This window comes from Saccopteryx bilineata, chromosome 9 (assembly GCF_036850765.1).
Source record: "Saccopteryx bilineata isolate mSacBil1 chromosome 9, mSacBil1_pri_phased_curated, whole genome shotgun sequence".
Classification (NCBI taxonomy): domain Eukaryota; kingdom Metazoa; phylum Chordata; class Mammalia; order Chiroptera; family Emballonuridae; genus Saccopteryx; species Saccopteryx bilineata.
Window position 1 is genome coordinate 71,529,146 of NC_089498.1, and position 140,945 is coordinate 71,670,090.

The following is a 140,945-nucleotide window of genomic DNA, read 5'->3' on the forward strand; positions in this document are numbered from 1 at the left end:
CCTGAGGCTGATGGTTGGACCAACTGAGCTATCCTCAGTGCCTGAGGTGGATGCTCAACCAGTCAAGCTACTGGCTGTGAGAGGAGAAGAGAGAGAGGGGGGAGAGGGAGGGAAAGAGAAGCAGATGGTCACTTCTGTATGCCTTGACTGGGAATCCAACCCAGGACATCCATACACCAGGCTGATGCTCTATCCACTGAGACAGCTGGCCAGGGCTAGGGTTTAGATTTCTTTTTTTCTTTTTTTTTGTATTTTTCTGAAGTTAGAAGTGGGGAGGCAGTCAGACAGACTCCTGCATATGCCTGAGAGGGATCCACCCCTTATGCCCATCTGAGGTGTTGCTCCATTGTGGCCAGAGCCATTCTAGCACCTGAGGCAGACGCCATGGAGCTGTCCTCAGTGCCTGGGCCAACTTTGCTCCATTGGAGCCTTGTCTGTGGGAGGGGAAAGGCAGAGAAGCAGATGGGCACTTCTTCTGTGTGCCCTGACCAGGAATAAAACCTGGGACTCCCGCATGCCAGGCCAACACTCTACCGCTGAGCCAACCAGCCAGGGCCGGGTTTAGATTTCTTAAGTCACTCCTTTACTCCATTTCCCTTTTGATATAGCTGTTATTCCTTTTTTGTTGTTGTTAAACCAGTATTTATTGTAGAAATATACTTGTGACTTTTATATTACTTCTAGGCAATTTCTCTAACTTTGTCTTCCAGCTTATTGAAATTTTTGTTTTCTTTATCATAATTTTAGTTTCTTAGACTTTATTATTATTTGATAGTTCTTTTTTTTTCATTTTGAAAATAAGAGGAATAACAGTAAACAATGTAATGTCCACATCAGGGGAGAGATTCAGAAACACATTTGTAAAGAAAGGGACACATAGAATTGAGGATAAAGGGGTTATGGCATTGGAGGAGAAAAAAAGTAAAGATTTTGGCCCTGGCCGGTTGGCTCAGGGGTAGAGCATCAGCCTGGCGTGTGGGGGACCCCGGTTCGATTCCTGGCCAGGGCACATAGGAGAAACGTCCATTTGCTTCTCCACCACCCCCTCCTTCCTCTCTGTCTCTCTCTTCCCCTCCCGCAGCCGAGGCTCCATTGGAGCAAAGATGGCCCGGACGCTGGGGATGGCTCCTTGGCCTCTGCCCCAGGCGCTGGAGTGGCTCTGGTCACAACAGAGCAACGCCCCGGAGGGGCAGAGCATCGCCCCCTGGTGGGCAGAGCTTCCGCCCCTGGTGGGCGTGCCGGGTGGATCCCGGTCAGGCGCATGCGGGAGTCTGTCTGACTGTCTCTCCCCGTTTCCAGCTTAAGAAAAATACAAAAAAAAAAAAAAGTAAAGATTTTGCTGCTGCTTGTAGGAATGTTGACATTCGAACAGCTGACAGGACAGTCCTCTTGAGTTCTAGGTAAAGTGGGTGCTCGCAGCCCTGGCTTTTCTCAGAGGCTTTCTGCCATTATGAGTCTGTACCTTGACGTGATGAAATAAAGCCTCCTAGAACTCAATCTCTGAAATTCTGCACAGGAATTTAATGTCATTACCACTTGGTTCATATACTATGAATTTTTTTCTTAGTTATAGTACAAATTCATATAAGTGATTTTGACCTGAATTATCAATTCTGCCTCCTGTTACTTAATTTTTAGTAATATACTGCTCACAAAAATTAGGGGATATTTTAAGTAGAATTAGAATTTGTATTTTCATGTATTCTTTTAACTCTAAATCTTGCTTTGATCTTTTTTTTTTAATAGGGACAGAGAGAGAGTCAGAGAGAGGGATAGATGGGGACAGACAGGAATGGAGAGTGATGAGAAGCATCAATCATCAGTTTTTTGTTTTGACACCTTAGTTGTTCATTGATTGCTTTCTCATATGTGCCTTGACCGTGGGGCTACAGCAGACTGAGTAACCCTTTGCTTGAGCCAGTGACCTTGGGTCCAAGTTGGTGAGCTTTTTGCTCAAGCCAGATGAGCTAGCTCTCAAGCTGGCGACCTTGGGGTCTCAAACCTGGGTCCCCGGCATCCCAGTCCAACACTCTATCCACTGCACCACCGCCTGATCAGGCTCTTGCTTTGATCTTAAAACTTCTTAGTTTATTTTGTTTATTTGCCTAGGCTAATACTCTTCTTTCCTTACCAACTTAATATATCTTATATTAATTTAGCAAATTTTATAATATATTTGTGTGTGTTTTGTCCTTATTTCAATTATAGATCACCCTAGAATAGTATTTCTAAGCAGCAGTTATCTTATTAGCTGAATTTATAATTCTATAAAACAGGGGTTTTTTTTGTTTTGTTTTAGCATTTTCTTACTTTCTGGCACTACAAATGCTTCAAGTTCATTTTGTATGTATACCCCGTCCCCCTGCTCTAGAATTGAGACAGGATAGTAAGAAGCTAGGGAAATTCCTTGGCAAGTGGAATAAGGAAACTGAGACAAAATTATGAAAGAAAGCCAAACAATTTGAATAATTTACAGCCAGTTAAAGAATGACAAGGTATAATCCTCCCTAAACAAGGACACTTAGGAGCAAATGGTTTACATATTACAGACTGTCCCGGAGCAGACCAGCCTTGGTCCTGATCCCTCTTCAGTGACATCCATAAAAATGAAACTAACCAGCCTGACCAGGCGGTGGCGCAGTGGATAGAGCATTGGACTGGGATGTGGAGGACCCAGGTTCAAGACCCCGAGGTCGCCAGCTTGAGCATGGGCTCATCTGGTTTGAGCAAAAATTCACCAGCTAGGACCCAAGGTCGCTGGCTCAAGCAAGGGGTTACTCTGTCTGCTGAAGGCCCACAGTCAAGGCACATATGAGAAAGCAACCAATGAACAACTAAGGTATCGCAATGTGCAACAAAAAACTAATGATTGATGCTTCTCATCTCTCCGTTCCTGTCTGTCTGTCCCTGTCTATCCCTTACTCTGACTCTCTGTCTCTGTAAAAAATAAAATTTAAATTAAAAAAAAAAGTTTTAATAAAAAAAAAATGAAACTAACCAGAAAATAACCTTGACCCTCTGTGCACATTTTGGTGAATCAACATATTGAATGATACACCTTTAAAGCTAATGAATATTCAGTTAAGACCCTCTCCTGAGCCCTCCCCTAGGATTCCACCAGCAAAAGATAAAAAGCCTCAAGACAAAGGACCCAGCTGTGCTCTCCAGAGCACAACCATGCCTTTCTCCCTTAGGCCTGTATCTCTGCTCTCTTTTCCTAAACTTTAAGGGTCCCTGAGAGACCTGCAACCAGGGAGCAATGGGCAGTGGCAGCCCACCACAGGCTAACCCCCTGAACCTGTCTCTGAGGACCGCTTTTTCTCTGACTTTTCAGTGAGCTGACAGCAGCGGCACCTTAGCTCATTTCTGCCATTGTGACTTTCACTTCTCAGGGAGTTCATGCAGTCCAGCATGGCCCACTTCTTATAATCTTTGTAGAGAGCCATCGCAGCCCCACCCAGCCCCTCCTGTTGATTCTTCGACCCTAAGCCCTTCCTTTGTCTCACCATCCCCAGCTGTAATAAACACTCTCAAAATCATCTGGGCTCATGTTGTGAAATCTTTCCTGCACGAAGTCAAGAACCCACGCACTACTGGCTGGCCCAGGGCAGACCTGCTCCAGGCCTGTCCCTCCAGTCCCCCATCCTGTCCCGTAAGAGACATAAGCCATTTTTCCAAGGGGCCCACTTGTTTGTTTTAAAGAATGATATTAGAAACCAAGTTTGGGGCACTAGATGTACTTATTGCTACTGGGTGTCATTGCCTCTAGTGTTTCTCAGCTGACAGTAAGGAAATACATGTGACTATATTAATCTGTACATATATACATCTCCACAAATACATGTATATATACACTCTATTAAGCTAAACACGAGTTTATAGTAATAGTCTCAACTCTAATCTAGTAATGTACCATATTTCTCCATGTATAAAATGCACCTTTTTTCGAAAAATTTAGAGTCTAAAAACAGTGGTTGTAGCCTGACCAGGCGGTGGCGCAGTAGATAGAGTGTCGGACTGGGATGCGGAAGGACCCAGGTTCGAGACCCCGAGGTCGCCAACTTGAGCACAGGTTCACCTGGTTTGAGCAAAAAGCTCACCAGTTTGGACCCAAGGTCACTGGTTACTAGGTCTGCTGAAGGCCCACGGTCAAGGCACATATGAGAAAGCAATCAATGAACAACTAAGGTGTCAAAACGAAAAACTGATGATTGATGCTTCTCATCTCTCTCTGTTCCTGTTCTCATCTCTGTCTGTCCCTATCTGTCCTTCTGACTCTCTCTGTCCCTGTAAAAAACAACAACAGTGGTTGTAGATTTTTTTTTACTTGCATTTCTTGCTTTTTCTCGCTTGTTTTTGCACTCATTGTTGAAGACCGATTTGTCATCAGACACAGATGAGGACAAGCTAATGGATGGGAGTTTTGACAGTGATGAGGAGTTGTATGAATTTTATGATGAATAAAACTTGAGTTTATGTAACTTTATGTAGTACTTTTTTTTTCAAATTTTGGGCCTCCAAATTAAGGCGCGTCTAATATATGTGAGCGTCTTAAACATGGGGAAATACGGTAGGTCGTTTTAGCCTTCACTCTTGCTTGTATATAACCTCCCAGTCCAATAGTGAGAAACCGACCTTCCATCATGCGCCCTTCACTTGCCTCGTTGTTCAGTAGACAGTACACATGTATAGTGGTTGCAGATTCCTAATGCCATCTCCTGGGGGAAATGGCTTTATCAACCGGGTGCAGCGCTACCTCTAGTTCCTTTTGCCTTTAGTCTTGCTGACTCCGCTCATTTCTGAGATTATTAGGTCAGCATCATCCCATCCTCTTCAATGAGGCTAGTTCATACATTTATAATACAGTCAGGCTCTTGTCAGTCTCTATGACATCCCTGATCTCCTAATTTATTTTTTTAAATACACATACATTAAAGTTCATTCTTTGTGTTGTGAAGTTCTGTGGGTTTTGACAAACATACTGTGTCATGCACTCACTGTTACAGCATCACGCAAAATAGCTTCACTGCCCTAAAACTCCCCTGTGCTTCAACCTTTCCCCCCTCCTCTCAAACCCCCAGGCCACCACTGATCTCTTTACCATCTTTTTAATTTTGCCTCTTCCATATTTGGTGTTTAAATTTTCCTCTGATGCTGTTTAGTTTTACCAGAGGAATAAATGGATCCCCTAACTCCTCCCAGTGAGCGAGGAGACAGATGCAGACAAATAGCTGTCTGCTGGTGGAAACCAGACGGAAAAAAAGTGGTTCGAGGTCTCCTTGGTCAGCTTGAAGCTTTCACTTTGTGGCCCTGTTTTCAGTCTTGTGCCTCACCCCACTTCTCATGGTGCCTAATGGCCCCAAGTCCAGAGGCTGTCGGTTCAATCTCTCCACAGAATAAACACACAGTCTCCTGCGGGGTGGGGGGTGGCCACTCATTGCTCTAGGTTGAGGGGCACACCTCAGGCCTAACTGCTTTTTTTTTATATATAAATTTTTTAAAAAATTTATTCATTTTAGAGAGGAGAGGGAGAGAGAGAGAGAGAGAAGAGAGACAGAGAGAAGGGGGGAGGAGCTGGAAGCATCAACTCCCATATGTGCCTTGACCAGGCAAGCCCAGGGTTTCAAACCGGCAACCTCAGCATTTCAGGTCGACGCTTTATCCACTGCGCCACCACAGGTCAGGCCCTAACTGCTTTTTTATATAGATATTTGGCCAATTCCTGTTTTGGTTCTATGTGTTGCCTCCCACTTTTCAGAGGTACCTGGGCTTCCAATTCCTGAGCCAAGTTACAAATATCATTGCTCATGCCTCAGCAGAATCATTCTACAGGCTCTTAGGTTTCAGTTTCTTCTGCTAAGCCATTACTTTTTTGTCTGCTTCTATCTTTCAAAATTATGTTAAGATCTCTTATCAATCTCTATGTCATTTCTCTTGTCTGTGTTAGTGGATTTATGCCATATTTAACCAGAAGATTCATTTGCTTTTAGAAGCTTTCTATTTTGTGCAATTGTAATTATAGTTACTGTGAAAAATGTTAAGAGCCACATTTCCTTGTATGACTTGGCTTTCCTTGATATGCATTTTGCCAAAACAGCTCTTAATATACAGTATAGCTGAGATTAAAAAAAATAATTATGTGCACCTGACCACCAGGTGGTGGTGCAGTGGATAGAGTGTTGACCTGATGCTGAGGACCCAGGTTCGAAACCCCAAGGTCACCGGCTTGAGTGCGGGCTCACCCAGCTTGAGCTCAGGGTCACTGGCTTGAGCATGGGATCACAGACATGACCCCATGGTTGCTGGCTTGAGCAAGGGGGGTCATTGGCTCGGCTGGAGCCTGCCAGTCAAGGCACATATGAGAAATCAATCAATGAATAACTAAAGTGCCACAACTATGAGTTGATGCTTCTCACCTTTCTCCCTTCCTGTCTCTCTCTAAATACTAAATTAAAAAAATAATAATTATGTGCAACTGATATCCTCATGAGTGTTCCCTGTCTTTTCTTGGGTCAGGAATAAACCTATAAGAAATTATCAATAAGCCCTGGCTGGGTAGCTCAGTTGGTTAGAGTGTCATCTTGAAATACCAACATTGTGGGTTCCATCTCGTCAGGGCACATATGGGAAGCAACTAATGAATGTGTAAATAAGTGGAACAATAAAAATCATGCTTTCCACTTTCCTCTCTCTAAAATCAATTAATGAATTTTTTTAAAATGACAAAAGATCAGTCGAGTTCTTTTGAAACTTGCTGTTAACATTTCTGCTTCATTTGTGGTTGCTGCCGTGGAGACACTGGAGTAACGGTCACTACTGGCAGGATTTGGAAGTTTCTACACTTACTTGCTTTCATGAAAGTTTGCTTTCTGACACTGTCTTTCTCATTCTTTTGCAGCAAATGGAATACCAGCAGGTCGGACTGATTTATATATATTATGGACGACTTAACTTAGGACTTACTGTGAAAAAGAATATGAGAGAGAATTCAGCTCTGTTTCCTTTAGTAACAGGAAAAGAATATTTATAAAATTTCCAACTGTTCCTATAATTTCAGTAAGTGGAACTGGTACCTTCTAATGGTTTATGGTTCTGTTTTACTGAATGCATTGAAAGGGCTGCATGCGTTTTCTCGTCCTAAGGGGCCAAATGGGATGAGATGAAATAGCAGTTTTAATCAGGGGTCCTCAGCTAGGTGAAGGCTTAGAGAGATGCTGTTAGCATGCATTGTGGACCACATGGCTGCCCTTACGTGAGCTCATTTACTTTCATTCTTATAGTGGCCACTGAGCTAGCTATGAACCCTTTACAGATATGAACTTAGAGCCCTCTTCTTTAGTGAGGGCAAGCCAAAGTGGGAACCCAGGGTCTGTGCTCTTGGCACTGTGCTGCCAGCTTTGGGCTGGGTGCCCCAGCTTAGGACCATGCTTCTCCTGTGCTTAGCTTCCAGGCTGTGAGAGCCAGTGTAGCCCAGGGATGGAGCCTGGGCTCCGAAGCTGCACTTCCCACGTTTAAATGCCTATTCCACCCTGTGCCAGTTGGCTTCTGCCTTAGTTTCTTTGTTTGTAAAATGGAGGGAGTGGTAGTGGCTGTGGCAGTTAATATTGTAAAATACCTAGTAAACACTATCCAGTGTTTATTAAATAAATGAGTAAATTCTGTCGGACATGTAGTCCCTTCACGTGCTCAGTACTTAAAGGAAAGCAAATACTTTCTTTAGGCCTTACCAAAGGGAGAACTTTGTGGACACGGCTGTGTATAGAGATGAGAGTGTTTCCCTTCCTGCATGGACGATTTGGGGCAGATGGCTAATACACTTGAGCTAAAATGTCACTTGGCAGTGCCAACCGTCCCCTAGGTCTTAAGCAAAATCCAAGACATGCTTACACCCAGATATCCTTCTGCAGCTACATGGAGCTTTAATAAGAGTGAAAAATTCCAATGGTCGGACAGAAATACTAAGACAAGAAATGGTAAAATAATTGAATTACTTTGTCATTATTCTATGAAGTGAGGCGGCTAAGCTAGTTGACTCCAAATGCATGTAGCCTTCATAATCATTAAGCTTCCCGATTTAGTAGGGTAACTCAGACCTTTGTCATGTAGATGCTGATCTGCTTAGACAAAAAGTGGAATGATATAACAAATAGAAATCCTCTGGTGTCGTTCGCCTCGTTAAAATTCCAAAGGCCGCCTATCTGGTGCCCACAGCAACCGTGAGATTGCAGAGGCCTCTGATTGTACTTGTTTCCTTCTGTCCACTGGCCTTTGTGACTTGTTAAGCCTGTGTTGAATAAATCGGTGAGTTGGTGCTATACTGTACCTCAGAAGTTACTCTTTAAATGGAGGATTTAAGACAAGTGCCATTATCATTTACGGGCAGGTGACCTGCCTTGGTATGTTTCTCGCAGCCTGTGGAGACTCAGGCACAGCACGCCTATTTCAGAATACAAATGATTCCACATATTTGGAGAACTGAATAGTTTCAACACTAAAGGTTAACTTTTGTTTGCTCTAATAATAGACAAAGTAATGGAGCTAAAAGAGGGTTCATGGTCTGAGGGGTAAACAGACTGAAAGGATTGTTTTTCTCAATCTGGGAGACCCTGTCTAACATTTATTTCTCAGATATCAATCTAGAAAAGTATCTGGAGTAACTTTAATCAAGTACTGCAGGCTTAAGTTAGGCTTCCGGCGGCTGATCCACACGACAGATGGCTAAAGACCACTGATGAGAGAATCAGTGGCTTCTGGAGAGACAGCTGTTGAAGGTGCTCTCACCAGGCCATTGCTTATAATCATTCTGATTAATGAGATTATGCAGTAGAAAAGCAAACAAAGTTGAGGTTGCTAAGCAGACCAAGAAAACATTTCCTTCCTTCCATTGAAGAGGAGGTGTAGTGTAGGAGGTGAAGGTGTCCAGCTGGTCTTATTACATCTGGTCAGCTGCTAATTTTAGGAAGCATTTCATTAGGATTTGGGAAGTGTGGTCATGAATTCCTTCATTTGCCTTTTTCCTCCATTGGGAAGACTCTGTTGAAGTGATAAATCTAAACTTAGTTTTCTGAGTAGTTGGAATTCTTTTTTTTTTTAATTTTTATTTTTTTATTTATTTTAGAGGAGACAGAGAGAGAGAGAGAGAGAGAGAGAAAGAGAGAGAGAGAGAGAAAGGGGGAGGACCAGGAAGCATCAACTCCCACATGTCCCCTGACTGGGTAAGCCCAGGGCTTCGAACCGGCGACCTTAGCGTTCCAGATCTATGCTTTATCCACTGCGCCACCACAGGTCAGGCCTGGAATTCTTGATAATAAGCCAGCAGAATGCTGCTGCTACTAATAGTTATTAATTGAGCATTTATCGCCAGGAGAAAGAATAGAGGCAATATTACAGAGTGATGGGATTCAGCCGATTCACACTTATTCAGCAGAACCAATTCCTAACTTTTTGTTGAGTTTGGTGAACTGGTTGTTAAAATGACTCTTGTAATCAGCATTCTCTCTAAGGTGGGTGCCTGGGCAGCTGCCCAATGTGGAAATCACAAATTTACATTCTTTACTCTTTTTTAACGTTCATCTGTGCAACAGCATATTTTCTTTCTTTCTTTCTTTCTTTCTTTCTTTCTTTCTTTCTTTCTTTCTTTCTTTCTTTCTTTCTTTCTTAGCAAGAGAGACAGAGGCAGAGAGAGGGACAGTCAGGAAGGGAGAGAGATAAGAAGCATCAATTCTTCGATGTGGCACCTTAGTTGTTCATTGATTGCTTTCTCATATGTACCTTGACCGAAGGGGGGGGGCTTCCAGCAGAGCGAGTGACCTCTTGCTCAAGTCAGTGACCTTGGGCTTCATGCCAGCAACTTTTGGGCTTTAAGCCAGCAACCATGGGGTCATGTCTATAATCCCACGCTCAAGCCAGCAACCTTGGGGTTTAGAACCTGGGTCCTCTGCTTCCCAGTTTGACTTTCTATCTTCTGCGCCACCACCTGGTCAGGTACAGAAGCATATTCTTAGCGCCCAACATAGTAATGCTCATTCCGTTAATAGGTGAAAAAAACTGTAAGTGAGGACCACAATCAAGAAGCAATATGGAGCCTGACTTCTTGTGGGCAGTGGATAAAGCATAGATCTGGAACACTGAGGTCACTGGTTTGAAACCCTGAGCTTCCCTGGTCAAGGCACATATGGGAGTTGATGCTTCCTGCTCCTCCCCCCTTCTCTCTCCTCTCTAAAATGAATAAAGTCTTAAGAAAAAAGAAGCAATATGGAAATACCTTAAATAACAGGTTTATTGTTTTTTGTCAGGTATTAATATTTTTTTAATATTTTAAAACTTTCTCTTTTTTTAACTTATTTTTATTAATTTTAATGCAGTGACATTGATAAATCAGGGTACATATGTTCCGAGAAAACATCTCCAGATTATTTTGACCTTTGATTATGCTGCATACCCCTCACCCAAAGTCAAATTGTCTTCTGTCACCTCTATCTGGTTTTCTTTGTGCCCCTACCCTCCCTTACCCCTCCCTCTCCTTCCTCGCCCCCTCCCCACCCCTCCACCCCATTCCCTGTTACCATCACATTCTTGTTCACATCTCTGAGTCTTATTTTTATGTCCCATCTATGCATGGGTTCATATATTTCTTAGTTTTTTCTGATTTACTTATTTCACTCCTTATAATGCTATCAAGGTTCATCCATGTTATTGTAAATGATCCGATGTCATCATTTCTTATGGTTGAGTAGTATTCCATAGTATATATGTACCAAAGCTTTTCTTTTTTTTGCATTTTTCCAAAGCTGGAAACAGGGAGGCAGACTCATGCATGCACCCGACTGGGATCCACCCAGCATGCCCACCAGGGGGTGATGCTCTGCCCCTCTGGGGTGTCGCTCTGCTGCAACCAGAGCCATCCTAGCGCCTGAGGCAGAGGCCACAGAGCCATCCTCAGCGCCCGGGCCATCTTTGCTCCAATGGAGCCTTGGCTGCAGGAGGGGAAGAGAGAGACAGAGAGGAAAGAGAGGGGGAGGGGTAGAGATGCAGATGGGCACTTCTCCTGTGTGCCCTGGCCGGGAATCGAACCCAGGACTCCTGCACACCAGGCCGATGCTCTACCACTGAGCCAACCAGCCAGGGCCTGTACCAAAGCTTCTTAATCCACTCGTCCTCTGACGGACCCTTGGGCTGTTTCCAGACCTTCGCTATTGTGAACAATGCTGCCAAAAACATGGGGGTGCATTTCTCCTTTTGGAGCCTTTCTATGGTGTTCTTGGGGTATATTCCTAAAAGTGGGATGGCTGGGTCAAAAGGCAGTTCAATTTTCAATTTTTTGAGGAATCTCCATATGTTTTCCACAGAGGCTGCACCAGTCTGCATTCCCACCAGCAGTGCAGGAGGGTTCCCTTTTCTCCACATCCTCACCAGCACTTATTCTGTGTTGTTTTGTTGATGAGCGCCATTCTGACCGGTGTGAGGTGATATCCCACTCTTTCTTATAACATAATCTAGTTTTGTGTACCTCTTTTATTATTCTTATTTAAGTATTAAATGCCTGAAATAATAAACTACCTTTCAGTATATAATTTTTTTATACTTAAAACGATCATTAGGGCAGAGAACCAGTTGTTAAATTATTTGTATCCCACCTCTGATATTATGTATTAGTTAAGAGCTGAGCCCAGGTATTGAACTCATGAGTTTGAATCCTCAGTGTATCATTCACAAGCTTTGCAATTTTGAGTAAGTCACTTAACCTTTCTGGGCCTCAGTTTTCTCCTCTAAAATATGCAGATAGTAAGTGCTCCATCCAGGTTAGCTGCCTGTTGCTAACACCATTGTTATTGTTATTGATTTCATTAGCTGACCAATGACTGGGAAGAGAGCAGGGTCTATCCCCACACACTGGTCCCTTTCTGGGTCTTTCTCTTATCAGGTGTGATGAGTGAGATAGCCAGGTGAGTGTAGCAGATAACTTAGTGGCATGAGACGTTTCCCATCTGTAACTTTATTTTATTTTTTTAAATTTTATTTATTCATTTTAGAAAGGAGAGAGAGAGAGAGAGAGAAGGGGGGAGGAGCAGGAAGCATCAACTCGCATATGTGCCTTGACCAGGCAAGCCCAGGGTTTCGAACCGGCGACCTCAGCATTTCCAGGTCGACACTTTATCCACTGCGCCACCACAGGTCAGGCCCATCTGTAACTTTAATTTTTCTCTCCAGCAGCAGCTTCCCAGTGAGTACTACTGGTGACTTCTGTTCATTCTTTCTCTTGCATATTTTTTTCTGGGTCACTACCTATGAAATCAAGGTTTTCCGGCTTAACATTGTGAATAGATAAACCTTAATCGATTCTTTTCCACTACCACGGACTATTAGCTAAGAGACCTGGTCTATCACAAATGGAGGAATGTGTTCCAACATTCTTAAAATCTCCCCACCAGGCAATGTTTGGTTTAATTAAGACAGCGCTGCAGAGGAGCAGGGGGTCATAGAGTTAGTTATACTGCAGGGCTGAGGAGACAAGAGCTGAAGAGAAAAGCCAGAAAGTGGACATTTGCAGAACACTCAGCTGGTTGAAAGTTGGTATTGTTTAACATCCAACTTCTCAGAAGATTTTCCTTGGCTGAGTGGGCTTGGTGGAGCGCTAGCTTGTGAGTGTTGCTTAGCAACGAGACTTTGTGTCACCAGTCTCAGTCCTGCTACCCATCCCCGGCCTTCCCTCCACCAGCCCTCAGCTGCCAACCGGAGCCTCCTATTAGACAATCAAGTGTGCTGGAGGGAGGGACCAGAGAGGGGTTGAAGTTTAATCATTGAACTAAGCAGCCTGGAAGTATTTAATCTGTAGCACCTAGTTCCCTGGAGGCCTCCGCTCCTGAGCTAGGGTGGGACTAGACACCGCACAGAAATCTCTGTCTCGGGAGAAACCAAACTTGGGGAAAATGTTCGCTGTACACTTGATGGCATTTTACTTCACCAAGCTGAAGGAGGATCAGATCAAGAAGGTAAGGACTCAGGAGGCTGAGATGTCTTCACTGACAAATCTGAGGCCCTGCCTACATTCACAAGGATTTAAGAGAGTTTATGAGAAAATGTAGCGAGCCCCGGCCAGATGGCTTAGCTGGTTAGACTGAGCTTTGCCCCGATATGCAAAGATTGTGGGTTTGATCCCCCGTCAGGGCACATAAAGAAATAGATGGTTTCTGTCTTTCTCTCAATAAATTTAAAAAAAAAAAAAACTTTTTTAAAGAAAAGAAAACATACAGGGAGCTCTGGATCAGTAAATACTCAAAGAAGGGAAGAGGAAGTAAGTCTCCCACAGGCTGGACATTGCATACTGTCCTGAGACCTTGAATTTCACTCAGAACTTCCTGGCAGATATCACATGGGAAGGGGATAAGGACAAAGTCTTTAGAAAGCGGTTCAATTGTTTGAGGTAAGGGATGTTTGGGGGGAAGGGTAAAAGGAGAGGCGAGTCATTTCAGAAGAAATGTTGAGAACTTACAAAGCAATTTGCATGATTTTTCATGTGCTTGGAAGAATGTGAATATGGCACCAAAGGGATGTGAGTCTTAATAATGTACAATAATCTAAGTTCTTATTATTTGCTTGTGCTGTTTGCCAGTGGTATTCTATTAATGGTGTGCATTATTTTGCCACTCTGTCCAAGAAACTTTCCTACAAAATTCATTCCGAAGTAGGGTGGTTAAAAGTTGCCAAGGCTCAGCCAGGAGCCATCAGCATTCTCCTAGCAGCCTGGAGTGAACCCAGCCTGCCACTGCAGCCCTTCTAGCCACACCACCTCCAGGAAGTCCTCCCAGCAGGTGGACTTATCCAAGGTCACCCAGGTACTTAAGGTGGTGCTGGTATGCTGAAGACCCCTACTCCTGCATTCTTTCCATTGTACCATGATGCCTCTGGGCTTCTCAAAATCAGAGTGTTGGGTCAGAGGGTTATAGAAAATCTGAAAATATAAATCCATCAGATCAAACCTGCCTTAATTTCCATTGGTTGGTTAGATTCAGAGCCCTTTACTGGCCTCTTAAGGAGGTGGGAAGGTGCAGTGCTTGCTTAGTGAAGATGAAACCTGCAGAGTCTCTCCAGCCCCCGGGGGGGGGAGTCCTTGGAACTGTGACACCTGTGGTTCTGCAGATTGGTTTCTGCTCCTGGGCCTCTTTCTGGTGTAACCTTTTGTTACCCCTAGAATCAGGCAGATAGATACCTTGGTTCTTTAGCGTCGGTACAGGATCAGGAGTCCCCTTTGACTGGAAATGCCGCCTCCCCTGACCTCTTCCAAGTTCTTCTGGCTGAAGGGTCAGCCTTTGCCCAGGCCTGAAGTGGCCCGTTCCTCTCCCTGTGGGAGGCACAGAAGCTTGTCAGTGAGCTGAGAAGGGATAGCCAGGAGCACCTTGTAGCCACCTTAAACAAGTAACCCAACAAGTACCTGGAGTGGTAAGGGAGGCTGCTTTATGGGTTGCTGGGATGAGTCACAGGTTCCGGGAACACTGGCTTCTTCACTCCTCCAGGTGGTGAAACACTCCTGGCCCAGAGGCACAGGCCCCTTCTCCCTCCTCAGAGCCCGTGCTTGCCGTCTCCAGGCTACCAGGATCCTGAGCCACCATTGCCTGCTAAGGGTGCTATGCAAACCCTAGAATGATTTTTAAAAAACTCCCTATGCCAACATTAAAACAAAAACAAAATAAAACTTGAAGGAAAGAAAGATGAAAGGAAGGAAGAGAGGGAGAGAAGAAACTACTCTGACGGCTTCAATATATTGACATTATTTGACCTATTGATAACATTGGGCTGGGCCTGGTCACTGACCTGTAGAATGTTCCCTCATAAGGGAAGGACTGGCTAGGCTTTCAAAGTGTCCTTTTTACAGTTTAGAAAGTTAACGTTAGGAAAAGTGGCAATGCTGTCTTTAATCCCACCCTCACCGTCCTATCTGCGGCGTGCAAGGCCTCATGGACCTTTCACAGTGTGTGTTTCTGCAGTGACGTTGCACACACGGTGCTGAACTTTGGTCTGTGCCTGTGGTTATGTTATAGCCACTTGTGAACATTTCTTTACCTCTTTATAATTATTTTGATACTTTCCTAATAGTCAATCAAATTGGATATGCCATAACTTCACTTTTTCCTTTTGTTGGACAGGCTACTTTCAAGACCATTGTTTTAACAGTTAAAAATTGCCATAATAAACTTGGTACGTAGTTAATGTTCTCCACCTCTGGGATAATTTCCTCAGGATGGAGTCCCAGAAGTGATATCACTGGGTCAAAGGGTTGAACCTTTTTATGACCCTTCATTCATAATACAGGACCTTTGATCTACGTGATCACTAAAGTCCCTTGCAGCTCCCACAGCTGTAATTCTGGAAGTGCTGAGTGTACGTTTTAAAATTTGCTCTTCACATGTTAAACATGCAGCTTGCTGGCTCTTTTGTTTAGAAGAAGACATGCGTACGATTTGTGAGTCGCTCCAAAAGGAGGCTTGTTATCTGCAACTGAAGTGCCCTCCTTAGTACCTGCAACACGTGTGCCTGGTTACACTGGCCCAGAATCACCTTTCTGAGTCTAAAATATATGGATTTCCCCCCATTCTATGTTTCATTCTTCCCTTCTAGCTACTGTACCGGCTGCTGTGGAAGAGACAGAGAATAAATAAGAAACTGTTCCTAAGTTGACATTCTTTTTGTCCTGACTTTAACTTATTGGAACAGCAGGAGTAACCCAAAGTCCTGAATGACTGTTAAACTGCCACCCGCAAATGACCCTAACAGGCCCTGAAAACCATGACTTACCCAGAAGGGAGCCCAGAGAGGTTCTCTGGGGCCAGGTGGAAGGCCCTCTGGGAGGGACTTGGGGGATAAAGGGACAAGCTTAGTTTCCATGCAGCACGTCTCACCCTTCCCGAGCCCCAGTTACTTGGGTCACGTCCCTTGCGTTGGTTTTCTCTGTGTGCGTGGCACTGCCAACCAATTAGGCATAAACAGACTCAGGGTGAATGGAAGTGCTTAATGAAGCATGCACTGGTTCCGTCCTACCATCTTCTCAAACATGCTGAAAGCCCAATTGTCCTGTTTTGTTAATGGCTCTTTGATGGTTTTCTGGCCTCTCTTTGGCCCTAAGTCCCTGGAGCTATTTCACTGGTTTGGGTCTCTGTATTGGCCCCAACTGAGCTGGAATGCCTGCCCTCTGGGGTTGGCTGATGGTGGGGCATCTATCCTATGATGAAGGTCACATGAGCCCTGCATTGTGATATAATTTGTAGACTGCAGTGCGTGTTCTCAGCTTTGGATAAAAGCGTGGGACAGCAATTCCTCCAGGAACGTGCTGGGGTCCAGTCTTGTGATGTGGAGGGACAGAGAGGCCACTCAGTATACAGAGTAAGGGTGGCAAATACAAAGTGCTTATGACACTGTCCCTCTTCCTGCCCCGCTCAATAAGCCATCCCAGTGAACCCTGGGAATCCAGGCTGCCTCCACCAAATGATTAGCATGAGGGGGAGGGTGCTGCTCTGCCATCTTTTTTTTTTTTTTTTTCAGAGACAGAGAGAGGGATAGATAGGGACAGACAGACAGGAACGGAGAGAGATGAGAAGCATCAATCAACAGTTTTTTGTTGTGACACCTTAGTTGTTCATTGATTGCTTTCTCATATATGCCTTGACCATGGGCCTTCAGCAGACCGAGTAACCCCTTGCTCAAGCCAGCGACCTTGGGTTCAAGCTGATGAGCTTTGCTCAAACCAGATGAGCCTGCGCTCAAGCTGGCGACCTCAGGGTCTCGAACCTGGGTCCTTTGTGGGACCCTGAGCTTCATTGTGGGAGTGGGAATTTTCAGCTTGACTGGAGGGCAAGTGTCCCCAGCAACTAAAGCTGGTCACCCGGTGTCTTTGCAGGTGGACAGGTTCCTGTATCACATGCGGCTCTCCGATGAGACCCTTGTGGAGATCATGACGCGGTTTCAGGCGGAAATGCAGAGGGGCCTGGGGAAGGACACCAACCCCACAGCCTCAGTGAAGATGCTGCCCACCTTCGTCAGGGCCATTCCAGATGGCTCCGGTGAGTGGGGCTGGGCTCTTCCAGAGACTCTACCCCCCGGCTCCTCCTTGGCTGAGGGGTACCTGAAGTTTGCTCCTGTACATTGGCTGACCTCTCCAACCCTCTCTTTGCATCACCCACCTCTGACTCTCTAAACTTTAGTCATACTCAATACCAAAAGTTTTGAACCAAAATTCCAATGCACCTTGCTTTTTCTCTGCCCACCTTGGCCCCATACATTCTGTTCCCTCTCCTGCTGTAACATCTCAACACTCTTGCCCTAGTCAGGCCCAAGTTATCTTTTTTCTTTTTCTTTTTTTTAAAGAGACAGAGAGAGAGTCAAAGAGAGGGATAGATAGGGACAGACAGACAGGAACGAAGAGAGATGAGAAGCATCAATCATCAGTTTTTTGTTGTGACACCTTAGTTGTTCATTGATTGCTTTCTCATATGTGCCTTGACCACGGGCCTTCAGCAGACCGAGGAACCCCTTGTCGAGCCAGCGACCTTGGGCTCAAGCTGGTGAGCTTTGCTCAAACCAGATAAGCCTGTGCTCAAGCTGGCGACCTCGTGGTCTCGAACCTGGATCCTCCACATCCCAGTCTGATGCTCTATCCACTGTGCCACCGCCTGGTCAGGCCCAAATTACCTTTTGCTCTCAGTGTAGAGATCACTGCCTCCATCTGGGAAGCATCCCCATGCTGGGTTAGATGCTTGTCAGAGCACTTGCCACCCGCTGTGTGTGAGTCTCCCCGCATTCTGAGTGCCCAGCATAGCGCCTGATGTATACTAGGCCCTGAAATATTTGTTGAATGCATAATACATGGCATTTCATGCCTAGGTATCTAGAGTCTAGGCTAGTAGTAAATAGCAGAAGGTAGCATGATATAGTAGAAAGAATATTAAATGATAATATTTAAGAAACCTGGGTTCTAGGCACAATTCTGTCACTTCTCAGTGGCAAAATATATAGTTTTAGTTTCTCTATCTGTAAAATGGGAGAGTTGGCCTGTGTTATTACTTTTCTAAGTCCACTGTGATAAATCACTTCATACGTAGCAGCTGGAACCAACACAAATGTATTCTTTTACAGCTGTGGAGTCAGAGGGTGAGTGGGTCTCACTGGGCCATAGTGAAGGTGTGGGCGGGGCTGCCCCTCCTCCTGTGGGGAGGAGCCTGGCTCCTTGCCTTCTACAGCTTCTAGAGGCTGTTTGTATTCCTTGGCTCAAGCCTCTTTCCATCTCCAAGTCAGCAGTGAAGCATCTTCAAATATCTCTCTGTTGTCATAAATGTCACTATGTCATCATTTCTTATGGCTGAGTAGTATTTCTTTGTGTATATGTACCACATCTTCTTTATCCAGTCATCTATTGAAGGACACCTTGGTTGTTTCCATGTCTAGGCCACCGTGAATAATGCTGTGACGAATATGGGGGTACATTGTCTTTGTGTACCAATGTTTATGAGTTTTGGGGGTAGATATCACCCTATTAAATTTAATTTCTAAAATATATATATCTGACTCTCACCTTTCTGCCTCTTCCACATTTAACGAAACTGATTTACCTTATGCCTGTTCAGATAATCCACAGTAATCTTCCAACCTCGAGTTCAACCAATGAGCAAGTTTGATTCCATCTGCAACCTTAATTCTCTCTTACCATGCTAACATATTCACAGGATCTGGGGATTAGGATGTGGGCATCTCTAGGGGACCATTATTTTGCTTACCACAATTGAGTCTCTAGAAGGAATCTTTTTTTTTTTTTTTTTTTTTTTTTTATTTTTCTGAAGCTGGAAATGGGGAGAGACAGTCAGACAGACTCCCGCATGCGCCCGACCGGGATCCACCCGACACGCCCACCAGGGGCGACGCTCTGCCCACCAGGGGGCGATGCTCTGCCCCTCCGGGGCGTCGCTCTGCTGCGACCAGAGCCACTCTAGCGCCTGGGGCAGAGGCCAAGGAGCCATCCCCAGCGCCCGGGCCATCTTTGCTCCAATGGAGCCTCTGCTGCAGGAGGGGAAGAGAGAGATACAGAGAGGAAGGAGAGGGGTGGGGTGGAGAAGCAAATGGGCGCTTCTCCTATGTGCCCTGGCCGGGAATCGAACCCGGATCCCCCGCACGCCAGGCTGATGCTGTACCGCTGAGCCAACCGGCCAGGGCTCTAGAAGGAATCTTTAAGGTTCCATTCTACCTCTCCATTCTCAGCCTCTGGAAAAGGCTGTGGGAGGGAAAGAAGCTGATGTCTCTCAGGCACCGCCTGTGGTCACGAGGTGCCAGGGACTCACTGTCCCACACATCCCCATGAGAATCCCATGGTGTTATCCACAGGTCAGATGAGAGTACCAAGACCAAGAGGTTTCTCCAATGTCAGGGGCCCAGTGCTTCCACCAAGCTCCAGCATGGGTTTGGGGGCTCTTAGAGGAGCGGGGATTAAAGTTAGGGAAGCTTTCAGGGGTCTTTGATTGGATTAGTCTAGGCTGGGCCCCTTTGAGACAATATGTGGGTCAAAGCAGTTCAGCTTTGCCTGGTAGTTTGAGAGGCCCCTGGACCTATGATGAGCCCCGTGTCCTTGCTGGTTGGGGGAGGTGGTGCACAGGCTGTGGCAGTGTACTGCCCTGCAGGCACGTGAGCTCTGGAGAGAGGCAGTCCTTTGGAACTTTACCTGGCTCCTGATACTGCTCTGAGAGTGCTGAGGGGACTGTGGCCACCCGGCCTTTCGGAGGAAGCACCTGAATCATGGGGTGCATGCGTAGGGAGGCGCCCGGGGCAAAGTCCTCCCGGCTTCCTGTGCGGTGGCTCCTCCTGCAGAGGGGTGTCCCCACAAGCATCAGAAAGTGGCCTTGGATGATCTGGAGGCTGCTGGGCTGGATGTGTGCCCTCCTGGCCCTGGCTGCTTCTGGAAGGTTTGACCAAGGTTTAGAAACTCACTTCTCAGGCGGGGAGACACTCCCTGCTTTCTCCACTGTCTCCTCAGCCTCTCACCACACAATGAATCTTACCAGTGGTCCTGTTGCAAGGCGCAGAGGCCTTGGTAAGTCCCAGGACCACTGTGGTCCTGACATCATCAGTAAAACGGCTATGGACAGTTTGTCCTACCAATTCCAGGGTTATTAGAATCAGATGAGGTTATGTGACAGGAGTATTTAAAATCTCCAAAATGTTGTCCCAGGTCCGCAGTGGCTCTTGTGAGCTGGTGGTGTAATTTCATGAATATTAGCCAACAACTAGAACTGCTAATCCCTTGGGGCCTCCAGTTCAGCAATGTGTACAGTTTCCAGAGAAATCCTCCTGAGTCCGCCCACTCTGTAGTTCCGGCTCCTTTCATCCAAACCTGCCTGAGAGGAGGTGGCCTGTCTGAGCCTTCGCTACCTCTGTGTTTCAGTCAGTGTGCTGTGACGAACTGTTCTTACAGTGTGCCTTAAGAGTGATGTGATCAGTTGTGCCTTCTCCTTTACCAGTCATGAGGGAAGTGCCCATCTCTGAGTGTGAGGGTGACTGCCATTCTGCAGGCCTGAGCCCAGCTGCCTCTCTTCTTGGTCTCTTCCTCCAGGCAGACCCCTAGGCCTCCTGGAGGGTGAGCCTTGAGTGGTGAGTCCAGGGAGTCCCGAGGTATTTGGCTGATGGGCCCAGGGGTCTGCACTAGCACAGGGGTCCCTTACGTGTCTGAGCATAAGACTCACCTGGGGGGGATTCCTAAACATGCTTTCCTAGACTTGTGCCCCTGGGATCTGAATCTGCAGGCATCTACACATTCAGTCCGAGTGCGCCTTTGGGAGAAGCTGCACGGGGTGGGGAAGGAGCAGGGCCACAAGCCTTGACAGTGGCTTAGCGGGAGTGAACCCCGGTGTGCACTGTACCCTGAAAGGTCACAGGAGCTCATCCAGAGCAGGTGGGTTGTCAAGGAAATCTCACTCCCTTGGGAAGTCATTTTAAAAAATATTATTAATTTATTTTTAAATTGAGATATTATTGAATATAACATGTTTGTTTCAGGTATACAATATAATTACTCGATGTTTGTATAAATTGCAAATAATCACCACAGTAAGTCGGGTTTATATCCATCACCACACATAGTTGCAAAATCTTTTTTCTTGTGATGAGAACTTTTAAGATCTACTCTCTTAGCAATTTTTAAGTATGCAATATAGTATCATTAGCTATAGTCACCATGCTGTGTATTACATCCTAATTATGGGAGGTCAGAATAATCTGAATAATGACTGTAAAGACCCTGGGAGGTCAGAATAATCTGAATAATGACTGTAAAGACCCTGGGAGGTCAGAATAATCTGAATAATGACTGTAAAGACCCTGACGGCCCCCCTTCTGGGCAGGTCCTCCCTCCCTCGGGGTCTAATCGGTCTGTTCTCCGGGTTCAGAGTCACAGAAGGACCGCACCACGTGGTTTCCAGGCAATAGTGGACAAGGTGATTGCATAGTGATGATGCTGACCAGGGAATGAATGAGTCCATGCCAGCCCTGTTCCAGGCCTCACGTGATCATTTCTAATCTGGATTGCTGCGCAAAAACCTCTTTTATTTGAAATCCTTCAGTCTATCCTGGTTGGTGCCAGAGGCGTTTTCCCAAAATCTCAGTCTTGGCACTCCCTTGCTTAAAATCTTTCTGTGGCTCACCCTCACCTTCTGGATAAAGCCCAGGTTCCTTGGGAGTAGGGTGGCTTTTCTAAATCCTGCCAGCCTTATTTCTGTCGCGCCTCCCTCCTTCCTTAAAAGCACAGTCCTGCCCCCCTCCCCAGTGTGAGCTCATTTCTTCACTCAGTTTCCGCTCCCTGGGACCGTGGCCGTCCCATCTGGCTGCCCTCTCATCCTTCAGCGCTCAGCTCTGAATTGCCTTCCCTGGACTGTTGCCTTCTGCTCTGATGTAGACGCCTCTTTCTGTGCTTCCCGTGATCAGAGCATGGGCCCTACTACATGGAAATGCCTTGTCTGCACTTCTGACGATGGAGCCCACAGTCTTTTGTCTTTGCATCCCTAGTACCTGGCATGTAACTTGGCATAGAATCGTGCTCAGTAAATTTGTACATGGATGTGTGATCTATGCAACAAAATAACATCGGTGGAAGTATCTCTTATTTGGTACATGATGAATGCGAATGAAATTTGCTCAGGACTAGGTTCCTGGATTTCCTCCTTGATTAATAAATGGCTCCTTTTGGGGTTGATCTGGGGAGATAAGAATCTTGTTTTCCAGATGTCTCCACAAGAACAAAAGATCCAGCTGGCTGGGTCTATAAGTGAGGACTCTAAACCTTTGCTACTCTAACTGTGGTCACTGACCAGCAGGAGGGGCACCCAGGAGCTTGTTTAGAAATGCAAAATATCTGCCCTGGCCTGTTAGTGGATAGAGAACTGGCCCAGCATATGGATGTCCCAGGTTCAGTCCTCGGTCAGGGCACACATGAAAAGCAACCAGAGGCGGATTTAACGGCAGGCGCATGCCCTGGGCCCGACTTCTAAAGGGCCCCGCAAAACCCCAACTTTTCACTTTTTTCTAATGTAAGGGGCTCAATATTTTCTTCTGCGTCTGGGGCCTCAACCGACCTTAATTCGCCTCTGGAAATGACCATCTGCTTCTCTCCGCCTTTCTCTCCCTCTTCTCTCTCTCTTTCCCTCTTGCAGCCAGTGGCTCGCTTGGTTTGAATGTTGGCCTCAGGTGCTGAGGATAGCTCCATTGATTTGAGCATTGGCGCCAGATGGGAGTTCTCTGGGTGGATCCCGTCAGGGCGCATGCGGGAGTCTGTCTCACTATCTCTCCTCCCATCATTTAAAAAAGAAAGAAAGAAAGAAGATGGTGTTACATCTTCTCATTTTGAAGTGATCCTAGTCCAAAATACTGAGCATCCTTGGAGCCTTAAGGACCATCATCTGGTCCTTATCCCCCTTTCCTCCTGGGCGCTATCCCTCTGCCGGTGAGACAGAGACTCATCCGGGGCTAGTATGTCATCCCCCTGTTCCCCGCCTTTTCCTCTGTGCGTGCCTGGAGTGCCGGCTCCCTTCCCAGCTGGGCACGCCACAGCAGGCCCCACCCGCAAGGCCCATCTGTAATGCCACCTGCCAGAGGTTCGCATCTGCCTTCTACAAAGGAACACACTTATCCCTACAGTGTGGCTCAGCGGGCGGGGCCAGTGGAAGACTCGAGTTACTCCCCAGTTCTGTCCCTCACAGGGAAGGCACAGGTCAATGGCTGCAGCAGGTGTTCATAATGGTATTTACCTCTGTGGGTTGGATCCACAATAAATGATAACTTTATTTTTGTTTATTTATTTATGTTTTTACTAGAAAATGGGGAGTTTCTTTCCCTGGATCTTGGAGGCTCTAAGTTTCGAGTCTTGAAGGTACAAGTCTCTGAAGAGGGGAAACAAAATGTCCAGATGGAGAGTCAGTTCTATCCAACACCCAATGAAATTATCCGAGGGAACGGCTCAGAGGTACCAGGGCAGGGGCTCTGTGAGGTGGAAGGGAGGCTCACTTCTGGTCTGTGAAGGCCATGCTTTAGTCTGGCGTGCTGTGCTTTCTCTTCTCTGCAGCTGTTTGAGTATGTAGCTGACTGTCTGGCAGACTTCATGCAGACCAAAGGGCTGAAGCAGAAGAAACTGCCCCTCGGCCTAACCTTCTCTTTTCCCTGCAGACAGACTAAACTGGAAGAGGTAAGGCTGAGCCAGGGTGGCGAGATGTTGTACAAGGTTTGGAGTTTGGGGCTGGAGAATGTGCAGGAGGCAGGCTGGGAACAGGAGGGACTAGCAGGACTTTTAGCTTGTTTTTTCTCCTTTTTCTTTCTTTTTTTTTAGCTAGAGAGAGACAGATAGACAGGAGGGAAAGAGATGATAAGCATCAACTCATAGTTGTGGCAACTTTAGTTGTTCATTGATTGCTTCTCATATGAGCCTTGACTTGGGGGGGGGGGCTTCAGCCGAGCCAGTGACCCCTTGCTCAAGCCAGAGACCTTTGGGCTCAAGCCAAGGACCATGGGATCATTTTAATAATCCCCCACTCAAGCTGGTGAGCCTGTGCTCAAGCCGGTAACATTGGGGTTTCGAGCCTGGGACCGCAGCATCCCAGGTTGATACTCTGTCCACTGCACCACCACCACCAGTGAGGTCAGATTTTTTTTTTTTTTTTGTATTTTTCCGAAGTTGGAAACGGGGAGGCAGTCAGACAGACTTCCGCATGCACCCGACCGGGATCCACCCGGCATGCCCACCGAGGGTGATGCTCTGCCCATCTAGGGTGCCGCTCTGCTGCAACCAGAGCCATTCTAGCGCCTGAGGCAGAGGCCATGGAGCCATCCTCAGCGCCTGGGCCAACTTTGCTCCAGTGGAGCCTCGGCTGCAGGAGGGGAAGAGAGAGACAGAGAGGAAGGGGTGGAGAAGCAGATGGGCGCTTCTCCTGTGTGCCGTGGCCGGGAATCGAACCTGAGACTCCTGCATGCCAGGCTGACGCTCTACCACTGAGCCAACCGGTCAGGGCCTTTTTTTTTTTTTTTAAGTGAGAGTAAGGGAGATATAGAGACAGACTCCTGCATGCGCCCTGACTGGGATCTACCCAGCAACACCCGTTTGAGGCTGATGCTCTGCCCATCTGGGTTGACTCACAACTAAGCTATTTTTAGTGCCTGATGTGGAGGCTCCACAAAGCCATCCTCAGCACCCAGGGCCAACTCACTTGAGGCAGTTGAGCCATGGCTGTGGGAGGAGAAAAGGTAAGGGGAGAAGTGGATGGTTGCCTCTTCCACATACTGGGTTGACGCTCTACTGCTGAGCCGACTGGCCAGGGCCAGTTTTCAATTTTTAAACAGAGAGATATCAAACCCAATTTTGTGTAAATCTGAGAAAATAAATAAGGGTCCATGTGAAAGGATAACAAGCATTTTGGGGTCATGGGTTATGGTCAAGAACCAGGTCTTCTCAGGCCATGTATGTGTGGTGTGGGGGCCCATGATCTCCTACCACATATACTGGTCATGGCACTCAACTGACAGTCACTTCATGGACCACCTTGATATCATGGAGCACCTTGGGATGTGTTTGATATAGCTGACTTATGAGTGTCAGATAGTAGAAAGGAAATGGGTTTTCAGGTCCCATATACCTGGCTTTGAATCATGGTTCAGAAAAGTTGTGTCCCCTGGGCAGTTACTTAACTTCTTGAGGTCCTTGTTTTCTCATCTGTAAAACATGGTTAATAATATTTGCTCGCTGGGCCAACGTGGAGCTCAGACAAAACATCTGCATCATGCTCAACACTGTGCCTGATGTGTGAGCATCAGCTGCTGGTGGGGATGATTGTTCCTGTGTCTCTTCCAACTTTTGTACCTTGTCCCCAATTCAACAGATGCTTCTGGGGGGCAGGTACTGCTTTATATTGTTCTTTCTCTCCCCTCTCCCGCATTCCAGGCTCTAGCACAATGGCTGTATTTCATGGTGCCTGATAACTATCTGACAGTTGAAAGGTGTAATCAATCATTTACTTGATTCCATTAAATGAGAATTTGCCATCATCTATCTATACAGGGGATGCACTGAAGTTTACTTTTTTATTCTTTTATAAAGAAAGGATGGGGGAAAATAGTATAAAGAAAATTTCAGGGAACATGAGAGGAGGCCAGGTGGAGCTTTGCTCTGAAGCGTCATCTCCTTCTGGCTCGGAGAGCAGAGGTCTCTGGAGTCAGCAGAGGATGTGGAAGGAGGAGTCAGGAATCAGGGCTGGAGACCGGACTCACCAAATAGTTCAACACCATTTGAGCTCAGGAGCAGAGACTCCAGGAAGAAGGAAGAAAATGCTCAAGCTCTGTGGGAGTTAATTTGACTTTGAGAAACAAACTTGTGTATTTTTTTGATACTTAGGGGTGAATGAATGGTTTGCCAATCCAGGTTTTTGGCGTTTATCTAAGTCAAATAACCATAACATCTTTCAATAATAATAATAATAAGCTCTGTTTCTCAGATTTTAACACTGTATCTTACACTGTGTTGAACTCCTTATGTGTATTATCTCATTAAAATCCAAGACAATCATATGAGGTAGATATAATTTTTTTCATTTTATATTTGAGAAAAACTGCAGCTCAGAGAGGTTAGGAGACCTGCCCAAGGCCACACAGCCCAAAGTCCAGAGTAGCCAAAGCTCACACACTTCCTGGTTAAATTGCCTTTACAGAAAGACACAGCTCTAGAACTTGGTTTAAAATGCCAGCAGGTTCCTGAAAGCATTTTGACCCAGTTTGTGTCATGTTCCAATAAGGATTTTCAAGTAATATTTAAACTAAGGAAGGGTGCTTGATTATATTGAGGAGATGAGAAATGCTTTTTCTCATCCTAGTCTAGTTGAATAACTTGTATTTTTAAAAACTTTCTCCCAAACTGCCTTCCCATGAAGCCAAAAGTTGAATAGAAAAGCTTTAGACACAGGAAATGAATTAATAATGGTAACTGAGTGTGTGGGCATCACTATTTAACCATTGTTATGCTGCAGGTGTCAATTTTGTGACCCTAAAATACAGGCTCTTGAAGAAGTGGTGGCTTCTTTGTGAAACTGGACAATGATTAAAGAAGATAAGGGCATAGAAATGAAAAGATGAGGTCACTGTTTATTATTGTACTTAATTATTTTGAATGAGGGAACAGAAAAGTCTTAGCTGACGAGAAGTTTCTGTGTGTGTGTTTCTACTGATAAAATGGTAATACTTCTGCAAGGAAGGAAAAACAAAACCGGAGGAAGAGAGAAAGAAGGTTAGAAATAGAAAAGTTTAAAGGAGAAAATAGAAATCACCTTTAATCCCAATCTTCAGATACCCACTACTAAAATTGTTGGGTTTTCCTTTCAGTCATGTCCATATTAAATACTGATGTTGTGCTGTATATATAATTTAAAAAATATATAGTTAACTTACTTAACAGTATATCACAAACATTTACTCCTCCCTCCTCCATATATCCTCCCACAACAGGTCCCTTATTGTCCCTAGCACCTTTTTGGTGTCGGGGACAACCCCACAAATGTCTCAGGTGAAGCAGGGATGTTACCATAGCCTCTGAAGGCGGAGATTAGGGAGAGTAGCCGCTAGGTGGTGCTGTGGTGCAGGAGAAAAACCTGGTGTCAAATTGGAATTCAGAGACCTGCGTTACAATTGACCTCTCTGCCCTTTACTCCCTGTGAAATCTAGAGTCATTTCTTTCCTCTCTAAATTTCAGCTTCTTTATCCATAAACTAAGGGGATTGGGAAGATGTGGTCAGGGTGTTTGTGAATTTGGGCTCAGCTACTCTGGGCTGTGTGACCTTCTGTGTCTCTTAATCTGAAAGATCTTATCTAGCCTGAAAAATTCTATGATTATTTGCTAGTTTATATGTGAAAATCTTGGGAAACATCAATTTTAAGCAAATGATTGATAGTGAAAATTAAAAACCATTTTTCTGAGTTGAAATTAAGTTCTTGAGGCAGTTCTACGAGGTTCTGTGGATCTGGCAAACCATACATTTTGCTCACATAATGTGTATCTGAGGTGTTTCCATCAGAGCATTCCTGTGACAGAGGCAGGGAAGTAATGTTTCCATTTTACAGATGAATAAACTGAAGGTCAGGGAGGTTAAATGACTCATTCAATGTCTGGTGACTCCAAGTGTTCTGACTCTTTAGCCATTATGAGTAATGTTTCAAACTCCTCACATGGGAGTAATAAAGATGTTTAAATTATTTTAAAAAGGACTCTGAAGAAATACTAAAAGATTTGAGTTGGGGTGATTCAGCTAAAAGAAGAGAGGAGAGGGGATTGCACTTTAAGCATAAAATTACTGCTGCTCATTTTCGGAACTGAGTGCCTTCCTTGTTTGACTGGACCTGAATTCTTCCCCCAGGGTGTCCTGCTTTCATGGACCAAGAAGTTTAAGGCCCGGGGAGTTCAGGACACAGACGTAGTGAGCTGTCTAACCAAAGCCATAAAAACTCACAAGGTAAGGAGTTCACCTCCGCATGGGAGCTCTCCCACTCTAGTTGCTTGTTCTTGAAGGCGGGGCTCACACTGAACCTACCCTGGGAGCAGGATGGGGAAAGGGATGACCTCAGGGAAGGTCTCACTGGGGTGCTGATGTGGCCAATTTGAAGAACTTTGGTATGTGGAGCTCCTGCACTCAAAGTTCCTGTTGAAAGGTGGGCTGCACTGCCTGGGGCCTCCCCTGCTGCCACCGACCCTCGGAGGGTCTAGGTGAGACCTCAGCCAGAGAACTGTTTTGATGTACAGCTTGCCAGTCCTTTTTTTCTTTTTAAAGCTGCAATTGTATTCTTTGGTAGTCTGTCTTTTTCTCTTATTGTTTTTATTTTACTTTAAAATACTTCCCCAAACCTTGGGGAACCATGCTGCAATACCTCAGGTTGACTTGGCAGAATGGGAAACCCAGACGGTGCTGCCCATGGAGAGGGCCTGGCTGAAGCTGGCTAAGATGTCCCCACCAGTGAGGACTTCAGTGTCCTCTCCTGAAAACACCGCTGCTTCCAGGATACGCATGCTTTTCTAGGGTCCCTCAGACAAGGGCTGGAGCTCTGGTGGGCTGTCCCTCAGGTTTCCATGCATAGAGGCCTTCAGCCATAATGCAGGGGCAAGGGCTGCGCTCTGAGTTCCCGACCGCTCTCTTGCCTGGACCCCTGAACTTGACAAAGGCCTTGCTTCCCACAGGCAGGCCCCAGAGGCAGCATCTAGTGATTTTCTCAACCAGCGACCTTCACTGCTTTTGCTTTCTCTGTGGGGAAAGATAAAAGGGACAATATCCCCTTCTCACCCCCCTGATGTCCTCTGGGGCTTGTTTCCCAACAGGACATAGATGTGGATATCCTGGCCTTGGTCAACGACACCGTGGGAACCATGATGACATGTGCCTATGATGATCCCTACTGTGAAGTTGGTGTCATCATTGGTAACTCAGTTTGACTTGCTTTTTGAGGATGGGGGGATGGGGCTGGTTTGGGACTTAGTTTCAGCAAACTCTGAGTAAATTTTGTGGGAACGGTGTTGGTGCTTTCTATTTAGGAGAAGCAACATAAGAAGATGGAATATTAGTGCTCACATTCATTCATTCACTCAACAATTATCTACTACGTGTCTAGTGTGTGCCGGGCCCTGTCTCTGCTCTGGGCTGTCAGCGGAGAGTTCCCATGCTCATGGGGCTTTCAGTGCGGAGGGGATGAAGGGCAGAAAGGCCTACACGAATAAGATAATGCAGGTGGTGCCTACTGTGGTACAGAGAACAAAGCAGCCACGTGACTGGGAGTGCGTGTGTGTGTGTGGGGGGCAGTGGGGGCAGGCCTCTGAGCAGGGACCTCAACAATGGGGGCTGGGGAGTGAAGTGGAGATCAAGAGGTGAGTCCTCAGCAAAGGAAAGAGGAATCCTGTGGCCTCAGGTGGGGAGAAGTCTGGTACCCGAGGAACCCTGAAGGGCTGAATGGGGGCTGATCACAGTGAGTGGGGCTAGAATAGGAGGGTGTACACGCTAGAGGGAGCAGATGATACTGGACAGGTTGTACAGCTCGCAGTCACTGTAGGGTCTCCGGCTTTTACCCCAAGGGGGACCGGAACGCACTGTAGGACTTTGGGCGGAGGATAGATAAATGGGGTGTGCAGTTTTAAAGAGCTCATTGTGACTACTATGTGGAGAGTTGACGACTGAGGCAGTAGTGTAAGCAAGGGTCCAGCCCAGAGACCACTGCAGTGTATAGGGGAGACGAGGTGGAGGCCTGGACCAGGCAGGCTGTGGTGCATGGAGGGGCCCCTGAGCTGGAGGGGACTCTGCTGGACAGGTCTGGGAGAAGGCAGTCGGGGACAATCAAAGCCAAGTGGGTTGGATTTATAGGCTGTTCTTGAAATCTTCTTCTACCTCCCCTTTACCAGTATTTGAAAAAGTTTTCTGAACTGCTGTTTCTTAATTTCTAACCATATTGTCCTCAGCCTGACTTTCCCAAAGGGCAGGATCTTTGCACCTGAGGGGCTCGATCTGCTTCCCTGCTTCTGGAGCCGAGGCCTGCGAGTGGGGTGGGGGCTCCCAGTCATGCCTCCAGCCACTGTCCACTGTGTCTGTCCCAGTGACTATGTCAGGTAACCCCACGTGGTGACCATGTTTGGGCACGCGTCCATGCTTTCCTGAGAGAGCTTTTCCCAAATATTGTATTACAGTTTGCTTCTCTGCATTTCTGATTTCTCATGTTGGCTTTAAAATCCTCAGACCAGAGTATCAGGCAGGGGAAGATACTTAAATAACTCCTCCCCCCACCTTAAAAATACCCCAGCTTTACTGAGGCATAAAAATTATCTCATTTTAGGTGTCCAATTTAATAAATTTTAGTAAATTTGCGGAGTTTTTTAACTATCACCACTATTTAATTTTAGAGCATTTCCATCTTGCAAATAGGTCCCAACAGGCTGGGGCCATTGCCAGCACTCACCAGCACGCCAGTGTTTGAGGCATTTTCTTGCAGTGATTTTGTGTTGGAATAATGAAATTTTGCTTTCTTATGTGATAGCTAATTACTGTCAAAGATGAGAATGTACTTTATATGCGAGGAACAAAAGTGGCAGGTCATGCATAAAGAGTATTTTTACTATTCAATAAAGAAGAGGTTAAGTAGCATAGGGAGAGATTTAAAAGATTACCGTGGGTTTGGTAATTAAAAAAAATATATATGGTCAGGTTAATGCAGTCTCTTCTTTGTAAATGTGCGTTGTCAGCTTTCATACATATTCATTAGGGACTTCTTCACAACTGATTGCATTCATAACAGCAAATGATTAACACACTGGGAAGTGCAGACCTGACATGTCAGCTTTACTCCTCATGAACTCCCGGGCTTCCCAAGCAGTTCCCTCCAGAGAACAACCCCGGACCCCGGCCCGACCCCGGAGTGCATCAAGAGCACTTTGTGGTGTATTCAGAGAACTCTCTGGCCGCTGAGCCTTCTCTGCCTTTGCTCAGCTAGGAGCCCTTCTGTCTCTGCATAGTCTCTCTGACCCCTTGTTCAGGCACTGGCACCAACGCTTGTTACATGGAGGACATGAGCAACATTGACCTGGTGGAAGGCGACGAGGGGAGGATGTGCATCAACACCGAGTGGGGGGCCTTTGGGGACGATGGGGCCCTGGAGGACATCCGCACCGAGTTTGACCGCGATCTGGACCTCGGATCTCTCAACCCCGGGAAGCAATTGTGAGTACCTCGTGCTATAATCTTGGCAGCAGCACCAGGAAATACCTGGTCACTCAGTGACACTTTATACCTGGGAGGCTTTTTAGTTGTGACTAGTTATCCATTCCAACGAGTTTATAAGGCAGGGTTTGAATTTCAGTTTCATTGGCCGGATGAGGAAAGTGAAGCCATGAAAATGCAATGATTTTGCCTCCTTTAATCTTTTTTTTTTAAATTAATTTTAATGGGGTGACATTGATAAATCAGGGTACATATGTTCAGAGAAAACATCTCTAGGTTATTTTGACATTTGATTATGCTGCATTCCCATCACCCAAAGTCCAATTGTCTTCCGTCACCTTCTAACTGGTTTTCTTTGTGCCCCTCCCCTCCCCCAACCCCCTCACTCTTCTCCCCCCCACCCCATAACCCCCACACTCTTGTCCATGTCTCTGAGTCTCATTTTTATGTCCCACCTATGTATGGAATCATATAGTTCTTAGTTTTTTGTGATTTACTTATTTTGCTCAGTATATTGTTATCAAGGTCCATCCATGTTGTTGTAAATGATCCGATGTCATCATTTCTTATGGCTGAGTAGTATTCCATAGTATATATGTACCAAAGCTTTTAACCCACTTGTCCACTGTCGGACACTTGAGCTGTTTCCAGATCTTAGCTATTGTGAACAATACTGCCGTAAACATGGGGGTGCATTTCTTCTTTTCAAACAGTGCTATGGTGTTCTTGGGGTATATTCCTAACAGTGGTATAGCTGGGTCAAAAGGCAGTTCGATTTTTAATTTCTTGAGGAATCTCCATACTGTTTTCCACAGTGGCTGCACCAGTCTGCATTCCCACCAGCAGTACAGGAGGGTTCCCTTTTCTCCACATCCTCTCCAGCACTTATTCTGTGTTGTTTTGTTGATGAGTGCCATTCTGCCTGGTGAGAGGTGATATCTCATTGTGGTTTTAATTTGCATTTCTCTAATGATTAGTGATGTTGAGCATTTTTTCATATGCCTATTGGCCATCTGTATGTCCTCTTTGAAGAAGTGTCTATTCATTTCTTTCGCCCATTTTTTTTATTATTAAATTTAATGCAGTGACATTGATAAATTAGGGTACATATGTTGAGAGAAAACATCTCCAGATTATTTTGACCTTTGATTGGGCTGTCAAATTGTCTTCTGTCACCTTCTATCTGGTTTTCTTTGTGCCCCTCCCCTCCCCCACCACCTCTCTCCTTCCTTGCCCCTCCCCCCTCCCCCCACCCCTCCACCCTCATTGCCATCACATTCTTGTTCATGTCTCTGAGTCTCATTTTTATGTCCCATCTATCTATGGATTCATATAGTTCTTAGTTTTTTCTGATTTACTTATTTCACTCCATATAATGTTATCAAGGTCCATCCATGTTGTTGTAAATGATCCGATGTCATCATTTCATATGGCTGAGTAGTATTCCATAGTATATATGTACCAAAGCTTTTTAATCCACTCGTCCTCTGACGGACACTTGGGCTGTTTCCAGATCTTTGCTGTTGTGAACAATGCTGCCACAAACATGGGGGTGCATTTCTCCTTTTGGAGCCGTTCTATGGTGTTCTTGGGGTATATTCCTAAAAGTGGTATAGCTGGGTCAAAAGGCAGTTCGATTTTCAGTTTTTTGAGGAATCTCCATACTGTTTTCCACAGTGGCTGCACCAGTCTGCATTCCCACCAGCAGTGCAGGAGGGTTCCCTTTTCTCCACATCTTCGCCAGCACTTATTCTGTGTTGTTTTGTTGATGAGCACCATTCTGGCTGGTGTGAGGTGATATCTCATTGTGGTTTTAATTGCATTTCTCTAATGATTAGTGATGTTGAGCATTTTTTCATATGCCTATTGGCCATCTGTATGTCCTCTTTGGAAAAGTGTCTATTCATTTCTTTTCCCATTTTTGATTGGATTGTTTGTCTTCTTGGTGTTGAGATTTACAAGTTCTTTATAAATTTTGGTTATTAACCCCTTATCAAACGTATTGTCAAATATATTCTCCCATTGTGTAGTTTGTCTTTTTATTCTGTTCTTATTGTCTTTAGCTGTGCAAAAGCTTTTTAGTTTGATATAGTCCCATTTGTTTATCCTGTCTTTTATTTCACTTGCCTGTGGAGATAAATTGGCAAATATATTGCTGCAAGAGATGTCAGAGGGCTTACTGCCTATGTTTACTTCTAAGATGCTTATGGTTTTACCGCTTACATTTAAATCTTTTATCCATTTTGAGTTTTTTTTTGTGAATGGTGTAAGTTGGTGGTCAAGTTTCATTTTTTTGCAGGTAGCTGTCCAATTTTCCCAACACCATTTCTTTGGAGGTTCCAGCAGGGGAGCGCAGCCAATCATATACCCTTGACCGAAGAACGGTCCTCTCCCCCAGCGGGGAAGGTCGTCCCCTTCGACCGAGCGCGCAGCCTCAGGAGGGATGCACATGGAGCGGTGAGGGAGGAAGGGGACACCCACCTAACTAGCCAGATCAGCCGAATCAACCCTGGCGATCAATAGGGTGACAGATGTCACAGCCAGATCGCCCTCACATCCCCCAACACCATTTGTTGAAGAGGCTGTCTTTACTCCAATGTATGCTCTTACCTCCTTTGTCAAGTATCAGTTGTCCATAAAAGTGTAGGTTTATTTCTGGCTTCTCAGTTCTGTTCCATTGATCTATATGCCTGTTCTTATGCCAGTACCAGGCTGTTTTGGGTACAAATGCCTTGTAGTATAACTTGATATCCGGAAGTGTGATACCTCCCACTTTATTCTTCCTTTTCAAGATTGCTGAGGCTATTTGTGTTCTCTTTTGGTTCCATATAAATTTTTAGAATATGTGTTCTATATCTTTGAAGTAAGTCATTGGTATTTTAATCGGTATTGCATTGAATTTATAAATTGCTTTGGGTACTATAGACATTTTAATGATGCTTATTCTTCCTAACCATGAGCACGGTATATGCTTCTGCTTGTTTGTATCTTCCCTGACTTCTTTTATCAATGTTTTATAATTTTCCGAGTACAAGTCTTTAATCTCCCTGATTAAAATTATTCCTAGGTACTTTATTTTTTTGGTTGCAATGGTGAAGGGGATTGCTTCCTTAATTTCTCTTTCTGACAGTTCATTGTTAGTGTATAAAAATGCCACTGATTTCTGAGTATTAATTTTGTATCCTGCCTCCTTGCTGAATTCATTTATCAGGTCCAGTAGTTTTTTGACTGAGACTTTAGGGTTTTCTATATACAATATCATATCATCTGCAAATAATGATAGTTTTACTTCTTCTTTTCCAATTTGGATGCCTTTTATCTTTTTTTCTTGTCTGATTGCTGTGGCTAGGACTTCCAGAACTATGTTGAATAGGAGTGGTAAAAGGGGGCACCCCTGCCTTGTTTCTGATCTTAAGGGGATTGCTTTTAATTTTTGCCCATTGAGTATGATGTTGGTTGTGGGTTTGCCATAGATGGCCTTTATCATGTTGAGGTATGTTCCCTGTATTCCCACTTTGCTGAGAGTTTGGATCATGAATGGGTGCTGGATTTTATCAATGCTTTTTCTGCATCTATTGAGATCATTATGTGGTTTTTCTCCTTTTTGTTTATGTGATAAATCACATTGATTGATTTGTGAATATTGTACCAGCCTTGCCTCCCAAGAATAAATCCCACTTGATCATGGTGTATGATTTTTTTAAAAAATTGCTGGATCTAGTTTGCTAATTTTTGTTGAGGATTTTAGCATCTAAATTCATCAGGGATATTGGCCTATAATTTTCTTTCTTTGTGTTGTCTGCCTGGTTTTGGAATCAGAATTATAATTGCCTCATAAAAGGAGCTTGGAAGTCTTCCTTCTTCTTGAATTTTTTGAAATAGCTTGACAAGGATAGGAGTTAGTTCTTCTTTGAATATTTGGTAGAATTCACTTGTGAAGCCATCAAGCCCAGGACTTTTCTTTTTTGGGAGTTTTTTGATATTTGTTTCAATCTAATTTGTTGTAATTGGTCTGTTTGGGTTTTCTGATTCTTCCAGTTTAATTTTTGAAAGATTATATGTTTCAAGGAATTTGTCCATTTTATCTAGGTTGTCTAGTTTTTTGGCGTACAGTTCTTCAGAGTATTTTCACACAATATTTTGTATTTCTGTTGTGTCAGTTGTTATTTCTCCACTCTCATTTCTAATTTTATTTATTTGAGTCCTCTCTCTTCTTTTCTTGGTGAACCTGGTTAAAGGTTCATCGATCTTCTTTACCTTTTCAAAGAACCAGCTCCTGGTTTCATTGATCCTCTGTATTGTTTCTTTAGCCTCTATGTCATTTATTTCTGCTCTGATCTTTATTATTTCCTTCCTTCTACTACCTCTGGGTTTTACTTGCTGTTTTTTTCTAGTTCTTTTAGATGCAGGGTCAAGTTGTTTATTTGAGCTTTTTCTAGCTTCTTAAGGTATGTCTGTAATGCTATGAACTTTCCTCTCAGGACTGCTTTTGCTGTGTCCCATAAATTTGGAGTTGATGTATACTCATTATCATTTGTTTCTAGGAATTTTTTAATTTCTTCTTTGATCTCATTGTTAACCCATTCATTATTTAATAACATGCTATTTAGTTTCTAAGTGTTTGAGTATTTTTCAGTTTTTCCTTTGTGGTTGATTTCTAGTTTCATGCCATTGTGATCAGAGAAAGTGCTTGATATGATTTCAATCTTCTTAAATTTGTTGAGACCGCTTTTGTGCCCTAACATGTGGTCTATCCTAGAGAATGTACCATGAGCACTTGAAAAGAATGTATATTCTGCTGCTTTAGGGTGAAAGGTTCTGAAGATATCTATTAAATCAAGTTGATCTAGTATGTCCTTTAAGTCTACTGTTTTTTGTTAATTTTCTTTATTTTTATATATTTTTATTTTTTTTATTTTTTACAGAGACAGAGAGTGAGTCAGAGAGAGGGATAGACAGGGACAGACAGACAGGAATGAAGAGAGATGAGAAGCATCAATCATTAGTTTTTCATTGCGTGTTGCAACACCTTAGTTGTTCATTGATTGCTTTCTCATATGTGCCTTGACAGTGGGCCTTCAGCAGACTGAGTAACCCCTTGCTGGAGCCAGTGACCTTGGGTTCAAGCTGGTGGGCTTTTGCTCAAGCCAGATGAGCCCGCGCTCAAGCTGGTGACCTCAGGGTCTCGAACCTGGGTCTTCTGCATCCCAGTCCGATGCTCTATCCACTGCGCCACCGCCTGGTCAGGCTCTTTCTTGAGGATCTATCTAGTGATGTTAGGTGGGGTATTGAAATTTCCTACTATTATAGTATTGCTGTTGATCTTGCCCTTTAAATCCATCAAAGTCTGCTTTATATATTTAGGTGCTCCTATATTAGGTGTGTAGATATTTATAACAGTTATATCTTCCTGTTGGATTGCTCTCTTTATCATTATGTAGTGACCTTCTTTATCTCTTACTATAGCCTTTGTTTTAAAGACCATTTTGTCTGATATAAGTATTGCTACCCCAGCATTTTTTTCATTTCCATTTGCGTGAAATATTTTTTCCATCCTTTTATCTTCAATCTATGTGCATCTTTTGTTTTAAGGTGTGTCTCTTGTAGACAGCATATGTATGGGTCCTGTTTTCTTATCCATGCAGCTACCCTGTCTTTTGATCAGATCATTTAATCCATTTACATTTAAGGTTATTATTGATATGTAGTTGTTTATTGCCATTTTATTCTTTAAAACTGTATTCCTCTTTTGCTATATTCTTTTTCTCCTTTGATCTGTTTACAACAGGCCCCTTAGCATTTCTTGCAGCCTTGGTTTGGTTGTAGTGAATTCCTTGAGTTTTTTTTTTGTCTGGAAAGCTTTTTATTTCTCCTTCAATTTTAAACAATAGCCTTGCTGGATAAAGTAGTCTTGGTCATAGGCTCTTGTTCTGCATTACTTTGAATATTTCTTGCCATTCCCTTCTGGCCTCAAGTGTTTCTGTTGAGAAGTTGGAAGTCATCCTTAGGGGGCTCCTTTGTAGGTGATAGTCTTTTTTTCTCTAGCAGCTTTTAATATTTTCTCTTTATCACTTAGCTTTGGTATTTTAATTATGATGTGTCTTGGTGTAGATTTCTTTGGGTTTCTCTTTAATGGAGTTCTCTGTGCTTCTTGAACTTGTGAGATGTTTTCTTGCCTTAATTGAGGGAAGTTTTCAGCTATGATATGTTTGAACAAGGTCTCTATTCCTTGTTCTTTTTCTTCTTCTTCAGGAACCCCTATGATGCGGATGTTATTTCTCTTCATGTTGTCACAGAGCTCTCTTAGAGTTTCCTCAGAATTTTGAGTCTCTTTTCTTTTTTCTGCTCTGCTTCTGTGCCTTTATTTATCTTGTTGTCTAACTCACTGATTTGATTCTCAGCTTCATCCATCCTGCTTTTAATTCCTTCCATTGTGTTCTTCATTTCTGATATTTTATTTGTCATTTCTGACTGATTGTTTTTTATTATTTCAATGTCCTTTTTTCTATTTGCTATCTCTTTATTTAGGTGTTCGTAATGACCATCTATTGTTGTTCCAATCTTTGAGCATCCTAACAATCATTATTTTAAACTCTGCCTCTGGTAATTTGGTTATATCTGACTCATTCAGGTCCTTTTCTGGGGATTTCTCTTGATTCATTTGTGTTGCATTTCTCTGTCTTCTCATTTTGTCTGTGTAAAAGAAGGTTTTGGCCTCTGCATTCCACTGGGTGTGGCCTCTGTGTTCCCTAGGTGTGGTCTGTCTGCAAGCCCGCCACCCCCTCTGCTGTTGCTGCCTAGGGTATTCAGGTATGGGCATTGCTAGTGTCTACCCACTGGGGCTGTTGCTGTGGTTTCCACCTCTCCTTCCCAGGAGTGGTTGTGATCATGTGCTCGGATGTACAAGCCTCGGTGGCCTTGGCCTTTGCCCCACCCCTGCGGGTGGTGTTATGCTCGGCCCTGAGGACAGGGTTGAGCACCTTTGCTCAGCTGTGGGTCTCTTCCTGATTCCAGGCTTTCACCCTGCCCCTGCAGGAGGAGCCCGCTCGTGGGACGGCTGCAAGCCTTGGCTCCACAGGCCTGGCAGGACTGCATGCCCATGCTCAGTAGCAGGACTCTTCCTGTTCTGGGCTTTTGGCTCCACCCCTGCAGGAGGAGCCGCCTCACAAGTCAAGCCACAAGCCTAGGTTCTGCAGGCGGGGCAAGGCTGTGCTCCTGCGCCCTTGCTCAAGGGCAGGTCTCTGCCCCTTCTGGGGCTCCTGCCCTTCCCCCGCAGGCTGGATTGCAGGCGGCCCGCAGCTGGGCTTGACCGCTTTTGCACGTCCCCTCCTCCCTAGCTGGGCAAGACTGAGCTCACACCTGTGCCTCAGTGGTGGCCATCTGGATTCTGCCCTTGCCAACAGAACTGCGCTTTTGTGTCCCGCTGCTGCCCACCCTCGGGCGAGCCCTCAGCCGTGTGGGTGGTGGCGCTGCAGCTCAGACCCTAACACTCACTACTGTAGCCCCGAAAGCTCTCTCCTTCTAAGCGACTCTGCTCTGAGTGCCACAGGAGAGCTTGTATGGCTGGTGTCCTGCTTCCCTTTGCTGGTATTGCTGTTTCCAGGGGAAATATTCACTTCAGATTTGGGGAGTGACTCGCCCCAGGGGTTAGGGTGGCTGTCTCTCAAAATGTTTCTTTCTGTGCCTCCTAGATTACACTTTGTTCCCGCTCCTCCAGTCCTCTCCTCTCTCCCCATCTCCCGGAGCCCCGGGTGAGTGGTTGTGAGAGAGGTTTTCTGCGCGGTCCTTTTAAGAAGAATCCTGGGCTGAGAAATCAGTCTCTTTCTCACAAACAGTATCCTGACTTGTTTCCAGCTAAATACGGTCCATACACCTCTTCTAGGCTCTGTGGCTGCAGGCTGGGGTTTTGTTCCTGGGACTCAAGACCCTCCCCTCTCTGCTAAACTCACTTTCTGCCACACGAGACTCTCCCAGCTGCCATTCGCTCTGGGGAGCTGGGCAGCCCTCTCCGCGTTTCCGCTTTTCCTACCAGTCTCCATGTGGCTTCTTCAGTGTTCCTTGGTTGAAGAGTCCTCTTAGTTTAGTCCAAAGTTGGTTTTTCTAGATGATGGTTCTTAAAATTAGTTTGTAATGCACTTTGGTTCTGGGAGGTGGAAGTTGGTACGTCCGCCTACTCCATTGTCATCTTGTCTTCCTCCTTTAATCTTGAACACTTCTGTGGTAGCACTGTTTTTTATGATCCTGAAGCATACGAAGGCGTTTATTTTACAGAATGCCCCTCAGTTTGGATTTGTTCGATGCTTCCTCATGATTAAGTTCAGGTGATGAATTTTTGGCAGGAATATCTCCCAAGTGATGTGTGTACTCTTTAGTGAAGTGTGTCTGGAGACTCATGTTTGCTCAATTCCCGGTGATGCTCACTTGAGTCACTTGGTTAAGAGGATATGCAACAGGTGTCTCCACCAGTAGTTTATTAGCATGCCCTCTCTATTGAACAAGTATCTGGTAAAGAGATACTTTGAGATTATGTAAATATCCTGTTTCTCATTAAACTTTCATTTTCTAGTTTTAACATCATTGATGAATTTCTAAGTCCATCATTTCCTCCTTTTATTAGCTGTTATTTTGCTGTAAAGAAGAGCTTTCTTTTCCTCTCCATTTACCTATTTATAATAATATAAACTCATGGATTTTTTTTTGTGTGTGTGGCAGAGACAGAGAGAGTCAGAGAGAGGGATAGATAGGGACAGACAGACAAGAAGGAAGAGAGATGAGAAGCATCAGTTCTTTGTTGTGATTCCTTAGTTGTCCATTGATTGATTTCTCATATGTGCCTTGACCCGGGGGGCTACAGCAGACCAAGTGACCCCTTGCTTGAGCCAGTGACCTTGGGCTCAAGCTGGTGAGCCTTGCTCAAACCGATGAGCCCACGCTCAAGCTGGTGACCTTGGGGTCTTGAACTCGGGTCCTCCACATCCCAGTCTGATGCTCTATCCACTGTGCCACCACCTGGTCAGGCTGAACTCATGGATTTTTAAAAAAACTAATGGGTTATAATTTCTTCCTATCATTATTTATTTATTTGTTTTTATTAATATTTTTGAAATGAGAGGAGGGGAGATAGAGAGACAGACACCCAAATGCATCTGACTGGGATCCACTTGGCAACTCCCTTCTGTGACTGATGCTCTGCCCACCTGGGGCCATGCTCACAATCGTGCTATTTTTAGTGTCTGAGGCAGAGGCTTGATGGAGCCTCCTCAATGCCCAGGGCCAATGTGCTCAAATCAATTGAGCCATGGCTGTGGGATAGGAAGAAAGAGAGAAAGGGAGGGAGAGAGGGGAGAAGCAGATGGTTGCTTCTCATGTGTGCCCTGACTGGGACTTCTACATGCCAGGTTGATCCTTTACTACTGAGCCAACCAGACAGGGCCTCAGTATTTATTTTGATGTTCAAATTTTTCAGATTTGGCCAGTGGAATCCCCTTTAAGCTGGTCCCTATATCCTTTTGACATGTTCCCACCCCTCTATTTTTTCCTGGTGCAGTAAGATACTCCAGGATCATTGTGTATTTTCCCAGACACAGCCCTGGGATCAACAATTTTTCCAAGAAGCCCTGATATTTAAATATTTATTCATTTATTTATTTGAGAAAGGCAGGGGCAGAGAGAGAGAGAGACAGGAACATTGAGCTGCTCCTGTATGCGCCCTGACCTGGAATCGAACCGGCAACCTCCGTGCTACGGGAAGATGCTCCAACCAACTGAGCTATGTGGCCAGGGCGATGCCCTAATATTTAAACATAGAACCATGTACCTGGAAAGTAAATTTCTGTCTTGAATGCACCTGTTCCCCAGCACACCCCCCTTTCACTGATGATGTGGAGCAGTCCCAGCTCAAGGAAGTGGTGCCCATTTTTTTACTTTGTTCTCCTTGCCCTCTTTATTTTCCTTAGAATATAATTTCCATTCCCCCAAAGCCAGTTTTTTGTTTCTGTAATGTGCTAAGATTTTTATAGTAAAGTAGACAAAATTGATTAGGAAACAGGTTGTCCTTGGTTTTCTATCTTATAGAGAATAAAAATGGTATTTAATAGCTTACCTGGGAAATAACGAATAGTTGGATAAAGACACAGAGTCCCAGTGTAGGAACCTGGTGGGGTAATTTTTTCCCCTTTTGGGGGGTATTTTTCCAAAGTGAGAAGTGGGGGCTGTGGGGGTGGGCAGTCAGACAGACTCCCACATACACCCGTCTGGGATCCACCTGGCATGCCCACCAGGGGGTGATGCTGGGCCCCTCTGGAGCGTTGCTCTGCTGCAATGGGAGCCAACCAGGCCTAAGGCAGAGGCCATGGAGCCATCCTCAGCGCCCAGGTCAACTTTGCTCTGGTGGAGCCTCGGCTGTGGGAGGGGAAGAGAGAGCTAGAGAGAAAGGAGAGGGGGAGGGGTGGAGAAGCAGATGGGCGCTTCTCCTGTGTGCCCTGGCTGAAAATTGAACCCAGGACTTCCACATGCCAGGCCGATGCTCTACCACTGAGCCAAACAGCCAGGGCCAGCCTGGTGGGGTATTTTATTCATATTACTGGTTACTGCAGACTCTCTCTGGGTTATTCAAGCCCAAATCACAACACAGCATCTTTCTCTCTTGGACAGAAACATGGTGTAGGAGTTAGAAGCCTCTGAAATTTGGATTTGTCATGCCAGGATGGGCAAGTACCTGAGTCTCTAAAATTGAGATTTCTAATGCCTAATCTGAGAATGACAGCCCCAGGGCCCCAGGGAGGGTTGAGATACAGATTCCTCACTTGCTCTTAGCCAAAAGGCTGAGAAGTGATAAGATAAACACTGTTGGAGTCAAGTGCTTTGGGAGCAGGAAAGAATCTTAACTCTCCTCTAGTTTAGCCCTCCCCTTTATAGATGAGGAGAGGGCACCCCAAGCTGGGACGGGGACGGAGGCCTCCTGGCCTGTGAGGCGGCCCTTCCGTGACTCCTGCTCCTGGCTTTGGGAAAGGATGCTGCATAACCAAGGGTGTTTCTGCCACTGATCCGTTCACTACATTGCAGGTTTGAGAAGATGATCAGCGCCCTGTACCTAGGAGAGCTTGTCAGGCTCATCTTGCTGAAGATGGCCAAGGCAGGCCTCCTCTTTGGTGGCAAGAAATCCTCCGCGCTCCACACGAAGGGCAAGATTGAAACGCGGCATGTGGCTGCCATGGAGAAGTAAGCTGCTGGCCGAGTCCCTCCCACCCTGACTCTACTGGCGGTTAGTTCAGGGGGGTGGCCACGGCATGGTAGTATCATGATACAGCAGGAAGGGCTGGGTCTTCCTTCTTCACCAGGATGATTTTAGAGCTGGTCACAGCTTGAGGTGGGTGAGCCATGCCAGCCACGACTCAGATGTGGCTTCGGGTTGGTTTCATCAGCCTGGGATTCGGCTGACGGAGGTCTAACCTCTGCTCATGTTTTGTAGCCTTCTGTCTCCCTAAGATGGTGAGTTATAAAAATTTCTAGGGTCATAGACTCCTTTGAGAATCTGATTCAGGTCTGGACCCTTTATTCCTAAGATGTACATTTGCATACAATTTTGCTTATAATACCAGGGCATCCTTGGGCCCGCTAAACTCACTTACGGAATCCAGGTTAAGAACTCCTACTATAGCAAGAGCTGTCTCTACCTGGTTCTGTAGGAGACTGGCTTTGGCTTTGGTGATCTGAAGCCTCATACACAGGTCCCTGCAATGGGTCCTGGCTCCAGTCAGCTCAGGGTCCTACTCTTCCAGCTTAGAAACCCTGGAATTGCCCTGAGCTTTGTAATCAGTTTAGATTCCGAGCTCAGCAAAATGGCATGTGACTCCCAGAGTCAGTGTTTGTGCAGAGCTTGGCAGGGACTGTGTTTCTGTGAAAGGCAGTATAGTGCAAGGTGGTTAAAAGGACAGACTAACTTCCCGAGTTCAAATCCTGGCCCTTACACTTAGTGGCTGTGTGACTATAGGCAAGTTACTTACCCTCTCGGTGCCTCAGGCCTCTTTTCTGTATAATAGGGTAATGCCAAAACTCCCCCCAGGATTGTTGTGAGGATTGACTTAATACACGTCCAGTCCTTAGACAAGTGGCCGGCGCATAGGGAGTGCTCAATAAATGGTGGATCATGTTATATAGTGTTGTTATTATTATGTTACTGTTTGCCAGCCTGTTTCCACAGTCCTGACAGGTGAGAACGCTGGTTCTCTGAGGGGGACTCTGTGGGGTGGAAAGGGTAGTCCCCTCATACCTGTCTCCTGGCCAGGTATAAAGAAGGCCTTGCCAATACAAGAGAGATTCTCACGGATCTGGGCCTGGACCCTTCAGAGGCCGACTGCATTGCGGTCCAGCATGTCTGCACCATCGTCTCCTTCCGCTCAGCCAACCTCTGTGCAGCAGCCCTGGCAGCCATCCTGACGCGCCTCCGGGAGAATAAGAAGCTGGCGCGGTTGCGGACCACGGTGGGCGTGGACGGCACACTCTACAAGATACACCCTCAGTGAGTGCTGCCTGCCAGCCCGCACCCCCCAGATGAGTCTCTCGGAACAGAGAGTCTCTGCCCTGTGTTCTCTCCTCCTGTGCTGCTTCTCTGGAACCAGCCGTCTCCTGTGGGTTCTGAGAGTCCAGGGGAAAGGCTGAATTCAGAGTCTACGTCCATCTAGCTGCTGGGTTGCTTTGGAAGATAATTCTTTTTTTTTTTAATTTTTATTTATTGATTTTAGAAAGAGAGGTAGGGAGAGACAGACAGACAGACAGACAGGAACGTAGATCTGTTCCTGTATGTGCCCTGACCGAGAATCAAATCTGTGCTTCGGGATGATGCTCTAACCAACCAAGCTATCCAGCCAGGGCTGGGGGATCATTCTTTTCTTTTTTTTTTTTTTTCTTTTTTTTTTTTTCTGAAGCTGGAAACAGGGAGAGACAGTCAGACAGACTCCCGCATGCGCCCGACCGGGATCCACCCGGCACGCCCACCATGGGGTGACGCTCTGCCCACCAAGGGGCGATGCTCTGCCCATCCTGGGCGTCGCCATGTTGCGACCAGAGCCACTCTAACGCCTGGGGCAGAGGCCAAGGAGCCATCCCCAGCGCCCGGGCCATCTTTGCTCCAATGGGGCCTCGGCTGCGGGAGGGGAAGAGAGAGACAGAGAGGAAGGCGCGGCGGAGGGGTGGAGAAGCAAATGGGTGCTTCTCCTGTGTGCCCTGGCCGGGAATCGAACCCGGGTCCTCTGCACGCTAGGCCGACACTCTACCGCTGAGCCAACCGGCCAGGGCTGGGGGATCATTCTTAAAGAAATATTCTACTAAAGCCAATTGCCTGACTAACAAGGCCATCCATTTCTGTGTTTAGCCATCTGGCCATCCATCTATCCATCTATTCATGTAGCTATCCATTATTATTGAATACCTACTGTGTGGTAAGATTGGAAAAATTGGGGAATTTCCAGATGACAGAGGTTGCCAAGTTCACATGAAGGATACTTGGAGGAAAACATGTGGAAAAGGGCATTTCCCAGAAAGAGGGAGTGCAGAGGCCTTTCTGGCTAACAGAGGTGGTATTAGAAGTCAGCCAGGCACACCCTGGAAAAAGCTGGGAGAGAACCCTTCCCTTTGGGCAGAGGTGACATTTAGTTAATACTTTATGCATGGATATGCCCTCCTAGTTGAAGTATTAGTGGTAAAAGAGCCACTTCTTTGAGCCTCCCAAGGGTCCTTTCCGCTGCCCCAGCTTCCCAGTCTCCCGCCCATTACCCCCTGCCCTGCAGCACCTCGCACCTGTGGGGCGTGAGCCCTGGCCCAGCAGGGCTCCCCTGTGTCCCGTTTCACTGCTACACCTGTGTCTGGTCCCATTGGCCGGGCCTGGGCCTCTATGATGGTTACAGATCTTGCTATCGCCCCTGCCTTCAGATACCCGAAACGCCTGCACAAGGTGGTGCGGAAACTGGTCCCGAACTGTGACGTCCGCTTCCTCCTGTCGGAGAGTGGCAGCACCAAGGGGGCAGCTATGGTGACGGCAGTGGCCTCCCGCGTGCAGGCCCAGAGGAAGCAGATTGACGAGGTGCTGGCTTTGTTCCGGCTGACCCGAGAGCAGCTCGTGGGTGTGCGGGACAAGATGCGGGCTGAGCTCGAGTATGGGCTGAAGAGAGACACCCACCCGCTGGCCACAGTCAAGATGCTGCCCACCTACGTCTGTGGGATGCCCGATGGCACAGGTGGGCTGGACACAGCTCTCTTTCCTTAGGGACACCCAACCTCTCATAAAACACCTTAAATCCAGTTAGGTTTGTTTTGTTTTAAGAGCTTTGGATTCATGTCTTATACAAAGGTGATTGTGTCTGTGATTGTGGGCGGGGGAGTAGGGTCAATACTCCTGAATCTATTTGCTGTGGTCGATCCAGGGAATGTGCAGTGAACAGATCCCTCCGTTAGGGTGTGTGTGTGTCCCTGTAGTTGAGAACATGGAATGTACCCATGCTGTTGGCAAACAGAAACCCCAGATGCTGTCCCCGGGAGCTGTCATCCGGATGCTTGGAGTTGTCTGGCTTGTCTTCCTGCGGCTTCTCTGCCACCCTCTCTCCCGAGCTTGGCTCTCTTCTCCCCTCTCATAGCCTCCTGCCCCTGACTCTCCAGCCCCGATCCCTCTGCTGATCCTCTGTGCTTGGCTGAGAGGAGCCACTCAACAGTGGGGTCAGTTCTTTAGACAAACTACTTCACCTCTCTGAAACTCACAGACCGCACTCAGAAATAAGGACCTTTGTATAAGGCAGTGGTTCTCAAACTTTTTGAAGTCAGGGCACACTTAAAATCCTACAAATAATTGTAGGCATACTATATACAAATTTCTGAGAAATATGTTATAATAATTAAGTCAAATATTAAATAAAAAATATAAAGTCCAAGCATGCTTTTATGGTAATTAAACAAAATAAATATGACAAAATTAAATTTATTCTGACATTAAAAACATTTTTGTTACATTTTTTAAGATATACTTTTTAGAATTCATAAAAAAGAGGAGCTAAAAAGTAAAAAAAGTTATCTTTATATATATCTATATATATCTATATAGATACATTCTTAGTAGGATTTAGTAAATTCGGCAGGTCCCCGCATAAATGTGTTTTTCATTCTTATGTTTATGAGAAACTTGAGCCTGATGTGTCCTAGCGATTTCTTCAATGTTTGGGCATATATTTGAAAGGCAAACTTTAATTTCCTCATCAATACATTGAAGAATTCCTCTCTTTTTACTCTTGTGTTGGGTGCAGAAAACCCCCACCATACATATTATCTTAACTTTCCACCAAACAAAGGATAGAGGAAACTTGCCTCCAGTCTTTCCAGGGAACATGGGGGGTAGTGTAAACAATCCAGCACCACAGCTCAACAGCCTTTTGCAACCTAATCAGGCAAGTGAGGTGGGGGATTGGGCAGACTGTCAGCTTACAGCCAATTCCCTGTTGGTTTTTTAGTCCCCAACAGGCACATATTTCTCTGGAATACTCTAAGGCGCCCCTGGAACTCTTTTAAGGCACACCAGTGTTCCCTGGTGCACACTGGAGAACCACTGGTATAAGGCTATATATCTTGCAGTTGCTTTTTAACATTTCATCTCATCCTCACAACCACTTTTATGTGTGTTAATAAAGAAGGAATGATTCCCATTTTATGGATGCCAAAACTTGGAGAGGTTACATGACATACTTAAGGTCACACGGTTATACCTTGGAACTTTCAACAACAACAACTTTTCCAGATCCAATATCTTTTGCATCTACATGAGGAAAAAAGCTGAGGGAAGTAAGGATACTGTTCAATTATTCATATTCATATCTTCATCCTTTTTATCCTCCTGCCTTCATCCCTCCAAGTTTTATTAAGCACCTACTGTATGCCAGTCTCTGTTCTGTCCTGTGATGAAGCAGTGAGGAAACCCTGTCTCTACCCGTGTGGAGCTGACGTTCTGTTGGGCTGGCATCTGACGCCATGTAATGATGGGTGCTGTGAATAAAAATAGAGCAAGCTAAGGGATAAAAGAACTGGCTGGGAGTGATGTCTTTAACAAATGCAAGGAACAGTAAAATGACCAGTGTGGCTATAGCAGAGTGAGCACGGCAGAGAACAAGGCGAAAGGATTCACTGAAGAGACAATGATGAGATGTTGGAGAGGTGAGAGGCAGTGGATGGCACTGGTTGAACTTGATATGGCTTCTTATTGGTTAGGTGGGGGTGTGGAACCCGGGGCAGGGGAGAGCGGGGATGGGAAGATCATTTATGCTCGTGATGAGCAGTTCCTCTAAGCGGTGCGGACAGGAAGGAAGCACCTTTGGGAGCACACTGCAGTCAGGCAGCCTGGCCTCGACTCACTGCTGAGGCTCTTTGAGCATTAAGTGTCATGTGTGGCCTTTGCCAGATACCAAGAAAAGCAGGCTGCCCTCAGACAGACGCCACGTGCCTGCCCAATACTGACACTGTGCTTGTGATCTCCACGCCCCTCTGACCCCTGAGCCCAAGGTGGGGGGGGGGGGCTCTGAGTGTGCTCCTTCATCTCTTCCTCCCACACCTCCGTACGAGTCCCTGCCTGTGCACGCTGGTAGAACATAGCTCGCTTTCTCCACCACAGAGAAAGGAAAGTTCCTTGCCCTGGATCTGGGAGGAACCAACTTCCGGGTCCTCCTGGTAAAGATCAGAAGTGGACGGAGGTCGGTGAGAATGTACAACAAGATCTTCGCCATCCCTCTGGAGATCATGCAGGGCACGGGCGAGGAGGTAACCGTTGGGCCGGGAGTTCTGTGGTCCCCGGTGCCAGCCTGCCACCCCGTGTCACTGCCAGCCTGGTATGACTGCTCCTCTTCCCCTGTAGCTGTTTGACCACATCGTGCAGTGCATAGCCGACTTCCTGGACTACATGGGCCTCAAGGGAGCCCAGCTGCCTTTGGGCTTCACATTCTCATTTCCCTGCAGGCAGACAAACATTGACAAGGTAAGACACCCCAGCGCACACACAGCCAGCCCAGTGGGCTTCCCTTCCCCACTAGGGAGATCTCTGAGTCACTCTTCCTTTTATTCAGGGTCTGTCTTAGGTCAGGGCAGCTAGAGAAACATGATCGAGGATTTTAACCATTTAATTTTTCTATGTGTTTTATGTTGCATTTTTCATTATTATCTTTTAGATTTAAGTTCACAAAAGAATTGAGGGTAATATACAATAAAGGGCCACGTGCATGTGAGTACTGTTAAAAGTGAGGTTGTTAAAAGTGAGGTCAAATCACATCATGGAGAGATAGAAAGAGGTAATGACCTGTTAGGGCCATTTATAACACTTAGGCAGTGATATTATGTGTGTCTTTCTGGGCAGCCAGCGTAAACAGGGAAACACAAGGGGTTGTACGGTTTTTATTGTCTGGTGAATGAAAGCTTAAACATTTTCTTAAAAAGAAATGCTTTTCTTTCTTGATGTTAGACTCTCGAAAGGAATTTATCACATGGACACTTAGGTAATTGATACTGAAGAACATCAAGGATAATAGTTTTAGTACATTATTCAAAATAATTTAGAAACATGTATCACAAAGTCTTTCTTGAAATTCTTAGATTAAAACACTATTCACCCGCTCACGGAGTGTGGCGCGCTCTCTCTCTGACAGAGCAACCAAGAAATGGCAGCAGAACGCCACTCCTGAGTTTATTGGGAGAACTCTGGTCAGCCCAGCCAGTCAGCCAGAGAGCTCATGGCAATGATAAGAATGGCACCAAAGATTTGTTAAAACTTTGTTTACTCCACTCAGTGTCTCCATGTCTCCATCGGGTACACACTGGTTTGGTTTTGTTGTATTGTTATCATTTTTTAATTGTGGTAAAATATACATAGCATCACATGTAACATTTTATTTTTATGTGTATAGTTCTGTGGCATTAAGTGCATTCACAATGCTGTGCAACCTCCAGCATTATCCATCTTCTGAACTTTTTCATCATCGCAAACTGAAGCTTCACAGTGACCCAGGGGTCAGTTTGGTTGCTCTGCTACTGCCCACTATGAAAGCTGAAATGCCCACTAGTGGGCGGTAGGGACTAGGTTAACCAGCACTGCAAAAGTGGGCGGTTTTTATAAAAAGTTTGACCATCCCTGCTTCATACCCATTCAACAACTTCCCATTCACCCCTCCCCCCACCTCTGGCACCCACCTTTCTACTTTCTATCTCTATGAATCTGATGACTCTAGGTGGAATCATACCATGTCCAATTTGTGTATGGCTTATTTAAATACTTAGTATAATGTCCTCAAGATTCATACATGTTGTAGCAGAATTTCTTTTTCTTTTTTTTCTTTTTCTAAAGTTGGAAACAGGGAGGCAGTCAGACAGACTCCCGCATGTGCCTGACCAGGATCCACCCGGTATGCCCACCAGGGGGCAATGCTCTGCCCATCTGGGGCATTGCTTTGTTGCAACCAGAGCCATTCTAGTGCCTGAGGCAGAGGCCATAGAGCCATCCTCAGCACCCCGGCCAACTTTGCTCCAATGGAGCCTCGGCTGCAGGAGGGGAAGAGAAAGACAGAGAGGAAGGAGAGGGGGAGGAGTGGAGAAGCAGATGGGCGCTTCTCCTGTGTGCCCTGGCCCCAGGGCCCAGAGACCAGGAGCCATGTCCTCAATGCCAGTGTTTTGAACTGTTTTGGGTATAATGCACAGTATACCTACCTGTATATAATCAAAACAAAAAAAAAGTTAAGAAGTAGTATTTACCTTTATTGTGTGTATTGCAATTCTCTGTTTTCTGTTCTACTTCATTTTTCACCTGAGGAAATTGGGGCATGCCGGGCTCATTGGATGGGTGGGTACGACATCGGAAGTGAGATGGAGCTCTCCAGGGCTCTGAGGGCACCACGAAAACAAGCCTTCAGCCGGCCTGCCCCACCCCTGGGGAGAGAGGGGCTCCGCAGGCTGAATTATCTGGTAGTAAGGCTTATTTCTCAAAATGAAAAGTGCCAGAATGCTAAGAGCTGGAAGATCCACTTCTCAGGATCTCATTTCTTAAACATGTGCCCCAGAAGAAATGAACGAGGATGTTCACTGACAACACTGCTTTTTAATAATGGAAAATTAGAAACAACACAAATGTCCACAAATAGAAAGCGACTAAATAAATAAATTACAGTATATCAATTATGTGGAATGGATTACTTGATTTTTATTTAACAAACACATCTATAGTGCTTGCTCTGTGTGAGACACTATTCTAAGAGCTTCCCGGGTATTACTTACCTCGGGGAAGAGCAGAGGGTAATAGTTAAGAGCATACATGGGTCTGGAACCTCACTGTCTCAGTTTTCATCTTGGCTTCTCCACTTACTGGCTGTGTGACCTTGGGCAAGTTATTTGACCTCTCTAGATCTTGGTTTACTCATGTGAAAAATCTAGATAAAAATGGTACTTAATCTAGGGTTATGTTTTGTGGATTTTTAAATTTTTGTGTAATTATATTTGAGGAATATTGAAAGAATGTGCCAGATCTGTATTAACTGACCTAGAAACGTCTAGAAGATACATTATTGAGTGAGAAAAACAAATTGCAGAAGTCCACACACAGTATGAATTTATTTAAAAATACATATAAAGAGAAAAAGGTCTGGAAGGATTCATATCAGAGTGATTTAATAAAGGTTAGCTTTCAGATTGGGGGAATGGGGAGTTAAAGGGAACTTTAATTTTTTTAAAAGTTTGTTGTGTTTACATAGTTACAAGTGTTCCCCTAAATATAACTCCCCCCGCCCCGTGTTCTCCTTGATACCCCCTTTGCTCTCCCCCCCCGGAACTTTAATTTTTTACAAAGGCAATGCATTCCTGTATTTCTGCTGCGATTAAAAATTAATACGCCGTGGTGGGGGGCAGGGTAAGGGGAGCCATGTGCAGCTGTCCATGGTCCTGAATGATCAACGGGCGCCAAGGTACAGCTGCTGTTTTTTGACCCAGGACACTGGGCCTCCCAGCCTCTCCCAGCCTCTCTCTTCCAGCAGTTCTGACAGGTTTGTGAAGACACAGCTTAGAGGGAGGGAAGCCAACGGAGCAAATCCACTGATGGCTGGGGAGAAAAAAGAGGCTTAAAAAAACATTACTTTTGTGTAATTGCAACTAATAAGAGATTTTTCAATCAGGAATAAATCTTTAATGTTCTACAAATATCCATCAGGAAAGGAAGAAGAGAGCTCAGCTTTCCAAGGTCTGTGGAGAGAAGGAGGGAGACTAGGGCCGCAGGCCGCAGGTGAGGGGGTCATGCAGCCACGGGTGTGGGGCACCGCCCTCAGGCTAGCTGGCCACTGCTCCTGCCCCGGGGTCTCCCCGACTGGACAGCGCAGCTCTGCCCGCCCTCACCCCCGAGGCTGTGCAGTCTGGGGCCAGACCACCTGCTGCTCCGCTATCCGGAGAGCCTCTGCTTCCTTTGAAAGGTTAAAAATACTTTTTTCTTAGTATTATAAAAAATCATACATGCTAATTTTAGGAAAACTATAAAATACATACAAACAAAAAGGCAAGACTAAAAGGCACCCATAGTCTTGCACCCAGAGAAAACCAGTCAGCGTCCTGGGATGGGCATTGCTTCAGACCTTTTGTCAGATGAGAGCAAGAGAGGGCTATTGATTTTTAAAAGATTAATAGAATAATTCACCATCTGCTTTTGTTTAATGTGTGTTCACTTAACAGTGTATGATGGCCTCTTTCTCTAACATCTAATGTTCTCTTACAGCATGATTTTCTTATGGCTATATAACATTTTCTATATTGATGTGCAAGACGATAGGTCCATTTTGTTGGAATAATAAGATGTCTCTAGTGTTTTACTATGGAACACTGCTATGGTAAACATTTTGTAGCTTTATCCTTACTTGCTTCTTAACCTGCTCTTGGGTAAATTAGATGTGGGGTCATTATGACCCTGGCCTTTGTTCTGTGCAGCCATGGCCAAGGAACATGAGTTGACCACTGATGAATGTAAATTACTGTGACTATTGCACTCAGCAGTGGACTCTGTCTGAGCACCATGCTTTTTAATGCCTCTGGGCCTAGTGCTTGGGCTTCCTGGAGGGAAGCAGTGAAAAGCACACACATCTGACTACCTATTAGATGTTGAGATTATGAAGTGGTCCCAGAAAACTACTGCTCAAATGAATTTCCCTTCCTTTCTTTCAGGGAATACTCATTGAATGGACCAAAGGCTTTAAGGCTACTGACTGTGAAGGGGAAGACATGGTGGACATGCTCAGGGAAGCCATCAAGAGGAGAAACGTATGACACGGTGTAGAGGCTCATGCTGACCTAGCCCCTTTCTGCCCTCTGCTCTGCCATCCTACGTCCAGCTCTGTGACTCTGACCTCTATCTCTCACACCCTGTGCCCAGCTTGGGTTTATATGCCCCTCCCAAGTCTGTTTGGCTTGCACATTCTACAGTAGAGTGGCTTCCTTTGCAGGAGTTTGACCTGGACATAGTTGCAGTCGTGAATGACACAGTGGGGACCATGATGACCTGTGCTTATGAAGATCCTAATTGTGAGATTGGCCTGATTGCAGGTCAGTGGTCAGGCATGTCCCATTGGCTTTCTCCCATCTGATTCTTTGGAGGTTTCTTTTTAACATAGTGAGGGGAGGAGGTGGGGGCATTGTTCTTTTATATAGAGGATCTGAAGCTGGCTTTGTTCAAGACAGAGATAAAGTTAAGGCTGGGATTCCAGGTTTCCTGATGCCTAAATCTTTATGTAATATCTTTCTTTGTTAAGGGTGTTAAGCCAAGGCTGTCCTTTCTGTTGAAGAATGATATAAAAGGGGGATTTTCAGACTAGGGCCTTAGGAGTTGGTTATCCTTGGAGGAAGGAGGCTCCGTGAGTCATGTTGGCCTGAGACTGGCGCCCGGGCACACCTCCTCTGCTCTCTGACCGCTGCTGGCTGCCAGGGTGCATGGGATCGGGAGCGCTGGAAAGAAACCTAGGAGAGGGGAAGGGAGAGGCCTGCCTGAGGTGAGACAGGCATTTTAAGTGTCTTTAGGAGAATTTTGGCAGTGATTAAGGACTAGGGCAGATCGTAGTGATCCCATTAAGTGGGGGGAAGGGTGAGAGCTGAACAGGTGGAGATGGGGACGAAGTGCATCCCAACTACAGCACAGGTTAAGTAACGACAATCTGAGGAAGTTGTTGCAGATGGTTGTCTGGGGTTCCTGGAGGTGAGTAGTAGGTGGAACAAGAAGATGGGGATATATTGAGATATCTTCAATGCCGGGTAAGAGGTTTCATCTCACTCACTCTAACTTTGTGACCTTGGGCGGGTTACTTATCTGTCTGGACTTTGAAGTGCCTCGTCTATGGAAAGGGTTGGGCTAGATCTAGGAGAGAAAAGAAGCGAGACTTGTTTAAATGAATATAAAAGTTGCCTGTACTGTTGTGTTGAAAATAATTCTGAGGCTACATCATGGGCAAAGGAGAAGAGGGTGGCTTGTAGGTGCCAAACATTTGCTTATCCAAGACTAGATGAATCCTTGTGGTCCCTTCCAGCTCTGACTGCTAACCCTATGACTACTTGGAAGCTCACTTGCTTAGCAGTAATGATGATTATGAAATGGCCATTTATTGAATACTTACTATGTGGAGGAAACTTAGAAACATATCATTTTTTTATAGAACAAATCTATAAGGCAGGTATTATTTCCTTTTCACAGATGAAGAAACCAGACCCCTGAAAGATGAGACACTTGTCTAAGGTCATTCAGCAATGAGTGTAAAGCTGGATTGCACACCCAGTGTGTCTGACTCTATGCCTAAATTCCTATCCACTGCACTCTGCTGCCTCTTGAAGACCTGGGGGTGTCTTTTGAAGACTAAAGTCTCTTCATGATCCCTTCTAGGAACGGGCAGCAATGTGTGCTACATGGAGGAGATGAGGAACATAGAGACAGTGGAAGGGGACAAAGGGAAGATGTGCATTAACACAGAGTGGGGAGGATTTGGAGATAATGGCTGCATGGATGACATCCGGACCCAGTATGACAAAGAGGTGGATGAGGGGTCCTTGAATCCTGGCAAACAGAGGTGAGAAAGTGGACGTGCCCATTTATGCAGGCTGTGCATATACACTCTTTACCAGGTCTGGGATGGGTGCCACTTTCATATCATAGACCCTATAGCTTTGTATGTTTATTACAGCTCTCTCTATCAGATGTCAGTGTGCTGCCTTATTTAAACAAAAGCAAAATATTATGACAAATTTCCAACAAGTGGAAAGAAGGGCTACCTTTTTCTAACGGTGGCTTTGAAAGTGTGGTAGAAGCTGTCACTTCGAGTGACTGTGGGGTGGGTGTCACGGAACAAGGGCATGGTAATTCCAGGTCCTGTCAGGATTGGCTTCTGGGAGGTCTAATTTAGAGGTCAACATCCTCCACCTTTCAAGAGCTGTCTGCGAGTTCTTGCTGACTACAGTTGTTCTGGAGTGAGGAAGAGGCCGCAGGTGAAGGACAGGAGTCCTGGTTCTCACCCATGATATCATGTCCCAACATGGGTCATACCTGTGAGGTGTATTCCAATTACCAACTATACTAAAAATATTGAAAATAATGAATGGTTCTTTCCTTCTTGAACAGCAGAGAAAGGAGTAGGTAGGGATAGAGCTATCATGCTAGGAATGGATAGTTAACCTGGGCTTGCCCATTAGGATAGGGACTTGCAAACCTTTTCTGTATCATACCAGAGACTGAATATTGTACTATCAGGTTACAACTCAGCTCAGTGTCTTAATTTATAAAATAAGGTAGAAATATAGATTGTGTGTGTGTGTGTGTGTGTATGTGTGATGGGTGATAGCAGAGTGAAGAAGCTGAGCTGACAGAAATGTAGTGGGATGGCTGAGCCATGAATGCCATGAAAACCGTTGAACTGAGAACACTATATAAAAGCCCGGTGGGTCCTCACCTTCCCTTGGCGCTAGTCTTTGTAGCTGGAAGGCAGGTGAGTTGCAGTAAGCCCAGCTGAACTAGGGATTTCTCCAAATAAGAAAAACAGAAAACAAAAAACCTGATATATGTATGTATCTCAGAATCCCAAGTTGGGGCATCCGAATATCATGGCTCTTCCCAAGGGGCAAGTTCCTTCTGACTTAGTTTTGTGCCTGAATCCATTGGGAGCTTACATATTTGGAGAGAACTTAAGGGGGCAGCACATTTGAATTTGCTGCCATAGTTTGTCTGTTTCATCGTGGTGCCTTGGTTGCACGTTGGGGCCTGAGCAGCAACAAGAACACAGGCCAGCACTCACGCCTCAGGCACTCTCAGACTTCCAGGTGACCCTGCAGACTGAGGCAGCCCAGCCCTGCATCATGGCTATTGATAACTGGCAGATGCACCTGTGCAGAGTGCCTGCTCAGGGTTTGTGGTCACAGAGCACCTTCTCCTCTTGCTCGTTCCCTCGTGTTGCTCACAGCCTGATAGAAAGGGGACGGGAGAGAATATTTTATGGGCACCTCTGGTATGTGCAGATGGTTTAAATGTATTATTTCATGGAGCAAATCTCTAGTGGAACAGATTTATTCAAATACAAAGCCACGAGAATCTCCAGTAGAACAGATTTGTAATGCAAAGCCAAGGAGAATTGGTTTTGGGGCCAGGAAAGGGACTAACTGTTACTTAGTGTCTACTACACACCAGAAGCTTGCCTCCTGACAGTCTTGTGGGGTCAGTGTTTGGCTCCCTGTTTTATAGGTGATAGCTTTGTGCTCACTCACGTCTGCCCCCTAGAACATGGCAGAGCTAGGGCCTGGCTCTTGGCCAACGTGGCTCCAAAGCCCAGCTTTTCCACGTCATTGCATTTCTCTTGGCCTGCTGCTCACTTCTGAAGTGCTCTGAGCCAGGCAGCTGGTGGATGCTGATTGTATGCCTTCTCTCCCCGACCCATGGTCCTTGTGGGAGCCATTCGTCAGCGCTGCTTTTCATGCCCTCGCCAACCCTATCCCTCTTCCCCCAACAGATACGAGAAAATGACCAGTGGGATGTACCTGGGGGAGATTGTGCGGCAGATCCTGATAGACCTGACCAAGCAGGGTCTCCTCTTCCGTGGGCAGATTTCAGAGCGTCTCCGGACCAGGGGCATCTTTGAAACCAAATTCTTGTCCCAGATTGAAAGGTAATGTGTGATCAAGTTCACCTGCTCAGCATGAGAGGCCCTGATTTGGATGTGCTGCTGTCATGCCAGAGTCAGGCAGGTTTGAGATTCAGAAATAAAAGCAGTAAGGCCTGGATTAGGCAGCGTGTTGCCTCCTGGGGCTGACCCTTCTCTCCAGCTACATCAGGACCGCAGCCCTGGGGGTGTTCACAGAGCTGAGGGGCTAGCAGCCTGACTGGACCCCGAGATTCCTAAACTGTGACTTATATAGGATTTAGCTTAGGCTAGAAAATTATCCTCTTTTGTTCCGGAAAAGAAAATGTGTTCATAATGTGAAAGAAAAGTCATTTTAAAAAATCACCCATATGCTGCCTGACCAGGCGGTGGCGCAGTGGATAGAGCGTTGGACTGGGATGCGGAGGACCCAGATTCAAGGTCCGAGGTCACCAGCTTGAGCGCAGGCTCATCTGGTTTGAGCAAAGCTCACCAGCTTGGACCTATGGTTGCTGGCTCAAGCAAGGGGTCATTTGGTCTGCTATAGCCCCACGGTCAAGGCACATATGAGAAAGCAATCAATGAACAACTAAAGTGTCACAACGAAAAACTAATGATTGATGCTTCTCATCTCTCTCTGTTCCTGTCTGTCTGTCTCTATCTATCCCTCTCTCTGACTCTCTTTCTGTCTCTGTAAAAAAAAAAAAAAAAAAATCACCCATATGCTCACTACTAAATACAGCTGTTTTTATTTTCGCTTATTATATTTCCTTTAAGTTCTTGATTGCTTGTAAACATATTTTCATTGACATTACACACATTATTCTATATATTGTTTATTCAGTATTTGTTCATGCAAATTCTGGTTCTTATTTGATTTTTTATTATGAAAAGTTTTAAACATTTACAGAAGTAGAAGGAATAGTCAAATGAATCCATCTTCAACAACAGTCAACTCATGGACAAGCTGGGTTACTCCCAGACTCCTGCTTTCCCCGTATGCAGCTGGGCTAGGGGTGAAAGACTGTTACATTTTATGTTAGTTCATCTATAAATATTTCAAAATATATTTCTGAAATATGAGTTCTTAAAAAATAACCATCATCAGACCAAAAATAGCTAATGATAAAACCTTAATCTGGTAAAATATCCCATCAGCGGTCCCATTTCCCAAATTGCCTAAAAATAATGGTTTTAACGGTTCCTTTGTTTGCATTAGTATCTAAACAAGGTCCATGTACTACATTTGGTTGATATGTTTTTAAAATCTCTTAAAATTAATATGTTTTTAAAACCTTCATCTTTTGTTTCACCTCATATTGTTTTTGATGAAGAAACTGTCCTTTTATCCTATGAGTTTCCTGTGTTATAGATTTCGCTGATTGCAGCAGTTAGCGTTTTCTTCTGTCCCTTATATTTCTTTCTTTTTTTGTGTGTGACAGAGGCAGAGAGAGGGACAGACAGGGACAGACAGGAAGGGATAGAGATGAGAAGCATCAATTCTTCACTGCGGCACCTTAGTTATTCATTGATTCCTTTCTCATACGTGCCCTGACTGGGGAGCGGGGGCTACAGCAGACTAGGTGACCCCTTGCTCGAGCCAGCGACTTTGGGCTCAAGCTGGTGAGCTTTGCTTCAACCTGGCAACCTCAGGGTCTCGAACCTGGGGACCCTGGTTCCCAGTTTGACACTGTATCCACTGCACCACCTCCTGGTCAAGCTGTCCCTTATATTTCTGGCAAACTCATAGTTAGGCCCGGATGCATGCTTAGATTCAGTGTTGAATTTTAGATAAGAATATTTCCTAGGGGCATTGAGTTGTCTGTTTGTCTGTCTTGTATGATGTTAGCAGTTATTGATGCTCATTGTCTAGATCAATGATTTCACTGGAGATTGTAAAATGATAATAATTTAATGCTATCACTCCTTTTGCATTTAGTAGTTGACATACTTCTTGAAACTTCCCCAAATCGAGTCTTTTGTGTAATTCTTTTAAATGGCTGCATCAAGTTACATTATGTTTCTAAACTATAATTTATTAAACTTTCCTTCAGTATAGTATGGCTAGATTATAATTTATGGATTTCTGCAATTCTGAGTAACACCATAATTACTATTTTTGTACACATAGTTATTTGCATCTTGTGAATTATTGCCTTAGGAGTAGAAGCATTTGGTTAAAGGAAGCATTTTACCATGGACAGGCTTTTTTTTTTTTTAAGTGAGAGGAGGGAGATACAGAGACAGACTCCCACATGCATTGAACCCAGATCCACCCTGCAACCCCCATCTGGGGTGGATGCTCTGACATCTGGGGCATCTCACAACCTAGCTATTTTTAGCACCTCATGGAACCATCCTTGGCACCTGGGGCCAATGTGCTCGAATCAATCAAGCCATGGCTGCAGGAGAGGAAGAGAGAGGAAGAAAAAGGGCTGGGGGGGGGGACAGATGGTCGCCTCCACTGTGTGTCTTGACCAGGAACTGAACCCAGGACTCCCACACCCCAGGTTGGTGCTCTACCACTAAGCCAACTGGCCAGGGCCAGGTCATGCTTTTTTAAAAAGGTAGTTCCAACTTAGATGGACTTATCTTTCACTTGCTTTTTTTAAATTCAAAGAAATTTGTTCCTGGACAAAGCAAATTGTCAGGACCTGTATGCCTCAGAAATATTTGCTTCTGTCACATGGTATCTGCTTTGGAGGCTTTGATTTCTACCGGAATTAAAAAAAAACAATAATAATTTTCTTTTCTTTATTATATGTGGCTTAAGTGTCTGTCGCCGATAGCTTATTGGTTGCTTGCGTAACTGTACTAGCCAATGGGGTGAAGTTGCCACGGCTGAACGCAAATTGAGCGGGTCAGGGGGAAGGTGAACATTTGTTTGCATTGGCAATCATCTGTTTTACATAAAAACTACATCTTAACGTAATTTCTTTTAAGAATGCCTCCTAGAAAATACAGCACTAAAGAGGAGAGAAAAGGAGCTAAAGCTGCACAAAACGGCTTTCTCAACAAAAAGAAACCACTGAGCAGAGAAAGACAAAGCTTGCTTCAGTCGCAGAGCAAATGCGTCTTTCTCGGCAAAATGAGACTGATGAGCATAGAGAAATAAGGCTTGCCTCAGATTCAAAACAAAAAAGCCTGTCTCGACAAAATGAGTCCTTTGAACAAAGGCAGGAGAGAAATGCAAAAAAACGACAGAGTAATGCTGACCGAAACGCAAAAAGGATTAAAACAGTTTCAAACAGAGAAACTTTAATTTTTGAGCATTCCTCTGGTGACATGAATATTAAATGTGAACACTGTCAGTCCTTAAACTTCAAGTTAGAAGCTAATCGATTTGACCGTGGCAAGAAAGGATTTTCTCAATGTTGCAAGTATGGAAACATTGTAGTTCCACTAATTGAGAATTATCCACCACTCTTGAATAAATTATTGACTAATCAGCATCCAAATAGTAAACAGTACATGGATAGCATTCGATCCACTAATAGTTCGTTTGCTTTTGCGTCCATGGGAAACAAACCAATTGACTTGCCTGGACCAGGACTTTCTTGCTTTCGACTTCATGGTCAAGTTTACCATCAAACTGGAACTTTGCATCCTTCTGACGGGAAAAGAAAGTTTGCTCAATTATATATACTTGATCCCTCAGAAGCCAGTTTGGCACGTTTAGAATGGAATAAAAGAGTTCCTGAGACCTTACTTAATGAAATGGGAGAATTATTTCAAGACATTAACCCATTTGTTACTGCATATAAAATGATGCACGAAGTTGAAAAAAAGTTGGCCTCTAATGCACTAAGCAAAGGGGCGTCCTTGCCGCCTGCCCTGGGTAATTCAGTTTGAATTAGCAGACACCTTTGCACAAATCATTTTAATTACAATTTATAATATCTAGAACAGCGGTCATTTTGTATGACCGCCGGGCTTTCTAGTATGGAATAAAAGAAAATCATATCCATCTGGTTAATGGGAAGATAGTTGGTGCTATGCTGTCTGTGGCCCATTTCAACACATGTTGTTGAATGAGTGGAACAACGATTCTTAGGGGAAGAATCCTGGATTTACAGTCACAGAGCCTGAGCTTAAGATTCATCTCCACGACTTAATTCATTTGTGCTGTGTGACCTAAGGCAGGTAACTTCACTTCTCTGGACCCCAGTTTCCTTCTTTGTAAGATAAATAATTGCTCTGCTGTGTAACTCCAAAGATTGCTAAAGATCGAGTAAAGGAATAGACATGAAAGAATTCGGTAAACTGTGAAGGGCTGGACCATGGAAGGAATTTTATACTTACTAATAAAACTCCACTTTTTTCTCCCTATATGAATATTACTCATTCATAAGCAAAAGCAAGAAAATAGCTCTAGTTGGATAGTTTGGTTGGTTAGAGCATTGTCCCGAAGTACAGAGTCTGTCGGTTCAACCCCTGGGCAGGGCACATACAGGAACAGATCAATGTTCCTGTCTCTCTTTTCCTTTCCCTCTCTCCCATCCAAGTACTAACCAGGCCCGACCCTGCTTAGCTTCCGAGATCAGACGAGATCGGGCGCATTCAGGGTGGTATAGCCGTAGACCCTTTCCCTCTCTCTAGAAAAATCAATAAAATAAACATATTTTAAAAGGAAGAAGATAAGCTTTTCAGAGGAGACACCAAATGGCGATGATGCCGGTGCTGGAAAAAAAAAAAAAAAAAAAAAAGGAAGGAGATAAGAATTACTGGTAATTTTACTAGCATCCAACTGGATTTTTTTTCCTTTTCCTTTTTGACAGAGATAGAGAGTCAGAGAGAGGGACAGATAGGAAAGGAGAGAGATGAGAAGCATCAATTTTTAGTTGTTCATTGATTGCTTTCTCATATGTGCCTTGATGGGGAGCTACAGCAAAGCAAGTGACCCCTTGCTCAAGCCAGCAACCTTGGGCTCAAGCCAGCAACCTTGAGCTTCAAGCCAGCAACCTTTGGGCTCAAGCCAGCGACCATGGGGTCATGTCTATGATTCCATGCTCAAGCCAGCAACCTCTTACTCAAGCTGGTGAGCCTGTGGTCAGGCTGGCAACCTCGGAGTTTCGTACCTGGGTCCTCCGTGTCCCAGTCCGACACTCTATCCACTGTGCCATTGCCTGGTCAGGTCCAAATGGATTTTCTTGTCCTTTTTTTTTCTGTGCAAGAACAAATATGCTTTGTACCAACAGGTGGTGGCACACTGGATAGAGCATCGACTTGGGATATTGAAGCCCCAGGTTCAAAACTCTGAGGTCTCCAGCTTGAACATGGGTTCACCTGGCTTGCACTCAATTGTATTTCTTTGCTTCAGAGACCGATTAAGAACTAGTCATTTTTTATAAAGGCTTAATTTATAACCACAAAAAAACTATAAATGACTTAAGAATAGGTCTAAGAAAAAAAGGGTACAAGACCTATGTAGAAAATTACAAAGCTTTTTAGAAGGCATTAGAGAAGACCTACACTGATGGAGAGACACCCCATGCCAATGGTTAGAAAGAAGCATCTTAAAGAGATCATTCTCTCCAAACTGACCCACACATGCAATGCAACATCAATACGATTACTAATAAAGTGTTTTGGCTTTTGTGAATAAAGAAGGGACTATTTAAGAAACAGCTTGCTAAACTATTTATATGTGACTGTAAATCCAGGATTCTTCTCCTAAAAATCGTTGTTCCATTCATTCAACAACATGTTTTGAAATGGGCCACAGACAGCATAGCACCAACCCAGCTTGAGCGCAGGGTCATCAACTTGAGCATGGGATTATGATCCCCTGGTCATTGGCCCAAAGCCCAAGGTTACTGGCTTGAGCAAGGGGTCACTGGCTTGGCTGGAGCCCCCGGTCAAGGCATGAGAAATCAGTCAATGGACAACTAAAGTGATACAAGTACGAGTTAATACTTCTCATATCTCCTCTTTCCTATCTGTCTGTTTATCTCTTGCAAAACAACAACAACAACAACAACAAAACATTATTTAAAAACAAACCAAGATTGCCGTGGCTGGATAGCTCAGTTTGTTAGAGCATTGTCTCAAAGTTCAGATATTGCTGGTTCAATCCCTGATCAGGGCACATACAGGAACAGCTTGATGTTCCTGTTCGTCTGCCTGTCTCTCTCCTTTCTTCTCTCACTGAAATTAATAATAATAATAATAATAATAATAGCCTGACTAGGCAGTGGAGCAGTGGATAGAGCATCGACCTGGGATGCTGAGGACCCAGGTTCAAAACCCCGAGGTCACTGGCTTGAGTGCAGGCTCACCAGCTTGAGCACGGAGTCACCAGCTTAAGTATGGGATCATAGACATGACCCCATGGTCACTGGCTTGACATAGAACATCCCTGTCTGTTCCCCCTCTCACTAACTAAATAAATGAAAAAAAAAAAACAAGATCATATAACACATAGTATTTTATAATTTATTTTTTTACTTACTTCATCGTGAACATTTTCATTTTTGTATGTGACAGAGACAGAGAGAGACAGTGTGGGACAGACAGACGGGAAGGGAGAGAGATGAGAAGCATCAATTCTTCATTGCGGCACCTTAGTTGTTCATTGATTGCTTTCTCATATGTGCCTTGACCAGGGGAGGGGGGCTACAGCAGAGTGAGTGACCCCTTGCTCAAGCCAGAGACCTTGGGCTCAATCCAGTGACCTTGGGCTTCAAGCCAGTGACCATGAGGTCATGTCTATGATCCCACACTCAAATCAGAGAACCTGTGCTCAAACTGGTGAGCCCATGCTCTAGCCCAGGAGTCCTCAAACTTTTTACACAGGGGGCCAGTTCACTGTCCCTCAGACTGTTGGAGGGCTGGACTATAAAAAAACTATGAACAAATATCTATGCACACTGCACATACCTTATTTATTTATTTTTTCTGTTTAGCCATTTCATATAGGAGGAGGACACAGAAAAACCCTCCCTCTTCAGATCATGGCAGCATTAATCTATCCCATAAGCATAGCCACTAAAATCTATTATTAGTAGAAAATGTGGTAGTCAAATGGGAATTGCATATACCTTATTTTAAAGTTAAAAAACAAAACGGGAACAAATACAATATTTAAAATAAAGAACAAGTAAATTTAAATCAACAAACTGACCAGTATTTCAATGGGAACTATGGGCCTGCTTTTGGCTAATGATATGGTCAATGTCTGGTTCCATATTTGTCACTGCTAGCCTTAACAAGTGATATGACACGCTTCCAGAGCCGTGATGCATGCATCCCTCGTCACCGGAAGTAGTACTGTATGTGAGTGATCACTGACCACCAATGAAAGAGGTGCCCCTTCCGGAAGTGCAGCTGGGCTGGTTAAATGGCCTCAGGGGGCCGCATGCAGCCTGTGGGCTGTAGTTTGGGGACCCCTGCTCTAGCCAGATGAACCCACGCTCAAGCTGGCAACCTTGGGGTTTTGAACCTGGGTGCTCTGTGTCTCAGTCCAACGCTCTATTCACTGTGCCAGCACCTGGTCAGGCATCATGAACATTTTTTATAGCATTAAATATTCTTATGCAAACTCATCTTTCAGGTCTTCAAGGATTCTATTGTCTGGCCACACCCCCATTTATCTGTTTAATCTCTATCTGGTCATAGAGGTTGTTTCTCAGTTGTTTTCTTTTAATAACACTCTTCTTCCTTAGGAATTACCTGAGTAGTCAAGGCTACAACTTCATATTGTTTGGGAGTCAGAGCTCTGTAAGTTCACTGTGAAATAAGCAGAGTCTAGACTTGAGGCTAACGGGCCCCCAGAATGGGTACTTTTCTGCATGTGCTTATGGTCCTAGCAGGTTCCCATTTACTAAGATGCTGATTGTACATTGTATATTCACTTATTCTTTTCCCCATTGAATGTACACATCCCTCTGCTGGCTGCTGTTGAGAATACAGTTACACTCAAAGAGCATATAGTCTAGTTGAGAAGAGAAAGCATAGAGTCAGAATAGTTATAAAGAAGGAAACTGGCCAGTTGAATGGGGCCAGAGTACCAGAAGCTAGTGTGTTCAGTGGGGGAGGCTAGATTTGGTGTGAGAAGGTGTGTGTTTGAATCTCTGCTCACTAGTCTCTGTGGGCAAGTTCCTAGCACTCTGAACCTCAGATTCCTCCCCTGAGAAATGGATGCCTGATGTATTGGTTGTTGAAGCTAATAATAGCTCTTAGTGAGGTAATAGATTTGAACACACTTGATTTTTTTTAAGGTTGATGGGATTTCCTGAGGTGGCAGAACTTCTTCTTCAAACTCAGCTTCTGAGGGATTTTGTCCCAACTTCACCATTGTTGGGATCACTTTCTCCTCCCTCCTGCTAGAAAATCCAGGGATGGGGCTGTGAGCTGAGCATGTGGGGCAGATTCCAGGGCCCAGAAGCAGGTCCTGACATCCTGTTCTGTTTGCCTGCAGTGATCGGCTGGCCCTCCTCGAGGTGAGGAGGATCCTGCAGCAGCTCGGCTTGGACAGCACCTGTGAGGACAGCATCGTGGTGAAGGAGGTGTGTGGAGCTGTGTCCCGTCGGGCTGCCCAGCTCTGTGGCGCTGGCATGGCTGCCATTGTGGAGAAAAGGAGGGAAGACCAGGGGCTTGAGTACCTGAAGACCACTGTGGGTGTGGACGGCACCCTGTACAAGCTGCACCCTCAGTGAGTGCCTGACAAGGGCTGGGGTGGGAGGGTGCTGAGGCCAAGAGTGGACCCAAGCCTGACCAGGTGGTGGCGCAGTGGATAGAGCGTCGGACTGGGATGTGGAGGACCCAGCTTCGAGACCCTGAGGTTGCCAGCTTGAGCGCAGGCTTATCTGGTTTGAGCAAAGCTCACCAGCTTGGACCCAAGGTCGCTGGCTCGAGCAAGGGGTTACTCGGTCTGCTGAAGGCCCGCGGTAAAGGCACATATGAGAAAGCAATCAATGAACAACTAAAGTATTGCAATGCGCAACGAAAAACTAATGATTGATGCTTCTCATCTCTCTCCATTCCTGTCTGTCTGTCCCTATCTATCCCTCTCTCTGACTCTCTCTAAGAAAAAAAAAAAAAAAGTGGACCCAGTTGAATCTGACAGACAAGGTTGAGCCCTGGTGACTGCTACCGAGGGATATGGTTTGGGGGTATTTGCCATCTCCTCTGAACCACAGGGCTCAGTAAATACAAGTGATGATTATTAACACGCTCCCACCTGACCTCACAGGGGAGGAATGAGAACTGAATATTTTGTACGACATAGAACATTGTCAAGTGTGAGTTAGTTATAATTTTCTCAGCTTAGAGGAAGTGGACAGAAGGATTAAGAGCTCCATGAGGCAATAAGGGTTTGAATCCTGGCTCCACCACTTAATAGCTGGGAGGCACCAGTTTCTCACCCCTTATAAAATGAGGATTGAAACACCTACTTCATAGATTGTTGTGAGGATTAAGTTCAATAGTGTATGTAGCATGCATGGCACATCACAAAAACTTCAGTGATGAAAGCTATAATTTTTATTTTCATTTTGTGTTTTACATTTTGTTTTGGTAAAAAGGAAAAGTATTAACAAGGTTATTCAAATTTCCAGTCATGTTGAAGTGTATACATAAGCATATTATTGTAATTCGTGATCCTTGGCTCTTTTTATGATGCTAACTGTTCAAAATAACTGACTGGTATTTTCTCTTGGTTTTCTCCTTGGGGGGTCACACATTTTTATTGTCATTCCTACAAGCCTCTCTCTTGAACTAAGACTTGACTGAGGAACAAAAACCACGTAATCATTTAATAGGTTACAAACAAAGCATGTGGTAAAATCTAACACCTTTGAAGATAAAAAGTACTCAACAAACTAGGAATAAGGGAACTTCCTCAACCTTTTAAAAAGCATCTATGAGCCCTGGCCGGTTGGCTCAGCGGTAGAGCGTCGGCCTAGCGTGCGGAGGACCCGGGTTCGATTCCGGCCAGGGCACACAGGAGAAGCGCCCATTTGCTTCTCCACCCCTCCGCCGCGCTTTCCTCTCTGTCTCTCTCTTCCCCTCCCGCAGCCAAGGCTCCATTGGAGCAAAGATGGCCCCGGGCGCTGGGCATGGCTCTGTGGCCTCTGCCTCAGGCGCTAGAGTGGCTCTGGTCGCCAACATGGCGACGCCCAGGATGGGCAGAGCATCGCCCCCTGGTGGGCAGAGCGTCGCCCCATGGTGGGCGTGCCGGGTGGATCCCGGTCGGGCGCATGCGGGAGTCTGTCTGACTGTCTCTCCCTGTTTCCAGCTTCAGAAAAATGAAAAAAAAAAAAAAAAAAAAGCATCTATGAAAAATTCACAGCTGACATTATATTTACTGGTGAAGACTGGATGCTCTTCCCTTAAGATCAGGAACAAGACAAGGATGTCCACTCTTGCCACTGCTGTTCAACATTGTACTACTCTAACGTTGTCTCCAGATGTGTGATTCTTGTCTCTCTGTTAAATCTCAATTCAAGAAGAGTCTTGTAAGAACCAGACTCAAAATATGTGATCTCAAGGGGAAAATAGGGAAAAGTCTAGCCAGGGAACTTAGGCAAGAAAAAGAAATAAAAGGCATCCATATTGGAAAGGCAAGAATCAAACTATCTTTGTTTGCAGACGACATGGTTTGGTATATAGAAAATTCTAAGGCATCCATACACACAAAAAATTATTGGAACTAATTAAGTCCAGCAGGGTTTCAGGATACAAGATCAAGATACAAGAACCAATTGCTTCATTATACATTAGCGATGAATAACCCAAAAGTGAAATTTAAGAAAATAATTTTATTTACAACAGCATTAAAAAGAATAAAATAGAATAAATTGTACAAAATGAGTGCAAAACTTATATACTGAAAACTATAACACATCATTGAAAGAAATAAAAGATGAGCCAAATAAATGGAAAGACATACATGTTAATGGATGGGAAGACTTAATATTAAACCAGCAATAATTCACAAGTTGATCTTCAGATTAAACATAATCACTATCAAAATTCCAGCAGACTTCTTCGCAGAAATCAACAAATTGATCCTATAGTTCATATTCAAATGCAAAGAATTCAGAATAGTCAAAATAATCTTCAAAGAAGAACCAAGTTGAAGAACTTAGTAATCCCCCCAAGAAAAACAACCAACAAAACAACTCCCCCCATACTCCTCTATTTGAAAACTTACTCTAAAGCTAAATTAATTAAAACAGTGTGGTACTGACATAAAGACAGACAGATCATTGGAACAGAATCGAGAGTCCAGGAATAAACCCATCGCTTTTAGTCAGTTGATTTTCAATGTGGATAACAAGGCCTTTCAATAGGGAAAGAATATTCTTTTAAACAAATGGTGCAAAAAAAAAATGGTGCCATAACTAGATATCCACATGCAAAAAAATAAAGTTAGACTTTGACCTTATACCATGTACAAAAATTAACTCAAAATAGATCAAAGACCTGAATTAAACTATAAAAACTATAAACTATTAAAACTATAAAACTCTTAAAACATAGATGTAAATCTTTGTGATCTTGGCAAAGTTTTAAAATATGACATCAGCCCTGGCTGATTGGCTCAGTGGTACAGCGTTGGCCTGGTGTGTAGGTGTTCTGGGTTCAATTCCCAGTCAGGGCACACAGGAGAAGTGCCCATCTGCTTCACCCCTCCCCCTTCTCTCGATCTCTCTTCCCCTTACTCTTTTCAATTGGAGCAAGTTGGCCCTGGTTGCTGAGGAATGCTCCATGGACTCTGCCTCAGGTGCTAAGAAGAGCTGGGTTGCTGAACAACAGAATAATGCCCCAGAAGGGCAGAGCATCAACCCCTAGAGAGCTTGCTGGGTGGATCCCGGTTGGGGTGCATGCAGGAGGCTGTCTCTGCCTCTTCTCCTATCACTGAATAAAAAAATAAAAATAAAATATGACATCAAAAGTGGGAGCAACAAAAAGAAGAAATAGATAAATTTGACTTCATTAAAATTAAAAATTTTATTTTATTTTTTTTAATTTTTTTTTTTTTAGAGCGGAGAGAGAGAGGGAGAGAGAAGACAGAGAGGGAAAGAGAGGAGAGAGAGACAGAGAGAGAGAAGGGGGGAGGAGCTGGAAGCATCAACTCCCATATGTGCCTTGACCAGGCAAGCCCAGGGTTTCGAAACGGCAACCTCAGCATTTCCAGGTCGACGCTTTATCCACTGCGCCACCACAGGTCAGGCAAAATTAAAAATTTTAGAAATGAAAATAAAAATTGGGAGAAAATATTTGCAAATCATATATTTAATGAGGAACTTATATCTAGAATATATATTGCCTGACCAGGCAGTGGCGCAGTGGATAGAGTGTTGGACTGGGATGCAGAGGACCCAGGTTCGAGACCCCGAGGTCGCCACTTTGAGTGCACGGGCTCATCTGGTTTGAGCAAAGCTCACCAGCTTGACCCAAGGTCGCTGGCTCCAGCAAGAGGTTACTCGGTCTGTTGAAGGCCCGTGGTCAAGGCACATATGAGAAAGCAATCAATGAACAACTAAGGTGTTGCAACGTGCAATGAAAAACTAATGACTGATGCTTCTCATCTCTCTTCGTTCCTGTCTGTCTGTCCCTGTCTATCCCTCTCTCTGACTCATTCTCTATCTCTGAAATAAATAAATAAATAAATAGAATAGAATAGAATAGAATAGAATAGAATAGAATAGAATAGAATAGAATAGAATATATAAAGAGCACTTAAGCCTTGGCGGGGTAGCTCAGTTGGTTAGAGCATTTTCCTGACATGTAAGGTTGCAGGTTTAATCTCTGGTCTGGGCAACCAATACCCTGACCAGTAGTGGCACAGTAGAGCATCAGCCTGGAATGCTGAGGTCCCAGGTTCAAAACCCTGAGGTCCCCGGCTTGAGTGTAGGCTCACCGGCTTGAGTACAGACTTGCCAGCTTGAGCATGGGGTCACCAGCTTGAGCATGGGATCATTGAAATGATCCCATGGTCGTTGGCTTGAGTGCAAAGGTCACTGGCTTAAGCCCAATGTTGCTGGCTTTAGCAAGGGGTCACTGGCTTGGCTGGAGTGAACATGTTCATACCAGCCAAGCCAGTGACCCCCCTCCACCACTTCACCCCCATCAAGGCATGCATGAAAAGCAATCGATGAACAACTAAAGTGATGCAACTACAAGATGGTGCTTCTCAGCTCTCTCCCTGTCTCTCTCTCTCTCTCTCTCTCTCTCTCTCTCTTTCTCTCTTGCAAAAAAAAGAAAGAAAGGAAAGAAGAAAGAAATAAAGAAAGAATCAATAAATGCATAAATAAATGGAACAAATTGATGTTTCTTTCTCTCATTCTCTTTAAAATCAATTAAAAAAAAGAACACAACTCAACAATGAAGACAAGTAACCACATTAACAAATGAGCAAAGAATTTAAATAGACATCTCTACAGAGAAGATCTACAAATGTCCAATAAGCACTCAAAAAGATGCTCAATAGCATTAGTCACTAAGAAAATGCAAATCAAGCCTGACCAGGCAGTGGCGCAGTGGATAGAGTGTCGGACTGGGATGCAGAGGACCCAGGTTTGAGACCCCGAGGTCTCCATCTTGAGCACGGTCTCATCTGGTTTGAGCAAGGCTCACTAGCTTGAGCCCAAGGTCAAGGTTGCTGGCTTAAGCAAGGGGTCACTCAGTCTTCTGTAGCCCCCCCAGTCAAAGCACATATGAGAAAGCAATCAATGAACAAGCAATCAACGAACATCTAAGATGTAGCAATGAAGAATTGATGCTTCTCATCTCTCTCCCTTCCTGTCTGTTTGTCCCTATTTGTCCATCTGACTCTCTGTCTCTGTCACAAAAAAAGAAAGAAAATGCAAATCAAAACAGTGGAATACCATTTCACACCCACTTAGAATGGCTATAATAAAAAAAGAATGACAATATCAAGTATTGATCATGATATGATAAAATTGGAACCCTTATGCATTGCTGGTGGTAAACAGTTTGGCAGTTTCCAAAAAGATAAACATAGAGTTACTGTATGACCCAGCAATTATATTCCTGGGTGTACTCAAGAGAATTGTCCCAGCTTGTGGATGCCCCGGGTTTGATTCCTGGTCAGGGCACACAAGAGGAGCAATCACCTGCTTCTTGCCCTCCCCTTCTCTCCCTCTCTCTCTCTCTCTTACCTTCTCGCAGCCATGGCTTGGTTGGAGCAGGTTGTTCCGGGCACTGAGGATGGCTCCATGGCCTCGCCTCAGTGTTAAAGTAGCTCGGTTGTGGAGCAACAGAGCAACTTGCCAGATGAGCAAAGCATCGCCCTATAGGGATTTGCTGGGTGGATCCTGGTTGGGATGCATGCAAGAGTCTGTCTCTCTGCCTCCTTGCTTCTCATTTAAGAAAAAATTAAAAGAAAAAAAAGAATTAAAACATGTTCACACAAAAACTTGTTAGTGATGTTCATAGCAGCATTATTCATAATGGTCAAAAGGGGAAAAGACCCAAATGTCCATCAATTGATAGATGGGTAAACAAAATGTAGGCTAGCCATACAATGGTCTATTACTCTTGAAAAGGAATAAAGTACTGCCATGTACTACAACTTTGACATATCTTGAAAAACATCATGTTAAGTGAATGAAACCAGACACAAAAGGTCACATATTATAGGATTCCATTATATTAACTGTCCAGAATAGGTAAATCTATAGAGATAGAAAGATTAGTGATTGCTGGGGGTCTCTGGGTATTGGTGCGAATAGAGAGTGACTATTAATGGGTATAGGTTTCCTTTTTAGGGTGACAGGAATGTTCTGGGATTAGACAGTGGTAATGGTTGCATAACTTTGTGACTACACCAAAAACCACTGAATTGCACACTTCAAAAAAAAGGAAGAAAACCTTGACTGAGCAGAGACTGCCAAACCATTTTCTCCTATCTCCTGGGAAGTTTGGGGCTAGTTACTCTTATTGTGCCTCTGACTCGCAACAGTCTCCTGCCACTTACCCAGCACGGCCCCAAGGAGTGTCAGTGGTGGGCCAGAGTCACCCACTGGCTGTGCGTTCGAGTTGGGTGCAGGACCTGCTCTGGCGTGCTGGCCCTCAGAGTGACCCAGGACCCCAGGATCTGTGGCCGAGAAACCCAAGCCTTTGGGAAACACACTTTGATCTCACAGACTGGCTTGGTAACTGACTCCCAGGATGTCAATTCAAATGAATTTAAAAACTAATGATAATTGAGAGAGGCCAAGTATTGTGATTAAGACTGTGCTCTGGGGGGAAATTAATGGAGAAATAGACAAATGGATGGATGGATGCAAACAAGTCAAAATTCTAACTTTGTTGTATCTAGGCAGAAGGTGTAGAGGTGCTCACTGAACTATTCTTACAACTTTTTGTAAGTTTGAAAATTTTGAAAATAAAAATTTAGGGGAAAATTTGAACAATAAAAGGTGGGGTTTGAAAAAAGACACAACTGGTCCAAATCCAAATAAACTGACTAGTTATACAAATTTGGGCAAGTTTCTTAACTTTTGAGCATCAATTTATTTATGTAGCAAAGATAGTAATAATTATCTTCAAACTACTATTCGCTACACTTTGATGTTCTGTATGTGAAACACAGTACAATATATTCTCTGGCATTAGTAGTTGTTCAATAAAAGGTTGTATTAAAACAGCTGTTTAAGAAACTGTGTAAGCTGTTCTAGAGCCTTGAGAAGTGAGCTGGAAGCTACAAACTTGACTGAATTAATTTATGACTCTGCTGATTCCATATGTAAGTGCTGATGGTGGTTTTTTTTCCTCTCTCTCTTTTTCATAGTTTTTCTTGGATATTGCAGGAAACCGTGAAAGAACTAGCCCCTCGATGCGATGTGACATTCATGCTATCAGAAGATGGGAGTGGAAAGGGAGCAGCTCTGATCACTGCCGTGGCCAAGAGGTTACAGCAGGCACAGAAGGAGAACTAGGAAGCCCTCACGGTTGGGCCCAATGCGCCTTGGATACTGACAGACCTTTCCTTTGGTAGATGAGTTGTTCAGGGACCAATAGGCAAGCTTCTGGCAGACTTCGCCTTGTGGATGCTTTGCTAGGTTCTTGAGTATTAGCATTTTGTTACAGGGTTTTCAAGGGCAATACAGGATATCTCTACCTGGCATATTTGGGCCCAAGAGGGGCCAATTTGTAAAATCAAAGCATGTGGCTTGAGAGATTCCTTTTCAGCAAAGTTTTCAACAGAGGTCTGCCCTGTTGGTTCTCTCTGGCTTTGGGTCTTGTGGCTGCGGGACTTGGCAATGTATGTGTGGTCAGCCCCTGTGGCCTGGCTGACTGAACTCCCACTGGTGAGCTTCAGCCATCGCTGCAGTAGCTTGGGCACTCTGCTTGTGGAAGCACACTTGAGAGGGCTAGGGGCTCTGTCACAGGCTGGAGGGCTAAGCTAACTTGTCCTTAACTTGTTGTGTTGACTCCAGAGACTTTGGAGTATTCAGCCCCAGGATGGAGGTGGATTGATTGCCAGGGATCCGGTTGGAAGCTCTTCATGCTCACAGGGAGTAGTGTCAGCACCCTGTTGGATTTCTTCTCAATACATGTGTGCCAATGGAAGGGGTATCATGTGGGCACCTGTTTTTCATTTTACATCTGGTTTGTGTTGCTATTGTTGATACTGTTTTAAAGACTATTGGGCATATGAAATCCAGTAAATAAATAAAAATATTTTATTTCCCAAGAATCTTTGCATGAAGCATTAATATTTCATCTGGGAGGCTTGCTTGGTAACTTCCTGCTTTGCTGGTGGAGTAAGGGGAACAGAGAATCACAAGTCGCTGAGAGCATCTCTCCAGTCTGAACTTCATACCATCGGGGGAAATATATGGAATATCTTTAACAGACTATCCAAATTTCATTTGAATGAATACTTCCAGTGGCTTTATCACATGATCTGTCTAAAAGAGTGAGAGAGAGGCCCCCAAGGGCTGAGGACAAATGAGGGAGCTGAGGTTCTCTGGGAAATTCCTTTTTTGTGTGCATTCAGGGAACATGTATGTAAATACTGCTGTGAGCAGGTGCTAAATTAATCAAAATGAACTTGTACTTTAAGGTTATATCTCTCTGGAAAGAGGTTGTCTAGATTTTTTATCTATTTATTTATTTATTTATTTATTTTAGGTGAGAGGAGGGGAAATAGTGAGACAGACTCCCACATGTACTCTGACCAGGGCCTACCTGGCCTACCTGTCTTGGGCCGATGCTTGAGTACTGAGCTATTTTTAGCACCTGAGGCTGATGCACTCCATCAGAACTATACTCAGCACCTGGGACCATGTTTGAATCAATTGAGTCACTGGCTGCATAAGGGAAAGATTGAGGGGTAATGGAGGGGGAGGAGAAGCAGATGGTTGCTTCTCCTGTGTGCCCTAACTGGGAATTGAACCCAGGATGTCCACATGCCAGTCTGACACTCTATCCACTGAACCACTAGCCAGGGCTATCCTTTTATATCTTAAGGTTATGTCTCTGGGGAAATGTTTCACTTGATCAGGTTTTGTCTTAGTGATCCCCAAACCTTGTTGTCCTTGTTTCCTTTCTCCAGTCCCATTCCTTGGTAAGACACTCCAGCTCTAAGTCCCTGTTTCCCCAGGTTCTGCTGTGGATCTCTCCCTTTACTATTTGCTTAGACAAGTGATCTGTCCCAGAGAGTCAGATAGCTACACCACCACATTCTCCCACAACCTGCTCTCTCAGCATATGTTTGGCAAGATGAGGAGACTGTCCAGCCTTGGTCTCTTCCCCAAGGTATCCAGGCGACCTTAAACATTCTGACTAATTGATAGCATCATAAAGTCCTTGAACAATAAAGAAGAAAGAGAAGCACAAAGGTATCCTGGCAACCTGTCCATTCTAACTGATACATCACAAAATCCCTGAACAATAGTGAAACTGCAGAGAGAGCAGACATCGGCTCGCTGTCTGTGGACAGGCCAGCCCTGAAACACCTGGGGTGATGGAGAGCTAACTTCTCAACGTTTGCTAGGCAAGGCAACAAGACCAGCAACCACACGACAAGGTAAATGAACCTCTTACAAACCCCACAGACTTTTCCTCTTGGGAAAAATATCTTATCTACATTTTCTAGTCCTGTGGTTCCTTTCTCCTTGTAACTTTTTGGCTAGAAAGAGCAGATGAATGTAGGTTTAAGAACTACATTTTCCCTGGATCCTGACTCTATAGAACAAGTGATCTCATTTCCATTTGTCTGTCTTTAGAAATCTTGTTTTCTCTTCCCAATACCCGATTGAGTGCTCCATAAGAATAAAGACTTGGGTCTCATTTATTCTGTTGTCCCCAGAGCCTGTACAGTGGCTGGCATTAAGTAGCTGTTGGATAGTTCTTTAAGGAATGATTGAATGAACAAATGAATTATTGCTCTCCTTTGAAGTTCTTTATTCTTTTGCCTCATCTGATGGCACTTGAGCCCTTATACACAGTAGATTCTCTTTAAATGATGGTTCAATGAATGCCAAATCCTGTTATAGGCACTGAGGGCTCCAAGAAATACAAGACACCATTCCTGCTTTGTAAGAACGCATAGGCTAGCAAGGGAGGAAAGACATATAAATATCTGCAATAACAATATGGTAAACGGGGACAAGATGGAGACACAATTCCTAATCGTGTCCTGCATCCTTTATATCAGAAGCTCTTAACATGTGTGTGTATGTGTGTGTGTGTGTGTGTGTGTGTGTGCATGTGCTCCATAAACCTTTTTGGCAATCATGTGCAACCTATGAATCTTTTCACAGAGTAATGTCTTCAAATGCATAAAATGCATAGGATTACAAAGGAAGTCAATGGTAGTGAATTACAGTTATTAGAATATTAAAGTTGCCCTGGATGACTAGCTCATTCAATTAAGGCATCATCCAGAAACAACAAAGTTGTGAGTTCGATCCCTGGTCAGGGTACACATGGGAAGCAACCAAATGACAATTGAGTGGAACAACAGATGAATGCTTCCCTTCCCTCTCTGCTCTCTCTCCCTTCCTCTCTCTGTCTCTAAAAAAATAATAAAAATAAAATAAAATTAAGCCCTGGCCAGAAAGCACAATTGGTTGGAGCATCATCCACGAACATGGAGGTTGCTGGTTCAATTCCCTGGTCAGGGCACATACAGGAGCAGCTCAGTGTTCCTGTCTCCCTGCCTCTCTAAATAATAATAATAATAATAATAATAATAATTAAAAAATTGGTGAAATAATAACATATATGCTTATTTATTAATGCATACATTAGGTTCCTACAAGATTCAGCAAGAGTCTAATAATAACCCTAACTTTTGAAGTCCTGATGAGTATAAACCATTCTTTGAGACATTTGCAACAACAGTACAGATATGAAAATGTCTGTGATTTCTGCTGGCGACAATGTCACAGGTGGTGCTAACACTATTGTTGACCACATTCATAATGTAAGGAAATGCTAAGTTTCAGTTAGAGGTCATTGAAAATAAAGCTGTAATTTTTTCCCGAAGAAGTTTAAAGTTTAGGGAGGTTTTCCCCTGGTTGGGGCACAGGTTAATAATCTCTGCTTGAAATGCCCTAATAGACCTGGCATTTATTTGGGGAGAGATAGCATCTTAGATGACAGAGAGACAGTGTGGTCTGTGCTTGGAAGAATGGGCAAGCTTCCTGAGCTTCACTTTCCACAGGTGAGAAAGGAGAGTAACAGCCTGACAGGTTATGTCAACTACACAAGCTACACATCTTGACATACGAGTCAGCTATAAGCCACTTGTACATGTGTGAGGTGGTTGTGTTATGGTTGTTGCTGTTGTTAGGGGCCCACCTTCTTATTGGTATGAGCAACTTGAACATCAGCATTAAGAGCCTTTCAAACCTGTTGCCCAGACACGTGGAGAGCTAAGGAACAGCAACTGGGGGAAATGAATTTCTCATACCCACTTCCCTCCACCCCGCACTGTCTTGATCATCCCTCTCTTGAAGTTTCACAGTTGAAACTCCTGGTAAACCGTATTTTATCAGAGAAAGGAGGTGACTTGGGGGGAGTTGGATAATAATAAAGGGATGTGGTATCTCATATTTGGGGTGGACTAGGAGGGGCAATTAAAATAAAGGAGTTGAATTCATATCCGGTCCAGCCAGAGAAAGAATGAAGCAGGGGAGAAGGTGAAAATTTTATAAAATTTTATTTATTTTTAATATAAAGAGAGATAAAGAGAAAGGTAAGCTATTGACAACAGTTTGGGAGATTAACCTAAAGCGCAGGGATGCACTGACATCAAAGGGACAATTCCAGTGGTGTCATTTACATCACAATCTACATGTGGCTCAGCTTCCATTGACTCACCTTGATGGCAGTTAGCATGGTCTAGTCTAGTGTGGCCTTTCCTAAAGTATGTTTTCCTGACCAGTGGTGCTGCAGTGGATAGATCATTGACCTGGGACACTGAGGTCCCAGGTTTGAAACTTGAAGTCACTGGCTTGAGCAAGGGGTCACTGGCTCAGCTTGATCCCCCTGGTCAAAGCACGTATGAGAAGTAATCAATGAATAAAGTAACACACTACAAGTTGATGCTTCTCATCTCTCAGGAGAGTTGATATCTCTCTCTCTCTCTTAAAAAAAAAAAAGAATAAACCAAATTATGTTCTAGGATTAACTGGATGTTCCCAAGTCAGCCAGTCTCTGAAATAACCCTTTCTTTAATTCTCAAATAATATGGCTCATTTCTCCATCCCACATTCTCCAGAAAGGCCCAAAATCCCAGCACTTCCTGAAGGTAATGCCTATATCCTCCAGTAACTCCTCTCATTCCTGCTCCAGCGTGCTTCTCGTGTGAACTACTCTCTGAATTCCTGCAGCTGCTGCCTCTCTTTGGGGGATACATGGAACTGTCTATTCCTCTTTGAGTCTTCAAAACACCATTAAGTCAGGGCCAATGTCTGGAACAGACTTAACTACAGATTCGGGGATTGTGGAGAGGGACTACTTCACGGAATAGTAAACAATTGAAACATAAATATAGATAACAAAGTCCCATGACCGTCCCCACCCCAGGGTATCACTGTCTACCTTTCTCCATAGGCTCTGCTGGCTACCTTGTTGTATGAGTTCTTCCCACTTTCTTTGAAGACTTCTCTCTCATATTCTCCACTTGTCTGAACTCTGGACAACTCCCATAAAATGAAAAATTCCTCTTGCTTTATTTTACAGAGCCAGTGACTGTCCTATGGTGTCAGTCCACTCCTAGGCCAGCCCAAGACCTCATCTTGAGGTGTTTGAGTAAAGGAGGGATTTTCTCTCTAAAGGGAATTATTCTGTTCTCTTACAGTCAAGCTATAGCAAGCTTTATTCCTTGACATACAGTAAACTGTATGTATTTAAAGTATGTAACTTGATCCATTTTGATGATATTATCACAGTCAAGATCATATTCATCACCATAAAACATTTCCTTTTTACCCTTTGTAATCCCTCCTTTCCACTATTGATTTGCTTTCTGTAGCTATATAATTTAGTTTGTATTTTCTAGAATTATATATATATATATGGAAGCATACAGTTGTTTTGCTTTCTTGATCTGGCTTCTTTCACTCAGCCTACCTATTTTGATATACATTCTTGTTTTGTTGCAAGTATCAAGAGGTCATTCCTTTATTGCTGAATATTCTGATAAATGGATATACCACAGTTTCTTTATCCATTCACCTATTCGTGGATTGTTTCCAGTTTTTTGCTATTACCAATTAAGCAGCAAGAATCTTATACAAAGTGGCTGGTTGTGGCACAGTGGATACAGTGTCAGCTTGGGATGCTGAGGTCCCTGGGTATGAAACACCGAAATCACAGGTTGCGTGCAAGCTCACCAGCTTGAGTGTGGGGTTGCTGGCTTGAGTGCAGGATCATTGACATGATCCCAAGGTCACTGGCTTGAGCCCAAACATCGCTGACTTGAGCCAAGGGTCTTTGGCTTGGCTTGAGCCCCACAGTCCAGACATGTGAGAGAAGCAATCAATGAACAACTAAAGTGAAGCAACTACAAGTTGATGCTTCTTTCCTTTCTCTCTCTTTCTTCCCCCACCTCCTAAAAATAAAAAGAATGTAAAGAATGTTAAAGTCTTTGTATGGATTTATACTTTTATTTCACTTGGGTAAATACCTAGAATAGCTTGATTAAGTTTTTAGACAAAAGCAAAATTATTTTTCAAAGGAGTTGAATTATTTCATACTCCCATTAGTAATATAGGATGTTTGAGTTTCTCCGCATCTTTGACAACACTTGAATTGGTTGGTCATTTTAATTTTACACATTTGGTAGGTGGATAGTCATATATAATTGTGGTTTCAATGTGTATTTCCCTGAGATTTAACATCAGATAGTATGCTTATTGACTAAACATTTTCCTTGTTCTGTTACTTTATTCATGGCTTGTGCCTATTTTGCAATTGAGCTAGTTGTTCCTTTTTATTGATTTGTAGGAGTTCCTTACATACAGGGGATGACAAAAGTAGGTTTATAGTTGTAATACAAATATATAATACAGAATAAACTCTGTTTTGCATGCTCACAACTGTAACCATACTTTGCCCACCCCTGTATTATGGATCTAGTCCTTTGTCAGTTTTAGGCATTTCAAATATTGTCTCATTTATAGCTCGTTGTTTCATTTTCTTTAAGGTTTTGATGAACATAATTCTTAATTTAATATTTACAAAATTTTCATTCTTTTTTTCAAAGTTAGCATTTTTTTTTGTCTTGTTTAACCAATCTTTACTTCACCCTCGAGGTCAGAAAGATTTTAATAGTAGTATCTTCTTAAAAAATTAAAGTTTTGTTTTTGACATTTAGTTCTTAGTTTAAGTGGAAATGTTTTTTGTTTTGTTTTGTTTTGTTTTTACAGAGAGAGAGAGAGAGTCAGAGAGAGGGATAGACAGACAGGAACGGAGAGATGAGAAGCATCTATCATTAGTTTTTCGTTGCGTGTTGCAACACCTTAGTTGTTCATTGATTGCTCTCTCATATGTGCCTTGACCACGGGCCTTCAGCAGACCGAGTAACCCCTTGAGCCAGCGACCTTGGGTCAAAGCTGGTGAGCTTTGGTCAAACCAGATGAGTCCGCGCTCAAGCTGGCGACCTCGGGGTCCCAGTCCTATGCTCTATCTACTGCGCCACCGCCTGGTCAGGCGGAAATGGTTTTTATCTATGGTATGAGATTGAAACAATATCATTTCTTCCCATATAAATAGTTTTGCAAGCTGTTTCTTTCTTTCTTTCTTTTTTTTTTTTTTTGTATTTTTCTGAAGCTGGAAACGGGGAGAGACAGTCAGACAGACTCCCGCATGCGCCCGACCGGGATCCACCCGGCACGCCCACCAGGGGGCGATGCTCTGCCCCTCCGGGGTGTCGCTTTGCTGAGACCAGAGCCACTCTAGCGCCTGGGGCAGAGGCCAAGGAGCCATCCCCAGCGCCCGGGCCATCTTTGCTCCAATGGAGCCCTGGCTTCGGGAGGGGAAGAGAGAGCCAGAGAGGAAGGAGAGGGGGAGGGGTGGAGAAGCAGATGGGCGCTTCTCCTGTGTGCCCTGGCCGGGAATCGAACCCGGGACCTCTGCACACCAGGCCGGCGCTCTACTACTGAGCCAACCGGCCAGGGCCGCAAGCTGTTTCTTAAATAGTCCTTTATTTATTCACAAAAACCAAAACACCTTATTAGTAATCGAATTGATGTTGCATTGCATGTGTGGGTCAGTTTGGAGAGAATGATCTCTTTAAGATGCTTCTTTCTAACCGTTGGCATGGGGTGTCTCTCCATCGGTGTAGGTCTTCTCTAATGCCTTCTAAAAAGCTTTGTAATTTTCTTTTTTTTGTTTGGTTTTTTTAATTTATTGATTTTAATTTACTGTATTTACATAGATTTAAGTGTCCCCTCCTAAAAAGCTTTGTAATTTTCTACATAGGTCTTGTACCCTTTTTTTCTTAGACCTATTCTTAAGTCGTTTATAGTTTTGTTGTGATTATAAATTAAGCCTTTTTAAAAAATGACTAGTTCTTAATCAGTCGCTGAAGCAAAGAAATGCAATTGACTTTTCTCATTGATGTTATATCTAGTCACTTTACTATATTACTATGTTTTTCCATTGCTTTTATTAACCTTTTAAGCTCCCCTCCCCTTATCCCTGGTAACCACTAATATGTTTGCTGTATCTACAATTCAGCTTTGTTTCTTTTTTTTTAGATTCCACATATAATTGAGACTATACAGTATTTGTCTTTTTCTGTCTGACTTATTTAGGTTACCATTGCATCCTCAAGGCCCATCCATGTTGTCACAAATAGCAAGATTTTCTTCTTTTTTATGGATGGATAATATTCCATTGTATATAGATACCACTTTTTCTTTATCCAGTCATCAACTGATGGACACTTAGTTTGTTTCCATGTCTTGGTTATTGTAAAGAATACTGTAATAAACATGGAGATGCAGATACTTTTTTTTTTTTTTTTTTTTTTTTTAGAGACAGGGAGGGAGAGGGACAGAGACAGGGATAGACAAGCTGGAAAGGAAAGAGATGAGAAGTATCAATTCTTTGTTGCAGCATCTTAGTTGTTCATTGATTGCTTTCTCATATGTGCCTTGACTGGGGGGCTCCAGCAGAGCGAGTGACCCCTTGCTCAAACCAAACCAGCGACTTTGGGCTCAAGCTAGTAACCTTGGACTCAAGCTAGTGACCTTTGAGCTCAAGCCAGCGATGATAGGGTCATATTTATAATTCCACACTCAAGCCAGTGACCCCATGATTAAGCTGATGAGCCCGCACTCAAGTTGGATGAGCCTGTGCTCAAGCTGGCAACCTCAGGGTTTCAAGCCTGGGTCCTCAGCATTCTCTGATCAGGCCAGATGCCTTTTTGAGATAATGATTTAATTTTATTACTCAGAAATCCTATAGGACTATTTTATTGTTTATTTCTTCTTTTGCTTATGGATCACATTTTTCTGCTTATTCTTTTTTTTATATATTTTTCTGAAGCTGGAAACGGGGAGAGACAGTCAGACAGACTCCCGCATGCGCCCTACCAGTATCCACCCGGCACGCCCACCAGGGGCAACGCTCTGCCCAGCAGGGGGCGATGCTCTGCCCCTCCGGGGTGTTGCTCTGCCGCGACCAGAGCCACTCTAGCGCCTGGGGCAGAGGCCAAGGAGCCATCCCCAGCGCCCGGGCCATCCTTGCTCCAATGGAGCCTTGGCTGCAGGAGGGGAAGAAAGAGACAGAGAGGAAGGAGGGGGGGGCGGGGGTGGAGAAGCAAATGGGCGCTTCTCCTGTGTGCCCTGGCCGGGAATCGAACCTGGGTCCCCCGCACGCCAGGCCGACGCTCTACCGCTGAGCCAACTGGCCAGGGCCATTTTTCTGCTTCTTTGCGTTTGTATCTATTTGTCTATCTGTCTATCTATCTATCCATCTATCTATCTATCATCTATCTTGTATATCATGTGTAATAGCCGTAGATGATATTTTCTCCCTTTTTTCCTTGAAGCACTAAGACAGTGGACTCATTTCTTCAATTCACTCTGATATTGAGCTGGATGATTTACCTTTAATTTCAAATATCTTAAGAGTGATGCCTATCTTGTGTTTATAGCAGGCCTTCTTTCAAGCAGACTTCTCTTTTCCAAACATAGTATTTCAGGACATCTTTCTCTATATTTCTAATCTAGGCCCAGTCTCCTCGGCTGCTCAGCACATAGCAGAAATCCGGTGGAGAACTCTGGCAGGGGGGAAACCAGCTGTGCCTGTAAAACTTCTCCAGATTCTACTTTGCAATGCCAGCCGCGTGGCCGTGAAGAGCTGGCTGGTTTCTCACACTCTCTCAGAGCCGTCTCGCTCTGCTCTGACAGTCAGGTCTCTCCGCCAGCCATGCCCAGACGCAGCAACAGTCCCCAGAGACACAGCAGTCCCCAGTCTCCACTCACCTTGGAGGGCTTCTTTCTGCTCTTGAATTTAGTGTCATTAGACTTCTTTGTATTCATAGCTTTCCAGTGTCTCTAAACATATATATATAAATTTTCAGTTTATTAATTCTTTTTCTAATTGTTACAGTGAGTACAATGGTCTGCTTCTGCCTTTTATGTCCTAACCACCAGTTCTAAAGAATTTAAATTCCCATTATGATTTCTTATTTCACTCAGTTATTTATTTATTTATTTATTTTTAATTTTATTTTTTTAATGGGGCGACATCAATAAATCAGGATACATATATTCAAAGATAACAAGTCCAGGTTATCTTGTCGTTCAATTATGTTGCATAACCATCACCCAGAGTCAGATTGTCCTCTGTCACCTTCTATCTAGTTTTCTTTGTGCCCCTCCCCCTCCCCCTTTCCCTCTCCCTTCTCCCCCCCCCCCCATAACTACCACACTCTTATCAATATCTCTTAGTTTCACTTTTATGTCCCACCTACGTATGGAATAATGCAGTTCCTGGTTTTTTCTGATTTACTTATTTCACTTCGTATCATGTTATCAAGATCCCACCATTTTGCTGTAAATGTTCCGATGTCATCATTTCTTATGGCTGAGTAGTATTCCATAGTGTATATGTGCCACATCTTCTTTATCCAGTCATCTATTGACGGGCTTTTGGGTTGTTTCCATGTCCTGGCCACTGTGAACAATGCTGCAATAAACATGGGGCTGCATGTGTCTTTATGTATCAATGTTTCTGAGTTTTGGGGGTATATACCCAGTAGAGGGATTGCTGAGTCATAAGGTAGTTCTATTTTCAGTTTTTTGAGGAACCACCATACTTGCTTCCATAATGGTTGTACTACTTTACATTCCCACCAAGAGTGGATGAGGGTTCCTTTTTCTCCACAGCCTCTCCAACATTTGCTATTACCTGTCTTGCTAATAATAGCTAATCAAACAGGTGTGAGGTGGTATCTCATTGCAGTTTTGATTTGCATTTCTTTAATAACTAAAGAAGATGAGCATCTTTTCATTTATCTGTTGGCCATTTGTATTTCTTCCTGGGAGAAGTGTCTGCTCATATCCTCTTCCCATTTTTTTATTGGATTGTTTGTTTGTTGTTGAGTTTTATGAGTTCTTTGTATATTTTGGATATTAGGCCCTTATCTGAGCTGTTGTTTGAAAATATCATTTCCCATTTAGTTGGCTTTCTGTTTATTTTGTTACAAGTTTCACTTGCTGAGCAAAAACTTCTTAGTCTGATGTAGTCCCATTCATTAATTTTTGCCTTCACTTCTCTTGCCATTGGAGTCAAGTTTATAAAATGCTCTTTAAAACCCAGGTCCATGAGTTGAGTACCTATGTCTTCTCCTATGTACTTAATTGTTTCAGGTCTTATGTTTAGATCTTTGATCCATTTTGAGTTAATTTTAGTACAGGGGGACAAACTGTAGTCCAGTTTCATTCTTTTGCATGTGGCTTTCCAGTTTTCCCAGCACCATTTATTGAAAAGGCTTTCTTTTCTCCATTGTATGTTGTTGGCCCCTTTATCAAAAATTATTTGACTATATATATGTGGTTTTATTTCTGGACTTTCTATTCTGTTCCATTGGTCTGAGTGTCTATTTTTCTGCCAATACCATGCTGTTTTGATTGTCGTGGCACTATAATAGAGTTTGAAGTCAGGTAGTGTAATGCCCCCAGCTTCATTCTTTTTCTTTAGGATTGCTTTGGCTGTTCGGGGTTTTTTATAGTTCCATATAAATCTGATGATTTTTTGCTCTATTTCTTTAAAAAATGTCATTGGAAGTTTGATGGGAATTGCATTAAATTTGTATATTGCTTTGGGTAATATAGCCATCTTGATTATATTTATTCTTCCTAACAAAGAACAAGGTATATTCTTCCCTCTCATTATATCTTTTTCGATTTCCCTTAACAATGGTTTATAGTTTTCATTATATAAGTCCTTTACATTCTTTGTTATGTTTATTCCTAAGTATTTTATTTTTTTTGTTGCAATCGTGAAGGGGATTATTCTTTTGAGTTTGTTCTCAATTGTTTCATTGTTGGCATATAGAAAGGCTATTGACTTCTGTATGTTAATTTTGTATCCTGCGACCTTACTGTATTGGCTTATTGTTTCTAGTAGTCTTTTTGTGGATTCTTTGGGGTTTTCGATGTATAGGATCATATCATCTGCAAAAAGTGATACCTTTACTTCTTTTTTTCCGATATGGATGCCTTTTATTTCTTTGTCTTGTCTGATTGCTCTGGCTAGAACCTCTAGTACCACATTAAATCAGAGTGGAGAGAGTGGACAACCCTGTCTTGTTCCTGATTTAAGGGGGAAAGCCTTCAGTTTAGTGCCATTTAATATGATGTTAGCTGATGGTTTATCATATATGGCCTTTATCATGTTGAGATATTTTCCTTCTATACCCATTTTGTTGAGAGTCTTAAACATAAAATTGTGTTGTATTTTATCGAAAGCCTTTTTTGCGTCTATTGATAAGATCATGTGGTTTTTGTTCTTTGTTTTGTTGATATGGTGTATTACGTTAACCGTTTTATGTATGTTGAACCATCCTTGAGATTCTGGGATGAATCCCACTTGATCATGATGTATTATTTTTTTAATATGTTGTTGTATTCAATTTGCTAGTATTTTGTTTAGTATTTTAGCATCTGTATTCATTAGAGATATTGGTCTGTAGTTTTCTTTTTTTGTGCCATCCTTGCCTGGTTTTGGTATGAGGGTTATGTTGGCCTCATAAAATGTGTTTGGAAGTATTGCTTCTTCTTCAATTTTTTTGGAAGACTTTCAGTAGAATAGGAACCAAGTCTTCTTTGAATGTTTGATAAAATTTGCTGGTATAGCCCTCAGGGCCTGGACTTTTATTTTTGGGGAGGTTTTTAATGGTTTTTTCTATTTCTTCTCTACTAATAGGTCTGTTTAGGCTTTCTGCTTCTTCTTGACTCAGTCTAGGAAGCTTGTATTGTTCTAGGAATTTATCCATTTCTTCTAGGTTGTTGAATTTAGTGGCATAAAGTTTTTCATAGTATTCTACAATAATTCTTTGTATATCTACGGTGTCCATGGTGATTTCTCCTCTTTAATTTTGGATTTTGTTTATATGAGTTCTTTCTCTTTTTTCCTTGGTAAGTCTTGCCAAGGGTTTGTCAATTTTGTTGATCTTTTCAAAGAACCAGCTTCTTGTTCTATTAATTTTTTCTATAGTTTTTCTGTTCTCTATTTCATTTATTTCTGCCTGATTTTTATTATCTCCTTTCTTCGGCTGGTTTTGGGTTGTCTTTGTTCTTCTTTTTGTAGTTCCTTAAGGTGTGAAGTTAAGTGGTTCACTTGGGCTCTCTCTTGTTTGTTCATATATGCCTGAAGTGATATGAACTTCCCTCTTATCACTGCTTTTGCTGCATCCCATAGATTCTGATATGTCGTATTGTCATTTTCATTAGTCTGTATATATCTTTTGATCTCTGCACTTATTTCTTCTTTGACCCATTCATTTTTTAAAAGTATGTTGTTTAGTTTCCACATTTTTGTGGGATTTTTTCCTCTTTTTTGCAGTTGAATTCTAGTTTCAAGGCTTTATGATCAGAAAATATGCTTGGTACAACTTCGATTTTTCTGAATTTGCTGATGTTGTTTTTATGGTCCAACATATGGTCAATCTTGAGAATGATCCATGTACACTGGAGAAAAATGTATACTCAGTCACTTTGGGATGAAATGTCCTGTAGATGTCTATCATATCCAGGTGCGCTAGTGTTTTGTTTAAGGCCACTATGTCTTTGTTGATTCTCTGTTTGGATGACCGATCTAGAGCCGTCAGCAGTGTATTGAGGTCTCCAAGTATGATGGTATTTTTGTCAGTTTTTGTTTTAAGGTCAATAAGTAGCTGTTTTATATATTTTGGTGCTCCTTGGTTTGGTGCATATATATTAAGAATTGTTATGTCTTCTTGATTCAGTGTCCCCTTAGCCATTATGAAATGGCCATTTTTGTCTCTGAGTACTTTTGCTGTCTTGTAGTCAGCATTATCAGATATGAGTATTGCTACACCTGCTTTTTTTTGGATGTTATTTGCTTGGAGTATTGTTTTCCAGCCTTTCACTTTGAATTTGTTTTTATCCTTGTTACTTAGATGAGTTTCCTGTAGGCAGCATACAGTTGGATTTTCTTTTTTAATCCATTCTGCTACTCTGTGCCTTTTTATTGGTGAGTTTAATCCATTTACATTTAGTGTAATTATTGACACTTGTGAATTCCCTGTTGCCATTTTATATCTTGCTTTCTGTTAGTTTTGTGTCTTGTTTGATCCTTCTCTTTTGTTTTTATTTGGTTGTATTCATGTATTATCTCATGTGCTTCTGTGGTGGTTTTTTAATGGTGGTTACCTTTAAGTAATGAAAAGGGTTCCTACCCTGTTCATTGTAGCGCACTATTTTGTGAGTACTTTTGCACTCCATTGTCCTTTGCTACTGTTAATCTCCATCTTCTCCCCCCCCTTTCTTTTTGTTGTTGTCACAGTTTAAATTTGGTTTTATTGTGTTCTTCTTGGAGCTTTTACTTGTGGCTCTGTTTTTTTTTTGTTCTTTGTATCTGATTGGAGAACCCCCTTTAGTAATTCCTGGAGTGGGGGTTTTCTGATGATAAATTCCCTCATCTTTTCTGTATCTGTGAATGTTTTTATTTCTCCTTCATATTTGAAGGATAGCTTTGATGGGTATAGTATTCGTGGCTGAAAGTTCCTCTCTTTCAGGACTTTAAATATTGGGGTCCACTCTCTTCTAGCTTGTAGAGTTTCTGCTGAGAAATCTGATGATAATCTAATGGGCCTTCCTTTATATGTTGTATTCTTCTTTTCCCTGGCTGCCTTGAGAATTTTTTCTTTGCTGTTGGTTTGTGCCAATTTCATTATGATATGCCTTGGAGTAGGTTTGTTGGGGTTAAGAAAACTTGGAGTTCTGTTTGCTTCTTGAACTTGAGGCTTTAGTTCTTTCCACAGGCTTGGGAAGTTCTCATCTATTATTTGTTTGAGTATGTTCTCCATTCCATTTTCTCTCTCTTCTCCCTCTGATATACCTATTATTCTTATGTTATTCTTTTTGATGGAGTCAGATAATTCTTGTAGGGCTATCTCATTTTTTAAAATTTTTGAGTCTCTTTCTTCTTCTCTCTGTTGTGCCTCAAGTTGCTTGTCTTCTATTTCACTAATCCTCTCTTCTATCTGACCTGTTCTATTAGCTAAGCTTGTTACTTCATTTTTCAGCTCGTGAATTGAGTTTTTCATTTCTGTTTGATTTGTTTTTATAGTTTCAGTTTCCTTGGACATATATTCTTTGTGTTCATTGAGTTGTTTTCTGAGCTCCCTAAATTGCCTTTCTGTGTTTTCTTGTATATCTCGGAGGATTTTTAGGATTTCTATCTTGAATTCTCTGTCATTTAGCTCCAAGGTTTCCAATATATTAAATTTTTTCTCCATAGATTTTTTTCTCATCTATCTGTGTTACCTCTCTTTCTTTTGTATCCATGATATTCGATTTTCTCTTCCTTAATGTCATCTTCGGGTGTATTGCGAAACATCTGGAGGCTCCAAGGATAGGTTTTTCTGTTTCTGGTTGAAGATCTTGTTGAGTTTTGGGGGAGATTTATCGGTATTGCTTCCTACCCCGCCATTACTCTGACATCATCTTCCTCACTCAGTTATTTAAAAGGGCTTTTAAGTATATACTTTTGTACTTTACAAAAATATCAAATTTTAAGGTTTATCATTTTGTTATTAACTTCTAGTATAATTTTATTTTGATCATAGAATATTGTCTATCAGGAATTGGCAAACTTTTTTGTTTAACCCTTTGAATAGTACGAGTGTTCGTGTACGTCCTCGTGCCCCCTGATCATCCAGAGTTCAATCATACGTGTATGTATAAGGCAACATAAAAAAAGGCAAATGTATGTTCTTCTGGTTTCCACAAATTGGCTATTAAACAAACATGATTTTAAGTTAATAAAACAGTAACTAGAACTAATTTTATTTTTTGAAAAAAACTCACTCCCAGGGTGAGCATGAAAAAAACTCACTACTCAAAGGGTTAAGGGGCCAGAAATGAATATTTTTAGGTTTTGTGGGCTACATGTTCTGTTCCATTATAGCATAAAAGTAGCTATAGAAAATGTGTAGATGTGGCCAGTTGGCTCAGTGGCAGAGTGTCGGCCCGGCATGTGGAAGTCCTGGGTTTGATTCTGGTCAGGACACACAGGAGAAGTGCCCATCTGTTTCTCCACCCCTCCTGCTCCCCTTCTCTCTCTCTCTCTCCCCCTCCCACAACTATGGCTCATTTGAGCAAGTTGGCCCCAGGCACTGCGGATGGCTCCATGGCCTCATCTCAGGTGCTAAAATAGCTTGGTTGTTGAGCAACAGAGCTCTCCCCAGGTGGGCAGAGCTGTGCCCCATAGGGGGCTTGCCAGGTGGATTCCAGTCAAGGTACATGTGGAAGTCTGTCTCTCTGCCTCCCCAACTCTCAATAAAAAAAAAAATATATATGTAGTTGAATAAGTACAGCTGTGTACTAGTAAAACTTTGTTTACGAAAACCAGTAGAAGGCTAGATTTGGCCTGTAGGCCATGGTTTGCTAAACCCTAGTCTATATTATATTCAATATTTAGAAATTTATAGGCTTGTTTTGTATATATTCCATGTGTACTTGAAAAGAATATATATTCTCTGCTAGATAAAGACTTCTATATATGTTTATTGGATTAAACTTGTTAATTTTGGTACTCAAATGTTCCATATATTTGCTGATTTTGTTTGACCTAATAACAGAGAGAAACGTCTTTAAATCTCCTCTTAAAATAGCAGTTATTAGATTTTTCTTAGTTGTTCATTGACTGCTTTCTCATATGTTTCTTGACCTGGGGGCTACAGCATAGCAAGTGACCCCTTGCTCAAGCCAGCGACCTTGGGTTTCAAGCCAGGGATCTTTGGCTCAAGCCAGAGACCATGGGGTCATGTCTACAATCCCATGCTCAAGCCAGCAACCCTGCGCTCAAGCTGATGAGCCCATGCTCAAGCCAGATGAGCCCGCGCTCAAGCCGGTGACCTCAGGGTTTTGAACCAGGGTCCTCTGCGTCCCAGTCCAACGCTCTATCCACTGTGCCACTGCCTGGTCAGGCTTTAGAGGTCAATTTATTAGAACTTTAGTATCTTCTTCACAAATGAAATTTTTATTATTCTTGTAGTGACCTCTTTTGTATAATGATGCTTTTCACTTTGTGTCTATATTATCTGATATTAATTTACCAGCTTCCTTTTGGTATTACTTGGGATGAGGGTGGCAGGTTGATAGATATGTCTTCTCCCCAAGAAGACAAGTATTTTTGCAGTCTTTTACACCCCTTGGTCTCTCCTAGCCCTTGGGAAAGGTGAGCGATGCGGGAGGTCTGTCATACCTTACCTGCTTTCCCTGCACTACCCTGATGTTAGTCCATGGGCCTTGCTGCTGGGGTCTGATTCCTGCCCCTAGTGAAGGAGCAAGGTGGGGTTGTCTCAGGTGATATGCAGGGAGAGGCAGGAGCAGATTTGCAATCACTCTTTTCTAAACAACATTGTTTTTCACCTACAAAAGCAGACATTTCATATGGTACAATGACAGTCATAGAAATAGTTGTTTTTGTGGCAGTGGTAATAAAAATGGAATTCTACTCTGACACATTAGCCTGTATCTAGCTTTCTTCATTTAACAATACTTCATGTATATCATGTATAACCATTATGATTTATGCCATCTTTTGTTTCTTTTTATAGCTCCTTATAAGCCTAAATAAACGATTCACAAGGTATCCCAGTACTGATAAAAAGGGTATTTTATAGTGAATTGTGAAGAGACAGGAGACAGAACTGGGCACAAAAATGAATATGATGGTGGGATTAGGCTGAGGGGGTGAAGGAAAGAAGATTGACAGCTCCCAAGGAAACTGACAGGTTAGCCAGCAGTCCAGGTCACGCCCATCTCCTTAGACTCACTCCACAGTTCCTCTGACACCTAAAGCACCTACTGTAAAGCACTTGTTGCTCACGTTGTGGCTACCCGACTGGCTTATCCCGGGCATATGTGTCTTAATTCGCACGCCCCCACCACTCACCCACACCCTTTCCTGGTCCGTAAGAGGCAGCACTCACTGCAGCAAATGAAAAGTCCCCTCTTCTTTCAAACCATGTGGTCAGGGTCTGGGCCTCAGATGCTAGTGTGTCTAGATTTCTAAGTCTGCTTGTGAGGTCAAGGGAGGCTTCTGGGGCAAAAAAAAAAAAAAAAAAAAAAAGGATTGAAACTTGGATCTGAACTGTTGGACCATGTCTGGAGTTTTTCACAAAAGAGAACTGAATTGTAGATCAGCTGGGAGGTTATTGTGATAGCCCGGTGCCTTGTGCCTCCAGGGGACGGGAACCATGTGGGAGCACATAGCTGGCATTTTTTGCTTGAGATTAGAAAGTCTTTTGCTTCCTCTGTGAAGAGGCTTGAATTCAATGGACTGTTGTGGTAGGATGGAGTCATTTTTAATTTTTTGGTAAAAATGAAACAGAAATTTGGCTCCAGTTGTTACAAGGTGGTGGGTAGCTTAGCTCTCTCTCTGTTGGTGGAAAACCTACTTAAGAGCATGTGGTCACATTTTTGCTTGGTGTCATCAAGAGCATAGAAAAGCTGTGATCCCAGCCTCAGAGGAGAAAGCTTTTATCTTGATATGACTCTCCAAGACCATCTTTACAGCAAGCGTATCACAACCCCATTTCATAGTAAGTGTCTTTTGATGTTATTTTTTGATTGATAAATTTCTTATTCTCATTTAAGGACTGATGTCATTTCCAGATAGTGGTGTCTCAAAGAGCTTTCCCGGGCCAGGGTGGGCACTGGTGGTGACCAGGCTGGGAGGCAGGTCCCTGTGTGGTGTTTCTTCCTGGGCTTCAGTTTGGCTGTCTCTGAAATGGGCTAATAATCATCTCTCTGCCCTTTCCTCCTGTTCCAAAGGATGTTGGGAGAGCTTGAGAGTACAAGTTTGAAAAAGAATTTAAGCTGCTCTTTTATACTCTGCCACATTTTGTTTTCTCTGAGTTGTGTCTTTGGTTGGCACGTTCTTTGGAGTAGAACTTGTCTTGGTTTGACTTTGTTTTCCTATTGAAGAAGAAATTGGGTAGTATCCAAGTGCAGGTAGACTGGGATTCGATATGGAGAATGGTTAAATGCACATGTGCGTGAATATACACTTAGTCGGATGGGATGAGGAATCGCAGAATGACACAAACGTGTTCCGAGGGCTATTTCCTCCAGAAACTAAGTAGATTTTGGACTGTGAAGGAGTTAATAACCATGAAAAGTATTGAAAGTTTAAATATACAGTCTAAAAAAATTTCTTTCTCGTCAGCCAAATCATGAAGGCAGGATTTCATACAAACCACATGGGAGAGGTGTGGTGAACTGGGGAGGCATGGGCCAGAGTTAGGGTTAGATCCTATGACCTTTATTTAACTTTCTCCAGCATATGGACCAATCTGCAAAGCCAACCCCTGTCAGCAGGCCCAGCTGAAGGGCACATGTACCGGGATTTTTACCATGTTCACCTGGCTTTAATGAAAGCATTTATAGGTCCAGGGTCTTCTCTTATACTTTGGTTGGCCCGTGATTGTCTCTTCACTAAACCATAGATGAGCGTGATTGTCATCCTCGGAAGTTGGGGGGAAGGAGGAGGGTTTCTCTGTGAGAATTCAAAGGAGGAAGGCCAACAGAAAGTCAGAGGGAGGCGGCTCTCCTCTCAGACGCAACCAGCCACCTGAGGAGATGCTGCTTTGAGGGTGAGGTGCCACTGACTGGACCTGTCTTAGGTGGGGGGTGGGGTGGGAGTGGGATATGATGTGTTAGGTGCTTTCCAGTTCTCAAAGAGTATACTTTTAGCTCCTGGAGTCTCATCCCCTGGTCAATTAATCTCCCAATTCCTATAATCCTTCTAATTTTATCCCCCACCAAATACCTTGTCCCATTTCTCTCTTCAGCTGCAGGCCCCATCAGGCCTTCTCCCAGAATATCACCTGTGAATTTCCCTTCCATGTGGACAACAGACAGTGGGAGGGAACCAGGACTGGTCTACTTTTAATGAGCGAACCCACTGATTGTAAGCATCTAGAACATGGCTCTCAACTTTAGCTGATCGCAGAATGGCCAGGAGGGTTTGTGAAACACAAATTGTTGGCTATGTCCCAAATTTTTCAGTTTGGTAGCTTTGGGATGGGCCTAAGAATAAGCATGTATAACAAATTTTCAGGTAATGCTACTACTACTGGTCCAAGGACCACACTCTGAGAACCACTGGCCTAGAGGATGGAGACCCAAGCCAGCCCTCTCTCAGTAAGACAGGGCAGATTAATGAGTGTTAGGGCATATCATCCCTTCTCCACTGCTTTCTCTGTCTCATCTATCCAGGTTCACTTGTCCCTGCCTTAGGGGCTTCCAAAGAAAACTCTGACCCAGACCAATGTGTCTCAGATCCAGTCGTTTCTTCCAGGAAGTCTTCCATGGACCCCCAGGATTGGACGTCATGGCTCCCTATACTTCTCCCTAATATTTACCACATACAATCACAATCTGTAATTGCCATTCATGTGATTTCTTAATTCATATCTTTCTCCTTCACAGACTCTAAGCTCCACAAGGGCAGGATTTAAGAACAGTAGGAAGATGGTTAAGAGGTGGGGTGGGGGAATGGTGGTGGGCCCCCCAGGATTGTAGAAGAACAGGGGGTTTTGTCACCATGCAAGGGGGAGGAAGGAAGGAAGCAGGTGGCCTGGAGCCTTCACCAGGACGTCGGCTCAGGTCTCTTCCGGCTCTATGTAGTACCTACCAGAGAGTTACCGCCTGTATCTGGACATTTAATTCTTTAGAGATTTTAAACCCTGAGTTAGTATAACTATCTCTGAGCTACTTTCTAACTCTAAACCCCAGCTACTGTACCCACAAAATAAAGAGCTAAAGCCACAGGATGGGATGGAACTGGATTCAACCCCAGCTCAGCTGCTGCTGCGTTTCTGTGAGCACGTGACTGAGCAGCTCTGAGTGTGGCCTCCCTGGGCATAAGGACGTGGTTTCCCCTGCCTGACACTGTAGGGAGGCTTCTGGAGCCCATGCATAGGAAGTCCCTAACACAGTGCTTGGCAGACATGACAGCTCAGTGGATGTGAGCTACCACTGTCACCATCATCTTTATTATCCTCTTCCCCACTGTCACCATTCCTCTCCTCCCCGTTCCTCCTCAAGGTTTCTGTGAAGTCCCAGTGGGTCAAAGAACTTCATAACCATAGAGCACTGTCTGAATGTCAAGGGCATCCAAATGCCCCAGGCTCACCGACAAAGCTGCAGGAACATACTCTTCCCTGGACACCTCCGGCCTGCGCCCTTCCTTGCACAGGACACCGGTGCAGGCTTTCCCCCTTCCAGCCCTTTGGTGGCTCTTGATATGATGACAAATGCAGCTTTTGTCTTTTTGTGTTCTCAGGACTCCAACTAACGAACTAAAGAACTATCATACAGAGCACCGTTCCTGAGGAAGAAAAGACCCAAGACGTCCCCCACACCTGCTTCATGCCAAGAATCTACAGTTGCAAGGACAACACCTGTCGGCTATTTGAAAAAATGAGAGTGAGACCAAGTGAAGAGCCAGCAGAGGTGCCTCAAGTCATGCCAAGGCAAGTGAGTGGGCTCTGAGCCATGGTGGCGTCCCCCTCTCTGAGCCAGGCCCTCCATGGCCATTTGCATTAGGTAGCTTCTTGTTCCTCTCTGGACAACAAGATGAATAAAGAGATACCCACATCTCATGACCTCAAAAGGAAGATCTAAACATTCAAACCCACTTACTTTACTGGTGAGGCCCAGAGAGGGACAGACCTTTCCCCAGTGATTTGTAACCAGACCAAAACTCACTCCAGTCAGTGGGCTAATGTATAATGTGAATTTTTAAAAAGGTAAATCATGTGCTGGTATTCATCAAGTCTGATAAGTTGTAAAGGCCTCTCTCCCTTGAGTACTCACTTGCCTGTCTCCGTTAGCCTCGGGGTCTGAGTCGATGCTGTGCTGGTGAGGGAGAGAGAGCACAGTGGATGAGAGGCCTAGAGGGATTTCACATTTCAGCTTTGCTTCTTACCAGCTCTATGACCTTGGAAAGTTACTTGACCTCTTTGAGCATCAGTTTCCTAATCTGTTAAATGGGATGTACTACTTATGAGGGTTCTTGTGAATGAATGCCTTGAATTATTTGTAGCAGTGCCTGACAAATACAAGGAGTCCTCTGGTTATGACAGTTCTATTCCTACGGCAGTGACGTAACCCGAATTTTGGTGAAACACACCCTAGCCTAACACAAATGGAACACTTGCGCTTTTAATAGTCCAAAATGGCATAGGTAAGCAGACTGGGGGACTCCAACTCCCTGACTCATGTGTGCGTTACTATGTATTCTTCCGCCGTGTGCAACCAAACTAGTTTGCCCACGTAGTCCCTAAATATGACGCTAATGGGTAAACTGAAACACTCATGTCTCAATGTTCTTAAGTTTTTATGGGAGTGAGCGTTGTAAACTTGAAACATCATATGTCAAGACTGTCATAACCCGAGGACCCGCTCTAATAAGTGCTCACTCAATAAATGCTAGTTATAATTACCTCCGAGTGAATTGCCTAAGGGAAAGATGAGAAGTCGATTGATTAGGGAGTGCATGCTCTCTGAAAAAGACGATAAACCAATACAAAGAAAGCGTAGCTGGAAACAAACATGGAGTCCAGCCATTAGCAGATGCAAATGAACTGCGGACATTTCTATTATTAAAATGTTGGGATATCAAGATCCCTAAATTTAGGTAAATTACACAAGAAATGAAGCATTTATTTTGAAATTGCCTTATGGTGGTGCTATGCCAGCCTGTTTGGGAAGGATGGCACTTGGTTTACACAGATGCTTTAAATGCTGAGGAGGGAATTCTGGACAGATTTGTGTGAGTCCCAGGGAGAGGTGCCACAGGCTCTCTGGGGACTGGAGTGACCAGGAAATGCCAGCTCCCAGCGTGAGGTAAGGTGTGCGGAATGGAACTGCGGTGGGCCAGTGGAAATGACACCAATTTTTAAATGAATTCTAGACCAAGCAGTCTTTTCCAAAAAGCAAAGCTGCTTTGAATGACCTTCAAAGTGAGTGCCCTCAGCCAGTCCTGAGAGCTCCTTGCCCCTTCACGACTGTGTTTCAGGTAACAGTAGATAGTGAGCTATAGAAGAAGGAGACATTAGCATAGTCTTCTCTGACATACAATAGATCCATGGCAACTTTTAAAAATAAATGCTAGCCCTGGTCAGGTTGCTCAGTTGGTTAGAGTGTTGTCCCGATACCCCAAGTTTGTGGGTTCTATTCCTGGACAGGGCACATACAAGAATCAACCAAAGAATGCATAAATAAGTGGAATAATAAATCAATGTTTCTCTCTTTCTCCCTCCCCCACCTCTTTCCTCTCTAAAATTAATCAGTTAAAAAAAATTTTTTTAAAGAAAGAAATGCCAGTGGGAAAGCTGTCACATTTTTTCCTCTGTGAGAATGCTGTGGTGATCCAGAGCAGGTTTTGAACTAGACTGGAAGCTGCTTGGGAATCAGAAAGGAAGGCAGGAGTGCGTGTGGACTGTGTTGATGAACTACTTTGAGTGCTAGCAGGCAGCTGTGCTCATGCAGGCCCTCCTCACAGGGCCTGGAGCTGGAGAGCACACAGTCCACCCCACTGCAGCATACTGGAGTCTGAGACCCGGGGAGCACACAGTCCACCCCACTGCAGCATACTGGAGTCTGAGACCCGGGGAGCACACAGTCCACCCCACTGCAGCATACTGGAGTCTGAGACCCGGGGAGCACACAGCCCACCCCACTGCAGCATACTGGGGTCTGAGACCCGAGGAGCATGCAGCCCACCCCACTGCAGCATACTGGAGTCTGAGACCCGGGGAGCACGCAGCCCACCCCACGGCAGCATACTGGGGTCTGAGACCCGGGGAGCACGCAGCCCACCCCACTGCAGCATACTGGAGTCTGAGACCCGAGGAGCACGCAGCCCACCCCACTGCAGCATACTGGGGTCTGAGACCCGAGGAGCACGCAGCCCACCCCACTGCAGCATACTGGGGTCTGAGACCCGGGGAGCACGCAGCCCACCCCACTGCAGCATACTGGGGTCTGAGACCCAAGGAGCACACAGTCCACCCCACTGCAGCATACTGGAGTCTGAGACCCGGGGAGCACACAGTCCACCCCACTGCAGCATACTGGAGTCTGAGACCCGAGGAGCACTCAGCCCACCCCACGGCAGCATACTGGGGTCTGAGACCCGAGGAGCACACAGCCCACCCCACTGCAGCATACTGGAGTCTGAGACCCGAGGAGCACGCAGCCCACCCCACTGCAGCATACTGGGGTCTGAGACCCGAGGAGCACGCAGCCCACCCCACTGCAGCATACTGGGGTCTGAGACCCGGGGAGCACGCAGCCCACCCCACTGCAGCATACTGGAGTCTGAGACCCGGGGAGCACGCAGCCCACCCCACGGCAGCATACTGGGGTCTGAGACCCGGGGAGCACGCAGCCCACCCCACAGCAGCATACTGGGGTCTGAGACCCGGGGAGCACGCAGCCCACCCCACGGCAGCATACTGGGGTCTGAGACCCGGGGAGCACGCAGCCCACCCCACGGCAGCATACTGGGGTCTGAGACCCGGGGAGCACGCAGCCCACCCCACGGCAGCACACTGGGGTCTGAGACCCGGGGAGCACGCAGCCCACCCCACGGCAGCACACTGGGGTCTGAGACCCGGGGAGCACGCAGCCCACCCCACGGCAGCACACTGGGGTCTGAGACCCGGGGAGCACGCAGCCCACCCCACGGCAGCATACTGGGGTCTGAGACCCGGGGAGCACGCAGCCCACCCCACGGCAGCATACTGGGGTCTGAGACCCGGGGAGCACACAGTCCACCCCACTGCAGCATACTGGAGTCTGAGACCTGAGAAGGAGTTAGGCCATGATCCAGGCTCTGGGAGAGAGGCAGCACGTGCAATAGGAAGAATGTGGACTCTGGAGGCCATAGTATCTGAGCCCAAGCTTGTCTCCCACGTTCTGCTATGTGGCTTTTGGCAAGTTCCAGTACCCCTTTGAATGTTAGCAGCCTCATCTATAAAATAAGATATTATCCCCCTTATAATGGTTTACCAGGATCAAATGAGAAAACATGTAAGAAATTGGTGTATAGTCAGTGGTCTGTGAATGTAACTCTTTTGTCTTGTGGCATTATTAATGATTGTTGGGCAACAAAGTTTCTTTATTGCCAGCTTCCATTCAGACCATGCTAAGAGCACCCTTGGAGGGATCCAAATAGCTGTGTGTATGTGTGACCTTCACAATGACCCTGTGAGGTAGGCAGAAGATCAATTGTTATCAAGTGACACTGAGGCTTGGAAGGGTTCACATCTTCCCTAAGACCATGTAGATAGCAGATGGTGGACCCTGGAACTGGAGCCAGTTCTCTGAGACCTAGTTCAGGGCTCTCCCACCACAGCCTGATCTCTGGGGCTCAGTTATCCATATTGCATTGGGCTCAGAGTGGATGTAAAGGAAGAAATACTCCTCACTACTCTGAACTCTTCTGGTCATCAAATGTGTGGGGTTTCACTCCCATATTAAGCAATTCTGTGATACCATCTGGGTGTCCTGTAATTTTACTCAACTCTAAGACTACCTGCAGATAACATCAGACCCCACAGGTTAACGGCTCAGTCCTGCAAGACTTCCCCACTCCCACCTCAGATGCCAATCACAAGTCTAGGTTGTCACTTGTTTCTGACCCACTGGCTAAGGTTCCTACACCCCCTCCTCATATTTGATTAATTTTCTAGAGTGGTTCACAGAACTCCGTAAGATAGTTTACTTACTAGATTACCAGTGTCTGGCACAGGAATTGTCATACAGAAGAGACACGGGGCGGCTGTATGGGGAAAGGGTGTAGAACTTCCACGCCTTCTTCAGTGTACTGCTCTCCCAGCACCTTCTCACATTCGCCAACCTACAAGTTGTCTGAACCTCATCCTTTTGAGCTTTTATGAAGGCTTCGTTCCATAGTCATGACTGATTAAATCACTGGCCATAAGTGATTAATTTAACCTCCTGCCCCTCTCCCTTCTTTGGAGGTGGGGACAAGTGCTGAAATTTCTAACCTTCTAAACACACGATTGATTCCCTGGCAACTAGCCCTTGTCCTCATTAACATAAACTCACATGTGGTTGAAAGGGGTTTCTTATGGAATGAAGAATAAAAAAGAAATGATGTCAATGCAACAGATGCAAAATAAAAAAAGCATTAGACAAAATTCAGCATCCATTTATGATAAAAACTCTCAACAAAATGAGCATAGAAAGAACATATCTAAAAATAATAAAGGTCATACATGACAAATCCACAGCTAGTATATACTCAGTGATGAAAAGCTGAAAGCTTTTTCTCTAATATCAGGAACAAGACAAGGCTGTCCACTCTTGCCACTTTGATTCAATATAGTAGCAGAAGTTTTAGCCACCACAATTAGGCAAAAAGAAAAGAAAAGAAAAGAAAAAGAAATAAAAGAAATCCAAAATGGAAAAAAAGGAATAGAACTGTTGCAGATGACATGATGACACTTATATATAGAAAACCCTAAAAATTCCACAAGAAACCATTAATACTCATGAATGAACTTAGTGAAGTAGCAAGATACAAAATCAATATACAGAAATCTATAGCATTTCTATACACTAATGATAAACTATCAGAAAAAAAAAAGACATTCCCTTTTACAATTGCATCAAAAAGAATAAAATACCCAAGAATAAATTTAACCAAGGTGAAAGACTACACTGAAAACTATATGATGCTGACAAAAGAAACTGCAGAAGACACGAATAAATAAAAGGACATTCCATGGGCATAGATTGAAAGAATTAATACTGTGAAAATGTCCATTTTACTCAAAGCAATCTACAGACTCAATGCAATGCCTATCAAAATTCCAACAGCATTTTTCATTGAACTAGAACAAATAATTCTAAAATTTGTATATAAACACAAAAGATCCTGAACAGCCCAAGCAATCTTGAGAAAGAAGAACAAAGCTGGAGGTATCACACTCTGATTTCAATCTCTACTACAAAGCTATAGTAATCAAGACAGTATGATATTGGTATAAGAAAACATCAATAGAACATAGTCAAGAGCTTTGAATTAAACTTACAAATATATGGACAATTAATGTATGATTAAGGAACCAAGAACATACCATGGACAAAGCATAAGAATTTATTTCACCAATAAATGGTGTTGGAAAAACTGGACTGCTACATGAAAAAGAATGAAACTAAACCACAATCTTAAATCACATAATTCAAATCACTAATTCAAAAGACTAAAATGGATTAACGATCTCAGCATAAGACCTGAAACCATGAAATTCCTAGAGAAAATAAAGGAAGTAAGCTCCTTGACATCTATTTTAGTGATATTGCCGTGGTTCTGACTCTAAAGGCAAGGGAAATAAAAGCAAAAATAAACAAATGGTACTGAATAAAACTAAAGTTTCTTTTGCCCAGTGAAGAAAACCATCATTGAAATAAAAAGGCAACCTACTAAATGGGAGAAGATATTTGCAAATCATACATCTGACAAAGGGGTTAGTATCCGAAATATATTAAGATGTTACAAGCCTGACCAGGCAGTGGCGCAGTGGATGGAACATGGGACTGGGACGTGGAGGACCCAGGTTCGAGACCCCGAGGTCGCCAGCTTGAGCGCGGGCTCATCTGGTTTGAGCAAAAGCTCACCAACTTGAGCCCAAGGTCGCTGGCTCGGCAGGGGTTACTCGGTCTGCTGTGGTCCCCCAGTCAGGGCACATATGAGAAATCAATCAATGAACGACTAAGGAACCGCAACGAAGAATTGATGTTTCTCATCTCTCTCCCTTCCTGTCTGTCTGTCCTTATCTGTCCCTATCTCTGACTCTCTCTGTCTCTGCCAAAAAAAAAAAAAAAAAAAAAAAGTTACAAGCTACAAGTTACAAAAAATAAGCTATTCAGTTAAAAAATGGATCTAGATTTTTAAATTTATTTATTGATTTTTACATGGATGAGACAGAGAGAGAGAGAGAAAGGCAGGGGGTTGGAGAGATGAGCAGGAACAGAGGCAGATTAAGGTTGGTTGAGGCCCTGGGTGCAGAAGAAAATATCAGGACCCTTGTCATTAGAAAAAAGAGTAAAGTTGGGGTTTTGCAGGGCCTTTCAGAAGTCGAGGCCCAGGGCGTGCACCCAGTGCGCCCGCCCTTAAATCTGCCTCTGAGCAGGAAGCATCAGCTCATAATTGCTTCTCATATGTGCCTTGATCAGGCAAGCCAGGGGCCTTGCACCCGTGACCTCAGCATTCCAGGTCAACACTTCATGTACTGTGCCACCGCAGGCCAGGCAAAGGATCTAAATAGACACTTTCCCAAGGAAGATTTACAGATGGCCTCTAAGCCCATGAAAAGATGTATTCAATATCACTAATTATTAGGGAAATGAAATAAAAACCACAATGAGAAAACACCTCACACCTGTTAGAATGGCTAGTTATCAAAATAAATGAATAAATAACAAGTTTGGAGAAGATGTGGCTAAAAGAGAACCCTCATCCACTGTTGGTAAGATGTAAATTGGTGCGAACACTATGGAAACCAGTTTGGAGATTTCTCAAAAGATTGAAAACTACCATATAATCCAGCTATTCCGCTTCTGGGTATTTATCTAAAGAATACAAAGACACTAATTCAAAAAGATATATGCATCTATGCACCCCTATATTCATTGCAGCATTATTTACAATAGCCAAGAGACAGACATAACCTAAGTGCCCACTGATGGATAAAGACGATGTAAATTATATATACAGGATGAGGCAAAAGTAGGTTTACAGTTGCCCATATGGAAAATAATACAAACATAAATAATAATACAAGAATAAACTCTGTGTATTGCATACTCACAACTGTAAACCTACTTGTGTCCCCTCATATATATATATCATATATATATATGATATATATATATATACCCAGCCATAAATACTACTTAGCCATAAAAATAAAAAAAGAAGCCTTGCCGTTTGTGACAACAGGAATGTTCTTCAGTAAGTCAGACAAGGGAAGTAAGTCAGACAGGGAAAAACTAATACCATATGATTTCACTCATGTGTAGAATTTAAAAAACAAAGAAAATAAAACAGAAACAAACTTGTAGATACAGAGAACATATGGTGGTTACCAGAGGTGAAAGGGAAATTGAGGGCCCAAAAAAGGTGAAGGAGGTTTTATGGTGATTGATAGTAACTAGACTTTTGGTGGCGATCACTTTGTAGTGTACACAATGTCAAATTATAATGTGTACCTGAAACCTATATAATGTTTTATATAAATTTTACCTAAAAGGAAGAAAGAAAGAAAAAAAGAAAAGAAAAGAAAAAAAAGAAAAGATGTGACGTGGCTTGTTATGAATAACAAGACACTCCTTAGGCCCTAGCTGGCTGGCTCAGTGGTAGAGCATCAGCCAGCATGTGGATGTTCCGGGTTAGATTCTTGGTTAGGGCACACAGAAGTGCCCATCTGCTTTTCCACCCTTCCCCCTCTCGCTTTTCTCCCTCTCTTCCCCTCCTGAAGCCATGGCTCAATTGGAGCGAGTTGGCTCCGGGTGCTGAGGATGGCTCCATGGCCTGGGTGGCACTAAGAAGAGCTTGGTTGCTGAGCAATGGAGCAACACCCCAGATGGACAGAGCATTGCCCCTAGTGGGCTTGCCAGGTGGATCCCAGTTGGGAATTAGGTTGCATGCTGGAGTCTGTCTTTCCCCTCCTCTCATTGAATAAAAACAAAACAAAACAAGACACTCCTTTCACCTTTATCACTCTGGAGCTCTTTTAAGAACTGGAGCTATTTGAGGACAAAATAATGTAATACATATAAATATATAACAGTGATAATATTATAATATTTATTATAAAAAAGGATTCTCCCATGCTTTTTTGTGTGTTTTTCACTGACAATGGTTAATATAATTATACAGGTTTCAGGTGCCTAATTCTACTCTCATTGCTTTTATCACTTAGGAAATCACAAGGGTTTTAGGAGCTGTGTACCAGGAACAGGGACAAAAAACAAATACAGTGTGTCCGTAAAGTCATGGTGCACTTTTGACTGGTCACAGGAAAGCAACAAAAGATGATAAAAATGTGAAATCTAAAAAAAAAAAAAATAGCCCTGGCCAGTTGGCTCAGTGGTAGAGCGATGGCCTGGCGTGCAGGAGTCCCGGTTCAATTCCTGGCCAGGGCACATAGGAGAAGCACCCATCTGCTTCTCTACCCCTCCCCCTCTCCTTCCTCTCTGTCTCTCTCTTCCCCACCCACAGCCGAGGCTCCATTGGAGCAAAGTTGGCCCAGGCGCTGGGGATGGCTCCATGGCTTCTGCCTCAGGTGCTAGAATGGCTCTTATTGCAGCAGAGCAAAGCCCCAGAGGGGCAGAGCATCGCCCCCTGGTGGGCATGCTGGCTGGATCCTGGTTGGGCGCATGCAGGAGTCTGTCTGACTGTCTCCCTGTTTCCAGCTTCGGAAAAATGCAAAAATAAACAAACAAACAAACAAATAAATAAAAAAGAAATGTGAAGTCTGCACCAAATAAAAGGAAAACCTTCCCAGTTTCTGTAGGATGATGTGGCAGCATGTGCTCATGCGCAGATGATGACGTAACACCGTATATACAGCGGAGCAGCCCACGGCCATGCCAGTCGAGATGTGGACGGTACAAAGGAAAGTTCAGCGTGTTCTGTGGCTCGCTAAATTTGAATCCATGACCAAAGTGCAACGTGAATATCGGCGCGTTTATAACGAAGCGCCATCACATAGGAATAATATTACTCGGTGGGATAAGCAGTTGAAGGAAACCGGCAGTTTGGTGGAGAAACCCCGTTCTGGTAGGCCATCAGTCTGTAGAGGCTATACAGGATAGCTACCTAAGGAGCCCTAAAAAATCTGTGCGTGAGCCCACATCGAACTGCACTGAATAGGTATGAAACTGGGAGAGTTTTCCTTTTATTTGGTGCAGATTTCACATTTCTATTGACTTTTGTTTCTTTCCTGTGACCGGCTGTACATCCTCCAGCTGGCTAGCTGGGGCTTCTTTCCATGGCTGCAGTGGCAGGGGTCCTAAGAGCAACAAGAGAGAATAAGCCACCCATGTGTAAACACTTATATAGTTTTTTTCTTGTGACACATTGTAGTTGTCCAGTTGGCCAAAGCAACTCATTGGGCAAGGCCAGGTTATGTGTGGGAACTACCTAAGGCTATGGATATAGAGAGGCATGTGTGTGATTGCAACAATCTCCATGTGTGCCACGAGCAGGGCAGATGAGTGCCAGGGCTCCAATCTTTATACAACCGGGATTGTGGGCCATGAGCCAATGGTTGGTGTTCTTACTTTGAAAAGCCTTCTTGGATTCTTAAATACATATAATTCAAAATATAGCTCTCCACTCTTCTCCCATCAAAATACCCTATAATTACTCTTTTTTTTTTTTTCTAGAGAGAGAGAGAGAGAGAGAGAGAGACAGGAAGGGAGAGAGAGAGGGAGGAGAGAGATGAAAAGTATCAACTTGTAGTTATAGCACTTTGGTTGTTCATTGATTGCTTCTCACATGTGCCTTGATGGGGGAGCCAGTGATCCTTGCCCAAGCCAGGGACCATAGTATCATTCTGATGATCCCACACTCAAGCTGGTGATGAGCCTGCGCTCAAGTGGGATGAGCCCATGTTCAAGCCAGTGACCTTGGAGTTTCAAACCTGGGACCTCAGTATGTCCCAGGTGGACATGCTGTGCCACCACTGGTCAGGCCCTATGATTACTCTTTAATTATTATAAGATATGCAAGAGCAGGAATTATGTCCATCTTATCCACTCTAGTGCTCTTAACATCTAGTACGAAAATTGGTATGTGGTTGGTGGCAAATAAATACTCGTTGAGTGGGCATTTATATAATTTCTCCTTTGAGAATTATGGAGGTGTTTCTTCATGTGAGGGGGCTGTATTTGGCAGCTTGATATCCTCACTTGGGCTTCTCAGAATTAGAATCATCTCTTGCTCACTATCAACTGATAAGTGTAGATAAAACAAAACAAAATAGCTATCACAATAATAGCCATTTATTTAGTACTTAGTTGTCACTTTTTAAGTATTTACTGTATTCCAGGCTCTTAATCTGTATTACTTAGTCTGTAACACCCATCAGAAGTGTTCCTAGACTCACTGAACCTTCAGATTCAAAGACTGCCACACCTGGCCCCAGCCTGCAAGCCTCTAAGACAGGAACCACAGTTGGCAGCTGGGCCATGTCAAGTGCTTCTTTTCTGAGAAAGCACGAGCAACAGTTCACACACAAAGCAGCTGAGATGGGAGGAGACACGATCTCATTGGGTAAGTGCAGGATTCCTCTCAGCTTAAAAGCCTTTTGCCCCAGGCCGTGGCTGGGTAGCTCAGTTGGTTAGAGTATCGTCCAGATATACCAAGGATGTGGGTTCAATCTCCTGTCAGGGCACGTACAAGAGACAACCTATGAATGCATAAATAAGTGGAACAACAGATCCATGTTTCTCTCTCTCTTTTCCTCTCTCTAAAATCAATTAAAGGAAAAAAAGCCTCCTGCCTTAAAGGAGCCAAATTCTCTTGTAACAACTCTATAGGAACATCTTTTAAGGAAAACTAACAGCTATGGCATCTCATGCAGTATTTACAGTTCTTCTGACACAAAAGCAATCTACCAACCAAGGGTTATTTTCATCTATTGCTCAGTAATATATTTGATATATTATCCTTATCAGGTAACCAGGAGCACAGAACTAGAGAGTTAACCTAAGTAAGGCCAAATTCTATTGCAAAATGAAAAAAAATTATTAATTCTTACCTATAATGACCCCCATTTTGCAGCCAAAACAAAACACTCAAAAAGTTCGTGAAGTGTCAGAGTAAGGATTAGAATCCAGGTCATAGGCTGCATTGCTATTTTAACTGTTAGCCTATTCAGCATAATTAAGAGAACATCCTTTTATAAAAACAAAGTTAAATTACAAAACAAAATGAATGCTATGTTTAGATCACATTCTGCTTTGGACTATGCTAGCTATTGGAATTTCATTAGCACAGGCTGATGGAGCCTGTCACCTTCATCAGTGCCTCAGAGTGAGCTGACAGAGGAGCTGAACAGAGCTGGGGCCCTACACCCTCAGCCAGGGCTCTTCAAGCCTTTGGTCATGCATTCTATCGGTAAATATTTGTGCATAGACACTGTCATTATTATTTTGATATTTTATATATAGACATTTATGATTCCACGTGTGTGAAATGTACAGAATAGGCAAATCCATAGAGAAAGGTGATTAGGGGCTGGAAGGAGGAGCAAGCAGGGAGTGACTGCTGATAGGAACAGGGTTTCTTTTTGTGGTGAGGAAAGTGTTCTGGAATTAGACAGTGGTAAAGGTTGAACAACCTTATAAATATACTAAAAACCACTGAATTTCATATGAATTAAAAGGTGACTATTTGGGCCTGACCTGTGGTGGCGCAGTGGATAAAGTGTTGACCTAGAAACACTGAGGTCGCCGGTTCAAAACCCTGGGCTTGCCTGATCAAGGCACATATGGGAGTTGATGCTTCCTGCTCCTCCTTTCTGTCTGTCTGTCCGTCTGTCTTTTTCTCCTCTCTAAAATGAATAAATAAAAAATATTTTTTAAAAAAAACTGTGTGGTTAGAAGATATTAAAAAAAATGGTGACTATTTGGTATGAGAATTATATCTCAAAATGTATATATATATATTAGTAATGTACTAAAATAATATGTACATTATGAAGAATAGCCTAGAAGTTTACACGGTGAGAATTTAGAAAGTCATAAATAAAACTTCTGATATTTTCTTCTCTCATTCCAACAAATTGTCTTGTGTATTTCCTGTGGACCCACTGCTTTATTTATGCATTATTTATTTTATTTTGTTTTTAAAAAACAATTTTTAATTTTTCAGTTACTGTTAATGTACAATATTATAGTAGTTTCAGGTGTACAATCCAGTGATTAGACATTTATATAACTTACACAGTGATCACCCTGATAAATATAGTAACCATCCAACGCCATATATAGTTATTACAGTTTACTGACTATATTCCTTATGCTATAGTTTACATCCACATCCCCATGACTACCAACTTGTACTTCTTAATGCCTTTATCATTTTCACTCCCCCTCAAACCCCTCCCCTCTGGGGTCTCTGTATCTATGAGTCTTTCTGTTCTGCTTGTTTGTTTATTTTGATTTTAGATTCCACATATAAATGAAATCATATAACATCTGTCTCTTTCTCTCTCTGACTTATTTTACTCAGCACAGTACCCTCGAGGTCCATCCATGTTGTTGCAGATGGCAAGATTTCATTCTTTTTTATGGCTGAGACATATTCCATTGTATATATACATCACTTCTTTATCCATTCATCTATTGACGGACACTTAGGTGGATTCCACTTCTTGACTACTGGAAATAATGCTGCAGTGAACATATGGATGCACATGTCTTTTCAGTTTAGTGTTTGGGATTTCTTCAGATAAATACCCAGAAATGGAATTGCTGGATACTTTTTTGTTTTTTGTTATAACTTTTGTTTTAAAGTCTATTTTATTTTATATAAGCATTCCTACCCAAGCGATTTTTTTGTCATTTTTCCCATTTTTATGAAATATCTTCTTTTATCCCTTTACTTTCAGTCTGTGTATGTCTTTAGATCTGAAATGAATCTTGTTTTCTTATCCATTCAGCCACTGTATGTCTTTTGATTGGAGCATTTAACCCATTTACATTTAAAGTAACTATTGATAAATATATGTTTATTGTCATTTTATTATTCATTATTATTTATACTTTTTATCTTTTCCTCTGTTTTTCAAGAAGACTTTTTAACATTTCTTGTTATATTGGTTTGGTAGTAATAAATTCTTTTAGCTTTTTTTTTGTCTGGGAAGCTCTTTATATGCCCTTTGATTCTAAATAATAACTTTGCTAGTTAGAGTAATCTTAGTTATAGGTTCTTTTCATCACTTTGAATATTTTGTGCCAATTCCTTCTGGCCTGCAAAGTTTCTGTTGAGAAATCAGCTGATAGTCTTTTTATTAGCAAGTGAGAGACAGACACACACACACAGAGACAGGAAGGGAGAGAGAAGAGAAGCATCAACTCATAGCTGTGGCGCTTTAGTTGTTCATTGATTGCTTCTCATACGTGCTTTGACCAGGGGGCTCCAGCCAAGCCAGTGACCCCTTGCTCAAGTCAGTGACCTTGGACTTCAAGCCAGCGACCTTTGGGTTGAAGCCACATCATGGAATTATGTTGATGATTCCATGCTTAAGTTGGTGACCCTGCACTCAAGCTTGGTGAGCCTCTACTCAAGCTGGTGATCTCAGGAATTTGAGCCTGGGACCTGAGCAGCTCAGGACAACTCTCTATCCACTGCGCCACCACTGGTCAGGCTCAGCTGACAGTCTTAAGGGAAATCCTTATAAATAACTTCTTTTCTCTTATAGCTTTTAAGATTCTCCTTTTGTCTTTAACTTTTTGCATTTTAATTATGATGTGTCTTGGTGTGAGACTCTTTGAGTTCATCTTGTTTGGGACTCTGTGCTTTCTAGACTTGCACGTCTATTTCTTTCACCAGGTCAATTCCTTACTCTTTCTCTTCCTATACTCCCATGATGCACATGTTGGTGTGCTTGAAGTTGTCCCAGAGGCTCCTTATAGTGTCCTCATATTTTTTTATTCCTTTTCTTTTTGTTGTTTTGATTGTGTTTTTCTTTTCTTCCAAATTGCTGGTTTGATCCTCTGCTTTACCAACTCTACTGTTGATTTCCTGTAATGTATCCTTCATTACAGTTATTGTAGCCTTCTTTTCTGATTGGTTCTTTTTTTTTTTTTTAAGTGAGAGGAGGGGAGATAAAGAGACAGACTCCTGCATGTGCTCCGGGGTCCACCTGGCAACCCTCATCTGGGGCCAGTGCTTGAATCAACTGAGCTATATCCTCAGTGCCCAGGGCTGATGCTCAAACCAATCCAGCCATGGATACAAGAAGGGGAGAGAAAAGAAAGGGAGAGGGAGGGGAAGAGAAGCAGATGGTTGCTTCTCATGTGTGCCCTAACCAGAGATTGAACCTGAGACGTCCCTACACTGGGCTAACTCTCTATCTACGAGCCAACAGGCTAGGACCCTGATTGATTCTTTTTCTATGTCTTCTATCTCTATTTTTGTTTCTTATCTCTTTTTTTTTTTTTTCAGAAACAGAGAGAGAGTCAGAGAGAGGGATAGCCAGGGACAGACAGACAGGAACGGAGAAATGAGAAGCATCTCTAGATTTTTGTTGCGTGTTGCGACACCTTAGTTGTTCATTGATTGCTTTCTCATATGTGCCTTGACTGTGGGCCTTCAGCAGACTGAGTAACCACTTACTTGAGCCAGCGACCTTGGGCTCAAGCTAGTGAGCTTTTGCTCAAACCAGATGAGCCCACACTCAAGCTGGCGACTTCGGGGTCTCGAACCTGGGTCTTCGGCATCCCAGTCCTACACTCTATCCACTGCCTGGTCAGGCTTCTTATCTCTTTTTTGAAGTTCTCACTGAGTTCATCTACTCTTCTCCTAAGTTCATTGAGCATCCTTATAACCAGTGCTTTGAACTCTTCATCTGGTAGATTGCTTGTAGCCATTTTGTTTAGTTCTTTTTCTGGAGTTTTTTCTATTCTTTTATTTGGGACATGTTTCTTTGTATCCTCCTTTTGGCTGCCTCCTTGTGTTTGTTTCTATGTATTAGATAGATCTTCTATGTCTCTGGGGCTTGGTAAACTGGCCTTATGTAGTAGGTGTCCCATAAGCCCAGTGGTACAGCCTCCCTGTTACTCAATCAGGACGCTCTGTGTGCTCCCCCTTGTGTGGGCTGTGTGCACCTTCATTATAGTTGAGCTTTGATTGCTGTTGGAATGTCAATGGGAGGGATCTACCCCCAGGCCAATCAGTTGCAAGGACTGGCCCTAATCACCATGGAAGATCACTGTGCGGGGGCTGACTGCACAAAGCAGGACTCATTTTAGTAGGGCTCTGGTGCCTGCTGAGTTTGCCCATTGAGTATGTTGCTAGTGTAGGTGTTTAGGTGGTATTCTGGTGTGGTCTGAAGTTGTCCACTGGGTGCGCTGGCTCTGAAGCCTCCTGGGTGGTGCCAACCAATGTCAGCTGCTGCCTCTACCCTGCCTACAGCCAGCATGCTGAGTACCGTATTTACCTACCGCGTGATCTGCAGATGGCTGGTACTTGTGCTGGGCTTGGGCCACTTAGCAAGAGGTATGGGGACACACTGAGGCCAGATGCTGCTGCTTTGAAAGATTTTAAGACAATCCACAGCAGAAGCCAACACAGGCCATTTTTATGGAAAAGCCACTAGAAACAGTGTGGGTAGGCCTGTAAGTTGGGTGGAGTGGGGTCTCAGGGAATCACCAGAGTGAGGTGTCAGTGTTTGTCAGAAGATATGACACCTGCCTCCTTGCCTGCTCAGTGTGAAGAGGGCTCAGAAAAGGAACAACGGCCTCTGCCAGCACTTCTGTCTGAGAGGAAGCTGCCCCTCCAGCCTCATCCTGATACCAGACAATTCAGTTCTCTGTATGCTCCTAGTGACTGTCAAGATGCTGCCTTAGTGCTGGAGTTTAGAGTGAGTGAGTCCAGGTAAACCCTTGTGCAGGCCCTTGGAGAGGAACATCTGGGACATTAGCAGCCCTTTGTCTCACTTAGCCATGATCTCTGCTAGTTTTTATAGTCAGAGTTATGGGAACTTCTCTTCCTGGCACTGGGACCCTGGGCTGAGAAGCCTAGTTTGGGACTGGAACCTCTTGTTCCTCAGAAGGGATCTCTACAGTTGAGATATCTCTCTTAAGTTTTTATTTTAATGAGTGGGTGAGAGAGACAGGAAGGGAAAGAGATGAAAAGCATCAACTCGTAGTTGCTTCACTTTAGTTGTTCATTGATTGCTTCTCATACATGCCTTGACTGGGGGGTGAGGGTGGTCCAGCTGAGCCAGCGACCCCTTGTTCAAGCCAGCAACCTTGAGATCACATTGATGATCCTGCAATCAAGCTGGCAACCCCATGCTCAAGCTGGTGAGCCTGTGTTCAAGCTGGATGAGTCCACGCTCAAGCCAGTGACCTCGGGGTTTCAAACCTGGGACCCAGGCTGACACTCTATCCACTCTGCCACCAGTCGGACTCCCTCTTGAGTTTCAATCACCACACAAGAGTGTGGGACCAGGCTGTTCTGCATCTCTGCCTCCTACCATTCTCAACATAGCTTCTTCTGTGTAACCTTAGTTGTAGGACTTCTGTTCAGCTAGATTTCAGGAAGTTGTGAATGATGGTTGTTCTGTCATTTACTTGTATTTTGATGTTGTTGTGGGAGAATGTGAGTACCATATTTACCTACTCTGCTTTTTTTTTTTACCAGAACCCTCCTGTGAACGCACTGTTTTAAACTACTTCTGACTATGCTGTGCCTCCAGTAATAAGCCATTATGAATGGCACTTAGTTAGAACCCATTTTGCTTTCATAACTGTTTTGAGCTTGAGTAAAATTGCTAATCAATCAACAATAATAATTGGTAAGTAGCATATATTTAGTGCTTACTAGATGCCAAGCACTATTCTAAGTGCTCTGTTTATGTACACACACCTTATGTTCTTATGTGGCTCTGTTATCACTGTCATTATATATATGTAACTGAGAAAACTGGAGTTCAGATTTGTTATGTAACTTTTCTAGAGTCAAAGGTATTATGTGGCTGACTAGGATTTCAAACTAAGCCACTGGAGGCTGCATTCGATGCCTATGTTGACTGCTAGGCCACATTCAGCACCTGCTCTGTCCCTGCACCCTGGGAGCTTTCCTTCTAACTGAAGAGGGTGTGCAATTATCAAGTGAATAAAAGACTAGTACTGATATCTGTGAGTTCTCTGAAGAATAGACAACAACCAATTTCTGTGTCTTCTCTCTTTCAGAACACTTGAGATGAAGGGAATATTAAGTACAAACTTTAAATCAAATTTTGTTTTTGTAAACAAATAACCCCCATACACAAATTTTGTTTCATGCCTTTTTTTTTTTTTAAAATAAGTGTTGTTTTTTCTGAAGCTAGAAATGGGGAGGCAGTCAGACAGACTCCCGCATGCGCCCGACCAGGATTCACCCAGCACGCCTACCGGGGGGATGCTCTGTCCATCTGAGGCATCGTTCTGTTGCGACCAGAGCCACTCTAGCACCTGAGGCAGAGGCCACGGAGCCATCCCAGCACCGGGGCCATCTTTGCTCCAATGGAGCCTTGGCTGTGGGAGGGGAAGAGAGAGACAGAGAGGAAGGAGAAGGGGAGGGGTGGAGAAGCAGATGGGCGCTTCTCCTGTGTGCCCTGGCTGGGAATCGAACCCGGGACTCCCGCACGCCAGGCCGACGCTCTACCACTGAGCCAACTGGCCAGGGCCTTGTTTCATGCCTTTGAGCTGGGCAGGGAGTGTTTGGAATGTTAAAGGTGACAGGTATCCTGCCAAGACCAGTGCTGGTGGAATTCACCAACCCTGAGCTGCTGGGTTTTGGTGGCTGGGTGCCCAGGATTATTCCAGTGTTAGAAGACTGGACTCTTGTTAATCTATTAGAAGTGAAAAAGCCCTAAATAGTAGTGAGACTTTTAGATTTGCTGCAACAGGCTAATTGTTAGGCAAATCACATAACACTGTAAGTTGGTCAGGACGTGGTGGAGACTTAGTAAAAATGCAACGAATTTTAACTTATGATATCTGACATTTACTGAATAGGAACTCTTGAGTTAGCTTTTCTTTTTCTTTTTTTCTTTAGCAAGAGAGGAGAGAGAGAAAGTGGGGTGGGAGGGGAGAGCAAGAAACATCAACGCATAGTGGTTGCTTCTTGTATGTGCCTTGACTGGGCAAGCCTGGGGTTTCGAACCAGCAACCTCAGCATTCCAGGTCAATGCTCCATCCACCGCGCCACCACAGGTCAGGCGAGTTAGCTTTTCTATATATGAATTATAAAGTCTCTAGCCAATGTAACCAATAAAGTTAGTGGGATCTATATTTATTGCCATAAAAAGATTTTCATAATATATTATTTCATTTAAAAAAGTAGATTTAAAAAGATATTTTTAAAAAGAGTATGTTTCTATTTTTGTGTTGTTATTGCTATGTAGTTATCCAGAGAAAAATATCAGGAAGGATATATACCAAAATGTTAATAAAACTTATTTCTATAGTAGTGAAGACGATTGTAATTTTTAAACTAGTTGCCTGTATTTTCTGACTACTTTGGTGATGAGTTTGCATTGCTTTTATAATTGGAAAATTAATTTTTTACCCAGAGATCCTTCCTTTCCTGTTTCAATTAGACAGGGAAGTTCATAACACTGATGAAGACCACATTTCTGAAATTTTGGCCATTTAAAGCTGTTTTGGCTACCTTCCTTTTTAAAAAAAATCTTTTTATAATTTTGTTTGAGTCAAATTAATGACATATGCCAGGGAGCAAGATGTCAAATGCTTCAGCAAATAATAGTTTTGCAGCTTCTTTTATGCATTTGAATTTAAGGAGGGGACATATGGAAGACTGGAGAAAGCCCAGTGGGGATTAGATTACAGGACAGTATATTTCAAAGGTGTGTTAGATGCACAAGAGCAATGGACAGGGTGGGTTAAAAACCTTTCACTAAAGAAGGTATAGACCTTGGGCAATGATTGGCAAACTCAGTAGTCAGCAGAGCCAAATATCAACAGTACAACAGATTGAAATTTCTTTTGAGATCCAAATTTTTTAAAGTTAAACTATATAGGTAGGTACATTCCTTATCGAGGTAGCGCCCGCACGTGGTATTTTGTGGAAGAGCCACACTCAAGGGGCCAAAGAGCTGCATGTGGCTCGCGAGCCGCAGTTTGCTGACCAGGGGCCTAGGGTATGACTACGCACTGTGACCTGCCCAGTTAGGAATTTATGATAGGATCACCTAATTTCCATTTTTATTTGATTTCCTCCCCAAAGCACAACTCTTTTTTTAGACCTCATCTTAAGCAGAAGAGACTGTATAGTTGGTGGTGAATCACTACCTGCAGACAGGCTCCAAGGAGTTTCTTCTAAAATAATATCCTACCAGAAACCTTATGACATTTTACTTGGGATTACAGGTTTTTCTGGAAACGGGGACCTCCACTCTGGCCAGGGTCCTCGGCGTAAGGTGTTCGGGCTCCCAGCTGGTGAAGCTATGAATAAGACTGACACGGCCTCCGTTGGGCTCTGCTTTCTCCCAGGTGTCCCGGCACCAGCTGCTGAGAGCAGACGAGAAGAAAGGACCGGGCACAGCCGGGCTCCTCCTGCCATGGGGCAGACCTGCCAGAAATGCGTAAGATCTCCCCTCACTTTTCTCTCACTTCATATGGCCACAGGCACTATGGCTCCTCAGCCCACTCTTTCTGGCAGGGTGTTATATTGCGGTCTGTTTTATAAGAGGGAAACCCCAGACCAAGAGCACAGCAGGGACATGTTATGGGACAAGGCAGGAACCCCTCCAGTCAGGCCTCTAACTCTCTGTGCAGGTGACCTCTCACCTGGACCAGGCAGGGCCTGACCAAGGGGTCACTCACATAACCCCTTTGGCTATTCACTTCTCAGCTGGTTGTGCCGTGAAGTCTCGAATGTGTGCTAAACACGAGAGAGCGGCTTTTTCTAAGAGAAGCCTTCCTTGGCTGGATTATATTTGCTTTATAAAAGCAGGGCTCTCTTTTGGAGAGAGCTGTGCTTCTCCCGTGGATATTGAACAAACCCTGGAAAATGTTTATAGGACAAATTATGTTCTCCTGAGTAACTGACTCATTTTAAATTAACCAGTGCTACAAACAGCGCATCGGGAACAAGAACTATAGTTGCTCCCTTTTACAGTTTGGGAAATTGACACGGTGTGGTTTAGTCTGAATGGCAAACACAGGGTTAGGATTTATAGAGTGCTCTGGGGACAGAACTCAGAGCAGCATCTCAATCACTGCTGTGGCCTGGCCTGTTTGCCATGAAGACTTTCTCTGTGCCAGTCTTGGGGTGAATATTAGTCCCCAATTAACACCTGACGTGGGAGGGGGAGTGCAAGCTCCATGAACTGCTGTCACCTGCTTGTGAGGAGCCTGAGCAAGCCCAGAGCAGCAGGAGACTTTCTCTCACTGCTACAGGATGGTTTAAAAATGCCCTCTTATCATCTCTCAGAAGGGTGTTGTGAATCCAGCTCTGAAGCATCCTTTGACAGAGTGAATTCCATCCTATTTCTAACGCTCAAATGGGAGTTCATTCTTGGTCTCATTAGCAGAGTCCAAGGCCCCCGTTCCTGTTACTGTGGAGAGTAGAGGCCTCTACATGCATAAACTCGGAGGTTCTTCCTTCTCTTCTCCTCTCCTCACCAGAGGGAACAGTTTTGCCTGCTCTGGCGAATGAGGCAGTGTGTTCAAGATGTCACTGCCACCTCTCATGGTCTCCACTGCCCCTTCCTGTGCCCCTGCCTGTCTTTGCCTAGCTCTGCCAGACCCAGGCAGAATGCCACTGAGAGTTTAAGGCAGGCCAGGCCAGCCTTGGAGAAGTGGCACAAAGCAGCCAGTGTCACAGGCACCACGCGACAGTCAGGAGGCTTGGACACTGGCACTCGGAGTTCACTGTCAACCTGTGGGTCTAGAGCTGGTAGCTGGGGGCCCAGAGAGAGGAACACGGGCTCTTGAGTCTCATACATAAGATAGAAACTCAGGAGCTGGAAATTGGTCTGACCTCTAAGTGGCCCTGAGAAGTGGCAGTTATTGTCCTGTGCCTCTGTAAACCCGTGATCTTTTCTGTAGCTACTGCTATTTAGTGGGCAATTATTCTGTGCTAGCCACTCCACATTTACACAGTCTTCTTTAATTTTCACAAAGGCCTAACAAAGGAGGTATTATTCCCATTTTACAGATGGGAAAACTGAGGCTTAGAGAAGTTAAATTACTTGCCCAAGATTGCACAGCTGATCATTACAGATGCAAGGCATAAGCTCAGGTCTCTCTGACTCTAAACCTGAACTCGTTCTACCTCCACAACACACCGAAGATTGATGGTGAGCTGTGCTATTCCAATCATAACTTCCTCAAGGCAATTATATTTGGAGTTGTTCCAAGCTTAGAAATATTATGTTCTATATGTTGAATACTCACTCTTAATCTAAGAAAGGGCCCCAAAATTGTCTGGTCCATTTAGTTTCTTTCTCCCTGGATATGCCAAGCCTAGGTAGTGTTTTCCACTATTGCCTTACTTTTCATCCTCATATGGGCCTGTAAATACCAGCAAGGCTTCTTTAGAACACTGTCAGCAGGAAGTTTGCTCTCATGGGGATGTTGGTGTAAGGCCTAGAGAGTGTGGCCTTGGGCATGCGGAAAACTTGCCTAGGTTGTCCTGGTCACTCAGGCTGTGTGGGATGCCTTCTCTCGCTCCCCTCGCTGCCCTGGGACAAGAGTTTCAATGAAGCTTCTTTGATTTGGGGCTTACTCAGAAGAAGGCATGGCTTTTTAGTTCATAAATAGCAAACATTTATTGAGCACCTACTCCATATAAGGCAGGACAAGAAGTGCTGAAAAGATGGCCCCTGCCTTTCAGGGAGAATATGTGAGTTATCTCTGATTTTTACAGGTGTTGGTATATCTGTGGGTTGCTATGTGACCTTTTAGAAACCTCAGTCTCCTTCCTTATAAAGTAGTAGTATTGCCTCTTGGGTTCTGTGACTTTGGGTTTCATCCTTTCTTGCCCACTGAGGTGGCAGTTGCAAGAATCCCAAGAATAGCAAAAGAGGGCAAACAAAGTGCTTTTTTTTTTTTTTTTTTTATAATTTTATTTTTTTAATGGGGTGACATCAATAAATCAGGATACATATATTCAAAGATAACAAGTCCAGGTTATCTTGTCGTTCAATTATGTTGCATACCCACCACCCAAAGTCAGATTGTCCTCTGTCACCTTCTATCTTGTTTTCTTTGTGCCCCTCCCACCCCCTATCCCTCTCCCATTCCCCCCTCCCCCCCGTAACCACCACACTCTTATCAATGTCTCTTAGTTTCACTATTATGTCCCACCTACGTATGGAATAATACAGTTCCTGTTTTTTTCTGATTTACTTATTTCGCTTCGTATCATGTTATCAAGATCCCACCATTTTGCTGTAAATGTTCCGATGTCATCATTTCTTATGGCTGAGTAGTATTCCATAGTGTATATGTGCCACATCTTCTTTATCCAGTCATCTATTGATGGGCTTTTTGGTTGTTTCCATGTCCTGGCTACTGTGAACAATGCTGCAATAAACATGGGGCTGCATGTGTCTTTACGTATCAATGTTTCTGAGTTTTGGGGATATATACCCAGTAGAGGGATTGCTGGGTCATAAGGTAGTTCTATTTTCAGTTTTTTGAGGAACCACCATACTTTCTTCCATAATGGTTGTACTACTTTACATTCCCACCAACAGTGTATGAGGGTTCCTTTTTCTCCACAGCCTCTCCAACATTTGCTATTACCTGACTTGCTAATAACAGCTAATCGAACAGGTGTGAGGTGGTATCTCATTGCCGTTTTGATTTGCATTTCTCTAATAGCTAAAGAAGATGAGCATCTTTTCATATATCTGTTGGCCATTTGTATTTCTTCCTGGGAGAAGTGTCTATTCATATCCTCTTCCCATTTTTTTATTGGATTGTTTGTTTGTTTGTTGTTGAGTTTTATGAGTTCTTTGTATATTTTGGATATTAGGCCCTTATCTGAGCTGTTGTTTGAAAAAATCATTTCCCATTTAGTTGGCTTTCTGTTTATTTTGTTATCAGTTTCCCTTGCTGAGCAAAAACTTCTTAGTCTGATGTAGTCCCATTCATTAATTTTTGCCTTCACTTCTCTTGCCATTGGAGTCAGATTCATAAAATGCTCTTTAAAACCCAGGTCCATGAGTTGAGTACCTATGTCTTCTTCTATGTACTTAATTGTTTCAGGTCTTATGTTTAGATCTTTGATCCATTTTGAGTTAATTTTTGTACAGGGGGAGAGACTGTAGTCCAGTTTCATTCTTTTGCATGTGGCTTTCCAGTTTTCCCAGCACCATTTATTGAAGAGGCTTTCTTTTCTCCATTGTGTGTTGTTGGCCCCTTTATCAAAAATTATTTGACTATATATATGTGGTTTTATTTCTGGACTTTCTATTCTGTTCCATTGGTCTGAGTGTCTATTTTTCTGCCAATACCATGCTGTTTTGATTGTCGTGGCCCTATAATAGAGTTTGAAGTCAGGTATTGTTATGCCCCCAGCTTCATTCTTTTTCTTTAGGATTGCTTTGGCTATTCGGGGTTTTTTATAGTTCCATATAAATCTGATGATTTTTTGCTCTATTTCTTTAAAAAATGTCATTGGAATTTTGATGGGAATTGCATTAAATTTGTATATTGCTTTGGGTAATATAGCCATCTTGATTATATTTATTCTTCCTAGCCAAGAACAAGGTATATTCTTCCATCTCATTATATCTTTTTCGATTTCCCTTAACAATGGTTTATAGTTTTCATTATATAAGTCCTTTACATTCTTTGTTATGTTTATTCCTAAGTATTTTATTTTTTTTGTTGCAATCGTGAAGGGGATTATTCTTTTGAGTTCGTTCTCAGTTGTTTCATTGTTGGCATATAGAAAGACTATTGACTTCTGTATGTTAATTTTGTATCCTGCGACCTTACTGTATTGGCTTATTGTTTCTAGTAGTCTTTTTGTGGATTCTTTGGGGTTTTCAATGTATAGGATCATATCATCTGCAAAAAGTGATACCTTTACTTCTTCTTTTCCGATATGGATGCCTTTTATTTCTTTGTCTTGTCTGATTGCTCTGGCTAGAACCTCTAGTACCACATTAAATCAGAGTGGAGAGAGTGGACAACCCTGTCTTGTTCCTGATTTAAGGGGGAAAGCCTTCAGTTTAGTGCCATTTAATATGATGTTAGCTGATGGTTTATCATATATGGCCTTTATCATGTTGAGATATTTTCCTTCTATACCCATTTTGTTGAGAGTCTTAAACATAAAATTGTGTTGTATTTTATCGAAAGCCTTTTCTGCGTCTATTGATAAGATCATGTGGTTTTTGTTCTTTGTTTTGTTGATATGGTGTATTACATTAACCGTTTTACGTATGTTGAACCATCCTTGAGATTCTGGGATAAATCCCACTTGATCATGATGTATTATTTTTTTAATATGTTGTTGTATTTGATTTGCTAGTATTTTGTTTAGTATTTTAGCATCTGTATTCATTAGAGATATTGGTCTGTAGTTTTCTTTTTTTGTGCCATCCTTGCCTGGTTTTGGTATGAGGGTTATGTTGGCCTCATAAAATGTGTTTGGAAGTATTGCTTCTTCTTCAATTTTTTGGAAGACTTTGAGTAGAATAGGAACCAAGTCTTCTTTGAATGTTTGATAAAATTCGCTGGTATAGCCGTCAGGGCCTGGACTTTTATTTTTGGGGAGGTTTTTAATGTTTTTTTCTATTTCTTCTCTACTGATAGGTCTGTTTAGGCTTTCTGCTTCTTCTTGACTCAGTCTAGGAAGGTTGTATTGTTCTAGGAATTTATCCATTTCTTCTAGGTTGTTGAATTTAGTGGCATAAAGTTTTTCATAGTATTCTACAATAATTCTTTGTATATCTACGGTGTCCGTGGTGATTTCTCCTCTTTCATTTTGGATTTTGTTTATATGAGTTCTTTCTCTTTTTTCCTTGGTAAGTCTTGCCAAGGGTTTGTCAATTTTGTTGATCTTTTCAAAGAACCAGCTCCTTGTTCTATTAATTTTTTCTATAGTTTTTCTGTTCTCTAATTCATTTATTTCTGCTCTGATTTTTATTATCTCCTTTCTTCGGCTGGTTTTGGGTTGTCTTTGTTCTTCTTTTTCTAGTTCCTTAAGGTGGGAAGTTAAGTGGTTCACTTGGGCTCTCTCTTGTTTGTTCATATATGCCTGAAGCGATATGAACTTCCCTCTTATCACTGCTTTTGCTGCATCCCATAGATTCTGATATGTCGTATTGTCATTTTCATTAGTCTGTATATATCTTTTGATCTCTGCACTTATTTCTTCTTTGACCCATTCATTTTTTAAAAGTATGTTGTTTAGTTTCCACATTTTTGTGGGATTTTTTTCCTCTTTTTTGCAGTTGAATTCTAGTTTCAAGGCTTTATGATCAGAAAATATGCTTGGTACAACTTCAATTTTTCTGAATTTGCTGATATTGTTTTTGTGGCCCAACATATGGTCAATTCTTGAGAATGATCCATGTACACTGGAGAAAAATGTATACTCAGTCACTTTGGGATGAAATGTCCTATAGATGTCTATTATATCCAGGTGCTCTAGTGTTTTGTTTAAGGCCACTATGTCTTTGTTGATTCTCTGTTTGGATGACCGATCTAGAGCCGTCAGGGGTGTATTGAGGTCTCCAAGTATGATTGTATTTTTGTCAGTTTTTGTTTTAAGATCAATAAGTAGCTGTCTTATATATTTTGGTGCTCCTTGGTTTGGTGCATATATATTAAGAATTGTTATGTCTTCTTGATTCAGTGTCCCCTTAGCCATTATGAAATGGCCATTTTTGTCTCTAAGTACTTTTCCTGTCTTGTAGTCAGCATTATCCGATATGAGTATTGCTACACCTGCTTTTTTTTGGATGTTATTTGCTTGGAGTATTGTTTTCCAGCCTTTCACTTTGAATTTGTTTTTATCCTTGTTACTTAGATGAGTTTCCTGTAGGCAGCATACAGTTGGATTTTCTTTTTTAATCCATTCTGCTACTCTGTGCCTTTTTATTGGTGAGTTTAATCCATTTACATTTAGTGTAATTATTGATACTTGTGAGTTCCCTATTGCCATTTTATATCTTGCTTTCTGTTAGTTTTGTGTCTTGTTTGATCCTTCTCTTTCGTTTTTCTATCTTTTGTTTTTATTTGGTTGTATTCCATACTTCTTTCCTCTGTTGCTATATTTTTTATCTCATGTGCTTCTGTGGTGGTTTTTTCAATGGTGGTTACCTTTGAGTAATGAAAAGGGTTCCTACCCTGTTCATTGTAGCGAACTATTTTGTGAGTACTTTTGCACTCCATCGTCCTTTGCTACTGTTAATCTCCGTCTTCTCCCCCTCTTTCTTTTTGTTGTTGTCACAGTTTAAATTTGGTTTTATTGTGTTCTTCTTGGAGCTTTTACTTGTGGCTCTGTTTTTTTTTGTTCTTTGTATCTGATTGGAGAACCCCCTTTAGTAATTCCTGGAGTGGGGGTTTTCTGATGATAAATTCCCTCATCTTTTCTGTATCTGTGAATGTTTTTATTTCTCCTTCGTATTTGAAGGATAGCTTTGATGGGTATAGTATTCGTGGCTGAAAGTTCCTCTCTTTCAGGACTTTAAATATTGGGGTCCACTCTCTTCTAGCTTGTAGAGTTTCTGCTGAGAAATCTGATGATAATCTAATGGGCCTTCCTTTATATGTTGTATTCTTCTTTTCCCTGGCTGCCTTGAGAATTTTTTCTTTGCTGTTGGTTTGTGTCAATTTCATTATGATATGCCTTGGAGTAGGTTTGTTGGGGTTAAGAAAACTTGGAGTTCTGTTTGCATCTTGAACTTGAGGCTTTAGTTCTTTCCACAGGCTTGGGAAGTTCTCATCAATTATTTGTTTAAGTATGTTCTCCATTCCATTTTCTCTCTCTTCTCCCTCTGATATACCTATTATTCTTATGTTATTTTTTTTGATGGAGTCAGATAATTCTTGTAGGGCTATCTCATTTTTTTTAATTTTTGAGTCTCTTTCTTCTTCTCTCTGTTGTGCCTCAAGTTGCTTGTCTTCTATTTCACTAATCCTCTCTTCTATCTGACCTGTTCTATTAGCTAAGCTTGTTACTTCGTTTTTCAGCTCGTGAATTGAGTTTTTCATCTCTGTTTGATTTGTTTTTATAGTTTCAATTTCCTTGGACATATATTCTTTGTGTTCATGGAGTTGTTTTCTGAGCTCCCTATATTGCCTTTCTGTGTTTTCTTGTATATCTCGGAGGATTTTTAGGATTTCTATCTTGAATTCTCTGTCATTTAGCTCCAAGGTTTCCAATATATTAAATTTTTTCTCCATAGATTTTTCCTCATCTAGCTGTGTTACCTCTCTTTCTTTTGTATCCATGATATTCGATTTTTTCTTCCTTAATGGCATCTGAGGGTGGTTTTGTTGATAGTATTAATGAGATTTAATAAAGAATAAAAAGTTAAAAAAAATAAAAAAATAACAAATCGAAAAGAGTTGTTTTTTTTAAAAAAAATTAATAATGAAATAAAGAAAAATAAAATAAAATAAAAATTTTTTAAAAAAGGAAATTATTCCCCCCCTCTTTTTTTCCTCTCCTCTCCTCTCCCCTCTTTCTTGAGAAAATCTTGTGGTGGACTGTGAGTTATAACAAACAATGCCTGTGATGGAGGGCCTGAATGTGGGAAAAGTAATAAAGGGGCAAAAGGAGAGAAAGAAAAAAAAAAAAAAAAAAAAAAAAAGGAAAAAAAAAAAGAGCGTATGGACCCACAAAAAGCAAATAAAGAAAAAATTTGGGTCAAGAATAAAATGATTTGCTTTTAGGTGTTGGTTTTCTAAGAGTTATGATGAGAGGAATAAGAGGAAAATGGAAAAATGGGGGGACAAATTAAAAACTTACTATTGTATTTAGTGGAACAAGAACTAGATAATATGGAGAGCCAGGGATGGGAGCACTGCTAGTGAGTTAAAAAGGTGAAGTAAAAACCCCCCAAAATGCCACAAACATAGGTTTGAGTCCCAGATAAGATAATTTGTTTGTTATTGAGGTTTGAATGAGAGGAGATGTAAAGGAAAAAGGAAGAAACTAATATAGAAGGAGAAAAGAAAGAGAGAGAGAGAAAAAAAGAGGGAACCACTAAAAGAAGAAAAAAGAAAGGAGAGAGAGAGAGAGAGAGTTAAGGGTTTTGGAGTGCAACCCTCATAGAGAGAAAGGAAGAGAAGAGAAAAGATAATGGGAGATGTAACACTTATGGGTAGTGTAGTTCCAGGAGAGGAGAGAGTAAGACCGGTAGAGAGTTAATCGGCCAAATTGGAGGAGGAAAAAAAAGTCTCAAGAATGAAGATAAGAGAAACAAATGAACAAATATAATAAAATGGGATAGGTTATAAAGTCTGCAGATTATTCTTGATTTTGAGAGGTTATCTTCTTGCTTTTTCTTTTCTCTCCCTCTTCCTGGTCGGTGACTCTGTACCCCGGGTTCTGCCCCTTTGGCACGCTCAGGTAGAGGTTTGCAGTTGATAAGTCTCTATGGCAATGTCATGTATTGTGCTTTATTCTCGTTGGGAGTCGAGGCTCATTAGCATTTATAGGCTCCGACAGTGAGAGAGTCCGTGTTCCTGGAGCCTTTCTCCTAGTCTTTCCTTCCTCAATTAGTAGCCTGATAGTCCAGGTATGGGGTTGCTGCTGCCTCTGCCTGGATAGTAAGAGGCTCAAATTGCTGGCAACTCCCCACTCTATTTCCACTCAGCACAGGGCTCTGGGTAAGGCTCAGTCAGTCAGAGCTGCTAGCATAATCAGGCGGGCTTTCCGCCCACTCGAAGACCTCTGGCTCTGCCACTCTATCCGGTAACACAAGCGGGCGCCCACTTCCGGGGCGCTTGGAGGAAACTCTCACTCACTGTCTGCAACCAGGATATCCGGCCAGCAGTCTCACGCTGTGAGTGAAACCCCCAACCGCAGGGAAAAGTTGCAGCGTTGGAATTGAGTCTCGCTCCGTCCCCGTGTGCGGCTTTTGCAAGGCGCTGGGGCGTCCCGAGATTCCGCTTTGGCCCACACAAAGGCCCCTGACTCTGCCCCTCTGTGCGATAACACGGGCGCGCACTGCCGAGGCACTCGGAGGAATCGCTCACTCCTTATCTGCGCGCGCAAACCAGGATATGAGGCCGGCCGCGGTTCCCTCTGAGTGAAATAGCCTCCAGCACGGAAAATCTCCACCGTTGGGATTAGTTCTCACTCCCTCCCGTGCGTGGCTTTCCCAGGGCGCTGGGGCTGCCCAGAGACTCTGCCCTCAGCCCACAGAAAGGCCTCTGACCCTGCCTCTCCGTGGGGCAACACGGGCACCCACTTCCGCGGCTTAGGAAGAAATCTCTCTTCCACTAACTGCGCACCGACCAGGAGACCGGGTAAAATGGCCGCTCCGCTTGTCTTTCTTTGTTTGGGTTTGGCGCGAGTGTTAGCTTGTATTGCCCGGGTTGCCACAGGATCAGATTTTCCTCGGCTTGGATCTCTGAGCCACAGCCTGGTTCGGCCGTTTTTGCTGCGGCGGCCTGGATCTATTCACCCCCTTTGCCCGCCTCAGTTTCTATATTCACAGTTACCAGAGAAAGCCGCCCCGTTTAGGTTAGTGAGGAAGGCGGAGCATTTCTTACTCCCTATTTCCTTCGGGGTTTGGTTATATATTTAGCCAATTTTTCACTCAATCATACCTTTGGGTGTATTGCGAAGAATCTGGAAGCTCCAAGTATAGGTTTTTCTGTTTCTGGTTGAAGATCTTGTTGAGTTTTGGGGGAGATTTATCGGTATCGCTTCCTACTCCGCCATTACTCTGACGTCATCTTCACAAAGTGCTTTTTAAGCCTCTGCCAAAGCGACTCACATGGCTAATCCTGGAGTCACTGTGGTTGAAGAATACATGAGGACATGAGTACAGGGAGGAGCATTGTTGTGGCTGTTGTTAGCAAACAACTTACTACACCCTTCTTATCCCTTCAGCTGCTGCCTCAAGGAAGTCCACATGGGCCTTTCTCTTGATTGGCAGCAGCTTCCAAATCTGTGAGGAAGTGATGAAAGGGCAGGAGGCTGACTCACTGCTGGATGGCCACGTTCCCTCTGGGAAGCATTATATCACCATCCTGGGGACGTGTGGGCCGATGGTTCAGCAGGGACAGGGCTGGTACTCCCAAGGCCCCCTGCTCGTCTCCAGCCCCTCAGCCAGTCCTGGGCTTTCTCTGGGCCGCCTCTGTCTTCTCTGGTAGACTGTGGGCTCCCTGAGAGCAGTCACTATTTTTCACCTTTGAATCTTCACTTCCCAGAACAGTGCTTGGCACATATGTAAGCATCTGATAAATGTTTGTGATAATAAATTCATGAATTAGACATTTCTGTGCTGCTGCATTTCACCCAGAGAATTGTTAATTATGTTAGAATGTGCTTAGATATTTCAAGATTACTTGTAACTACTTTTGCTTTCGGAGCATGATTCATTAGTTAAGAGCATCAGTGCAGTGTGAATACAAGTTTCCAAGATACCTTTGTAACATCTTATCTTGTCCTGTCTTTCTTTAAGGAGACAGAATGTCAAACAACAGTCCAGCCCCCACTTAGTGAAGCCAAGGTAAGAAACCTCAATGTTCTTTCCATTTCCCCCTGTAACATTTTCTGTGAAAGGGAGACACAGTACGGCAATGCCCTGTGGGAACTGTGATCCTAGTTTAGTGAGCCGCGCCATCCTGCAGTCGATTCCCGGGTTAAGAAGGGTACTTACCTGTAACTTGCTCCCCCCTAGGCCCGGCCTACGCCACAAAGCAAGTGCTTTCTGAGGGGGGCCTGGTCACTGGGCTCCCTTCTTAATCCTTTCTTGGAAACAAAATGCTAGGTATCGGAGCTAAACACAGGGCCCTCCTGCCTTGGGGCTGCCTGGTGTACTGACTGGGGAGAGAATGGAATGGTCTCTTCCCACTCTTTTCCATTGTGAAGGACCAGGCATGCCAGGAACTTGGCATCCATCTGTCTACACTTGAACCTGGACAAGTTTCAGATGTTTCCTATTGACCTATCCCATAGGGTCCCAAATAAGAGAGTTTTTTTTAAATTTTTAAAAATTTTATTGATTTTAGATAGTGAGGAAGAAAGATAGAGAAAGAGAGAAAGAGATTTATTTGTTGTTCCTCTTATTTATGCATTCGTTGGTTGATTTTTGTATGTGCCCTGACTGGGGATTGAACCCACAACCTTGGTGTATCGGGACAACACTCTAACCAACTGGCTAGCACAGGAGACAAGAGAGTTTTCTGTGCTCTTTGGGATGGTCCCCCAAACTCCCTTGCATTTCCCAAGGCGGCACCTCAGAGTGGATCTGAGGGGGTTGCTATGTGACCTTTTAGAAACCTCCTGCAAAGGTGGCAAGGTAGTCTTTAAGAGCCAACTTGCTAGTAAAAGTACAGAAACTCCCAATTCCTCTACACCTGGGTCCATTACTCGGTCCCAGGTGAGGCCTAAGGCTGGGTCTGGGTTCATAACCACCTCTACCCAACTCCTCATTACACTGATTGAGCAGCTATAGTCTTGTTCTTTCAAAATGAGGGAGACACAGTTTGTAGTGTCTAAGGACTTTTGGCTGAGAAGTAAAACTCAACATGAAAAACAAAATTACAACATAGGGTGACATTTGGCTTAAGTGCCAGGGGAGGTGGAAATCAACCCGGTCTTGTGGAGATTGGATGAAGACTGGATAGAAGTGGTGAGATTTGCAGAGGGTCTTGAAGCAGAAGAAGGAATTTGCAAGACCAGGAAGGACATTCCAATCAGAGAGCGGCAAGTGCAGAAGCAGGGCCTGCGAAGGATGGGAAGGAGCGGGAGAGGCTGACCGGTGTGAGGCTGGTGGGAAGGCAAAGGATGGGAAGGAGCGGAGAGGCTGACCGGTGTGAGGCTGGTGGGAAGGCAAAGGATGGGAAGGAGCGGAGAGGCTGACTGGTGTGAGGCTGGTGGGAAGGCAGGAGGGCTGGCACTGGATGTCCGGGTAAGGACCGTCGGTGGTCCCAAAGAACCTTCTATGCTGAGGAGTCATGTGATCAAATTGTTCCCTATCTGACTGGCCAGGAAACCGAACAGAGACCAGTGGGGATAAGTGTAGAGGGATCTCCAGAGGGGGTGTGTGTGAGATGATGCACCTTATTTAGAGTGGGAGGAAAGTATTACAAGTTCCAGTATTATCAATTTTTAAAAATTGATTTTTTGCAGAGAGAGGGGGACATGGAGCGAGAGGTATCAACTCATAGTTGCTTCATTTAGTTGTTCATTGATTGCTTGTCATATGTGCCTTCACTGGGCAAGCCCAGGATTTCAGACTGGAGAACTCAGCATTTCAGGTTAACGATCTGCCACCACAGGTCAGGCAGCCACTGTTACCAATTTTTAAAGACCACTCGACACTGGTAGCCTTGCTTGGTCAGCCTTTCAGATGGTTACTCGTTTCGTCCTTTACCTAGGGTCTCACTCAACAAGCAGGGCCTAATGGCAGCCCCCTCCCTAATTCTCTAGGCCATTTTTAGCACTTTTAAAAAAGGCATTATTATTTTGTAACTGTCTGGTTAAAGTAGTTTTCTATGTCATATTATCTGTATAACTTAAACTGACCTTTACAAACTAGGCAAGTGGCTTAGCAAGATATCTGCTTGGAAACTGTAGGTTGAAGCTAATAGACAATAAGAAAATGAGAGTGCTGACATTTTCCTAACCCTGGTACATCAGCCACATTTTAGGGTTAAGAGAAAATAATGATTTGATCAGATGTAGTAAATAATCAGCCAAAAATTTTTTTAAATTAAAAACAAATAAGGCTATTTGAATTCAGGCTTTACTTTGTATATTGCTAATAATGAGATAATCCCTATGTATACAGGAGGCCTTGAGATAATTAGCTATTGATGCTATATATTAGCCTACTACATTTAAAAATAGTTTAATTTAGTCTGACCAGGTGGTGGCGCAGTGGATAGAACATCAGACTGGAACTCAGAGGACCAAGGTTCAAAACCCCGAGGTCACCGACTTGAGCACGGGCTCATCTGGTTTGAGCACAGCTCACCAGCTTGAACCCAAGGTCTCTGGCTTGAGAGAGGGGTCACTCGCTCTGCTGTAGCCCCCTGGTCAAGGCACATATGAGAAAGCAGTCAATGAACAACTAAGGTGCTGCAATGAAGAACTGATGCTTCTCATCTCTCTTCCTTCCTATCTGTCTTTCTCTGTCCCTCTCTCTGTCTCTCTCTCTCTGTCTCTGTCACACACACACAAAAATAGTTTAATTCATTATCACTTCATAGTGTAAGAAATCATAGTGTGCACTTGCACAAACCTAGGTGGTATAGCCTACTATTATAATTATATATGCTGTACTTTTATGATTGGCAGTGCAGTAGGTATGTTTACATCAGCATCACCACAAACATGTGAGTAATAGGTTGTGCTACAGATGTTGTGATGGTTACATTGTCACTGAGTGATGGGAATTTTTAGCTCATTATAATCTTATGGGGCCACTTTCTGTATGAGGTCTGTCATTGACTGTATACACCTATGTAACCATCACCCAGTTTAAGACATAGAATATTTTCATCACTCCCCAAAGTCTTCTCATGCTCCTTTCTAGTCACTACTTCCTCACCCCCTCTCCTGAGGCTGTAATTGTGACTGCTATCACCATAGTTAGTTTTTCTGTTCTCGGATCTCATGTAAATAAAATAATATGCATGTGCTCATTTGTACCTGGCTTTGATGCTTTTATATTGCTTCATGAATCAAGTGTTCATTCTTATGTGATCTTTTATTTTGTGAGTATATTTATTAAAGCTGGGGACAGGAAACAAAGGAAGGGCTTAGGGTAGGAGGGTCTGGGTGCGGCTGCTTTGGCTCTCTAGAACTGTTACAGGAGAGAAGTGAGCCACAGCAGGGCTGCTGTTAGCTCACCTAGAAGAGAAAACGGGGCCTTGGAGACAGGTTCAGGGGGTTAGCCCGGGACAAGCTGCCACTAGCTGTTGCTCTCCTAGTTACATGTCCCGTGGGGACTCTTAGAGTTTAGGAGAGAAAGGTAAAGCTGTCCACCTGAGAAGGGAGAAGGGCATGGGTGGGCTCCAGAGAGAGCCTGCCTACATGATTTTTTTTTTAACAGAGAGAGAGAGAGAGAGAGAGAGATAGGGACAGACAGACAGGAATGGAGAGAGATGAGAAGCATCAATCATTAGTTTTTTGTTGCAACACCTTGAGCCCACACTCAAACTGGTGACCTTGGAATCTTGAACCTGGGTCCTCCGCATCCCAGTCCAACACTCTATCCACTGCGCCACCGCCTGGTCACGCGCCTACATGATCTTGTATAGAGAAAATCCTATTGTAGCCACACCTCTCCCCAAATGATCATAACTAATAAACACATTTAGCAAGGTTGCAAGATACAAAATCAATATATAAATATCAATTGTAGCCTGACCAGGCAGTGGCGCATTGGATAGAGCGTCTGACTGGGATGCGGAAGACCCAGGTTCGAGATCCCGAGGTCGCCAGCTTGAGTGCAGCTCATCTGGTTTGAGCAAAAGCTCACTAGCTTGAGCCCAAGGTCGCTGGCTCGAGCAAGGTGTTACTCGGTCTGCTGAAGGTCCATGGTCAAGGCACATATGAGAAAGCAATCAATGAACAACTAAGGAGTCCCAACAAAAAACTGATGATTGATGCTTCTCATCTCTCCGTTCCTGTCTGTCTATCCCTCTCTCTGACTCTCTCTCTCTGTCTCTGTAAAAAAAAAAAAAAAAAATTAATGTACATCTATGCATTTGCAATGAACAATCCAAAAGTTAAGAAAATAATTTTATTTACAATAACAATAACAACATAAGAATAAACTTAAATAAGTGTAAGATTTATACTCTGAAAACTATAAAACATTGTTGAAAGAGATTAAATTTCTAAATAAATGGAAATACATCCCTCTATGTTATAAATTGGAAGATTTAATATTGCTAAGACGGTCATACTTCCCAAATTGATCTACAGATTCAACACAATCCCTATCAAAATCTTATCTGGCATCCTTGCAGAAATTGACAAACTAATCTTAAAATTTATATATAAATGGGACTCAGAATAGCCAACACCTTGAATAAGAAGAAGAAAGTTGGAGAATTCATATTTCCTGTTTTCAAACTTATAGAGTTATAATAATCAAGAAAGAGTGGTATCGGCATAAGGATAGACATATATATCAATGGAGTAGAATTGAGAGTCCAGAATTTACAGTAATGTGATTTTTGATAAGAGCATGAAAACAATTCAATTCAAAAAAATTAGTCTCTTCAACAAATGGTGCTGGGACTATTGGATATCCATATGCAAAAGAATAAAGTTGAATGCTTACCTCATACCATATACGAAATGGACTAAAGACAAATGCAATAGCTAAAATTATAAAACTCTTTTTTTTAATAATTTTATTTTTTTAATGGGGCGACATCAATAAATTAGGATACATATATTCAAAGATAAAAGTCCAGGTTATCTTGTTGTTCAATTATGTTGCATACCCATCACCCAAAGTCAGATTGTCTTCTGTCACCTTCTATCTAGTTTTCTTTGTGCCCCTCCCCCTCCCCTTTTCCCCCCTCCTTTTCCCCCCTCCCCCCGTAACCACCACACTCTTATCAATGTCTCTTAGTTTCACTTTTATGTCCCACCTACGTATGGAATAATGCAGTTCCTGGTTTTTTCTGATTTACTTATTTCACTTTGTATAATGTTATCAAGATCCCACCATTTTGCTGTAAATGATCCGATGTCATCATTTCTTATGGCTGAGTAGTATTCCATAGTGTATATGTGCCACATCTTCTTTATCCAGTCATCTATTGACGGGATTTTTGGTTGTTTCCATGTCCTGGCCACTGTGAACAATGCTGCAATGAACATGGGGCTGCATGTGTCTTTATGTATCAATGTTTCTGAGTTTTTGGGGTATATACCCAGTAGAGGGATTGCTGAGTCATAAGGTAGTTCTATTTTCAGTTTTTTGAGGAACCACCATACTTGCTTCCATAATGGTTGTACTACTTGACATTCCCACCAACAGTGGATGAGGGTTCCTTTTTCTCCACAGCCTCTCCAACATTTGCTATTACCTGTCTTGTTAATAATAGCTAATCTAACAGGTGTGAGGTGGTATCTCATTGCAGTTTTGATTTGCATTTCTCTAATAACTAAAGAAGATGAGCATCTTTTCATATATCTGTTGGCCATTTGTATTTCTTCCTGGGAAGAAGTGTCTGTTCATGTCCTCTTCCCATTTTTTTATTGGATTGTTTGTTTGTTGTTGAGTTTTATGAGTTCTTTGTATATTTTGGATATTAGGCCCTTATCTGAGCTGTTGTTTGAAAATATCATTTCCCATTTAGTTGGCTTTCTGTTTATTTTGTTATCAGTTTCTCTTGCTGAGCAAAAACTTCTTAGTCTGATGTAGTCCCATTCATTAATTTTTGCCTTCACTTCTCTTGCCTGTGGAGTCAAATTCATAAAATGCTCTTTAAAACCCAGGTCCATGAGTTGAGTACCTATGTCTTCTTCTATGTACTTAATTGTTTCAGGTCTTATGTTTAGATCTTTGATTCATTTTGAGTTAATTTTTGTACAGGGGGAGAGACTGTAGTCCAGTTTCATTCTTTTGCATGTGGCTTTCCAGTTTTCCCAGCACCATTTATTGAAGAGGCTTTCTTTTCTCCATTGTGTGTTGTTGGCCCCTTTATCAAAAATTATTTGACTATATATATGTGGTTTTATTTCTGGACTTTCTATTCTGTTCCATTGGTCTGAGTGTCTATTTTTCTGCCAATACCATGCTGTTTTGATTGTCGTGGCCCTATAATAGAGTTTGAAGTCAGGTATTGTAATGCCCCCAGCTTCATTCTTTTTCTTTAGGATTGCTTTGGCTATTCGGGGTTTTTTATAGTTCCATATAAATCTGATGATTTTTTGCTCTATTTTTTTAAAAAATGTCATTGGAATTTTGATGGGAATTGCATTAAATTTGTATATTGCTTTGGGTAATGTGGCCATCTTGATTATATTTATTCTTCCTAACCAAGAACAAGGTATATTCTTCCCTCTCATTATATCTTTTTTGATTTCTCTTAACAATGGTTTATAGTTTTCATTATATAAGTCCTTTACATTCTTTGTTATGTTTATTCCTAAGTATTTTATTTTTTTTGTTGCCATCCTGAAGGGGATTATTCTTTTGAGTTCGTTCTCAATTGTTTCATTGTTGGCATATAGAAAGGCTATTGACTTCTGTATGTTAATTTTGTATCCTGCAACCTTACTGTATTGGCTTATTGTTTCTAGTAGTCTTTTTGTGGATTCTTTGGGGTTTTCGATGTATAGGATCATATCATCTGCAAAAAGTGATACCTTTACTTCTTCTTTTCCGATATGGATGCCTTTTATTTCTTTGTCTTGTCTGATTGCTCTGGCTAGAACCTCTAGTACCACATTAAATCAGAGTGGAGAGAGTGGACAACCCTGTCTTGTTCCTGATTTAAGGGGGAAAGCCTTCAGTTTAGTGCCATTTAATATGATGTTAGCTGATGGTTTATCATATATGGCCTTTATCATGTTGAGATATTTTCCTTCTATACCCATTTTGTTGAGAGTCTTAAACATAAAATTGTGTTGTATTTATCGAAAGCCTTTTCTGCATCTATTGATAAGATCATGTGGTTTTTGTTCTTTGTTTTGTTGATATGGTGTATTACATTAACCGTTTTATGTATGTTGAACCATCCTTGAGATTCTGGGATGAATCCCACTTGATCATGATGTATTATTTTTTTAATATGTTGTTGTATTCAATTTGCTAGTATTTTGTTTAGTATTTTAGCATCTGTATTCATTAGAGATATTGGTCTATAGTTTTCTTTTTTTGTGCCATCCTTGCCTGGTTTTGGTATGAGGGTTATGTTGGCCTCATGAAATGTGTTTGGAAGTATTGCTTCTTCTTCAATTTTTTGGAAGACTTTCAGTAGAATAGGAACCAAGTCTTCTTTGAATGTTTGATAAAATTCTCTGGTATAGCCCTCAGGGCCTGGACTTTTATTTTTGGGGAGGTTTTTAATGTTTTTTTCTATTTCTTCTCTACTATTAGGTCTGTTTAAGCTTTCTGATTCTTCTTGACTCAGTCTAGGAAGCTTGTATTGTTCTAGGAATTTATCCATTTCTTCTAGGTTGTTGAATTTAGTGGCATAACGTTTTTCATAGTATTCTACAATAATTCTTTGTATATCTATGGTGTCCATGGTGATTTCTCCTCTTTCATTTTGGATTTTGTTTATATGAGTTCTTTCTCTTTTTTCCTTGGTAAGTCTTGCCAAGGGTTTGTCAATTTTGTTGATCTTTTCAAAGAACCAGCTTCTTGTTCTATTAATTTTTTCTATAGTTTTTCTGTTCTCTATTTCATTTATTTCTGCCTGATTTTTATTATCTCCTTTCTTCGGCTGGTTTTGGGTTGTCTTTGTTCTTCTTTTTCTAGTTCCTTAAGGTGTGAAGTTAAGTGGTTCACTTGGGCTCTCTCTTGTTTGTTCATATATGCCTGAAGTGATATGAACTTCCCTCTTATCACTGCTTTTGCTGCATCCCATAGATTCTGATATGTCGTATTGTCATTTTCATTAGTCTGTATATATCTTTTGATCTCTGCACTTATTTCTTCTTTGACCCATTCATTTTTTAAAAGTATGTTGTTTAGTTTCCACATTTTTGTGGGATTTTTTTCTCTTTTTTGCAGTTGAATTCTAGTTTCAAGGTTTTATGATCAGAAAATATGCTTGGTACAACTTCGATTTTTCTGAATTTGCTGATGTTGTTTTTATGGTCCAACATATGGTCAATCTTGAGAATGATCCATGTACACTGGAGAAAAATGTATACTCAGTCACTTTGGGATGAAATGTCCTGTAGATGTCTATCATATCCAGGTGCTCTAGTGTTTTGTTTAAGGCCACTATATCTTTGTTGATTCTCTGTTTGGATGACCGATCTAGAGCTGTCAGGGGTGTATTGAGGTCTCTAAGTATGATTGTATTTTTGTCAGTTTTTGTTTTAAGGTCAATAAGTAGCTGTCTTATATATTTTGGTGATCCTTGGTTTGGTGCATATATATTAAGAATTGTTATGTCTTCTTGATTCAGTGTCCCCTTAGCCATTATGAAATGGCCATTTTTGTCTCTGAGTACTTTTGCTGTCTTGTAGTCAGCATTATCAGATATGAGTATTGCTACGCCTGCTTTTTTTTGGATGTTATTTGCTTGGAGTATTGTTTTCCAGCCTTTCACTTTGAATTTGTTTTTATCCTTGTTACTTAGATGAGTTTCCTGTAGGCAGCATACAGTTGGATTTTCTTTTTTAATCCATTCTGCTACTCTGTGCCTTTTTGTTGGTGAGTTTAATCCGTTTACATTTAGTGTAATTATTGACACTTGTGAATTCCCTATTGCCATTTTATATCTTGCTTTCTGTTAGTTTTGTGTCTTGTTTGATCCTTCTCTTTCATTTTTCTATCTTTTGTTTTTATTTGGTTATATTCCATACATCTTTCCTCTGTTGCTATCTTTTTTATCTCATGTGCTTCTGTGGTGGTTTTTTCAATGGTGGTTACCTTTAAGTAATGAAAAGGGTTCCTACCTTGTTCATTGTAGCGCACTATTTTGTGAGTACTTTTGCACTCCATTGTCCTTTGCTACTGTTAATCTCCATCCTCTCCCCCCCTTTTTTGTTGTTGTCACAGTTTAAATTTGGTTTTATTGTGTTCTTCTTTAAGCTTTTACTTGTGGCTTTGTTGTTTTTTTTTTTGTTCTTTGTATCTGATTGGAGAACCCCCTTTAGTAATTCCTGGAGTGGGGGTTTTCTGATGATAAATTCCCTCATCTTTTCTGTATCTGTGAATGTTTTTATTTCTCCTTCATATTTGAAGGATAGCTTTGATGGGTATAGTATTCGTGGCTGAAAGTTCCTCTCTTTCAGGACTTTAAATATTGGGGTCCACTCTCTTCTAGCTTGTAGAGTTTCTGCTGAGAAATCTGATGATAATCTAATGGGCCTTCCTTTATATGTTGTATTCTTCTTTTCCCTGGCTGCCTTGAGAATTTTTTCTTTGCCGTTGGTTTGTGCCAATTTCATTATGATGTGCCTTGGAGTAGGTTTGTTGGGGTTAAGAAAACTCAGAGTTCTGTTTGCTTCTTGAATTTGAGGCTTTAGTTCTTTCCCAGGATTGGGAAGTTCTCATCTATTATATAAAACTCTTAGAGAAAAACATAGGTCTGAATCTTTGTGAACTTGGATTTGGCAATGGTTTCTTAATATGATACCTGTTATAGGCTGAATTGTATCCTCTCCTAAATTCATGTCAGAATATAATCGCATTTGGAGATTAGGTCTTTAAAGATGTAGATAAGTTAAAATGAAATCTTTAGGGTGGGCCCTAATTTATTCTTATGGGTGTCTGTCTAAGAAGAGGAAATTTGGACTTGTAAAGAGACATCAGGGATGTGGGAACATAGAGAGAAAACCATGTGAGGAAGGCAGTCAGCTGCAAGCCAAGGAGAAAGGCCTCAGAAGAAGCCAAACCTGCTGACACCTGGCTCTTGGACTTTCAGCCTCCAGAATTGTGAGAAAATATTTATTTTGTTTAAATCACTCAGTCTATGGTATTTTCTACATCAACCCTAGTAAACCCCAAAGTAGAAACAACCAGATGTCTATCTGAATGGATAAACAAATAATAGAATATTATTCAGAAATAAAAAGAATGATGTTCAGGTATCTACTCTAATATGGTTGAACCTTAAAAACATTATGCTAATGAAAAGAGCCACTCACCAAAGATTACATACTTTGTGATTTCATGTATATGAAATGCCCAGAATAGACAATCTGTAGAGACAGAAAGTACAGTAGTGTTTGCCTAGGGCTGATGTGCATGAGGGTTTGGAAAGTGGTAGCTAATGGGTGTGGGGTTTCTTTTTGGAGATGATGAAAATGTTCTAAAATTGATGGTCTCACAACACTGGGATTGTATTAAAAATAATTGAATTGTACACTTTACATGGATGAATTATATAGTACGTGAATTATATCGTAATGAACCTGTAACCCCTCCCCCCAAAAAAAGCATTCCTTTTTTTTTATAGGTGAGGAGTATGAAGTATGTATGGCTATAGCATAATTTGTTTATCTACTCAGCTGTTTACAGACCTTTAGGTTGTTTCTAGTTTTGAGTATTTGTGTACAAATCTTTTCATGAACATATGATTTTATTTCTCCTAGATAAATACCCAGAAATAGAATTGCAGGGTCATGGGGTAGGTGTATATTGAACTTTATTGGAAATAGCCAGGCTCTGGCCAGGTAGCTTAGTGGTTTAGAATATTGTCCTAATATTCTAGGGTTGTGGGTTTGATCCCCAGCCAGGGAACATACAAAAATTAACCAATGCTGATGCAGAAGACCCAGGTTTGAAACCCCGAGGTCACCAGCTTGAGCACGGGCTCACCAGCTTGAGCATGGGGTTGCTTGCTTGAGCAAGGAGTCACTCATCCTGCTGTAGCCCCCTGGTCAAGGCACCTATGACAAAGCAATCAATGAACTACTAAGGTGCCACAATGAAGAATTGATCTTCTCATCTCTCTCCCTTCCTGTCTATCTGTCCCTATATGTCCCTCTTTCTATCTCTCTCTGTCTCTGTCACACACACACACACACAAAAGAGTCAACCAATGAATTCATAAATAAGTGGAATAACAAATCAATGTTTCTCTCTCGAAATCAATGAAAAAAAACACACAAAACAGCCAGAGTTCCAAAGTAGCCATATCATTCTACACTCCACTCCTATCTACCTCATTCATTTCCATGTCTATGCTGTAGGTATGTTTTATACCATATATAATCTATTTGTATTGTAGTATGCATTGGTAGTTATAAGTAAATATACATATTATTGAGATACATGATCAAGACATTTTTACTACAGGGGTTTCTGAACAGACAAGTTGCATAGACTGGGCCTAGGAGACAGCTGCTGTTGCTAAGAGCTTTGGACTAGTTTACTCAGGTTGCAATGACAAATTATCACAAACTTGGTGGTTTGAAATCTCAGAAAATTTTTGTCTCCCAGTTCTGGAGGCAAGAAGTCTGAAATCCAGGTGCCAGCAAGGCCTGTTCCCTCCACAGGCCCTAAAGGAGAACCCCTCCTTGCCTCTTCCACTTCTGGTGGCTCCAGATGATCCTTGGTGTGTGACTATAGAACTCTTTCTAATCTCTGTCTCTCTGTTCATGTGGCATTCTCTTTTTTCTCCTTATGTCTTTGCTTCTGCCTTTTATCAGGATGGTCACTGGATGTAGGGCTCACCAGTAATTCAGAATCATTTTATCTCGAGATCCTTGACTTCATTACATAAGCAAAGGCCTTTTTGAATAAGGTCACATTCACAGGTTGGGGGCTTAGAATGTATCTCTTAGGGGGAGGAGGAGCACCATTCAAACCAGGACAAGCCTGTTCTAGCAGCACAAATGGGGAGGAGAGGATAGAGTCAATAGGGTTCTTAGGTTTGCAGTGTTTGTTCCTGAGATACATGTATAGGTAGACTTGATAGAGTTTGGTGACAGATTAGATGTGGGCACTTGGGAGCGGAAAAACTCAAGGATGATGTCTAGGTTTCCAGTGTAGGTGACTGGAGATGGTTCTCTCTGGACTATTCTTTTCCCAGACACTGGCATGGCCGGCTCCCTCATTTTATTCTGGTTCCTGGTCAAATGTCACATCCTCATAGGCCTTCCCTATCCATCCTAAAATGACACTTCTACTCACTGCAAGTTCAACCTTGGTATTTGGATTAGATTTGGCTAGTGGTAACAGAAAACCCCAAAGTAGCACTTAGGTTAACACACTGGAATTTTATTTTTCTCTCAAGTTCTAGTTTTCTCTCAATTAAATCTGGAGGTGATCAGTAAGGGACTGCTATGGGACACCCTGGTAACAGGAATACAATCTGCTTCTATTTTATTGTGCTGCTTTGTCTTGTATAACTGCCGTTCCCAAGGTTACTCACAATCCCAGACGGTGCGTGAATGCCTGGCCAGGCTATGCGTATTTCAGTCAGCAGGAAGGAGGAAGGGAATGCCCGGCCAGGCTATGCGTATTTCGGTCAGCAGGAAGGAGGAAGGGAATGCCCGGCCAGGCTATGCGTATTTCGGTCAGCAGGAAGGAGGAAGGGAAGCTGACTAGGAGGGAAGCCGCACCATTGCTGTGTCTGAAGGAAGATTCCAGGAAACCACCATAGACACTCTTTTCTCTTCAGCCAGAACTTGGTCACATGGCCACTCGAGTTGCAGGGGAGGCTAAAAATGTAGTTTTTATTCGGAAGTTGGGCATGTCTGAATTCAGCTAAAAATTGGAGTATTCATTAGTTAGGATAAAGGGGAGATGGAAATTGTAGGATCTAGCTGCATGGGCTACACTGTGCTCTATTTTTCCTCCTAGCACCTGATCTTCTATATATATTTAATTTGTTATCTGTTTACTTCTGTCTCTACCTGTCAGAATGTGAGCAGGGACTCTTGTCTTGCTCACCAGCAAGTTCTAGTGACTAAGAAGTGCAGGACAGCCTGACCAGGTAGTGGTGCTGTGGATAGAGTCGGACTGGGACGCAGAGGACCCAGGTTTGAAACCCCCGAGGTCGCAGGCTTGAGTGCAGGCTCACCGGCTTGAGCATGTGGTTACTGGCTTGAGCTAGGAGTCACTTGCTCTGCTGGAGCCTTTACACCCCCAGTCAAGGCATGTATGAGAAAGCAATCAATGAACAACTAAGATGCTGCAACAAAGAATTGATGCTTTTCATCCCTCTCCTTTCCTGCCTGTTTGTCCCTCTCTGTCTCTCTCGCTTAAAAAAATAAGTGCAGGACAGGTCAGGTGTTTCACAAATATTTGTAGAGTGATTAAATGACAAGGTGGGGAATTGAGAAGAAAGAATATTATGAAGAAAATTATTGTGATGGGAGACAGACTGAGTTCAGGTGCCTGTGGGATATCCAGTAGTTGATATTCACAGGCGGCTGTTGGGAACATGGGTCTGGAACTGGAGAGAGAAATAGTGGCTGGAGCTTTATTTATTTATTTATTTTTTATTTTTCTGAAGTTGGAAACGGGGAGGCAGTCAGACAGACTCCCACATGCTCCCGACCGGGATCCACCCGGCATGCTCACCAGGGGGCGATGCTCTGCCCATCTGGGGTGTTGCTCTGTTGCAATCAGAGCCACTCTAGCACCTGAGGCAGAGGCCATGGAGCCACCCTCAGCGCCCAGGCCAACTTTGCTCCAATGGAGCCTTGGCTGCGGGAGGGGAAGAGAGAGACAGAGAGGAAGGAGAGGGGGAGGGGTGGAGAAGCAGATGGACGCTTCTCCTGTGTGCCCTGGCCGGGAATCGAACCTGGGACTCCTGCACGCCAGGTCGATGCTCTACCACTGAGCCAACCGGCCAGGGCTAGGCTGGAGGTTTTGACAAGAGTGATTCTTTGGGCAGGACACATTGGGATGAACCCACAGAGGACAATGGGAGAAGAAGGCACATTTAATCAGCTCACTGCCATCAATCCACCCCAATGGAAGGGGCAGCTGCTTCCATACCTCCGTACAGCCCCCTCTGGTCATGTGGATCTGTCACTCATGGCTTGGTTTGAGACTGTTCTTTGTAAGGGCCAGGGTCCACGTGCCATGCTTTACAAACCTAACCAAGCATCATTTGGTACCCAGTGGAAAGGCTCCATCACGCAGGTTCTTGAGCCCAGCTGGGACTGAGGCCACGTGGGGCCTGGATGGAGTGACAGAAATCAGGACAATATAATGAGCATTTTGCCTTCTTAGAGCAGCAGGGTGGTCGGGAGCCTAACTCTCCCGCTCAGTAGCCATGTGACCTTGGGAAAGTCATTTAACCTCTTTGTGACTCAGTATTCTCATCTATAAAATGGAGATATAACTAGTATCTACTTTCCTGGATTGTTCTGAGGGTCAAAGAAGTTATTAACATAAGTAAAGCATTTAGAACAATACCTGCTATGTAGGAAGTTCTATTTAAGCACTAGCTGTGATTATTAAAAAGCCAAATGTATTTCATTTAAAAAGCAGCACTTATTTTTACTTCTCTGGTTTAAAACTTTTTTTTCTTGCCCTGGCCACGTAGCTCGCTTGGTTAGAGCTACCTTTTCTCTCTCTCTCAAATCAATAAATAAAAATAAATTTAAAAATCCTTTTATAGCAAAATAGAAGGTTAGTACCTGGTTTTTGCTTGTTTGCATGTTTAATATGCTGGGCTGTGAAACCTCACAGCCGGGAACCCTGCCTAGGTGTTGGCATGAGCATTTCCCTCTATATTTTGGAGTTAATTCTAAGAGGCAGGCCTGAGCGCCCTTTGTTAGCTCGTGCTGGCAGTTGTATGTGGGTGCTGGGGAGAACTATCCCAGGAAACTCAGGGTAACCAGCAGGGTGATTTGAGATTGTTGTTTCAACAAGATACAGGCTTCCTTTGGGGGAGGAGTCAGCCTGAGATAAGCAGGGCTGAAGCCAGGCAGGTCTTAGCAGTTTGGTTAACTCTTCTTCCTTTAGGCCATTTTTCTTTTTTTAAAAAAAAATTTATTGATTGATTTTAGAGAGAGAGAGGAAGGGGGAGAGAGAGACAGAGAGAGAAAGAGAAGGAGACAGAAAAATTGATCTGTTCCTGTATGTGCCCTAATTGGGGATGGAACCGGCAACCTTTGTATGTCCAGACGACGCTTTAACCACCCAAGCCATGTGGCCGGGGCCAGGCCATTATTCTTCATGTGTAGGAAGCTTGTCAGGTTCAGAGGCAGTGGCATGAGGATGAGATGTCCAGGAAGTGACAGAGCCAGACTGGCTTTCCTTAGTTCCCTGGGAGAGAGTCATCCCCAAAGGGGAGTAGAAGCCTTCTTGGGACAGAAGCTGAGAAAGGTGACTCTGAGGTCAGGCCCTTTCTTAGCCAAGTAAACAGGTAAGGGCTGGGTAGGCAGGCAGGGACCTGATAAGGTTGAGACTTGGGTGAAGCAAGAGAGGTGCCTAGGGTACAAAATTTAAATTTTACATACCTAGGCACCTCTTTCTTCTTTTTAAAAAATTTTACTTATTGATTTTAGAGAGGAAGGGAGAGAGAGAAGCATTGATTTGTTGTTCCACTTGTTTATGCATTCATGGTTGGTTCTTGCATGTGCCCTGACCAGGGATTGAACCCACAACCTTGGCATATTGGGACAATACTGCAACCAACTGAGCTACCCAGCCAGGACAAGGCACCTCTCTTGATTCATTTTACTCCCAGCCCTAATACCTGAAGCATTCTTTCTATAAACTTCAGCTCTCAGTTGAAAATTTAAATGCCTCTAGGAGCCAGTCAGCAGTGTGTATCAGTGAAGTGGGTGTGCT

At 43.3% G+C, this 140,945-nt stretch overlaps 1 protein-coding gene and 1 non-coding gene across 5 annotated transcripts; one reads left to right on the forward strand and one right to left on the reverse strand.

Annotated features, from left to right (window-relative positions):
- The first annotated feature begins 12,815 nt into the window (after positions 1-12,815).
- Positions 12,816-73,061, forward strand: HKDC1 (hexokinase domain containing 1). Of its 4 annotated transcripts, XR_010727011.1 has the most exons (19): positions 12,816-12,992; positions 16,892-17,054; positions 23,340-23,488; positions 23,588-23,707; positions 27,912-28,007; positions 28,865-28,964; positions 31,061-31,244; positions 42,309-42,464; positions 43,531-43,764; positions 45,174-45,478; positions 47,890-48,035; positions 48,130-48,249; positions 52,455-52,550; positions 52,733-52,832; positions 54,157-54,340; positions 56,267-56,422; positions 64,815-65,048; positions 72,159-72,361; positions 72,808-73,061. XR_010727011.1 is itself a non-coding variant. In XM_066242061.1 (18 exons), the coding sequence occupies exons 1-18, from the start codon at positions 12,930-12,932 to the stop codon at positions 72,304-72,306; spliced, it is 2,754 nt and encodes a 917-aa protein (XP_066098158.1). In that variant the 5' UTR covers positions 12,816-12,929; the 3' UTR covers positions 72,307-73,061. The 4 variants fall into 4 exon arrangements, 3 of the variants coding, with proteins under 3 accessions (XP_066098158.1, XP_066098159.1, XP_066098160.1); XM_066242061.1 differs by having other exon boundaries at positions 72,159-73,061; XM_066242062.1 differs by lacking the exon at positions 72,808-73,061 and having other exon boundaries at positions 72,178-72,312.
- On the reverse strand, positions 63,287-63,426 carry LOC136313812 (small nucleolar RNA SNORA29). Its single transcript, XR_010727240.1, has one exon. It is a non-coding gene; the product is annotated as a small nucleolar RNA SNORA29 (small nucleolar RNA).
- Positions 73,062-140,945: the final 67,884 nt, after the last annotated feature.

What these genes read in the sequence shown, in the direction of transcription:
- HKDC1 (XM_066242061.1), top strand. Translation starts at nt 12,930, where the DNA reads ATGTTCGCTGTACACTTGATGGCATTTTACTTCACCAAGCTGAAGGAG. An exon ending in GGCCATTCCAGATGGCTCCG is followed by an intron (nt 17,055 to 23,339) that starts GTGAGTGGGGCT and finishes TGTTTTTACTAG; the next exon opens with AAAATGGGGAGTTTCTTTCC. An exon ending in TGCAGGGCACGGGCGAGGAG is followed by an intron (nt 48,036 to 48,129) that starts GTAACCGTTGGG and finishes CTTCCCCTGTAG; the next exon opens with CTGTTTGACCACATCGTGCA.